The sequence below is a fragment of the Cricetulus griseus genome, chromosome 5 (assembly GCF_003668045.3).
Source record: "Cricetulus griseus strain 17A/GY chromosome 5, alternate assembly CriGri-PICRH-1.0, whole genome shotgun sequence".
NCBI lineage: Eukaryota > Metazoa > Chordata > Mammalia > Rodentia > Cricetidae > Cricetulus > Cricetulus griseus.
This window is the reverse complement of record NC_048598.1, coordinates 53,283,937-53,425,714: the sequence shown is the minus strand read 5'-3', so window position 1 is coordinate 53,425,714 and position 141,778 is coordinate 53,283,937. Positions and strand designations below refer to the sequence as shown.

The 141,778-nt window shown below is 49.4% G+C and overlaps 3 protein-coding genes across 10 annotated transcripts in view; 1 reads left to right on the top strand and 2 right to left on the bottom strand.

Moving 5' to 3' along the window:
* Nucleotides 1–11,761, top strand: part of Tnnt2 (troponin T2, cardiac type) — a 12,060-nt gene extending 299 nt beyond the window's left edge. Inside the window, exons 2-16 of one of the 8 annotated variants that reach the window (XM_035445718.1) lie at nucleotides 888–924; nucleotides 3,331–3,355; nucleotides 5,231–5,244; nucleotides 5,275–5,326; nucleotides 5,597–5,632; nucleotides 6,501–6,534; nucleotides 7,584–7,644; nucleotides 7,864–7,980; nucleotides 8,652–8,729; nucleotides 9,185–9,295; nucleotides 10,054–10,062; nucleotides 10,376–10,485; nucleotides 10,873–10,963; nucleotides 11,224–11,264; nucleotides 11,525–11,761. In XM_035445718.1, the coding sequence (XP_035301609.1) occupies nucleotides 888–924; nucleotides 3,331–3,355; nucleotides 5,231–5,244; nucleotides 5,275–5,326; nucleotides 5,597–5,632; nucleotides 6,501–6,534; nucleotides 7,584–7,644; nucleotides 7,864–7,980; nucleotides 8,652–8,729; nucleotides 9,185–9,295; nucleotides 10,054–10,062; nucleotides 10,376–10,485; nucleotides 10,873–10,963; nucleotides 11,224–11,264; nucleotides 11,525–11,570 (862 nt within the window). In that variant the 3' untranslated portion in view covers nucleotides 11,571–11,761. Of the gene's footprint in view, nucleotides 1–726; nucleotides 738–887; nucleotides 925–2,560; nucleotides 2,585–3,323; nucleotides 3,359–5,230; nucleotides 5,327–5,596; nucleotides 5,633–6,500; nucleotides 6,535–7,188; nucleotides 7,645–7,863; nucleotides 7,981–8,651; nucleotides 8,730–9,184; nucleotides 9,296–10,053; nucleotides 10,063–10,375; nucleotides 10,486–10,872; nucleotides 10,964–11,223; nucleotides 11,265–11,524 lie in introns of those variants that run through there. The other 7 variants (XM_035445716.1, XM_035445715.1, XM_035445714.1 and 4 more) reach the window with 7 other exon arrangements.
* Nucleotides 11,762–29,401: 17,640 nt separating this feature from the next.
* Pkp1 (plakophilin 1) lies at nucleotides 29,402–74,992 on the bottom strand. Its single transcript, XM_027417497.2, has 14 exons — nucleotides 74,791–74,992; nucleotides 65,101–65,207; nucleotides 46,152–46,546; nucleotides 43,630–43,774; nucleotides 41,892–42,099; nucleotides 40,947–41,124; nucleotides 39,635–39,749; nucleotides 37,885–38,040; nucleotides 36,983–37,159; nucleotides 35,735–35,888; nucleotides 35,235–35,421; nucleotides 34,637–34,721; nucleotides 33,126–33,232; nucleotides 29,402–31,974 (listed from the first exon to the last, which is right to left on the bottom strand). The coding sequence occupies exons 1-13, from the start codon at nucleotides 74,990–74,992 to the stop codon at nucleotides 33,158–33,160; spliced, it is 2,184 nt and encodes a 727-aa protein (XP_027273298.1). The 3' UTR covers nucleotides 29,402–31,974; nucleotides 33,126–33,157.
* An 83-nt stretch (nucleotides 74,993–75,075) lies between these two features.
* Nucleotides 75,076–134,540, bottom strand: Igfn1 (immunoglobulin like and fibronectin type III domain containing 1). The gene is made up of 28 exons (XM_035445829.1): nucleotides 134,536–134,540; nucleotides 134,355–134,451; nucleotides 133,597–133,617; nucleotides 132,292–132,364; nucleotides 131,787–131,909; nucleotides 129,645–129,784; nucleotides 127,849–127,948; nucleotides 126,522–126,566; nucleotides 126,306–126,351; nucleotides 125,591–125,768; nucleotides 124,610–124,723; nucleotides 123,146–123,314; nucleotides 121,757–122,029; nucleotides 121,045–121,096; nucleotides 116,576–116,688; nucleotides 115,992–116,116; nucleotides 115,215–115,356; nucleotides 114,598–114,897; nucleotides 113,685–113,984; nucleotides 112,995–113,168; nucleotides 111,941–112,069; nucleotides 109,607–109,909; nucleotides 108,707–108,795; nucleotides 106,095–106,290; nucleotides 105,176–105,475; nucleotides 104,004–104,330; nucleotides 103,184–103,319; nucleotides 75,076–75,247 (listed from the first exon to the last, which is right to left on the bottom strand). The coding sequence occupies exons 1-28, from the start codon at nucleotides 134,538–134,540 to the stop codon at nucleotides 75,076–75,078; spliced, it is 4,242 nt and encodes a 1,413-aa protein (XP_035301720.1).
* Between the last annotated feature and the right edge of the window lie 7,238 nt (nucleotides 134,541–141,778).

Here is a 141,778-nt window from a genome sequence, read left to right as displayed (position 1 = left end):
CCAGTTTAACAGCTCTCCTGAGGTCACAGAAATGGTGGCCTCCCCCATCCTGCCCCAGGGCCCAGGATTATCACTCCTTTTCAGAGCCCCAGTCCCTCACAGAGCTTGTCTACAGGCCTGTCCTGGAGAAGCCAAAGGTGAGGTACAGTTAGGCAATCCAACAAGTATTCTAAGTAGAGATGTTACCAGGGAGGCCACAGGGACCTGCACAGAACCTCCTTTCTCTTTGGGCTGCTGTGATATGAATCACGAAGGACTTAGCAAAGGGATGTGATATGCAGATGTGGCCAAGGTTGCACAGGAGCTCAGGAGAGAGGGAGAGTGGGCACTGAGATGGGCAGAGGCGGCTGTGTGGAGAAGGTAGGCAGCATTTGTAGAGACTTGGGAGGAAAGGGCTTTCTGGGAAGGACACTGCCTGGGAGAACCTCAGAGGTGAGGTGAGGGGAAATGGGAAGAATGCTGAAGATGCTTGTTAGCTTAGAGGTTTGCTGGGGACAGCGGCAAATAGTACAGGTTAAGAAGGGTGGGCCAGGCTGCTGGGGGCCTTTGCAGGGCAAGCCAGAAGATGGAGTGCCATTTACACAAGAAAGGAGTGGAAAAGGGGGCTGGCTGGCTTCAGGGTAAGGTCAGTGAGTGTGTGTGTGTGTGTGTGTGTGTGTGTGTGTGTGTGTGTGTGTGTGTGGCGTGTGCAGGGCTCTGACAGTGTCTTCTTTCTTTCATACTCAGGGAGCAGGAAGGTAAGTTCTCACGGAGATACATGAGCACACATTGACGGAGAACAGTATGGCTGGAAAATGACCCACCTCTTCTCTCTTCTCTTTTGCCCTGGTCTTCTCTTCTGAACAGAAGCTGTGGAAGGTATGTTCCTCAGTTATATGGGGAATCAGAGAGGAGTTTTGGGAGGCCTGTGTTTCTGAGGAAACAGCTTATCTTTCTTTGCCCTGAACTCCTAGCTGAGCAGAGATGTCCCGAGTAATCACTTTGCATATATATGTATATATATGTACATATATCTGCATATATATATACATATGTATGTGTGGTATGTATAAAACATAGATTTTTACCATGAAAACTTTGAAGTGTTATATAGATAGCAAGAAAAGAATAATGACCCCCACACTCTCATCACCCAGACTCCGCAATCATAAACATTTGGTCAATCTTTCATCTCTACTCCAGCTGATCCTAGCTGTTCTGAAGAGGCACCCCAAACCATTCTCAGATACATACTTTACTATTTCAGCACACATCTTAAGATATGGCTTAGCATTTAAGAGCACTGGCTGCTTTTCCAGAGGACCTGGGTTCAATTCCTGCTACCCACATGGTGGTTCACAACTGTCTGTAACTCCAGTTCCAGGGGACCTGACACCCTCTTCTGGCCACTATGGGCACCATGCACACAAGTAGTACACAGACATACATGCAGGCAAATTATCCATACACACACACACACACACACACACACACACACACACACAAATATATATATATGTATATACACACACACACACACACACACACATATATATATACACACACACACACACACACATATATATATATATATATATATAAAGTTAAATTAAAACAGAAAAAATAAACACCATTAAACAAACAAACACAGTCACAATGCCATGAACAAACCAAAGAACACTCCATTGACTACATTTTCAAATGTGGCTGTGAGTCTGAAAGTGCTCCATTACCGGGGACATTTTCTATGGGCTTTATTACAACCTGGCAAAGGTCCCCTTGTCTTGGATATGACATGTCACCCTCCTCGGCTTGGGTTCTGCTGTTTCTGGGAAGTGTGCTCTCTCTCCCTCCATCCTTCCTCCTGGAAGGCCCAGAACCATCCTCTGGCTCCTGGCTTTTACACCACAGGCAGGATGAAGCCTGGCTTGCAGTGGTTTGGCAAAGGCATGTCATGTGTGGATACCACAAAAGGGGTCTCAGATGGTCTAAGGAGCTGCACTGTGCCTGCTCCTCAGGCTTTCTGGGAAAAGCAAGGGGCATCTTGTGCCTTTAAGCCTATTCTGGGTCATGAAGCCAAGTAGGAGCCAGAGTAGAAAGGGTCCACAGATGCCACTTCCGGTTTTTAGGAGCCTTTAGAAAGATCTCTCACCCTGGCCCATTACCGAGTTAAATCTCCAAACCAAGGCTTTTTGTTGTTGTTCTTCAGGCTGGTCTCAAGCTGTGGCAATCCTCCTGCCTCAGCTTCAGTACTTATTATTATAGGGATTATAGGCATGAGCCTGTCCAGCTTCCAAAACATTTTAAATCAAGAGTCCCGCTGCTTCCAACTTCCTCCATAGAAGGGAGCCATCTGCTAGGCATTCCTTTGCCTTGGTGGGTTTTCCTTCTAATCACAGCAGGTTCTGGGTATTAGGGTTTGGGAAACAGACTTCAGCCAGGTTTAGGAACTCCAGCCTGGCTACTACACACAGCAGGTTCTGTCTGGGAGTCAAAGTTCTCAGTGGAGCGAGTTCCTTGCAGCATCTGTGTCTGCCTTGTGTGTCCTGAATGGTCCAAGGCATGGCCTCTGGCTCACAAGGGAGAGGTCCAGACGAGCAGCTGAAACCTACAGGGCAGATAGTCCTAAGGGCCTTTGTTCTAGGGCGAACCATCTTCCCATTGCTGCTAAGATCATCCTTCCCACCCCCTTCTCTTACCTCTTTTGGTTTTTTGATACAGGATTTCATTGTGTAGCCTTGGCTGTCTCAGAAGTAGCTCTGTGAACCAGGCTGGCCTAGAACTTCACAGAGATCCCCCTGCTAGTTTCTTAAGCTCTTCCTTAAGCAGAGATTTGCATCAAGAACAACGGGAAAACATAGTCAACCTCCTCAGATTTTGAGCCCATGCCTCCCAACAGGCCAGGCCACCCCCTTGGTATGGCCCCCAGTGTGGCGGTCCCAGATGTGATCCTGGGAGTCTGTAGGCGTTTTGCGGGATAGTTCCAAAACTCACTCAGGGCAGGAATATAGGAGAAGTTGGAATTGGGGGAAGTTAATTTTTCCTATTTTCTGGTCCTGGGGTCCACTATCTTAGTGAGAGAGAAGCCGAGCCTGTAGCTTAGAAGCAGGCGGGGCCTGAATGCTTCCTAGGAGTGGTTGGGAACTGACTGTCATGATGTCCGTCCACTTGAGGCTTCGGGATGTCACTGAGGTGTGAGGCTGCCATGTTGCTTGCGCGTTGGCTTGAGAATCGGAGTTCAGGCCTAACTCTGAGCTGGCTGTGGCCTGCACTGCCACCAGGCTTTTTGCTGCACACTAACGTGTTCCGCTTTGCCCCCTTTGCCGCTGTCACCTCCTGCGCCTGGAAGAGGAAGACTGGAGAGAAGATGAAGACGGTAGTATAGCTTTTGCTGTCCTGTTCCTGTCTCTGCTCTCCTGTTTCTCCTGGGCTCTGGGCTTGGGCTAGGAAGGTCCACAACTTCAGAGGGGCCAGGGCCCTAGGGCCCCTTGCCCATTCCTTTTTTTCTGTCTTGATTTTTCTCTGAGGTGGGCAGTGGGATGGATCTGGGCTGTGCTGTCTTCCCACCCACTCCACATGTGGTCACAGAGGGTTCTTATGGCAGGGATGAACCCCAACTGCTCCACTGTCCATGGCAGTGTTCCATGTGGGGACCTTCCCTGTTTTGCCTAAGGCACGATGGCCAAGGGGTTAGGGCTCTGAGGACAAAGACATTGAAGGGTATCAGAGGAGACTGCAAATAGCTAGAGCAGAGAGGACATGAGGTTAGCCTTCAGATGTGTGCTGCTGGGGCTGGACTTGCTCCCAGCGATAACAGGAGGGCAAAGGAGACAGAATAGGGTGTAATTTTAGGACCGACTTATCCACAGTGACATCCAGGGAGGCCCTAAGTGTGACCTGCTCATTGAGCTTCTATGTGGCCACTGGGCAAAGGGCACATGACACAGAGAGATGAAGCCTAGGGTGTACGGAAGAGGTATTAGCATGGTGGCCTCAAGGTGGACCCCATAACTGTCCTCCTCCCTCTACTCCCATGCTCCTGGCAAATCTCCTGCAGGATTAAAAGAAGTACCCCAGACCTCAGTGGGGACCCAGTCCTAGGAAAGGAGGTCAGAGAAGATGAGCAGAGGGGTGAGGTGCCCTCTTTTCCTCCGATGATTCTCTCTGTCATGAGGTGTTTTCTTCTCCCTCTGCCAAGGGCCACCACTTGTCAGTCTATCCATCACTGAATGTTACAAGCACTTCCGCTAAGCCGAGTCATGATCTGGATGGCATCCTGCCTCCCTAATCTGTCTGTCCCTTCTGAATGTTGGGAGAGGCGGGGTCTACATCCTGCCAAGCAAATGATGAAAATAGAAATTCCTGGCAACCTTCTGGGTAGCACAACTCTCTAAATATTGGGTGTTTCATCCATCCGCCCAATCTCATGGCTTTGGTCTCTGCCAGATATGGAGGGAGGGTCTACAGACTTGATAAGTCCTCAGGCTCACAACAGACCTTCCTTGGCACCTCAGCTTAGTCAGGGTCTGTCCTGTGGTGCCAGGCGCTGAATGGAGCCTCCAGGGTGAAAAGTTAGGGAAGACGATGGAACCATATCACTAGGGAGGCCCTAGGAAAGGCAAGTTCTAAATTGGGCAGAAAGAGGCTGGACAGGCCCTTACCCCAACTGGTCCCCAGCGGCGAGTCTCGCTGTCCTCCATCAATAGTGCTCCCCAGAGCACCCACTACCACACCACATGCTCCCACCTCAAATATCTGGCTTGTCCAGAAGTCCCCAGATGTCAAGTAGCTGTCCACACTGGGGAAGACTCCATTCTGATTTCCAAACTCCCAGGGTAGCAAATCTGGTACACTTACCAGGCAGATGGTACCCTTCGGTTAGGTCTTCCCTTTCCTGCAAAGGAGTAGACGGTGAACACTTGGGCTGGCAGATCCACAGTTCCTGCTACACTTCCTCACTTGTGGGGTTGAGGCACGGATGAGAGGGCAGATGAGTGAGTGGGGTTACATGCCTGTGACACTTTGCTTACAGAAGTAGCCCTGGGCATGGTGTGGCTAGGGCTCTAGTTTGTTGACTTCTGGTTTAAACCAGGAACAAAGCAGCATCCCTTCTGTCATTTGAGGCCATGGCTCCCAGGTCATGTGAACCTGGCCCTCTTCCACCCCTCCCAGGCTGATCTCTGTTCTGGGGTGCTGTCTGGTTGCTGAGAGAGGGGCCTGGTTGTTCATGGTGTCTGGTTCACCTCTCCAGAGCAAGAGGAGGCAGTGGAGGAGGAGGAGGATGGTGGGGCTGAGGCTGAGCCTGAGCCTGAGGGTGAGGCTGAGACAGAGGAGACCAAAGCAGAAGGTATGCCAGGGTGAGGGGACAAGGGGCTCAGGGGTGGTGTTTTAAGATGCCAGTTGTCCAGGTGCTGTCTAGCTCATGTGCCTGAGATGCCTGACTGGGCTGGGGGATGCAGCAGTCCATTTTCTGGTTGATGATCATCAATCCGGTGCCTCTTTCATGGTTGATTCTACACTAAACAAAGAGGCTAGCATGCCCAGCATTGGGCAGTGCCCTTAGGGAAATGAGCTCAGTACAGGACCTACTTTTGTTGATTGCTTGTGTTTTGTTTAGAGGTTGGTCCAGATGAAGAAGCCAGAGATGCTGAAGGTAAGTGCTGCTGGATGTCAGTCCAGGAGTTGGGTATGATGAGAGAACTTGTCATAGTAGCTTTGTGAAAGACCGTGCCTGGGAATTCCACCAGAAGTTATATAGGAAAGGGTTGGAAGGCAGAACTTGGTAGCACTTGCAGGGCTTGGAAGGGGCTCTGAACCTTTGTCCTCTACCTCATAGATGTGGCCTTAGTGCCCAATAGGAGAGGGAACCAGCATCTATCCCCCTGGTCTTTGCAGGGTAGTGGACTCAGAAGTCACACTCACACCCCAGGTTCCTGGTTCCCAGGCAATGCTAATGGGGTCTGGTGTTTATAGGATGGACTTCCAAGACATAGATGGTTCGTGCTGTGGTGACATTATCATCAAGGTCCTTGGCAGGCTGCTGCCTCTATCAGTTGGCTCCAGTCACTCAGACACAGGGTGGGAGGTTGGGGGAACAGCCAGCCAGGCCTTGGAACCATGCCCAATAGTTCTTTGGTCCTATGGCTGCCAGGAAGTCTGGGGCCCAAAACATTAAGGCAAACCTGAGAGGGGCTCTAGGGTTGGAGCCCCGGGAACCTTTCCACAAGCCCCTGCCTCATTGTAGAGGCTGAGAAGCAGTCTTCCCAAGCCAGAACAGGTGAGAGGAGGCTCTGAGGGTCCGGGTCTAGTGTTCGGAGCCCGTAGACACTGCCCGTAGACTCTGTGACCTCATCTTCAGGCTCCCCACCATGCCTGTTAGTGATTATGGAAGTCCAGATTTAGCATGGTTGGGAGAGACTCCCTTTGCAGATGGGTGAACAGAGACTTGCAGGTGTGCAGCTCAGGGTGGAGCTGGGAAGAGTCAGACTTGCTGACCCCATACCTCCTTCTTTCTCCTCCAGATGGTCCAGCCGAGGAGTCCAAACCCAAGCCCAGGTGAGTGGGATGAACCAGTGATAAAGCCCTGGGGGCAGAGGCCAGTTAGGGAGGCTGACCAAAAAGAGACAGGAATGCCTGTGGTATATGGAGCATGAGCAGGAGCTGGAGTAGGCACAGACTACCACAGAGGGTTGGACAAGTTTTATACTGCCGGAAGACCTCTGCTGGAGGGGAAGAATGGGAGATGGACTGCAGCCTGCACTTCACTACCTATTTTCTTCTCTAACATGGTAGGAGTTACATTCATCTACAGAATGGCGTTAGGACTAGTCATAGCCTTGGACAGACACACTGCCTATCCCACAGGATGACTTCCGTCCTGGCTGGGGTGGGACCTAGGGGAAATTTTGGGGAGCTAAGTAGTGAAACCATACCAACGTAGGCATGACAGCTTTGGAGAGCTTCAAAAGGGCATAACGGGACAGCTTCGTCCCATACCTGGTTCTACATCTGGTGGCTTTGTGTGGGGCCAGTAAGACAGGGAGCATTTCCTTCTTGGCAATGCTTATCCTGCCAGCAGATGGCGCTGTAGCACCTTCATGGCCTCCAGTGGCCTCTGTGTGTGTGTGTGTGTGTGTGTGTGTGTGTGTGTGTGTGTGTGTGTGTGTGTGTGTGTGTGTGTGTTAATGTGGTGTGGTGTGGTGTGTGTGGGGTCTTAGCTCTGTTCATCCTCTGTGCTGGTTGCTTTGTATAGCTTGGAGCAGCTCCTTTTAGCTCCCGAAGGCCCAAGAGCATGCGAGGAAATCAAGGATCAGAGATCTACGCAGGGTCTCAGGGTCGCAGGGTCGTCATCTAAGCTCAGCTCTTCTGCTTCCCCGCTGTGTAGTTTTAAGCCTCCATTTTCCTAATGGAGCTCAGTGCTGCCCCCTTCTGGGATTTAGCAAGACGACAAAGTGAAAGTCTGAGCTCGTGAGGTAGACCTCGGTGCTGACAGTATCACAGAGCAGAACACTCAAGCAGGAAGACAGCCCCGGGGGCTCCAGGAGCACATACGCCCCCCTCCAGTTGCTTTGATGACCCTGACCCTCCACTCCTCTCTGCAGCAGGCTCTTCATGCCAAACTTGGTGCCACCTAAGATCCCCGATGGAGAGAGAGTGGACTTTGATGTGAGTGGAGGCTGCAGGTAGAGCGGGACAGCCTAGGGTGATGATACGGTCTCTAATGAGAGTGTCAGATCTCCTGGTCTTGTGGGCTGGGGCTGGGGCAGGCCATTGGCAGGCTGGCACAGGGTGACAGAGTCTCAGGCTCCTAGCCCTGGCAGTACCTTTTACATTGAGCCACCCACTTCACGGGTCCGGGCAGGCTCAGCCAGGCTCTCCCCACAGGACATCCACAGGAAGCGCATGGAGAAGGACTTGAATGAGCTGCAGACGCTGATCGAGGCTCACTTTGAGAACCGGAAGAAGGAGGAGGAGGAGCTGATCTCTCTCAAAGACAGGATCGTATGTGTCAATCTTCCACAATCCACCTCATCCTCCTTCCCCCGCCCCTGCAGCCTGCCTCAAGCTGCCAACCTGTTGGATAATGTTCTCCTTGGGTCCCTGCCACCTGCCTATCAGTGTGGATGCTCCTTGCCAACAGGAGCCTGATAACTTCTGGCTCCAGCTGGGCCTAAGCAGACACCACTGGCTGTGGAATGATAGTCAAATGTCTGTGTTCTCCCTGTTCCTCTTTCCTACCCATGGGGCATAGCTGCCTGCCTCACTAATGCAAGAGACATGGGATCACCCTGTGGGATCCTAGACGACATCTGGAATTCTCTGGGAGATTATTTGATTCCTTGTTTTTCTGTAGCCAACCTACTTTCCTCAGATGGGCACTGAGGCCACGTATCTTTGAGCACAGAGAAGTTGCCAGGGCCGGGGCTGGGGCCAGAATGTGGATATAGCCCTTAAGGGAGACAAGAGGATCCACTCGGCATTTCCCACAGGATTGAGAAGTCTCCAATGGGCTTTTAGAAGACCCCCCCTCCCCCCGGTGATGGGCCACTTGCCTCTGCATCCCTGGAGCAGGCTGAGGACAGAAGCACACAGAAGAGAGCCACCTCCCAATTCCTGTACTGGGGATAACACCCCCCAGGGGCACACACAGGAGTTTCTACCTCTCTACCTAGGAAAAGCGGCGGGCAGAGCGGGCAGAGCAGCAGCGCATCCGAAATGAGCGGGAGAAGGAACGACAGAACCGCCTGGCTGTGAGTGAGCCTAGGCCAGCCACTGAGCCCCGGAAATCCCAGTGCCCTCTCTATTCACAGACATCAGCTTGAGAGGCAGCATTTATCACAGACATTCAGGTTATTGGCTCAGTGTTGACAACACACCAGTGAATGGGACAGGCATGCTGGGGCCTTGTGCTCATGATTTTAAGACCTCTAGGCCCTATCCCTTTCCTAGTATAGGCTACAAGGGGACGGAGGGCCTCTCAGCCTGGGGGGATGTGAGTCGGTGCTTCATTAACTCATTCATACAACAGTTCATTTGCCCATTCAGTAAACTCCAGTATGCCCACCTTGTGCCAGAGGGTACCTCAGAAAGCTCCTTGTCCAGTGAGAAGAAAGCTGATCTCATTTGTAAAGAACACCAGCTTCAACCCAGAGTTTGGTTTCCCACCCTTGCCATTAATGTATTCATTTGCCCTCCCTGAAATCAGGAAGAGAGGGCCCGGCGTGAGGAGGAGGAGAACAGGAGGAAGGCTGAGGATGAGGCCCGCAAGAAGAAAGCTCTGTCCAACATGATGCATTTTGGAGGGTACATCCAGAAGGTAAGTGGGAAGCAGCATTGGGCTCCAGGAGATCTCAGTGTATCCTCAAGGCTGCCTTTGGTTGGATCCATGAAGAAATTCCCAACTGCTGTGGCTAAAGTCTAAGGTCTCCCATGCTTAGCCTCCTGAACTGGCTGTTAGCCTGACCATGGCTTTACTAGGAGGGGTTTGCTGTGGGCAAATGTTAGAACACTAATATGCCTCTTCATGCTGGCTCCCCAAGGTGACTGGGTGCCACCGGGAGAACCTTGGGTCCTGGGGTCAGAGCTCTGGTTAGAGACCTGATTCTGCCACATACAGCAGCATGGCCTGCACTAACCTATGATCCTGTTTCCTCACATGGCCTGGTATTGCCTGTCCTGCAGCTTCAGAGAGGTGACAAGCTAACATGAAAGTGTGTGCCACACAGATGTGGGGTGGCTTGCTCGTGGACACTTGTACCTCCCCTCCCAACCACAGTCAGGACTGGAGCCTGATTTTCTGTATGCATGGAGGCATCAGGATATTTTGTTTCAGATATTAAGTCCCTAGTTCTGCCACTGTGTCTCTGTCTTCATAGTGACTGTACCAGGCAAATGTTATCAAAATTTCACCTCCCTAAGCCCTAGACCTGTGCTTGGCACAGAAGGCAACCCCTGCTGAGCAGTCAAATCACTTTGTCCTTACTGTCTTCCCGTTTCCTACCTGCTTCTCTCCGTGTCTCTGTGGCGGTCTTGGTCTTTCTCTCTGGGTCTTTCTCTCATGGTTTCCTGGTTTAGCAAGCTCAGGTGGGTACAAAACCTCAAGTCCTCTTCCTCCTCCCTTTAGTTGTAGAGTGCTCCCTGGGAGGGGAGCACACCCTGCAGGAGGAAGAGTTGTGGGAGGAGGGAGTCTGGAAGAGACTGGTAATAGGCCCCTCCTTGCCCCTGCCTCAGTTTCTCTGGGGGAATCCAGAAGGTAACGGTGTGTCATGTTGCTAGAGCAACAGGATAGAAACCCCGTATTCTTCAGACCTAGCCTTACTCCCCAGGGTATTGGGAGGGCCAGGGGATAGGGAGGAGCTCTCTCTAGACAAGTGTCCCTGCTCACCACCCCCTTTAGACAGAGCGCAAGAGTGGGAAGAGACAGACCGAGCGAGAGAAGAAGAAGAAGATCCTGGCTGAGAGGAGGAAGGTGCTAGCCATCGACCACCTGAATGAAGACCAATTGAGGTGGGGCAGTTGGTTGGGTGGCCCCTGGCACTCTATTCTCTCTGGGTAGAGGTGGGGTAGAAGGTACTTCCCACTATCAACCACCAGGGGGAGTTACTCCCTCACACATTTACCAAGGCCTCAGCAGTCAGGTCTCCCTGGGCGAGCTTTCTCTCTGAGATCCTGCTTGCCCCCCTTCACACAGGAGGTGGGAAGGAGGATTGAATTAGATGTTCTACAGTACCGGGAGTGCTTCTTTATAACTCCGAGGACTCCCAGAACTCTGCTCTGGCAGCCCTTGGTGTCTGTCCCTGAACACTGGGGGTCTGTGTAGGCCAGGGTGAAGCCAAAGCCACTGGAGGCCTGTCTTTATTGCTCCTCACCTCACTCCCACTGTGTCTCCTGCAGAGAGAAGGCCAAGGAGCTATGGCAGAGCATTCACAACCTGGAGGCTGAGAAGTTCGACCTGCAGGAGAAGTTCAAGCAGCAAAAATACGAAGTGAGCTGCTCTCTGTGTCCGCCCTTCTGCCATGCTCCTGGTTGGACCTAGTCCTCACCACTGCTGACCCTCAAAGCCCCATTCCCTGTCCCCCATCTTCCCTTTCAACTCACTCGCTGGTCCCCAACAATGTTCTGGTGCATTTCTCTCCACCCCACCCCCCATTTGTACCCTTGCTTCTAACACTGAACCTTTTCCCCTCCCAGACCTCAAAGAATAAACCCCAGCTTCATCCTTTGCCTTCCCTGCTTTTCTTCCAGATCAATGTTCTTCGAAACAGGATCAATGACAATCAGAAAGTGTAAGTGTCTACATCCTGCCTCCCCCATCCTGCTGTGAGGGTTCTGACCCCAGCCCTCCCCCTACTCTTTCCCCTACTCGCAGCTTCCTCCTTCCGCCTGAGCCACCACTTGCCTGTGCAGGGTGGGATGGGATGGTTGTCATATTCTACCTGCTCCAGAATGCCATTTCAACCCTTAGCTCCCCTTAGCCCACCCTCTGCCCCCCAGGAAACTGCCTCCCCCACTCCCTCCATCTGATGGGGTTCTGATTCTCCTGCAGCTCCAAAACTCGTGGGAAGGCCAAAGTCACCGGACGCTGGAAATAGAGACAGTACTGCTCTCACCAAAGCTCTACCCCTTGCCTGTGTCCCTGCCCTGAGCATCTCAGCTCTGGGTCCTCCTGGACACCTGATGCAGACTCCTGTCTGGAAAGTGGGAGCTGTGCTAGCTAGAAGCCAGTACTCTGCCTGACCCCTATGTCCAAACCACTCCAGTAATAAAAGACCAGCACACTGCACACCAGGAATGGTATTTCTGTCATTTCCCTCAAGTGTCACAGGGAACCAGTACCCTCATATCTGCTCAACTTGGAGGAACTTATGCCAGTCTGGTCTTCTTTTACCCACCTACAGCTCTTACCCACCTACAGGGGAGGAGCCGATGCCTGAGTAACACACTTACATTCTCAGAGCCTGGGAGGGAGGTGCAAACAGTGGACAGGGTTTGTGATTTTAGCCTTTGTGAGTCACCAGGAACAGCATACTGGAGAAGAGGGCTGTCGCATAGGGAGGGAGCATTCCTCATGTGAGTCATTTGCTGGGAACAATGGGCCTCTTTGGATGGTTCCTGTTGTCTTTCTCCTCCTGGCCTGGCCACTAAGAGCCCACTGTCTGAGGGGCAGGGAGCCCTCGAGGGAGGAAGGAAGGATGGTTTCATTGGGCAGCTGTTCAGGCCACAGCTGCCAAGAGGCTTGGGTTAGTCTGTGTGCCTCGGTTTCCCCTTTCCCGTGATCTGCATATCTTCTAGGCCTTAAAGATCCCAGAGCTAAGAGCATGGTAGTAGCACAGTTTCTGAGCAGATGGACAGAGAATCCACAAGAGATAGTAGCACACCCAATTCAACAGCTCTCTAGGGCAATCCCGCAAGGGGGCAGGTTCTCCTGTACCAGCTGGCCTTTCTCAGCCTCCCTCTGCTGACATCTTTTCTCCTGTTCTCCCTTTGTCAGCCATCAGCAACTCCTGTGAGTCCTGTCTCAGAACTTTCCCCGTGATATCCCAGGCATAGTGGATTCATCTCTCACTGTGCTGAGCATCTGGGCTCAACTTATGTCTTCTAGCACACACTATTAAGTCAGACAGTTCCTATAGGCATCACTTGTCCTGCTCTCTGGACACCACACTCCCTATTTATCCTGAGCTATGTGCCTGTAACAGACATTAGTGATCAGACATGAAAACAATAGGGGCTGGCTTCACTTACTCATCCATCTCTATTAGGTACTATTAATACTATTAGGTATTATCTGTGATAAAAATACCAGTCAGAAGCAACTTAAGAAAGGAAGGGTTCATCTCGGTCACAGTTTAAATAACGGGGGGGGGGAGGCACAGGAAGGGGCATAAGGCACTTGCTCATGTCTCCGTGGATCAGGAAGCACAGATAGCTTGGACAGGAGGTGGAGTAGGCCCATAACCCTCAAGTCCCATCTCCTGGGCCTCATGCCTTTCTACAGCCTCCCAAACAGTGTTGCCACTGGAGAACGAAGTGTTCAAACACATAAGCCCGTGTGCATGTGGGGCAGAGCAGTGTGTGTGTGTGTGTGTGTGTGTGTGTGTGTGTGTGTGTGTGTGTGTATGAAGGCTGTATTTCACATTCAAACTGTACCACATCCATCTCTCACTATGTCCCGAGCTCTTGGCTATATGCTGGGCACTGTGCCAGTCACAGAGTGGCTGTGATGGCCATAAAAGGTGCAGATAGGGCCATGGCAGGCAGGTGGACTTCTGGAGGAAAGTGCCCTGAGTCCTAGTGGGAAGGAGGGGAAGTCAGGGGAGAAGTGTATATGGGGGGCATCTAGAAGCAGCCTGTTCTACTCTGAATTTTTCCCCAACTATCTTTTCTCCTAAGGTCTTCGGGGTGTTGGGAAGATTTTTTTTTTTAAACTCAAATGCTCATCATTTCTTTGTAGTGAGGATATTTGTTGTGAGCTTTTAGCTTTTAGGTTGTTCCCACGCCCCGACCCCAGTCCACAGTTTTCCTTCAGTTATCCTCAGTCACCAAGAAGTGCAAATACAAGTAGTTTGAAGAGGTACCAAGACGGGGGAGGAGGGTGGTAAAGGAGAAAGGGGAACATTCAAACAACTTTTTATTACAGCATAGTAGTACTACTGTTCTATTTTTATTATTGCTTACTTTGTTAGTCTTTTGCTTTCCCTAAATTGTCAGCTTGAGCGTGTGTTGGAAAGCCATCATATACGTAGGTAGGGCTTGGTAGTAGTCTTGTTTAAGGTGTCTAGAAGGAGAGGTCTTTTCCTCAGAAAGTGGAAGACTGTTATACTTTGAAATACATGACACATAATACATTATTATTAAGTGGTAGAACTCAAGAACCTGCATGCCATCCTCTGTCTTTCCATTCTACTGTCTCTTCCTGGTAACTCCGTTCTTCTAGATTCTGTATCTAAATGAGGCCTTAACAGTATTCATCACTGTGCCTGGCTGAAGTCCCTGGTCTTTATGGGTCATGAAGCATTCACTAATAAGTAGAGTCAAAGGAGGTGACAGTGGCCCTGTCCTATCTCACTCATGGAGGAGAGAACAAGAGAGTGCCAGAGTGCAGAGCCATACCTAGGTTATGAGCCAGGGCAGGGAGCTCTCCTAAGTTCAACAGACAAGGGATGTGCTGAGGTCAAATGGTCCTCCACATTATCTCTGATATCCCCAGGGGACAGAGGGATCATAGACATGTGTACAGAAACACCCAGACAGATTCCTGAGCACAAGTGAACAGCCTTACTTGCTTTATCCTTTCCATAAATTGCTCTTGTGTTTACCGTGGAACTGGGTCTAACACCAGAGGTGCAAAGATGGCCAAGCTGGGCCGGGCTTCATGACTGCCTAAGAGTTGGTGGTGGTGTCAGGGAGGTGGGGGTTGGACCAACGCACACTTGACACCCTGACTCCTGCATGCCCATCTTTCTGTACACCCCCAAGAACAACCTCTCTAGTTTCAACCTTGCACTACTCTGGGTCCCTGACCCCTTGCCTCCAGGAGCTCTCCGCGCCCCATGTCCACTCACTTGCATCACTTGACCTTGGGTTGGAGTAGTGGAGACCCTTGCCCCCTCTTGCCAACAGATTTGCATTCCCTATGTTTGCTCTCAGCCTTATGTCCTGGGCAGAGCTCCTTATGCCCACTTTAGAACTGGGACAGCTAAAAACAGGGGTCTCCAGAGGTCCATTAGCCTTGAGATCAACTCTTGAAGCTGCAGATCTAGGCTCTGGACCTAGAACTTGTCAAATTCTGGTTCTGCCAAGTCCGGACTCTGGGAGCTTTGGGCAAGTTCTTGCTGCTTCTGTTCCTGAGTTGTCCTGTCTAAAGGTGGGGTGGATGTGAGGGTTGACTGTAACAAGTTGTGTAGTGATTAGTGTGGTATTTGCTGCAGATTAATTGCATAGTCAGCGTTAGCTGATACTGTTGCTGTTCTGGTTATCATATGTGATCAGTTCCTCTCAGGGCTTAAGGTTTGGGGAAGCCAGTTTACCACTATTTTGTCCAGCCTGGGATTTGTGTCCCTGGCCAGACTGCTGGAGGCTGCAATGGGCAGGCACTGCTAATGAGGACTGTCCTCCAGGTACATGGTCAGGACTGCTGAGCTTGCTTTCAGGCAGGTCTCTCCTCCGACTGTGCAGCATGGTTTCTGAAAAGGTTGAGACAAAAACTCAGCTTTCTTGAGTGCTCCGCTCAACTCTCCCTCCCTGGCTCCACCCACCAGTGCACCCCAGGTTCTCAGGCTCCACCCCGACAGCTACAGGGAATTTAAATTGCTCTCAGTTGAAGACTCAGGAGAAAAAATGTTTCCACACTTGTGCAAAGCACCCAGGCCCTGGGGAGTGGGTGTGCATTTGTCGTCTCCCTATCCCACCCTGCCCTGCCCCTACTCTGCCCTGTGGCTCTCCACTTAGCACTGGCCAGGGCCACAGTAGCCACACCTTAAGCTCATGCCAATCTCAAAGTAGTTTCCTCTGGAAAGTCAGGCCTGGGCAATGCAGAGCCTGGGCCAGGCTGGGGTGCTCTTGAGGAAAGGGGTGGGCAGGCTTGGGGTGGGGTGATTCCCAGGCTGAGACCTGCTGAGTTTGTGCTGGGCTAGCAGAACAGAGTGACAGGTCTGAAGGCCTGTTGAGAATGAGTTGTCTTGATTCATCCTCTTCCCACCCACCATGCCCTGCCAACTCCTAGAAGAGGCCAGCAACGGGGATGAAGGTTGGAAGAATGAACAAATTATTTTTTTTTCCTTGAGAATTTGACCCAGGGGACTCTTTAGCCTGGCATCTCTCACTGACTTAGGCCCTCCTAGGGAATGAGGGAGTGAGTGGTGGATTTCTCTGAGACACAAGGTATAGTTTATGAGCTGTGGATTAGTGTAAATAATATTCGTGCCCATGTACTAGGTGTCTGTAGCGTACTAGGCACTGTGCTGTGTAAACTCTAATTACAGTAAAGAGCATTAGGTCCTACATAAGTAAGCCCATTTTATACACAATGAAATTGAGGTCCAGAGAAGTTAGGTGACTCACCTAGGTCACATAGGGCAGGGATTACTTTTATTATGACTGCATATAGGATCATTTCTATTATGATTTTAGGTTATTTGCACAACACACTATCTATCAAACGAAGTCACTTGTCTGATGGAGACAAAAGAAGTATGTTTTCAAGAAATTACTTAGTATTCTAGCCAACAAATATCCGAATGATTTCTGATTATGCAAAGCAAAATATATGTGTGCCAATCCTTGTCATATGAAAACTTGCATGAAATAATATATAAATCTATCAGTTGCAAAACTTTGATCACTCTCTGGCCAGTCAGATGCTATCACTCACTGTTTGTCAATCGGGCCATGGCTTGTGAATTAAAGTCCTTTCCTCATTTAGTTGTGGCTATTGATTCCCTCTTTTCCCTTCTTATGCAAACTGGGCCTTTCTTGGTGCCAAGAGCTCTAGCTCACTCATTTATAGATCCTAGTGTCCTACCAAACAGATGGAATGAATACAGAAGTTATTCCCACAGTAGGTGACCTGAATGGAACTTGTTTTGTGGACATCAAATATTAACATGATTGGAATACATGGCAAAACAGACATTGTCTTTTGTAGTTGCCAAGGTCTGTAATAAAGTGATAGCTTTTTATAACAAGCATGTCCTCCTGGCAGTTCACAGACTGCATGGCTCCCCCCAGGAAAGTGATAAGTGTGACCCAATGCATTTGTAGATGACAAAAGCATTTCACTATGTCAAAAGGCATTCCTGCTCTAGAAGAACAACTTTTCTTCTAAAAGGTCATGTGGACAGGCATGGTGGCACACTCCTTTAATGTTAGCACTCAGGAGGCAGAGGCAGGCAGATCTCTGTGAGTTTGAGGCCAGCCTGGTCTACATAGTGAGTTCTAGGACAGTCAGGGCTATATAAAGAGAACCTGTCTCAAAACAAACAAACAAACAAAATAAAAAGCACCATGGTGGTACTGAGATGGGACTGGAAAGGATGGGAGTAGAGATGGGAGAGGAGACCAGGGCTTGGCCAGGATATTGTCAGTCCTTGCAGGTCATGGGGAAGGACATTGAGAGTTTTTATCAATAATGAAACACACTGGTTTACATGCCTGTCTGTCTGTCTGCATGCCTGGCTGTCTCTGTCTCTCTCTCCATCTATCTAATTTATCTACCATCTATCTATAGCTATCTATCATCTACCATCTATCTAATCTAGCTATTATCTATCATCTATCTAATCTATTATCTCTATCTGTCTATCATCTATTATCTACTTATATTTCTATTATCTACCAATCAATTTATCTATTTGCTATCATTTATAAGAAAAGGTCTATTTAGCTCAGGATATAAGTTTCTATGCACCTAAAGACAGGTCACCTTGAACTTGGAATACTCTTTCCTTCATCACCCAAGTACTGAGGTTATAGTACAGATCTGTGCCACTATATAGTTCCTACGTTACAACACACATACACACGCACGCACGTGCAAATACACACACACAGCAGGGAGGAGAGAATAAGAGAGAGAGAGAGAGAGAGAGAGAGAGAGAGAGAGAGAGAGAGAGGGAACATTAAATTAATTTTACTATGTAGTCCATTATAGCCTCCAACTCCCTGCAATCCTCCTGCTCCAGCCTCCTGGGTACTATGATTTCAGATGTGTACAACTAGTTTAACATGACTTGCTTTAAAAAATCTCTTTGGCTGGAAGAGGACCAGAAGGGACACAGGAAGACTGTACAAGAGGCTACTACTGCTGGTGGGTCAAGTTGGTGATGTGGGCAGGTAGTGGAGAAAGAGAAGAGAATGGTGGGAGAGAGTGAAGGCAAAGCCCACAGAATCAGGGAAGAGGAGATGTGTTGCCTCCCCTCCCCTCCCCTTCCCTCTCCTCCTCTTCCCTTTCCTCTAGCACTGCCCTTATGCCGGGCAGCTGGAGCTGTCTTTGAGCTCTGTATTTTACTTTTAATTTTATCTTATTTTATTTGAGTGTGGGGTGTATGTGCACATGTATGCATGGACATGAGGTGGACATACGAACACAGCCTCAGGAATTGTTCACCCGGTGTTGTTCACCTTGCTTTCTGAATCATGATCTCTCACTGTCCTAGAACTAACCAAGTAGGCTAGCGTGGTTGGCCAGTGAGCTTCAAGTCTCTACTTCAGAGAAAGAAAACCTACAACCAAGTTCTCTTCCTTCCTTCCTTCCTCCATTCTTTAATGACAAAAATCCTCTGGACAGGTGGTGTCCTTAGGGATATAGCCATTCTGCATTTTAACACCAGCTTCTTGTACATGGTGGAGAGAAACTGAGATTTCTCTTCTAATAATGATGTCCTAGGCCACTCTTGGGGTATCCAATTTCCTGCCAAATAGTTCTGGAGTGTGAGTATTGCCCAGAGTCTGGGCAAGCAAATTACAACCCAGTGTGTGGCTTGAATCTGGGACTGGGACGGGCTCTGGGTCCCTTGTAGAGTCAGATGGAATAGTGTTAGTAAGGAATAGGACAGGCCTATCTTGTCATGGGAGTCCTGCCTTTCGTGGTCCAGCACTCAAAGCTCTCCTGTCATCCTCTAGACTTACACAGGCCATGGTGGGATCAGGGCCCTGGGACAACTGGCCAAGTGTTTCCTACCTCTAGAGGCTCCAAGCAACTACCCTTTGCTTGGGGCAGGAGGAGGACGTTTGGAGGGGTTGATTGTGGAAAGTTATGGGAGGCCAGGTAATGTGACATGGTACCTTTCTTGAAGATAATGGATGCATCACAGCATTGGCCCAGAGCTCCCACCTGGGTTGGTGGGAGACCCTCCAGTTTCTGAAGCTACTGACACTTTGGCCTCTGACAGTCCTTGTGTGCCTCTCCACCCACCTACCCCTGACTCTGTTTGAGTCTAACACAGAGTCAGAGGAACCTAGAGCATCTACCCTGGGGTAGCAATAAGACAGCCATGAAACCAAGTACTCATCCCTCTCCTTTCCTGACAGCAGACAGGGTGACGCCCAATCTCCTCTCTGTTTACCCTGTAGTCCAGTCTGTACTGGTCATAGGGGCAAGAGGAATATCAAACTGGGGATCAAGTCTTCTCAACTGACGTGTAGGAAGCAAGAGGTACTGTTGAGGTTTGGAAGCTATTAACAGACACCACAGTCAGGCAAAACGAGCCCCCAGAGTTCTCCACGGTCAGGCAGGACGAGCCCCCAGATTTCTCCACGGTCCAGCAGGACGAGCCCCCAGATTTCTCCACTGTCCAGCAGGGCGAGCCCCCAGAGTACTCCACAGTCAGGCAGGATGAGCCCCCAGAGTTCTCCACGGTCAGCCAGGACTAGCCCCCAGAGTTCTCCACCGTCCAGCAGGGCGAGCCCCCAGAGTTCTCCACGGTCAGGCAGGATGAGGCCCCAGATTTCTCCACAGTCAGGCAGGGCGAGCCCCCAGAGTACTCCACAGTGGGGAGAGCCCCCAGAGTTCTCCACGGTCAGGCAGGATGAGCCCCCAGATTTCTCCACAGTCAGGCAGGGCGAGACCCCAGAGTTCTCCACGGTCAGGCAGGATGAGCCCCCAGATTTCTCCACAGTCAGGCAGGGCGAGACCCCAGAGTTCTCCACAGTCAGGCAGGGCAAGCCCCCAGAGTACTCCACAGTCAAGCAGGACTAGGCCCCAGAGTTCTCCACAGTCAGGCAGGACGAGCCCTCAGAGTACTCCACAGTCAGGCAGGACGAGTCCCCAGAGTTCTCCACAGTCAGGCAGGGCGAGCCCCCAGAGTTCTCCACGGTCCAGCAGGGCGAGGCCCCAGAAGGGTGAGCGGCACTGAGAGGACAAATGAAACTTCTCATGGCCAACTTCACCTTCAGGTTTTCCCAGCTCACAGGGAGGCCATCCCTGGCCACCAGAGCTGGCTCTGCAGATGCTTGTCTGTCGATCTGTCTGTCCCCTTCCCTGTCATGCTCCCTTCAGAGCTTCATTGCTGCTGCATGCTGTACTTTACCCTGGCTCATCTTGTCTTCACAGCATCTTTCCACTTGACTGCAAGCACAGCAGAACTGGGATTGGCCTTTTGTGCACTAAGCACACAGTGGCACTTGGTGACACTCAGTGACTGCTTGCTGGGTATAAGGAATAATAGAGTCCAGGCCTCTTGTTGAACAGGTTGCACACACAGTGTTCTGGGGCTCTGAAAGGTGAACAGATTTGGGGCCCCTAGGTGGGAGCAGCTGGATATCTGAGGAGGTCCATCTAGGATAAATCCGGGGCTACTTCAGCCAGAACTTGGCAAAGAGGCAGTCATGAAGAAGAGGTTGCCTGGAGAGCTTTCATGAGGGATAGCGGTCATTCCTAAAGTGTTCTGGGCCTGGCCACCAGCAGCCTGCTTTGCATTCTGTTCACTTGATCAAGGGGAGGGGGCCAGCGAGAGGAGCAGTCACATGTTCCCCAGAATCAGCTTCTTCTGGAGAGTCACTAAAGACACAAGCTGTGGTACCAGGCTTCCTGGGTTCAATGCCACCTCCCCCACATATTTGTTGAGTGGCTTTGGCAGCGTTACTATGTCTGGGTTTCTTCCTCTGCACAATGGGAATGATATTAGCAATGACCTCACCAGGTTCTTGTGGGGATTAAACGAGCTTGTGTAAATATCGGTGGTTAAAACAGCACGTGGTGGAACCATGTGAACATTCACGGTGATCTTTGGGATCACCGGGGTGGAGGGTGTCCCCTGATCTCCTCTGTTCTTCCTACAGTGTAGAGCTTCCCCCTACTACCTGCTTCCTGTAGCTTCCCACAGTCTAGGTCTCCATTTCCTCCCACCCTGCTGAGCCACAGGGTATCTGTAGCTAGGCTCCTCCTCCCACCATCTCCTTCCCCTGGGACTTACAGGTCATGGGAAGACGGTCCTGGTGGGATGAGTCAGCCTGTTCTGCCTTGCCTCCCTGCTATGTGTAGCCAACCAGCTACAGGAGGTAAAAGTTAGATGTTGATGACATCCCAACTCCCATCAGGAAGTCAGAGATGTCTCCTGAAGAGAGGAACCCAGAGCCCGATCATACCTGTCACCAGAGGAGTCAGCACTGACCCTAGCTATGGTCTCCGTCCCTGTACCATTGCTGTCTGTCACAATGTGGGCCTGTGAAAGACTTCACCAATTCCTGGATCTGGTGTTGTCATCTGTCTTCCAGGCATTACTTGTGTCTCCCATCCTATTCGTTACTGCAAAGGACCCTGACTTCCCTTTCTCTCTCTCTCTCTCTCTCTCTCTCTCTCTCTCTCTCTCTCCTTTCTTCCTTCCCTCCCTCCCTCCTTCCTTCATTTCTTTCTTTCTTTCTTTCTTTCTTTCTTTCTTTCTTTCTTTCTTTCTTTCTTGTTTGTTTATTCTGCTTTTTTTTTTCCAGACAGGGTTTCTCTGTGTAGCTTTGGAGCCTGTCCTGGAACTCAATTTGTAGACCAGGCTGGCTTCAAACTCCGAGAGATCCTCCTGCCTCTGCCCCCGAGTGCTGGGATTAAAGGTGTGCACCACCACCACCTAGCTTGGACCCTGACTTTCTGGATGCCTCAGCTATCAGAACCTGATGCACTTTCATACTGTCCTTACTTTCTCATCACTCTGTAGCCCTGACTCTACTTTCTTCTGCTTTTCCCACCCTAGCCACCCCACTCTAACCTGCCCGCCCCTCCAGGAAGCCTTCAGAGATTGTCTAGGAGCTTGCTACTCAAAGGGCAGTCCTCTGACTGTTGGTTCGGTGAGAATTTCAATCCCTGAAAAGGCAGTCTGGGATCGTACGGTCACCGGTACAGACTGACTGATGATAGAGGAGAGAGCATGTCCAATCCCATGAACAACAGAGCAGGCTGTGTGCCTGTCTGACACCCGAATCCTGCTCCTACACCAGCCCATGCATGTGGCTGGCAAAGGACATGCCAAGGGTCCTCGTACAAGGTCTCATTCCCGGCACAGGCTTAGCAGAGACAGATCTCTCCTTGTGTACTGATTTGCCATGGTATGGTCCAGGAGGCCTTGGCTTAGGAATATGAAACTTCTCTCTAAAACCACCAGCAAAGAGAACTGCTTAACTCATTTGTTTAGACCTTGTCACGTAGTACCTGTGAGCCTGTACAAATTACGTTGGGATGCTTTAGTTCCCTTACTCCCACACCCACACATCAATTGCTAAGGTTCTTGTTGGAGGTGCTTTGGTCCCTGATGGACTCTTGCACTCATTTCCCAGGTGGGCTGGTGGCATTGGCAGGGGCTGGGCTGGAGGAGGGGTGGTGTCAACACACCAATGGCCCACTCTGTTGCTCGAGATGGCTGCACTTTTATTTTGAATCTCAACCATCCCGTGTTCTGGCGAGTGCTCCAGCCGGTGCCTAGAGTCCCTGCTGCAGGAGACAAGACTGTTCCTAAGGACTGACTGCCACTGGACAAGAAGGTGTGGTCCATCCAGAGGGAGTTCACATGGGGAAATTCCATTTGCCTTGCCCACCTGTAGAGTACGTAGTGACAGCGATTTCTAGCCAACCCCAGGACTGGCTTTTGCTGACTCCATGGTTGGATGGAAGTTGGAACTGGCAGGGTTGGTTCTGACAGCCTGACTCATGGCTTCTGTAACCAACACCTCCAGCCACTAACAGCTTGGTTGAGGAGGCTGGGCCAGAGAGGTTGTGGGAATCTGCAGGAATGCAATGCTGAGAGGGCTTCTCTCCGTGAAGAGTGAGCTGGGGCCAAGAGCTGGGGTTTGCAGAGATTCTGGGGATCCTGGAATCTGTGGTGACGGGAGACCCAGCACTGATGCTGACATCATAAGGCAATGACTTAGTGCTGCAGCACTGAGGGACCCCAGGAAGCCCCTTATTTTGGTAGAAAGGAAGCTATTGAAGTTTCCAAGGCTGGGTATCAACTGTGGGGATCTCCTGACGGTAACACTGAGACACCGTTTCTGTAGCACCTGAGAATACATGTATCCCAAAGCAGAATTCATGAGCTCTGGGGAATCCCATTTCTAAATAGCAACACACACCACACCTATTGCCTTTTCCTCTTCATTAGCTTCCTGAGGAGGTTGCCAGTGCAGGCTGAAGAAGCCTGATTGTGTGGAGTCCATGCAATTGGAAGAGGGCTTCAGGAGCTGGAGATGCCACTCAGTGGTAGACTGTTTGCCCAGCATGTAAGAGCCCTGGGTTCTATCCTTAGTTCCACCAGAAGGGAGAGAGAGAAGAAAGGAGGAAGTAAAGGAGGGAAGGAGGGAGGGGGAGAGAGAGAGAGAGAGAGAGAGAGAGAGAGAGAGAGAGAGAGAGAGAGAGAGAGAGAGACCCCTTCACTTGGCAGTTCTGGCCCTGTATGGCATAACCACAAGAAATTGATGCTACAAAGATTCCAGCTCCACACTGCACTTGATAGACTTAGAGAACATCTCTGTGTCCCCCTCTGGTTCATGCTCCAGCCCTTAAGAGAAATGATGACAACTTGAGATGTGTTCAGAGAAGGTGACCCTGACAGTGAGGGGGACAGTAAACCACACTTCTAAGGGAGGGCTGAAGAAACTGAATAGGTTGGATATGAGGAACCTCAAAGGCATAGGATGGCTGCCTTTGGGAAGGAAGTGAGCCGTACTTCTCCATGGCCCCTGTGAGTAGAGACAAGGCCAGCCAGTGGATGTCACGGGAGCCAGACATGACTGGAAAGCAACACATCTTGAGATCACTTCCCTATACAGCTCAGAGCTGGCACATGGCTAAGACAGACACCTGAGCTGGGCTGTGGTGGCGCACGCCTTTAATCCCAGCACTAGGGAGTCAGAGGCAGGCGGATCTCTGTGAGTTCGAGACCAGCCTGGTCTACAGAGCGAGTTCCAGGACAGGTTCCAAAGCTACACAGAGAAACCCTGTCTCGAAAAGCCAAAACAAAAAACAAAACAAAAAACAAACAAATAAAAACTCATAGCTGAGATGCATCGTATCTCTATGGTCAAAATGTGGGCATCAGGAAAGCTTTTAATATAGATTCACTGGGAGGAGCTGAATCTACACTCAGAGCTGTGTGCAGCTCACACAATGCTGAGTGCACGCTTTGGGGTGGACTCTGGGCTCTGGGCTAATGTTGAGGCACAGAAATGCCTCAATAACCCACAGGCACAAGTCATGGTGCAACTAGGGCCTTGAGGTAGCATAAATGTGAAGGCCTCAAGGAGGGAGCAGCATGTGACAGAGTTTGAGGGTGGACAGAGTTTTGATGGACAGAGAACACACGGAGTGAGGCCACAGGATCAACACTGGGACGGTGGACTCGAATCCATGGGACCCTTGGGGAGATGCCATTAGGGGAAGCCCAGGGAGAGAATGAAGAAAAACAGGGAACAAGGTAGACAGACCGAGGTTGGCCTGAGAGAACTGTGGACAGAAAGCTCAGAGTTGGCAGATGACTTCCAAAAGGGTGTGGTTAGCATTACTTATAGATCAGTGTGGCGTAGGCACACTCCAGTGGCTGGGGGTAGCTGTGGGCTGGCATGGGAGTGAAGCCAGCCAGAAGGTGGTAGCAAAGAGCAAGGAAAGAGCCAGGCTTGATGTTCCCCTGCAGTGGTTAGTATGTGTGGAGGATGGTTCAGTCATCAGGACTTGCTGAGTGGGAGCATTAAAGATGAGGGCAGAATCACTCATTTGGGAGGATGGGTGGGTAGCGATTCCAGTTAGTCTTTATTTCTTAAAAGCGAACAAACCAAAACCACTGGTAGTTCAGGCTGGTTTTGAACTTAATGGAGGTCCGAGCCAAGGCACATGCCTGTCATGTGAGTGTCCTCCTCTTGGGACCCCTGTTTCCTATGAACAGGGAGCAGCAACAGACATTGTCCCATCCATTTGCTAATGATCCAGACAGTCTCCTCTGCCTCCTCACACCTGCATACACACACACACACACACACACACACACACACACACACACACACACACACCAGAAATCTAGGGAAAAAGCCAACTAAATTTAAAGTAAGTAGAAGAAAGTAATAAGGAGCAAACAGAAAACTAGCACAGTCAGAAATTGGTAAATAAGATAAACAGATAAGCATCTAGCCAGGCTGTTCAAGGAGTCGGGGAGAAAGGGAGGGAGGCATGGAAGGAGTGAGGGAGGGAGGGATGGAGTGAGTGAGTGAGTGAGTAAGGGAGGGAGGAAGGAGTGAGTGAGGGAGAGAGGGAGGGAACACCAGGACTATGGAACAGTGTTGCATATTGGGAGGGAACTGGCTGGGGCACGTGCAAAGGCATTTTCTGAGGTGATCACACGGAACTTTGGGTTGCACAGGTGTGAGTTTGAAAGATGCATGGAATGGTGTGTTTAAGGTTTGTGCATTTCACTGTATCTCTATTTTACCTAAGAGGGAGGAGGGGGTTAGAATTAAAGACTCATAAGCCCAGGGGCCAGCTGGCATCCTTCCTACAAGCTCCGCAGCACCACTTTACACTGATGGGCTAGCCCTCCATCTATGGGGGCTCTTGGCTGGCCTGTGCCTCACTCTCCTGCTTCCCCTCAGTTTTCATTCACAGTTCCTTGTCACTGGCACAGGCCAGGCTTCCAGTGTGTGACCCTCTGTTCTACTCCACATGCTCTCTTGCTCCTCTCATCATCTCTGGGTTAAAAGCGCTCAGGGTTTTGTGTAGAAATGTCTGGCCTCCATATGCTAAAACCTCTTTAGAACACGGGGCACCTGGGCCAGTTTGTTCCCTGTATTCTTGGACACACATGTTAGGGTTACAAGAAGAGTCCTGTTTGTCATGTTACGTCACACCAATCCTGAGCTCTAGTACCTGGATTTGAGACAAGAATGAACACCTGTGTTCCAATCATTTGCTTCTCATCTTTCCTTCTTTAATTCAAGACATGTCTCGGCTCTTGTCCTCCAAAAACCTTTTCTAGGCAAAAATAGAAAATAATTCTCCACAGCCCCTTTTAAAATTGACAAAACCCCTTCCCAGATAGCCTGCCTTCAGGCCACTTCTGAGTCTAGTTCTCACCGCACGCACCCATACACACACACTCTGAACTGGTCCTGCCTGGCTCACTCTGCTTGGCTCTGAGTGTTCCTGGGACTGAGCCAGCCCTAACAAAGCAGATATCTGGACCCTTGGCAGGGTGTGGAGGGTGGGGCTGTTATCACAGGTGCCAGTCGAGGAGGTGGTGAGCTAGGCTCGCCATGGGCTTCCAGGTCTTTGGAACTGATCCATATTCAGGTCACAGACAGAGTTGGAAGAATCTTCAGGGCTGGCCTGGTGGGTGACAGTCATGTGTTCCCAGGACACAAGACAAGAGCAACAGCTAGCATGAAGAGATTGTTTCTCTCTCCCCTCCCTCCCTTCCTCCCTCTCTCCCTCCCTTCCTCCCTCCCTCCCTCCTCCCCCTCTGTCTTCCTCTTCTCAAACAACATTACATGGCCACAAGGTTCCTAGGAGTTCCCACAGTTCCAGTTACTCAGTCTCTCTGCCTCTCTGAACCACAGATGGGTGATGGGTGATGTGGGCACCACTGGGCCAGCTTTGTAGAGTCTGCCTGTGTCAGTGTGCACCCTGCTTTATGGTCACAGGTCAAATGCTCAAATCTCTGTCACCTGCAGTTTAACTGTCCTCCAGGAAAACATGGTCCTGGTCCGAGAGTGCAGGAGTCTTTGTCTCAGAGGATCCAGAACTGCATACATGGGCTCGCTGTAGCTGAGGCTATCCTCTAACTCACTCTGTAGTCACGGATGACCTTTATTTAACTCTTTAAACTTCAGTCTCAGTCTTCCAAGTAGTGGGAATGCTGGGATTACAGACATGGGCCACCATGCCCAACAGAAGCAAATCTTAAAACTTATTTACTAATTCATCAGTATTGAAGCTTTTTGTTTCATTTTGTTTGTCTGTTTGTTTTGGGGGGAGGGGGGTTGGAGACAGTCTTACTTTGTAGACCAGGCTGGTCTTGAACTCACAATCCTCCTGCCTCAGTTTCTCCACTGCTGGGATTGCATGCATATACCACCACACTCAGTTTTGTGGGTATGGATTGAGCCCAGGGTTTTGTGCATGCTAGGCAGACACTATCAACTAAACTACAAGTCTCACCACTGTGAAATTGCTTAGTGGTTGACTAAAAGAAACACCGACACGTTAGAAGCATAAAGTGTGGGGCTCTCTGCTGATCCCCTGTAGCAGGCTCCTCAGCTTTCACAGGCTTCCTCAAGATGACCAACCTATCTCTCTGTGACATTCACACATGCGGACCCAGCAGGTGTCTGCAGGATAACTAGCGAGGGTACGGAATACTTGCTGGGGTCACAGAGCCATTTCTTGCCTTGAAGCCCTTGGCTTATTAGCTCCATGTTCTAACCAAGCAAAACCTGCCAGCTCAAGGCTGGATGATACATGCAGCAGTTCCTGGCATGATAGGCAGCCTGTGAATCAGAACTCTTATTCTGCATGTCTGCACAGCATCCACCCCTCATAGGATGTGCAATCCTACGCTGTCTCGAGGCTCTGTGAACCCTGATTCACTGGGGATTTGATAGTGCGCAGTCTGGCTGCTTCCTCTGCAGTCTTCCCTATCGTGCTCTGATACCCAGGACCCAGAAGGCCTGGGTCCGGTCCAGGCTCAGAACTTCTGTAAACTCCCTGTGTGCCTCTGAGCTGGTTACCTTCTCTTCCCTCCCCTCATCTATTGATTGGCATTTGATGCCCTGCACTCTGCCTGGGTTACTAAAGAGATGTGCAGATCCAGACAGAAAACAATGCCTCAGGGTTCTGAAAGTGAAAGGATCATTGTGTGTCTCTGCGAAGAAGACCATTGCCCAACATCTGTTCACCCTTCTCCAGCTGTGCTGGCAGCAGAAGGCACTGCTTGTTAGAGATTGGTTCTTTAGTTCCCCGATTCCTGGGGGCATCCAGCCCCATACCAGGTAAGTTACAAAAGGAACAAGAGGAAGTGGCTTCGAGGTCAGGCATGCGGGCGTGTGTGGACATGGACTCTGAAACATTCGGCCTCCAGGTCTTTGAAGCCTTTTCCTTCTCACCTTTCAGAGGTACTGTGTCCTTGGTGTCCCTTTGTTCCTATCCATCCAATCCTGGAGCCAGACCCTCCCATGCTCATCAGCCGTTCCCCTGTAAGACCTGCCACCTTTTTGCCCAAGGACAGCTGAATTAGGGCTTTACAATTGTAGTCACTTGGGACTCCTCTACCACATCCAGTATAGCAATGGATTTCTACGCTGTTATGATTTCCCAGGAATCACATGCAGTAGTTCTGGGAAAGTGAGGCAATGAATCTATAAATTGCTTCTGGACATGTGTACATAGAGATGTCCGGATGACAGCATCGTCATGTGGCATTTTACATTGCAGCATAATTGCAGTGGGACGGCAGCAACCAGGCATGCCACAGGGATGGATGAAGCTTACTCACTTGTAGCTGAGCTAAAACTAGAAAGAAAAACAGGATTTAGCATTGGCACCCTTTCTGTGATGTTCAAAATGACAAAATTAAAATATACTGTTGGAAGCCAGGGTAGTGCCATGTTCTCCTTGGGGGGGTTGGGATAGAAACAGGAGGGCCATGAGGGAGGCTTGAGAGCTGGTCCTGTACCATTTCTTGGTCTGGGTGCTGTTTGGTTTGAAGAGGGTCAGATCTGTATGCATTTTAAATTGTGTGATTTTGATCTCCAGGTTGTATTTTAATGAAAGCATAAAGATGACACTTGCCGATTTTGTAATTTGACCTGCTTTTTGCAGCCAGTACAAGTTTGTAGGTCCCAAAGCATTTCTAGAAGCCTCAGCTTAGTACATCCAATAGTGTGAGTCATAGAGAGCCACAGCCCTCTCCTGAGTGGTGCTCAGCACCTTTCCCCTGGACATTACCAAACACCAGGATATCCCAAGATGCTATAATGGAGCCCTTGTTAGTCACCATTCCTCTAGGATGGGAAATGCTCTTCTCTGTGGGATTTCCTTAATATCTCCCCATTTCAACCCAGGTATCCCGGATTCTCACAGATGATGTTGGTCCTCAGCCCATGGCATGTCTGGGGTCTTCCATATCTCTAGCAGCTGATGTGGAACCCATGTAACATAGGCATTCTGGAACTATGAGCTCCTAAGTCAAGGAACTCTGCCTGGATGGACAGGGTTGTCCTCAGAATGACTTCCCACTTGTGACCTGGGTGACATCAGTCAGATTTGTTCCCTCCTAAGCCCCAGTATCTGTATATTAAGACTACAATCCCAGCATCCCCATCTTCACATGGACTCCAGTGGAGCAGGTATCTCCTGGGTGACACTTTCAATCCTTACCTGATGTCCATAGTCACTAAGAGGAGACATTGGAGAGAAGGCCCTTCATCCCTTGGTAGTAACCCAAATAATACAAAGCTTGAAGAATGTTCAAAGAAACACTATCAATTTATTGATTTCCTATATTTCAACAAAGCAAATACATGGTGTATCATACAAGGAAACCAGGTCTGGCTGGCACAAGGTTCTCATACATGACAGAGCAAGGAGAGTGAGGGCCGGAGGAAGATTCCCAGAAACCGCAAGCCCAGAGACCCAGCCAGGAGCTGAGTGGACCACAGGCCATCCTTGGCCTCTTGGGTCCTTGGAAGAGGTATGGGATCTGGGTGGCTGGTCCATCCCCCATTGGGCAGGTTGCTGGTGGACAATAATTGGATCTGTCATAGGAGATCCCAAATCAAGGAAAACTTTTTTCATTGGTCCTCAACTGTAACTTGTTTTAGGCATGGAAATAGAAGACAAATCCAATTTAAAACACTAAGATAGGTCTGGGATATGTAAAGTCAGTTCAGCCCCTTTTTTCCTCTTCTAGGAATGTATCCATAAGCCCCTTAATTTTACCCTTCCTGAGTGACAGGCGTGAGTTGGGCCCAGTCTATCTGGCCAGTTTCATGGAGGAAGTTCAGGTCTGGCCCCTGGGTGTCTGGACACCCGATTCATCCCCAAAGCAAAGGGTGAGTCTGCCAAACCTTCTTCCTAGAGAAAGGAAAACTAAGCAAGCCCCTGAGCTGCAGGAAGTGAGGACCATGCTGAAGGAAGGGTGTTGCTGAGGGTCTATAACAGTTCCACTCTTTGACTCGGATATTCTGTGTGTTTCTCTCCAACTTACTTAAGAGGTGGCTGGTTCCTAAAGCCCAGGACCTGGGTATCCTTTTTCCCTGGGAGGACATACACTGTATGGGACTGGGGTGTGGAAAGTTTCATGTACTGATGTACCCTAAGGGTTTCCTTAGAACACTGCCTGGCATGGAGTAGTGTGCCAATGGCATGTTTTAAGAAATGGATTGTTTTGGATCCCAGTGACTGGCAAGGGAGATCCCAAGAAACCTATCCAAGGATAGTGTGGTGGGGTAGCATCCCACATTGATATTGGAGGAGAGGTGAGGCACCAGGCAGATTCCAACATGAGCCAAACTGGGAAGGGTGTTGTAGGCTCAGAGCGCCAGAGCACAGTGGGTTAGATGGCTTAGGACTCCTTTCAGGACAATGTCCTGGCGTATCTGACCTCCATCCTCCGTGGACAGATCTTTTCCTAGGCTAGCCTGAGCCACAAAGGATTTTTACAGTCTTCCTGCTGGGGTAAGTAGAGGGGTGGGCCAGGGAGCACCGTACATCCTCCTTGAGAGAGGTCTGACCCTGATCACTCTTGTCTACCCAGCACTAACCACACCAGCTGAGAGGTGTTAGCCTAGGCATGAGAGGCCCTGGAGAAGGCTCACCTCTGCCCCAACCCTCCGCCTGTCCTAGGGATCTTGACATAGACAGGCCCACTCATGGGGTTCCCAGGTGCTCTTTTGCTACTACTGTCTGAAGTGCAAAGTCTGGGGTCCTGGGGTTGGCTGCCTCCACCATGATAGGTCTTTTTGTTTCACAGGGGTGCAGACAGGACAGCTAGGGTTCAGGGAGAAAGAGGAATGGTTGATGGCTGGGATGTGGGCTGGCTGATGCCAAAAAGGACCCTTCCTTTTCTTGGTTTATCCGTGCAAATCCCCTCCCTTCAGCCTCTGGGACCCTCAAGCACTCTCTCACCTGACACTCAGCAGGCTGAGTCTGAGACACATGGCAGATAATTTCTAGTTCTCCTCTCTTGTTCTGTGAGAAGCCTGAGCAGACAGGTGCCAGGTCTCTACCCATTCCCACCCATTCCCACCCATCCCCTAGGAAGATGGGAATAAGCAGCTATTCCCAGAGCTCTTTGACCTCAGTCTATATTCTTGCTTTCTTTCTCCTGAAATAGCTGCTTGCAGGCTCTCTGAAATCTGGGACTCAGCCAACTAAGGCTTCGAATGGTGAGCCTGTCTTTCTGCTCCTATTCTCTAGCTAGGCAAGTGACACCATCCTGTGCCTTCTGGAGGCCCCATCTGCCTCTTAAGAGGGAACATTAGCCTCAGCCTTGGCTACTGTCCCTTCTCCTGCCATCTGGGAAGTGGCAGAAAAAGGCTACTGAACTTTCTGTGGCTTGACAGTCAAGGGCCCCTGTCTGGACACACTATACTTCCAAATAGCCAAAAACACGTGGCTCTTGTCTATAGGGAGACATGGAGAGTCCTCTGTACTGCCTGTGAACTTCAAAGAATCAGCGGACCTAGCCTGTTGCAGTTGTTGGTTATGTTGTTAAGCATTCACACACGCACACACACACACACATACACACATACTTACATTATACACATTATATATATATACTGTTTCTCAGAGAAGAAAGTATTGACATCAGACATAAGCCCCTTTAACTCAAGAAAGTTCCCCCACCCAACCTCCCAAACCCTCTTGCCTCCCAGTTCCCCTAAGGAAAAAAAAAGAATCAAAAATTATTTCCATCATCCACAGTTTTCAGGTTGTTCTTGGTTGCATCTGAACGTCTCCAAATACTGCACAGGATGAAGCAGGTAACCCATCCTCAAGGCCTGAAGTCTTCCGAGCTGGGTTGTGTCTTTCTAGAGAGAGAAATTGTCAAGTTGGGGTATAGCGAAAGGTGGGCATGGTAGTGTATGCCTGCAACACCAGTTATTTGGCTAAGGCAGCAAACCACATGTTTTAAGTCCAACCTAGGCTACAGAGCAAGTGGAAGGCTAGCCTGGGAGACTTAGGAAGACCCTCTCTCAAAATATAGTATATAAAATATAAAATATAAGAGTTGTTGAGGTTAGCCAGTGGTAGAGTATTTGCCTAGAATGTGTGAGGCCCTAGGCTAAATCCCCAACCACATCATGTAGAGTTACATGTAGTGAGACATTGCCACACCAGAGTTCTGACCCATGCTGTACACAGCTTCTCATCACACCTTCCCAAAGTCATCTGCTTCAGTGCTCAGCTGTGGTTCTTGACTTATCTGCATAAGAAACCCTTTGGATACCCATTTAAAATACACCTTCCTACACCCCATGTTAGGGCTACTTAAGGGCAATCAGGTCAGAATTGACAAGATGGAAGGCCAGAGCGTGAGAAGCAAACATTCCTATTGATTCCAGAGAATGTTCAGCTGGCAAAGCTTTGACAGTGTTGGATTTGAGTTTCTGGTCTCCAGAATGATCAACTGGAAACAAAGATTGTCCATACTTAGTGTGTGCAGAATGAGAACAGCTTTTCAGAAGGATAGAGGGTGGAGAGATGGCTCAGTGGTTAAGAGCATTTGCTGTTCTTTCAGAGGACGAGGGTTTGATTCCCAGAACCCATGTGACAGCTCATGACTGTCTGTAACTCCAGTTCCAGAGGATCCGATGCCTTTTTGTGGCTTCCTTGGGCACCTGGCACACATATGGTGCACAGACATACATGTAGGCAAGATGCTCATACACATAAAAATAATAATAGAAGAATAAAATATAAGGATGAGTTATACTCAGTAGTCATACACAGACCTCTGGCCCTTGCAGTGTTAATAAAACATTACATATCCCCAATGTCCTGTTATGAGACAGCCATGTCTTCAGCTAGGAGTCTACATGGCTATCTCCCCTGACCTGTTAGTCAGAGCCCAACAGCCTACTAAGCCAAATGATGCATCTCCCTAGAGCACACAGGCCTCTGAGTGCCTGCCATGGTGGACCTGGAGACACCCCTTGATATGGAGTAGGCTGATTCTCACCTGCAAGTCGAACTTGCTTGGACAGTCTCTTCTTAGAACCGGGAGGTGAAGTTTCTGAGGCTGTTGGCCCCAGCTATGGTTCCCAACATGTTCCTATCAAAACCTTGCTGCAAGGGGAGAAAAAAAGAAACAAAACAAAACACATTGATCCATCATGGGACAAGCAGTGTGGGGCTTGATGCCTGATCAGGAGCCACTTTTCTGTAACACACTTGCATTTATCTGGACTCTGGACACACCAGTGTGCTCTGACCACTACAGAACTCATGCCTGGGTTACAATGGACCTGATTAAAAAACATGCTGCCATGAACGTCAGTGTGTTAGTGAATTGCTCTGGAATTCCTCTTGCAAATCTGAGTTTCCTACTTGTGTATACAGAAATCAAGCAAAGAATAAGAGTTCTTCATTTTTGAGAATGGGTCTCATGTAGTCCTCTCTACACAACCAGGTATCCAACTTGACACAAGCTGGAGTTATCTGAAAGGAGGGAACCTCAATTGAGAAAATGCCTCCATAAGATCTAGCTGTAAGGCATTTTTTAAAAATTAGTGGTCAATGGGGGAGGGCCCAGCCCATTATGAGTGTGGTCATCCCTGGGCTTGTGGTTCTGGGTTTTATAAGAAAGTAGGCTGAGCAGGCCATGGGAAACAAGCCAGGAAGCAGCACCCTTCATGGCCTCTGCATCAGCTCCTGCCTCCAGGTTCCTGCCATGTACCGGATTCCCCTCCAACTTGCCTTTTGGTCATGGTATTTCATTGCATCATTATGAACCCTAAGATATCAAGGATGGCTTTGATTTCCTGAACCTCCAACCTTTGCCTCCCAAAATCGAGGTCTATGGGTGTGTGCATCTGGCTTTTCTAGGTCTCAGACAGTGAGGACCGGCCTAGTGGCTTTCCAGTGCCAAACACTCAAGTGCAAACTCTTAAGATGAAACTGAAGGGGTTATGTCACTGAGCCCTGAACCTTTCTAGGACATACTATGCTCCCAAATGGCTGGTGTGCCCTTTGTCCAACCTTCCTGCCACCTTGATCTAAGCTAGCGGTTCTCAACCTTCCTAATGCTGCAACCCTTTAACACAGTTCCTCACGTTGTGGTGACCCCCAACCATAACATTATTTCTGTTTCTATTTCTATTATTTTGCTACTGTTATGAATCATAATGTACATATCTAATATACAGGATGGTCTTAGGTGACCCCTGTGAAAGGGTCGTTTGACCCCCAAAGGGGCCACAGCCCACATGTTGAGAGCCGCTGCTCTAAGCACTGTTACACTGGGCTTCTCTCACATTTCCTCCACCTGCCCCTGCAGGCGCATGGAAGATCTGGACAGAGCCAAGCTCACACTCACTGCTACTCAAATCTGCTCGGACTCCTCCTGAGTCAATCCCACCTTGCTTTGTGAATGCTCGAACTCCCCCGCCCCCTTCCCTGTCTGCTGGGACTTTAGTACAGGGCAAGTGTGGGAAGGGTCTAGTCAGGAGGGCTGCTGGCAGATGCTCTTACCTGCCTGAGGACGCTTTGCAGCTCCTTGCTGGCCCACATGTCAGACAGGAGTAGCCGGGCAGCCTCTGCAGCCTTAGGTGAGCCACTGTGCAGGTGGGAAGTGGGTTTGTGAGGTGAGAGTACCTCAGGTATACCCCTTCCCTTGCCACAGCCCCTTTAGGGTCCAGAGATGTGGAGAGATGTGGAGAGGCTCTGGGTGCATGAAAGAGGAACCCTAATGGGGGTAGTGAGCCTGAGCCATTATACAGTGGGTACATCTCATCCCCCCGGCCCATCTGGAGGCACCCTAGAGGTTAGTTCCCTAGCCCTGGATGAAGAGAGAGCCCTACGAAGCAGGAACGAGTTCTCATATAATTGGGTCTTACTGTTCTATGTCTCCACAGAACCTTGGATATCCCAGTGTCCCACATGTCCCCCAGATAAGAAGTGTACTGCTCTGTCCCCTCTATGCATTCCTAGGGCCTGGAGGCCTAAGCGACAGCCCTTGCGCACTCAGCTTTTAGAACTTCCTCATCCTGCCCCTGCCTCCCCTGGGCACACTCTCTGTTCCCTGAGTGCTACCACGTGGGGAGGTAAAGTGGGTCCCTCCTCTGCCCACCTGTTTCGGCATAGATTGAAGACATTGTTGAGCATGCTGTTGGAGAAGTACTGCTTGGCCATCTGAGGCTGCGAGGTCATCAGGTTCCTCACAGTGTAGCAGGCTGAGGACAAGATATCTTCAGAGTTGCTGGTGTTGCCAGTGTGGCTGGTGAGGAGTCGGGTTACCTCTGGGAACACCTGGTTTCCTAGAGATGAAGGAGTTGAGAAATGGGGTCAGGATTGCTGTGGAATGGCAGAGGGGTTCCTTCGAGGGCCTCAGTACTCATAGTCCTCTGGGGGATGGCAAGCAAGGTGACCCTCAAGGACCCATAGGACCCATGGACTTCTGTAGACTTGCCCATCAAGTGACAATCCCCCCCTACTCCCACAACTCTCTTGGGCTAAATTCCTCTCAGGATACTCACACTATGGAATAGTTTGAGGATGACCTTCTAGAAGGCTCTAGAAAATACAGGCCTGTGTGGCCTATGTGGAAGGAGGAGTGGACGGATATCTTACCCATCACTCTGTGCAGCATGGGGTGGCGTGACATGTTGCTCAGCAGCGAGGCCCCGGACCGCACCACATCAGAATTGCCAGATTGCAGGAGGCGGGCGATTTGTGGCAAGCCCTTTTCCTTTAGCCCAATCAACTGGCTCATACCACTGGACATCTAAGAGAGAAGACCCAGGGAGGAGCTGGCCTGTAGCCTCAAGGAACCATGGTTGGGAGAGAAGCATGCAACCCCAAGAAAAGAAATCCTGAGCTTTTTCTCTTTCACCTTAAAGTTGGGAGGGGACAAAATTGCTCAGACCTACGAAGATGGAACAGCCAGGCTTCACCTGCCCAATACTGGTCCCTGTGCCTGGTCAACCTGAAGCTCTGGTGGATTGGCAGGGAAAGTGTCATTTCTCTCACTCGTGGTGACCCAGGATTGGTGTCTAGACTGCCAGTGTCCCGCTCACCTTCACTGTCTCACCTTTCTCAGGCAGTACCTGTTTACGTGAAACCTCATGGCCAAGGCCATGTGACAGTTACAAAAAGCCTGGTTACCTTCAAGCTCCCCGGCCTCCACAGAATCCAATCCACATTATTGAGGGCTTGCCTGAGACCAAGATGGCTCAGAAGGGGTCTGAGTCAACATGGAGATAGAACGGGGATCCCTTGCAGGTAAGTCAGTCTTATCTGGGCTGCAAACCAACATCCAGATGTGACCTAATCTAGGCCAGTTTGGTGTCCTTGAGAACCCCAGACTCCTCCTCTAAGAACCAGGGAAGTTGTCTTCACCCTCTCCTGTTCCCCAAGTCTCTTTTGCCCTAGTGTATCTGGGGAACAGCAGCTGTCTATCCACTAATATCTTATGGCTTTATTCTACACCACCATGACCTTAAACCTCAAGTCTGATTCTGTCACAGCTTTCTCTGAATCTGCTCATGTCTCAAATTCTATTTATCTGTCAGTCCATCAGATGGGGATTTCTCTTGCTAATCAAGCAAGCTCCTCATCCCTGTCCCCCATGTAGAGTCCAAGTGGTCAGCGCCATAGAACAAGAGATTATAGGGTGGGCATTATGAAGGAGCTCTCAGAGGGCAGAGGTGTGTCTGCCTCCATCACTGCTCCGGTGACCAGCCCAAGGCCCAACATTCTCACACCTGCAGCTCGAAGCTTACTCAGAGCCAGTGTGTCTGAGAGTCTCAGGCAGGGAAAGGATAGGCTGGTGGAAATGCAGGGAGTAGACTGGAGAAATGGGAGACTGAGCATCCTCACCAGCCCCTTGCTGGCTGTCAGGTTCTGCAGGGCACCAGCACAGGCTTCCAAGGTTGCATCTTTCTTGCTCTTTCCCATGAGGTTCAGGTAGGTGCGGATGGCATCTGAGTGGTACAGCCAGCTGCTGCCCCTGGGGTTGCTCTCTTCCTCAGGCAGGGGGCAATCGTAGTTATTGTTCTGAAGACAGACAGCAGGTCAGTGAGGGAACTGGTGATATAACATACCCAAGTGTTCTGTCTCTCCCCCAATTTCAGGTTGTGGATTCCATTGGGGAAGGATGGGAGAAGACTGCTCCCAGCACCCCTTTCATCTGTGCATTCCAGAACCCCCCAAACAAGGGAATGGACCATGGTTCTTAGACAGTCTCTGGGGGAGCATCGCAGGAAGTGTGCTCCAGAGTAGCTTCATCCCGAGCCTCCAAATATGCAAGGCCACACTAAGGTTTGGCAGCAATTTTAGCTAAATTTTAGCTAAAATTTTAGCGGAAAATTTTAGCTACTTTGGGATCTCCAAGGCTGGCCTGGGGCTTGGCTTCTATATCCTGACTGTGGTCTATAGCATCTTTCTTAGGAGGCTCAGAAGGTGCTGGGAAGCCTTGCCCAAGATGGTAAGAGTTTTATTGTTTCCCCAGTGCTCAGCATTCAGAGGGAGATGAGGGCGATTTCCACATTACACAGTAAGAGGAATAGAGACCTGCAGAAAGAGGCCTCCAGCTACCGTCCTTGGGAGGTATGGGCTCCTACAGCCTACAAGGGTCCCCTGTGCATTCTAGGAGGCAGGACTGTGGTGTGCTTCCAAGAACAAGACTTTGACTGGGGCTTGTCCTCAAGGGTATCTTTGGCTCCAATAGAACAGGGGGAGGTAGACCTGGTGGGGTGCATAGGGAGTGGGCCCTGGCTCACCATCATCTTGTCACCCCTGTTGCTGAAGCAGCCGGTGGAGGACTTCTCAGTATAGGTGTTTCGGGCATTGTAATCCAGCTGGCGGTAGCGGGTGGGCACTTCAGCATCCAGGCGGTAGGAGAGGTTATGCAGGATACACATGCAGTTCTCCACGGACTGCAGGCAAGCAGAAAGCACCTGAGTTCTGTCCAGTCCCAACAGACTTCTGGGCCTGCTACCTACCCAGAGAACTCATAGCCTGTGCCACAGTCAGTCTGTAAAGCTCTCTCAGGCATACCCTGGCAACTAGTCACGATTCCTGCCTCTGTCACTTCCTGACTGTTTGAACCTGTATGATGACTCACCTATATGGGCCTCAGTTTCCTTAGATGTAAAATGGACTATTTTCACCTCACTTGTCCAGTGGAGGAGAGGATGTACTGGGCCTCCAGTTCTATACCCACGTAGAATGAACCAACCACAAATTGAAATTACTTAAGAAAAATATAAGGTTTCCGAGCACAGATTTCTTTCTTGGCATTATTAATAACTACTTGAAATTTGTACTGTATTAGGTTTCATAAATAACATATGGATGATTTGAAGTGTGCAAAGGAATGCATATAGGTTATATTCAAATACCTATTTTATAGAAGGGGTTGAATCTGTGGATTTGGGTGTGCATGGGAATTTGGACCAATGTCTATGGTTACTGAGGGATGATTGTACAGGAAGAATACTAACCATGGGGCCTTGCACATAGCACACACAGCACACAAGTGACCATTGCCATTGGCACAGACCAGTGTGGGCCACAAGATTAAAAGCATTTTCCCTTCTAAAGCGACTTCCTTCAGAAGCAGTCCCAGTTCCTTCTGGTTTTAAAAACATCTTAAAAAAGTCACTACTGTCTTTCCTGTCCCCTCTTCCCACAGTCACCCTTCAGCCTCCAACACCAAAGATGCTATGAGCATAGCATCAGTGGGACCTGGGACTAGGGACTTCACAGAAGCATTTGGGTCCACAGTTTCATCTGCTTCTGATCAGCCTCCAGGCTAGGGCTTGGGGTGGCAGATTTACACTCTGAGCATCTCTTGGTCCCTTTTGGGGTCAGGGTGAATCTGACTTCTATTGGTTAGGGTTGTCCAGGTATAGGAGATGTACACAGAGCAGGAAAAAGAAAAATATCACTTTCTCTTGTAGCTTAATGACAAGGCTGTTCTTAGAGGCCTTGTTTTCCCTCCCAGTGAAGAAAGCAAGAGATAGAAACTTCCTGTCATTGGTCTTCCTGGTGACCTGGGTGTGGGAACTAGACCCTGAGCCACTGTCTGGCTATTGTGGAAGTTTCTAGCCTCTTTTCTCCAGGAACTGTCCTTTCAATTTGCCCATATTGCTGTATCCAGAAGTCTAGAGAAGGCAGGAGGGTGGCTTGCCAATGGCTTTTCTGGAGGTTCTAGAAGGAGTTACACCTTGGAAAGGACATGGGGAGCCTGGGAGCACTTTCATGGGCTCAGCACCACAATAACAGTGTGGCAGGGAGCGCTTGCATGTTCTAGATGTGCCCTCCATCGTTCCTGCCTCTGTTCCTGTCCTGTCACCGAGACATATTCCACAAGCATCTGGAAAATGGAACCCTGACTCATGGGTTCTCAAAGAGAAACGTCAGGACAAGGAGAGTCCCTGACTTAAGTGTGTGGCTTTGGGCTTTGCAGCTATGGGCAGAGACAATAGGGTTGGAGATAAATGTGTCACCAGGGGCCCATACCCTCACCTTGTCATCACAGCGGCTGGCAGCCACACAGTTCTGGACATAGGCCATGAGGGAGTCAATGAGCCCAGAGTAGTTCCGCATAGTCTGGCGGCCGGCATCAGCTGAGCTCAGGTTCCTGCAGGAGAGAACCAGGGAGGAGGAGGATGCAGGTAGGGTGATGAGAAACCAGGACAGGAGGGCCAGAGTGCAATGGGGACAAGCAGGGAAGAAGAGCAGAATGCACAGAATTTGGAAGTTGTGGCAGGAAGAAGGAAGGAGAGGAAAGGAGAGAGAAAAATGAGGAAAAGGGAGAGAAGGAAAAGAAACCGTCCTCTTTATAGCGCCACTACATCTGACAGTCCCGCTCCTGCCCTCTAGTGGCCACTTAAGGGACAGGAATTGGAAGCTGCAGCATGCTGTCTTTTTGCCTGAGCAAAGCAGAGCTGAGGGGGGTGATGGACCAAAACTGGAAGTGGGGTGCTAACTGGGGGTTCAGATGTAGTTACGTCTTTAAAAGGTTGTGTCCATTCCCAAGCAGTGTGGGTTCTCCTGCCCTAGTGGCGTGTATGGTGCATGTATGGGATGAGTGTGTGTATATTGTCACACCCAGGAGCCATGTGGCCCCATAAAGTCCTTAATTACTTTGGCTTTTCATCTACCCAGTCTCTTTGCCCTCTGGAGGCTGTGGCTAGGGGCTGGATGGGAGAAGTGCAAGCTGGGACACAGAAGCACATAGCAGCTTCACCCCTATTCTGGCAGCTCTTTGGAATTCTGGGGGACAAACCATTATAGCAAAGTGAGACCCTTGCTCCATGGTTCCCTACCCCATGACAGCACCTACTCCGAAACACATCCAGATCCCACCAGGGCCACACCCTGCCATGGAACTCAAACAACTTTGGGCAAGGCAGCACCATCCCCATGCCAATGAACATGGCGAATGGGCTCAGCACTTGGGCGGGGTAGGGGGGGTGACTCATGAGCAGCCAGTCAGCAGACTTTTGTGTAAAAGAATGCTCTTCAAGATAGTACAAGAAATACATTTCCCCTCCGAGGGTGGGGGAGGGAATTTAGTTGAATCAGTTTGGATATCCAAATGTAGGCTTTTCCACTCTTAGGCTCCCAGTGATGTCCTCTAGATCCCCTCAGGATTGCATGACATAGCCAGACTCAGAGACTTCAGTAATACCTAACCCTTTGTCCTAGAGCCAGCCCACAAAAGCAGGGCCAGGGTGAGCATTAAGTCCTCTACTCTGGCTTGAATGTTGGCTGAAAGGGAGGCTGACTGTGGAAGGGCTTGAGCAAAAAGACTTTATATGCCCTCTTCGCGCACCTCAAGCAGCCCGTAGCATTGAAGAAGACCTCAGGGTCCACCACTTCCCGGGACATGTTGCTGTTGCCATCACACCAGCCAGAGAAAGGAATGATGACCCGGTCAGTCAGAACAGGTAGGGCATCGGCCACCAGCTCCTCCTTCAGCTCATCAGTGGAAGACAGGTTCCAGAGTAGACCTGGACACAGACATGGTCAGTTCAACATGGCAGCCTCTGGAAACCTAGGAACTAAAGGTGCTGCCCCTAGCCTGGGCTCTAGCCAATGGTAGGATTGGCCCATCACATCCCTCATGATCCTATTCTCAGTGTCCTTGTAGACTGCAGGTTCTTTGAGGTCTGGGAATATCTAAGAGTTCCCTGTCTAGGTAAAAAATTATGCACATGAAAGGTTCTTAAAATACAGTTGGTTAATCAGTGGTTTTAGCCATCTATTTTGGAACTTAGAACTGTTAAATAGTCTCTGTTTTTCCATCTGAAACAATACATCAAAGTATCAACCATGGAGGTCGGTCCAGAGACTCTAATCAATTGTTACTCTGAACATTCTTGTCTTTCTAGTTTAACTCAAGGTCTTTATGGTGACTTTGCTGACCTGTACCCCACCTGAATGTACCCCACCTTGAATGCTTCATCCTTTAAGACCTGCTAACCCCTGCCCTACTGGGTTTGCTCCCCTTACATCACCTGCACGTCTCAGTGCCTACTACATAAGGCTCCTTCCCTTGTACCCCAGTCTTGAAGATGCCCTCTGAAGAGTGTACACCACCTCAGACCATCATCTGGATGCCACTATTCCAGTTGGAGCCAGTGCCACTGAGCTCCTGAATTGTAGCCCAATGAAACCTACACAGCTGTGCCTTGGCCTAGTGTAGAAAGGATTGGTCAGAGACACACCCTGCCACCTTGCCTAGTCCGCACCCTGGCTTCCTACTGTAACAGCCTACCAGTTAACTGTTTCTGGATCTCCGTGCTCCCACTTCTCCGCAGGAGGCTGACAGCCTCACGGATCCCATTCTGCCTCCTGGTCTCCAGCTTATTGGTGGTGCTCCTGAATACCAGGTTGCGCAGGGCCCCAGCAGCAGCCTGCTGGACATTCTGATTGGGGCTGCGGAGGAGATCCACCAGCTTGCAGATGCCCCCCAGCTGATAGACCTGCAGAGAGAGTTGCCCACATTGTTTGTTCAAAGGAGGGGAGGCTGAGACAAATATTCTCTACTCAAAGTAGCTGTTTCTCAGACCTCCCCCCACAAAAAAATCAGTTCAGAAGCACACAACTCAACCACACAAATAAGCAGCAAGGAGTTAATGGTAACTGACCCAGATAAGAAAGACAAAGACGGGAATTCACAGCTAGCTCCCTCATATCCTACTCGAGGCCCTTAGCAAGTCTCTCCTCTGTCTGGAGCCTGGATGGAGCTCTTCCGGAGCATGCTAAAGACCGGATGAGATGATGCACCACCATACTTTAGAACCCTAAGGTGAAACAGACACTGAAGGTGCCACAGAAACCCTCCTATGGTTGAATTTTTTTATGAAAACTATTCCAGGCTTCTAGGAAGCCATTTGTGGCACATGTAGCTCTACTGTGTCCTGTAGGTGTTTTTCCTAGCCGGCCAACAGCCAAGCTTGGGAGGCATCAATGAACCCTGTTTTCACTGAGGGGAATGGCTGGGAGGGAGGGAGTTGAGGGTCGGGGAATAGTCATCTCCTTGAGTGGAATCTGAGGAAGGGGATTTTTGGGAAACTCATGACTGTCATTGAGCCATGGGCCTCTTCCATGGCTGTTGTAGAACACAAACCTCCTAGTGTAATAACCATTGTTGTCTTCAGCATAGCAGCTGCAACTGCTTGTGAGAAACCCTCAGGGTCAAAAGCACGTAGATGGCTCAGTGGGTGGAGGAAGTGTTTGCCCCAAATCCTGATGATTTGAGTTCAATCTCCAGTACACATGTGTGTGCGTGCACACACACACACACACACACACACACACACACACACACACACACACACACACACACACAGAGAGAGAGAGAGAGAGAGAGAGAGAGAGAGAGAGAGAGTGTTAAAGAACTAGATTGGGTATGTTACTGGAAGGAGGGGATGGAGAGAGTCATTAGATCTCTACCTGAGATGTAGCCACTCTTCCCACATTTCCCTGCCAGTGATATGTAATTCTGCCCAAGCTGCGTAAGGTCCTGTGGTCTCAGGTCTTTGAGGTGATAGGGTATATAGAATATGAAAGATTAGATGAAGAGTGGGCGGACTCCATCTATACATCTATGCCTGGATGAGACTTGCTTTTGGTCACTAAGGCTCTTGTAAGTTACTCATCACTGTGCGTTGTAAATAAACCCAATAAACTCATTGACATGCCAGGTTGTGTCTTGGTGGGATCAGTGCTTTGGTCTGTCGGTGGCACACTGTCTCTAGTGAATAGATGTTTATTTATATCTCTCTAGGAAAGGTTCGCATAGCAATGGTCAGTGGGGGAAATGCACCTGTCTAAGGTCCACTCAGGAGGGCATTAAAGATGCAGCTCTGATCTTGCCAGGAATTCTCCTTCTCCCGATGACTGGGTGCTGAGGAAAGGAACCAACTACATATGCTTTCACGCATCTCCAAATGTGGAGCCAGGCTGACACGCCCAGGAGCTAGCAGCTAGGAGGGTGTATGGCCTTTTACCTGTTGCTTGGCAGATTCATCCTGGAAGCAGGTATGCTGGATGTAATAGGCCCCAATGGCTTGGTACTTCTCATCCTGGGAGCTCAGGTACTGCACAGCTTTGGGGATGGTCAGCCCACTGCACTCAATGTCCTCACTGCAGATCCTGGAAGAATGGGGTCCAGTGAATTACAGGGTGAGCTGGGAGCCCTGGTGAGCAGGCTCTAAATTCTTCCTTGTACACTCAACCACCACAGCCTTTCCTCCAGGGAAACAGAACAAGGCAACCAGGCTCTCTTGGAGAATATCTTGTGAACAGCTCCCTTCGAAGAAGGAAAAAGGCTATGTTCTGGGTTTCCCTCTCTTGGGATGAGGCCCCTGTCATGGGTTAAGGCTGAAGCAGGACAGTTACCTTTACACTGTGCACAAACTTGGTCCTATATCCTGAGACAAAGCTCCCCATCTATCCTGCCATTCAGTTTGTGCCTGGTCCTGGGAGAGTGAAAGCAAATGGCTTGTCTACTCCATCTCTCCTCCTCCTCCCTCCCCAAGTCAAGCTAGCTTCTTACACAAATTCTTATGTCCTTTCTCATCCCCATCGTCACCATATTCATCTGTGTTGGGATTGCTGTCATGGGGCTAGTGGCTAGAGAGCTGCCTTGAACTAGGTCCTAAAATTCTGTCCATTAGCTTGTTCTCCAGCTCAGAAGCCACCACAGCTTCTCCATACAGCAGGTTCAAACTCAGACTTCTTACATAGACACTGAAGGGCATGCGTTAGGTTGAACCATGGCAAAAGGCTATTAGTTCACTGTTTTAACTGAATGTTTGGCTCCACTGCAACCGCTGGCACGTTCCCTAGCCTCTGGCAAGAGTGTGTTGGTTGTAGCAAGACATCCTCAGTTCCAGGCACGAAGGTCTAGCCTAGGCCTGCTGGAGTCTCCCTTCCAAGAAGCCTTTCCAAGGAAGGGAACCCTCGTCTGGGAACTCCCACAGCTCCCATGGGCAGCCTTTTCACCCAAGTGTGCCTTGCTTCTGAACAGAGAGAACAGGTCCTGCAGGGCAGAGAAAGCCCTACCCCACAGATGTCCTCAGCATCTACAGTGGGAACCCTCTCTTCATTTGTACTGGACGGATGGATACCTTTTTGCCATAGTTAGTGCTCAACAAATAGCCACAGTTATCGCTAAGGCAACCTGACTTCATGTCTGAAAAATCTCATCCAAGGTGCAGCGTTCTCTGGCCCTGGTCTGGTTGCATAACTGCCCTCTATTGAGAAGGCATCACCTTACCTTTATCAGTCAACTGTCCCTTCTGTGTGGTTTGTGGCTTGTCACTCAATCCTAAACCTCCAGGTAGGGGCAGGTGGTGCCATGATTAGTCTCCAAGGATTTCTGAGTCCTCTCACAAGTTATTCTAAACACGCCTTATGTACTTCAAATGTGAGCTGTCCTTTAAATGGATCCCACTTTCTTTCCGAACAGTGTGGGACTGGTAGGAAAGAGTACAGCTATAGAACCAGCTGTGTGGCCTTGGGTGAGCGCTGCTATCTGTCAGCTTCACCAGGCATGCCAGAAAGGGGCTGGATCAGAAGAACACAAAGCTTCTCGGTCACTAAGAATGTGCTCCAGAGGTGCTGTGACTATGTCACCATGGTTGTGCCTCCTGTACTCACCACAGAGCCTGCAAGGAGTAGACGCTCCCTAAATATTTGCCAAGTAAACAAGTAGCTGTCAGTAGATGGTTAGGGACAGTTGGAAGATTCAAGGTGTGCTGAGCCCTGAAAGGCAGGTTCAATGTTACTGCCCATGGCTCTCTATAGGACAGCTCATCAGGTCTCATTCACAGTGTGGGGTGTGTGTGTGTGTGTGTGTGTGTGTGTGTGTGTGTGTGTGAGAGAGAGAGAGAGAGAGAGAGAGAGAGAGAGAGAGAGAGAGAGAGACTTACCTAGAAGGTGTGTTAGAACACATATTGCTAGGACCTCCAGGTGTCGGTAGGACTGTGTGGGGCCCAGGAATGAATATTTATTTTTTAAAAATTTAAAATTTTTATTATTTTTTATGTATGGGTATTCTGCCTGCATGACTGCATAACTGGAGGCTAGAAAAAGGTGTTGGTTCTTCTGGAACTGGAGTCACAGTTGGTTATAAGCTACCATGTGGGTGCTGGGAATCAAATTTGGGTCTTCTGGAAGAACTCTGAGCCATCTCTCCAGCCCTGAGAACAAGTATTGCTAACACATTCCCAGAGACACATGGTGTGGCAGCCATCAGCCTGCTAATCTCTCCTTTGCCTTGCTCTGTTCATAGCTAGTGATCACTAAGACCTGTGTATGCAATGTCTGGGTTCTGTGACCTCTTCATTCTGATGACTCTTCAGTCAGTGGCCCATTAGATCAGACACTCCTCAAGATGGCAAGAGTGAAGCCAGAACACAAGCTTGAGCCTCTCTCTGCTTCCTTGGGAGCGAGCCCCTTGCAGAGTGGGCCAGGCTAGCTAGCAGGTTGCCTCCCACGAGCCCCACCACAGCCCCGCAGAACTCACTTGGAACTGGCTCTCGAATGGCCAAAGGACAGGTCCTTGTTGCAGGAGATAGGCGGCACATACACGGCGTCCTGCTTGGAGGTACAGGAGGGTGGTCGCACGGGGCACTTCTTGACGGCCTTCTGACCGCTGCAAGTGCTGTAAAAGCTGTAGCGGTTCTGGGTGGTCTTGTGGCCCTTGCTGCCCAGCGTGCCCTTGCGCAGCGTGCCCCTCGGGTCACAGTAGAGGTCAGGTTCACTGCGGCTCGCCTTGATTTTCTGCATGAAGCAGATGTCGCTGCCGGCGCCAGTGGTGGCACAGCTGCCGCGGGGGTAGTGGCGGCTCCAGTTTTCCATCTGGCTGTAGGAGCTGAAGCGCCTGTTGTCAGGCTCCCGCTTGAGGGTCCCATTGTAGATCTAGACAGGAAAGGGGTGAGCGGTTTAGTGAAGCTCTTGACTGGGACCCTGGATCTAGCTGTCCACGAAGGCAGCCCTTCCTGGCCCAGTTACAGTGTTCAAAGGATTTGGAAATAGCCGCAGAGAGGAGACATGGCCATTACTGCTTGCTATATTATTTTTCCAAATGCAGGTTGTGATCCACTGTGGAATATGAGATATTTTTAGCAGATATGCCTTATTAAAAGTATAGATGAAGAAATATATTGGAAAATATACAATACAGAGAGTAACACAGTAGAGACATAACCTGTTTTGTGCTACAGTGAGTAGATTCAGAATTGCAATGTAAAATTAATTTTTAATTAAAAAGTAATTTATTTTGTGTACATGGATGTTCCGCCTGTGTGTATGTCTGTCTACACACCACATGTATGTCTACATGTGCCAAAGAAGATACAAGAAGAGGGTGTCAGAGTCTCTGGAACTCCAGTTATACATGGTTGTGAGTCACCATGTGGTTGCTGAGGATTGAAACCAGGTCCTCTCGAAGAGCAACTAGTGTTCTTAACTGCCAAGCCCTTCTTGCCAGTGCCCAAATAACTTCTTATTGTGGAAATGTGTGAAAGGAAGTCCTATGCTACTGATCTGGCCACATGGGCAAGGTCTAGGTGGGGGCTGCCATGCAGAGAGGAGTGCCTCTTTCTATAGTCACTCGGGAAAGAGCAGTGCCCATGAGCTTTTGTCTAAGGTCCTTGTCTTGTCCCTTTGGGCATGCCAAACAACAGTGTCTTCTAACACAACCAGCCCTGTATCAGCCCTTACACATGTTCAGAAATGTCCATTCTATTCTACTACAAAGAGCTGCTAGCTAGGAAGCCACTGGGCACACAGAGGTGGTCCAGGGCTACAAGGCGGGGGCACAGGGAGACCTCTGTGCTGTGTTGTCAGCCAGGGCAGAAACTCATCCAAAGGGGAAAATGTACCATGAATAACGAGGTGTTCCTAAGCCACCTGGGAATTTGCTTCTTTGGGAGGAGCCTGCAAAGCCAGAGGCTTGGTGGGAATCAGCTGTGGTACTGAACTCTCCATAGCAGACTTTCCCAGACCCGAAGGGTGGCGGGTCTGGCCTGCTGGAACTTGTTCTCAGACTACAGGATCAACATTGAGCCTGATAAAACCTCTCCGTACAGTTGCTGATTCGGGACTCACCTTTGCTGGGATAAGCGAGGGCCAAGTTCAGCCCAGAGGCTGCCCACCCAACCCTAAGCAAGGGATGGGGTAGGGAAAATGAGAACAGATAAACTGTGCAAACTGTGTGTCTGCAGAGGAGGCTGCTGTTAGGCGACCAGCAAGTCCCCTCTATACTGGATCTAGCCATACAGAACTAAGGAGGGGCCCGTTGTTCCAGTTCCCCAAAAGAATGGGTGTCAAGGTACCAGTTGGAAGTGGTTATCCAAAACCCAGAAGCCACAGACTGTTAATCTTGGTGGTGGCAGGTATACTCCCTTCACCATGCCAAGCAGGCACAATTTTCTGCCCCCAACTGGGTCAAACCACCCTGCCATACAGTGAGCTGGTCTGTGGGAGATCAGGAAAGACACAAATAATGGCAAGGCAGAGGTGAGAGGAGCTGGCAGTTTTCTTGTCATTGGGGGGGGGGCGTACTCCTTGATGATTATATACAAACTGTAAAGAGGCCTTCACTGCCTCAGGCAGTGGCCACACTCTGCCTTCTCCCAGGATGGAAGGCAGCAGATGGTGCTTTGGAAGGAAAGCCGAACACACTCCCCAAGGCAGGCTGGCCTTAAGAAAGGCAACAAGGAGCTCCCTTGTTCTCAGTAAGTGACACACCTGGACGTCATCTCAGACACCTGATGAGGAGTGCAGATGCTCTCCTGGACCAAACCCAGCAAAGACGCCATCCTGCTGATTAAGCCTGAGAGAGGTTCTGGGCTCAGCAACCTGTGCTGGGAAAAGGAGCAGCAGGCAGTCCTGGCAAGTCTCAGCGAGGTGGGCTGCCCCCAGGGAATGGGCGAGGATGCCCCTGTGAGATTGCAGTACCAGGCTCCCCCCCCCCATCAGCCACACCCCAGTAGTGTCATCCATTCCTGAGAGCCCCACCCTAGCTTTTAAAGCCACAGTGCTAGATTGTATGAGTATGACAACTAGAGGTGGCTTTTCCATCTCCATTGCCTTTTGTGGTCACTTTGACAAGCAGGAGATAAACTTAGTTGGACCCTGCCCTCTCTTAGTGATCTACATGTCTGGGTATTCTCCAAGGCTCAGATAGAGCATGCTGCCCCAACCCTCCCTGCACAGCTAGGCCATGACCCAGCTGTAGCTGCAGCCTGTAAGGTTGAATTGGTGGTGTCATCTTGGGAGTCCAAATACCTTCCTCAAACATGGCCAGGTTAGGACTTAGATGTGGTAGTCAAGAGTGCAGACTGGAGTCACACTGCCTTGGTTGTGTCAGTTGCTTCCTTGGGTGTAACCTGAGGCAAGGGACTTAAACCCAGTATGTCTGAGTTTCTCCAGCTGTATAACCGAGATCCTAATTGTTCATGACATAGAGGGTCATTAGAATCATTAGAGTAATGTTTGTAAATTAGAAGTGGACATGACATGAGTACTTGGACCATCTGAATCCCTCTGACTCTCACGCTGGCTGCCTGCAGGAACTGGCTGAGGGTGCACACATATGCACTTGTCCTCTAGGGATCCTTTCCTAATGCAGGGACCACACACACATGCGATCTTGCCAATCTTTTACATGGGTACTGGGGATTCATACATAGGTCCTCATACTGGTATGGCCATAAATTTTCTGACTGAGCTATTCCCCAGTCCCCTCTGCTTCCCCTCCTCATCTTAATTTTTTTAAGACAAATCCTCTCTCTGAGCTCAGAGCTCATGGGTTCAGATGTTAGTCTAGCTGGCCAATGAACTTCAGTGATACACTTGTCTCTGTTCCCCCAGCACTGGGGTTACAAATGGGAACTGCCATGCCTGGCTTCTAAGTGAGCGCTAGCATCTAAACTCAGGTGCTCATGCTTAAATGGCGGGAACTCTACCAATTGAACCATCTTCTCAGCCACTGACAGGATCTAATAACCTACACCATTTCTAAGAAGTTTCTAGATAATCCAGCCCCAGAAAGAGACACCCAGGATTCAGAGCCCCACACTGAGCTCATTACCCAACACAGGACAGATCTAAGTATGTTTGGGGAAAATAGAAGTATCTCTTCTGCCCAGATGGTACAAGCAGAGTGAAGCAGGCTTTCTGCCAAGATGGTGCAGTTCTGAGGAAGACATGAAGGAGCAGGAAGATTGAGTCAGGGGAAGAACAGAGGAGAGCAAGAAAAGAGATACCATAATAGAGGGAGTCATTATAGGTTTAAAGAGAAATCTGGCACCAGTGAAATGTCCAGAGAGCTACAAGGATGACCCCAACTAAGAATCTAAGCAATAGTCAAGAGACTACCTTAAATACCCTTCTCCGATAATGAGATTGATGGCTACCTTATATGCCATCCTAGAGCTTTCATCCAGTAGCTGATGGAAGCAGAAGCAGAGACCCACAGCTAAACACTGAGCTGAACGCCTGGAATCCAGTTGCAGAGGAGGAGGAGTGATGAGCAAAGGGGTCAAGACCAGGCTGGAGAAATCCACAGAAACAGCTGACCTGAACAAGGGGTTGCTCATGGAACCCAGACTGATAGCTGGGAAGCCAGCATAGGACTGTTCCAGACTCCCTGAACATGGATGCCAGTTTGGAGGTCTGGACAATCTATGGGGCCTCTGATAGTGGATCAGTATTTATCCCTAGTACACGAATGGACTTTGGGAGCCCATTCCACATAGAGGGATACTCTCTCAGCCTAGACACATGGGGGAGGGTTTAGGCCCTGCTCCTAATGATATGACAGACTTTAAAGATCCGCCATGGAATGCCCACACTCCCTGGGGAGCAGAAAGGGGATGGGATGGGTGGCAGGGGAGGAGGGAAGGGAGAGGGAACTGGGATTGACATGTAAAACAAGCTTGTTTCGAATTTAAATAAAAAAAGGAAAAAATACAAAAGATAAGCAAATACATCTATTCAATTAATTTATAAAATTGCTTCTTCTTTAATAAATGGTGGAATCATATGCAAACCAAATAGAAAAACAAAAAAGATGGTGCACCCCTTACATAGGTGCTCCTGGCATCTGTGGCAGGACACTTCTCCATTGTCTGGATGCCCAGACATCACAGGATGTTTGTGGGGGCCCTGCCCTTGGGGTTCCAAATGATAGCAGTCCCACTCCCACCCCCATTTCCAAACACTGTCTTCTAAGTCCTAAGCAAACAGCTGTGGCCAAAACAGAATTCATGGACACCTGTGCCCACAGCAGGTGGGAGAGCATTGCTGCCAATGCCTCTCCAGCCACACCCCCACACTCAGATAGGAATCTGCTGGCAGCCTCCTCTTTTTTGAATACAAAGGGGGTACACACACACACACACACACACACACACACACACACACACACACACACACAATGGTAGAGGACTATCCAGTGCTTTCTTGGGAAACTCAAACCTCAGGTGGGACAGACCATGAATCAAAGCATTCCAGACTAGGAACTCAACTTCCTGGGAGCAGAACTTGCCACGGAGTCAACAGACTGGGTTAGATGGTTAGCTTGAAGGCCAGTGTGTGGACACAGAGACATGCTTCTCCACTTGGAACACTAGCGTGCACTTGGGAGTCAACATTTGTGACCACAGTCCAAGGCAAGCCAGACAAGACTGCATTGGCCAGAAGCTCCCCTAGCCAGCCTGTGTTCTGCCCTCCCGTCTACTAACTTAAGTCTAGTTACTCACTTGTTCAAAGAGTGAAGCCAGGCTGTGTGCCTGGAGGCAGTTTTTTCCTTACATGGCTGTTCCTGCATCTGAGGAAGACATGTCTTCCTTATGCTAATGAAGTACCAGGTTGCCCTGCCTTTAAGGCCCCTAAATGCTTTCTTCCTTCTCCCCTTTGTCCTGAAGAAGTGTAATATTTCAACCCACATTCATGGTCCCTGCTCTTCTTTAAGTAGGACACTCTACTGTGCCTACTACTCACTGTGTAAAGTCAAGGAGCATGAGTTCTAGAGTGAGCTGGATCAAAGTAAACCAATGCCTTTCTTAGGCTCCAAAGGCCTAAGACTCTCCTATTTGTCCAAGTCTGGAAGAGGTAGTGTCCACCCAAGCATTTTGTCTGCCTCCTTCTTTTGCATTGCCATTGCTTAGACTGTAGTTCCTCAGTTTATTCCTGGACACCTCCTAACTTACAAATTGTAATGTTGGTATCTGATCTGCAGGACAGGGGCTGAAACACACAGGTTAAGAACCACTGCTCTGATCTCTGCCTTTTCACACCATCGCTTCTATCTTTCTCAGGCAAAACTTCCGCTTGCCCTGACTTTGCTGGAGAACTTACCGTGTCTCTGTTGTTTACCAAGCAAGCATCAACTTGACTCTAGCCCACCTACACCAGCCCCTACTTTACCGGCTTTCTGGTCACCTATTTTCAAACCCCACATATCTCCCAAGATTTGGCCCCAACCTGGCGTCTCCATGAAGTCTGCTCTGTCTCATCTTAGCCCTGGATGGCCATAGCTGGAATCCTTCAGCTGAACATCCAGCGTCCCCTGGCCTTGTCTGTTCTCTAGTTACTACCGTAGGGTTGTTATTCCTCCGAGCTTTTCAAAACCAAAAGCTCTGCCTAGCAGGTGGCTGGGTTCCCAGCAAGCACTCATAGAAAGGAGAGCTAAGATGCTCTAGAACATTTCTTCTGGGCATGGACACTCCAGATGCTGATGAGCACTGGGCTCCCTGTGGGCTCCTCACCCAGGGGTCTACTGCAGACAAAGTGAGCTGGTGGAGTGTAGAAGAGCTCTAAGCAGGGCAAGGCAGCCTATGCTGGCAGCAAAGCCTGAGCACACAGCCTGAGGTCCAGGATACTTTCCTTTACCCTGACGTGGGACATAGCTGATACCTGGCTGAGCTCAGAAAGCTCTACCTCAGCTCTGGATAACCAGACTGAAACTGCCTACCTCCTTGGAAGTATGTGTGTGTGCTAGGCAGGCCAAGATGAAAAGAGTGTCCATGTCCCCAGCTATTAGCCCATTTTGAAAGCACGCTTCTGCCAACAAGGTGGGGCTGGCCAAACTGGCTCTGCAACAGGACACACCCTTCTCTGCCTGGCAAGTCACACACCCAGTGGAGTGTCCAACAGGGCCATATTCAGCAAGGCAGTCTCCCCCACACCCTTCTCATGAAAGCCAGCACACATACAACTTCACAGAGTCCTCATCCCTCTTGGACCTGGAGAGAGCTTTCTAGAGGAAGGACCTTGACAGAACCCTTCAGGACGGGCTCCATGGTTGTTTATCTTGCCACTATCACTGCCTGCCTGTGCCCTATGAGGGTCCTCACACAATAGTGACAGCAGCCCTCTTGTGTCTTTCTAGGGTTGTGTTCACTCCTAAGTAGCAAGGCACATCTGATTTGCAGATTGCTCTGCTTGACTTTCTTAGGTGCTGGAAGACTCAGATCCTCTATCAACAAGACACCCAAGAGGGACAAATAGGACCCAAGGCATGGAGAGTTCTCCTGAAGGCATAGGGTGCTGCTTACTTAGCAGTCTGAGTCAGTGAGGAAGCCACTGAGTCACCAAAGATGGGGCTTCATCAGGAAGAGTGCCGGTCCCTGACTCCTCTTGGCATACCTTCCTCTTGAGAACCAGAGGTCCCACCCTGGGCTGGGTTTCTTATTTCCTGGCACACAGCTGTGAGAACAATCCCACTGGTCAGAATCCCCGATGTCTGTCCAGGCAGAGAGTGGTGCCACTGGGCCTTGAAGGAGGCTGGGGTGGGAATGCCTCATTGTGGAGTCCTCAAAGGGAGGGAGAAGACACACCCACAATTCCATCACCAACACCCTGAAACCCACAGTGTCTCCCCAGGGACACCCAGAAGCATGAGAGGTGCCTGTGAACTAGAGGGTACTGTCTGGTTGACAACCAGTTCTTATTTATTAAGAGGGACCACAGCAAACTCCGACATAGGCCAGCTCCAGGGCTCAGACATTATGTGTTAGCTGATTTTGTTTGTTTATTTGTTTGTTTGTTTGAAATAAAGTCTTAACACATAGCCCAGTCATAATTATCCTGCCTCAGCCTCCTGAGTGTTAGGATTATAGGGATAGGCCACTGCACATGGGTCGTCGCCAAAAGAAAAAAAAAACACAAAACTTTAAAATAGCGAAAGTTTTGGTGCCCATCTTGGAAGCATATGTAGACTTCACAAGAAAGCTGGTCAAGAATAGTCCGTGTCTTTTATGACTTCAGAAGAATAGGAGCTGTGAGCACTTATCAATCAGTTAGTATTAAGAAACATTTACAGATAACTGAAGACAAAGTGTCAAGATGACTTCAGTCAGCCAGGCGTTGGTGGCACACACCTTTAATCCCAGCACTCGGGAGGCAGAGGCAGGCGGATCTCTGTGAATTTGAGGCCAGCCTGGTCTCCAGAGCTAGTGACGGGATAGGCTCCAAAGCCACACAGAGAAACCCTGTCTCGAAAAACCTGCAGTCCGGGTGTTTTCACACCTGGGAAGCCTGGGAAGCTTTCGGGAGTTGACTTCTTTCTGGGGGGCACCCAATGTCCTGGTTACTTGGCCTTTTTGGCTGCAGGCTTCAAGTCTTCCTTATGGGTGAGAAGCCTGCAGGGACTCCTCATATACAGTGGGAGGCATCAAAGTGAGCTGGCACTCAATGACAGCTGCTGTCAGAACCAACCACCATGCCAGTAACAGTGCCCGCTGTCTCTGCACCCTGATCCCTGCTTTATCACTCACACAGATCCTCTCTTGCCCCCTCCAGCGCACTGGCAAAGTGGAGCTGTTTTAGCTCCTGCCACCGCCAGAATGAGCGTGGGCACAAGGACATGAGGTTTCACACATGTTGCTTTTTAAAGATTAAAAGAAAATGATTGTTAATGTATAGGAGTGTGTGTGTGCATGTGGATAGATGCAGGTTAGTACAGGTGCCAACAGAGGACAAGGTGCCTGATCCCCTGGAACTAGAGTTACAGAGAGTTATGAGCCGTGTGACTTGAGGGCTGGAAATTGAACTTCAGTTTTCTGGAAGAGTAAAACTACAAAGCCATCTCTCCAGTCCCCAGTGTTTCCTTCCAGAAGGGAAGTCTGAGCAGGTATTTGACACATGGCTCTCTCATAAGCAGGTGGCAGAAGAGCCTGGGCCCTTGACTCTCTCTCTCTCTCTCTCTCTCTCTCTCTCTCTCTCTCTCTCTCTCTCTCTCTCTCTGCCATGAACTCAGATAAGTTAGAGCGTCAGTTATTCTACACTGCAGTGTCATGGATTCTGGATTTTGAACTCAGGTGTCCCGATGATGGGTCAATCCAGGGAGGGAGGAGTAAAGGGGGGGCACTGAAGTGTGAACTAGCTTCTCAGCAGGATATACTTAAGTCAAGCAAACCTCTCACAGTCAGTGTCTCCTCCTTGACCTGGAATGTCAGCAGGGAGGCTGCAGAACCTCCGGGAGCCCTGAGCCTGTGTGCATTTCTCAGTGTTAGAAGAGAGTCAAAGACTTTGCAGAAGATGTGCACCGCAGTGAACCTGCATCTCTGGCCCTCAAGAGTTCCTGAAAAACTGAATCCATCCCTGCCGATTAGATGATCAAGAACCTCCCATGAAGGCACCCCCACCCCAATGTTTCAGAAGAAGATCACCTCTCTGGAAGATGAACATGCCTGTGTATATGCACATATGTACATGCACATGTGAGCACACACATATTTACTTGTATCCTCATGTGCACAAGCACATACCCATCCTGTATATGACCCACCTGCTCACTTGAAAAACACGCATGTTTCCTGGAGGTAGTCATTTTTTTTTTAATTTTTCAAGACAGGGTTTCTCTGTATTACTTTGGAGGCTGTCCTAGAACTTGCTCTGTAGACCAGGCTGGCTTCGAACTCACAGAGATCCACCTGCCTCGGCCTCCCGAGTGGTGGAATTAAAGTTTATATACCACCAACGCCTGGCTTGGAGGTAGTCTTATGTAAGGAAAATCTTGGAGAGTTCCTTGATCTTGTCTGACGCCATTTGGCTAAGATGTGGTAGACCGTGAATCAGATCTTTGGTCTCCTTTCAATATTTGTTCTCCAGTCACCAGTCATCAACTACTAGAGTCTGGTGATGGGAACAAAGTCTAAATGGCAAAGAGTACTGGGTATAGTGACATATGTCTGTAATCCTAGCTCTCCAGATGCTGAACCAGGAGAACCATGAATTCCAGGCCATTCTAGGCTTCATAGTGAGAACCTCAACAAAAGAAAATGAACCGACAACAAAAGGCAGGTACATCCTAGGCCTGGAATCTCTAGCCATGGGGGTAGCCTGATTCTTAGAGAGGTACCTGCCTCTTCTCTTTTTATGGGTCCTAAGAGATTCTTCAATATATTTAAGAAGATAATAGAGCTTGGGGAAGGGCAAACTCAGTGACTGAGTGCTTGTCTAGTATGTGCAAGGCCTTGGGTTCTAGCTACAGCACTGTGGGGTGGAGGAGAAAAGGGAAAGAAACAAAGACCTTAGATGCTCATCGGTGTCACACAAGTCTACCACCCAGAGCAAGGACTGAAAAGACCCTCTGGCCCAAAGGACACCAGGACAACGGAGACCTTGTGATTGCTATAGCTGGTGTGTTCTGTGTAGGAACATCAGTGTAACAACAGAGGACTGACTTGCTTCAAATGTACTGCTGGGTCTCATAAGTTGTATTGGGGACACAGGTTTGTGCTAAGGTTGGTAGTAGGTGCTGGACTCTGGAGTCCTTTGGAGTTAGCCAAGTATTGCTGGGTTTCTTTGGATTTAGGTGGCTTGGACAACCCTGCTCCAAGACTTTAGGGTAGCTAAGAGGGAAGTATGGGTCATTGGTTGCTTCCTGAGTACTCCTACTCTGTCCCCAGCACTGTGGGACCTCCAGAGAGGTGATAGGATTTTAGGTGAAGGTGGGCGAAGTTGGGGATTGTCTCTGAACCCCAAAAGGGGTTCCATTCCACAGAGCCTGGCCCTTGGCTCTTCCTCTTCACATACTGCACTCACAAAAAGTATTCAGTGAGCCATAAGGCTACTGGCCTTATTGAGGTGTAGGGGGCTCCACAAGGTGCTCTTCTCCTTGGCCCGCAGAGCTCTGCATGACCCGGGTGGGAGTCAGTGTGGGAAAACAGTCCCACATAATTATCTTATGACTCAGAATCCTCACATATTTTCGCCATGCACCACTGGTGGCATTGAGATGACTTTAGGGACCTCAAGGACATGGAGAGTAACCATCACTGAAGCACATTGAAACTCTTGCATTTCCAGTCTGATGACCATGAACCTAAGGATGGGTCCCTGAGCTTCTTCATTACTCACCAACGTCTCCTTCAGCGCAAAACAGCTCAAGATTTCCAGTGGAGCAAATGCATCTCACAAGTATGGGTTATCAAGGTCATGGCTAGCTTTCCTTTCATAGCCAAGAATCATCATTTGTGTAGTCTGACTTAGCGATGTGTGATTTCTTTTCAAAGGAAATGCACTGAAACTGAAAAATTATTCCCTGAACAGTAAGTACTAGTTGGCATGATGGTTTTGTAAAACTGTGATACTCACTCGCATGCTCATGACCTGGGTTTTGGGAATGTTACAGCAGCAGAGGGAAGCTTAAGGCAGTCAGGGGCCAAGAACTCTGAGCATGGGATAGGGAGACCTGGATTCAGTCTCCTTTCCCCGCTGCCTAGGTGTGCAGGCTTGGGCAATCAGCCTCCTTTCCCCAGCCTCAGTTTCTCCAATCACAGACTGCTCCAGATGGCTTTTGGTTTTGAGCAGGCATTTCAGCCCTTGCTGAAGTCACAGCCTTCCGGCCAACCTGGCTCAACCCTGTCTTCTTCCCCTTCAAGGCCACTCCCCGGTACACAGGGTGGGGGTGGAGGGGCGGGCCCCCGAGCAGCTTCTTTCCCCACCTGTGTCTCTTCTCATCCCCTCCCTGCCCTGCCCGTCCACCACCAGATTTGATTCTGTTTTTCAGCTGAGTTTGCGCTCTTGGGGCAGGTAGGCAGGCAGGCCTCGCAGAGACTTGCCAGGGCCCTGGGGGAGAAAGCTGAGCCTCACCCTAGCAAAGGGTGGGGATAGTTCTTCCACCCACCTGGGAAAGGCTACTGCATTTGTCTCTCTGGGCTCAGTGACAAAAGAAAAATTCTCACCAATAGAGGCACCAGAAGATCCCTTGACCGACCGCTTCACTTCTATGGTCCTTCTTTTTGTCCCTGCTTCCTGGCTTAAGAGCTGGCTGGCAGGGAGAGAACACCACCCATCTTCTCCTGCCCCTCCTGGCTCCTGTCTCTCCTCACTCTGCACACACCTTCATGGCCACTGGGCTCCAGACTCATTTCTGCCAACTCTGCCTGTGAGGTAATGAGCAAGCCCCTGCACTTTTCTGCCACTTAATTCCCCTGTAAATCAAATCAGAATAAATGTTCCTGGTTACCCACCCATCTCACAGACACCCAAGGAATCGAGTCAGGGAGTGGAAACATTAGTGTTCTGTGTAAATTCAAAATACAGCCCTAATCCCAGGGATTATCACATTATCTGAGCTGACGGACAATGTGGAGGGGTGAGATGGATAGCCTTACATGTTCCTGCTCGCTATAATCCAGAACCTGAGGACCACATCCCCAAACCCTGTGACTCTGGCTGAGAAATCTTGGCAATCACCTGTTCCCCCCTCCCCCACTCACCTGCCTGAAGCTTTCCTTTACAGACCAGGAAACTGAAGCCTAGGGAGGTTGAAGTCACTATGTGCTGTGGAACTTAGCTTTTAATTATGTCCCTTCTCAGGCTGTTGTTTCATCTGTTCTTTGTTTTTAATCACAGTGTAAGGACTTTAAAGACTTCTGGTTAAGTAGATTAATTTTTTTTTGTCAGGCCCCTTCCCCTCCGAAAGGGCCCAGAACAGAACTCTTTTCATCACTTCTAGAGAAAACTATATATTTGCAATGTTCTTGATTCTTCATGTCTTCCCTCTAAAGTTTCGGAGGCTGTACTTAGAAGATGCAAGGGTGGGGATGAAAGTACCAGCTACCTCTTCTGGAAGCTTCCTTCTTAAAAGAAGACCTTATTCCATGCTCAGTGGCTAGAACTTTGTTATACACCGCCTAATCCCTAGTCAGGAAGGAAGGAATTGAGCCCCAGTGAATCAGTCTAAGCCTTGGTTCTTCCAGTTTGGTCACCCACTTGGAGCTCTGCTTTAGCTGTATGGAAGCCATAGCTGATCCATCAAGCTGAAACTGACTTTGCTGTCCCATGAAACAGCATTATTTTCCAAGAAGGGCCTGCTGCTGGCCATGCCCTGGGCTAGGTCTACACCTGGCCTTCCTTCACCATCCCTAACAAAGCACCACTCACTTATATCCTGAAGCCCCTCATGGGGACCAGAGGTTGACATGCTCAATCCACTTTGAGGAGCAGTGTGAGTTCTGGTCCTCAAAGATTGGGTGAAGAAATCCAGGAGAGGGGGATTGTAAGACCTCTGGAGCTGCCAACTCAAAAGCTGCTTCCTGGTGTGGTGATGTCCATTCTTTTGGGATAGCCAGAGCAGTGTTCCCACTCCCCAGTCCTAGCTACAGGGCCTTGTAGTATTCCCCACCCTCTCCTTTCTTTTCACACAATTCAACATTTAGCATTTCCTACAGGCCTCTCTGGTCCCCACCTGAAGTTCATACTCAGGGATGCCATTCACCTTTATATACCATAACCATGTCCTCCTCCATCTGTAGGACCATGGGACCTGCATAGCAAGGTTCTCTTCCCCAAGGAAGGGGGGGTGGGATTCAGGTTATGGATTTGAACCATGAGAGGTCTTCAACTGGGAAGCCTGGTCTCAATATACTCAGTAAAGCTAAAGCAGCTATGGAGGGAGAAGCATAAAAAGGAAGCTGCCCAATCTGGAAACTTCTCAGGTATAAGCAGAGCCACTCCGATGGACTATGGCTTGTCAAGGAGTGCCCGTACAGGGACTCCTTATATATGGACATTTGTCACAGGTGTGGTTCTACAGTTGAAGTGCCAGGAGCATCCCCATAGCAGTGATTAATGGCAGAGACATGCCACATTTACAGGGAAGGGTCCCCTCCCAAGTCACCCATCAACTCTCTCATTTACTTTCTTTTTCTCTCTGTGGCACATTCTGTCCTTTGGCAAGTAGGATCGTTGTCTCTTCTTGTTGGGTGATAGCCTGGGGCCTTTGTGGGACCCTCCTATCTCCCAAGGCTGGGTGGGAGTGAGTCATGAGCTGGCAGCAAGGACACTGAGTTGGCAAATACATCAATCGCTCCTTCATAGAGCAGGATCCATGCCTACATGGGAGCAAGAGCCAGAGCCTACTCTGTCTTCCCTCACCTAGACTTTGCAAGAAGAGGCATAGGCCAGTAGGCACTGCCGAAGGATCCCAGCTTGCACACCTGGAAAGTGACACTCAGGGGTGGGAAGAGGGGCCAGGGGAGATGGCGAGTCTGAACTTTAAATTAGGCTAGTTACTCATGTCTCCTAGCTGTGGCAAGAGCTGACTAACTTCCGCTTTCCTGGTGGGAAGAGGAGCTCACATGAGAGCAAGAAGGAAATGCAGAGCCTTTGGTCGCCCTAGGGTTGACGCACAGTCTTTGGGTTAGAAGAGCTGCACCAACTTTAACAGGGTCCACTGAGGTTTGGCTTCATCCTGCAGCAGGCACGAGTGAGCTCTCAAGCCACCTGGATCCCCATGCTAGACTTTGGCAAAGAGCTAGTCAAAGATTCTTATTCTGTGTTGAAAAACAAATGCCACTTCATGTCCCTCACCTTGTAGCAATCACACTGAGACTAGAATCCAGGCCTCAAACTGCTATATCAGTTATGTCATACACAAAGTCCTCCTACTACACTGAGAAAGAGATTTTCCGCGTTCCAGAGACAGAGGCTCAGGTAGATTAAGAACGTTCCTGGAATCACACAGATGATCAAGAAGGAGAGCCAGAAAGTGGGTTGAAGGGCCTGAGCCAAGCTTGGAGTTTGTTCCCCTATATCATGCTATCTTGGGGCTCGGCCTCTGTTAACTGTGGATTAGCAAGGGTAGCCTCTTTTTACTACCCACCAGGACAAGGGGACCTGCCGTGCTTCTCTGGCAATGTCTCTCTGCAGTGTGTGGTCTACAAGCCAGCCCTTTGCATAGTCAACAGTATAACTCTCACAGAAGAGGAAGCACCAACCCAGAGAGCACTGTGCTTGGATTTCCTGTTTCCTACTAAAGCCTGACACATCTATTATCCTCCCATCTGTACCAGGGACTCCAATAGGTTGCTTTGGGTCCAGAATGAGCAGGCTTGTTTCTATCCAGAAGCAAAGGTCTCTAGTGCATAGTCCACAAGACCCTGTCATGAAGGGGACACCAAACACTAATATATCAATCAGGTAAGCAGCTAGGAGAAAGATCCAGGACAAAGACAGGATTCTCTCTCCTTATGTTCTTAGAGATTCTCACCTCAGGACTGCCAAGCTGGATTGAACTAAGCATGTGTGTGATTCAATGTGGCAGCCCTCATGGTTCACCCTGTTTTCAGAACTGCCTGGTGTCATCCACAAGACTTCTCTCCTCTATAGATCTGATCCTGGGAAGGATTGTCAAGTTCAATCCACATCCAAAGGACATTTTACTCATAAAACTCTCAAAATGACTCAATGCTCATGACGTGTTTCTTGCTTAAAAAGTAGGAAAACTCTAGCTGTACCTGGGACAGGCCCATATGACTATTTTCAGCTTTAGAATAGAAATAAACTATTAACATGCTTTCCAAATGGCCTCAGTTCTACCTGACCCAGAGGACAGCATTCAAGTGACCCATTACACAGACAACTAAGAGGGACCAAAAGGCTCCCATTTCCTAACTAGAAACAGCTTACTACGACCTCCACCCCCCATTAACAATTATTACCGAAGGAACAGAGTTCGAGGCTAGGAAAAGAAAATATGCCCGTTCTCTTCCTTCTCCTGTTGGCATTAGACTTCCTCAAGGACAGGTGGCTTGGCTAGAAGGCAGGGGAAGAGAGCAATGAAAGTATTTGGATTTGGAGATTTCTTGGGAGTCCCTCAAATGCAGCTGCCATGTCAACATACAGAGGTTGATGGTGACTGATACAATGATTGCCACAAAAACTATAAGCATCTAGAGTAAGAAAAGCAAAGCTCCCAGGTTAGTCGGTAGTAGGTCAGGGATCTAGGTTGCTATACTATTAAGTATCTATGTGGCCTCCAATGAGTCATTTAACGTCTCTGGGTCCGAGTTTCCTCATCCGTAAAATGCAAAGCTCACTGCAAATGTCCACTGCTCTGACTCTGAGAACTGGGACAACATTAGCCCACCTGAGGTGTCAGGTGTGGAGCACTCTGTCTCATTGCACAGATTCCTCCCCCTGTAGCACTCTCGGACTCTAAAGCCATCTTCCAGCAAATTCTCATTTCTGAAGAAGGAGGCTAGAGTGACCCACAGTCAGGAGTGGGATGCTGGGGCAAATGATTTTCTTTGGACCAGTGTTTTCTTTAAGCCTCTGGATGCTTCTTGTACATCACAACCACTTCATTCTAAGCTGTATTATAGACTCTTTACAATCAGTTTTCTAAAATGTGTAACATATTTGGTCATAGGTGAAATACAAAAGATTTTAAAATAACATTAGAATTTTCTTTTAGAATTGCCTATAGAATCCCTCTACGCTTAAAGAAAATATTTACTCACTAGTGAGAAAGCTTTGGAATTTGAGAATGGTGTGCTACTTTGAACCGGAACCAAATCTGAGGAATCAAGAGCTCAAAGCGGGAAGTACAGCTTCTAATCTAACAGTGTCTGAACAAAGAAGTCGTTGGTACCTATAAGGCTTCTAAAACACACTGAAAACAGCTCCTTTAAAAAACTGTTACAGGTTAGAAACATTGATCAGGGCATCGGTGTGATTCTCCAGGACAGAAACCATTGTCTTTATTTCTGTCTTCTCCCAACTTGACTAGAAGGTCACTGAAGTTTCATCCACAGTGTGCTTCGAGGGACGCTGTGCCCAGCATTCACTCAACACCAGCTGGCTGGCTGACTGAATGAACCAGAATGTATCTGTAGGAAATGGTCCCTCACCAGCTCTCAGAAACTCCTGAAAAAATGCTGACGATGCCTGTGTAGGTGAACCACACCCTCCCCCCTGTATTCCCAGCCTTGGGCTGCCATGTTGGTTTCACCAGAGGGTGGGAAATACAACATTCCATGCTAGTTGTACCAACCACGGGAAAGTCCCACAGGCATGGGGTTATCTCACACCACAGGTCCTTGTTCCTGTTTCTCCTCCTCTCTAAACCTGGACCCCATTGGGTCTTGCCCAGTGCTCAGCTGATTATATGTCTGTCTTCAATATCAATTATTCTACTTCCTCTCCTCTCAGCCCCCCTCCCTCTGCCAAATCCTCGTGTGTGCTCAGCTCTTCCCTGTTCCCATAGCCTCTCCTGAACTGAGAGGAGACGGGACAAGCCTCAGCAGCTACCCTGTCATGAGTCATGTCTGCAGTGTTGCCAGCAAAGGAGTGAAGAGGGATGGGCCTTAGGGCTCGGGGAAGGAAAGGGATTTTCAGTGGTTGTCAGAAAATGGGCACAGGGAGGTGTGGGGGCTGTTTGGGAGCATTAACAGGCAAGTGAGACAACTAAAGATTAATTATCTAGAAGAAAATGTAAGGAAGGCACAGGCCATATGAGGCATTTTAGAAATACCTCCTCCCACATTTCCATGGTTACACTCTCCGTTTGATAACATAGTTAATGTAGCATGATATCAACATGAGAATGAAGCAGACAGACTGGTAGCATCGGTCTCATTTTATGGAGTAGAAAACTGATGCCTAGAGTGGCTACAAGTTTTATCCAGAGTCACAGAAATGAGTAGAAATAGCCCAGAAATCTCTAAGCTCTAACCTGGTCATGTATATTGTTAGCATGATCATGAACATGTATAAAGTTAGCATTATTCCCTTGGATCAGTAGGTCCAGTTGTTAGCCTTTTGGGGGTCTTAGCTAATCCCTCTACTCTGCATTACTATGGAGTTTTCTGAATCTCTGTGGACATCATCCTTTGTATTAAAGCCATTTCACATCACTGAGTGCTCTGCAAGCTTATTTGGTTTGATCAACTAAATTTATGCTGTCCCGAGAAGGACAACTGATATAAACCTGCCCGCCAAAGGAAGAGAAATGAACTTGCACCAGACTGAGTTCATTCTTTTCCATGGAAGACAGATAAAAAACGGACAAAGAAAGGAAATCAAGCCACAATGAAAGAACATGAAATACACAACTCTACCCTTCTTTGCATAGGACCCCAGGATCTTCAGCAACTTGGAGTGACATCTGTGACCATTCGTTCAAAACAAAATGCTCCTGACCCTGTAGCCGCACGAAGACACAGCCACAGCTTTGCACAGAGGCACATCTTTTATCTCTGAGCCAAACAAAAATTTCCAAGAACAATGCAGGTTATTGCTGAATTAGCAAAAGTAAACAAAACTCACGGAATTTGAGGCCTCTGGGAAACCCTAGGTACCAATATCCCCAGTTTCAGAATAGGACAAAACATGTACTTATTCATATGATTTACCCAGAGCACCTGCCACAGTGCTTCATACAGAGCTCAGCTCCGTAGGTCTCTGTTCAGGAAACAGGCAGGTTGGTGTAGGGCGTTGAGAAAGACAGAGCCAGAACTCAGATTAAAGGATCTAGAATTATGTCCACCCACATTAATCTTTGAAACCTTACAAATTGTAATCTGCTCTCTATGTATATTAGTTTCATTTAATCTTGACAATAACCCAAGAATACTTGATTATATCCACTTTGCTTGTGATGAACTTGAGACCCAGAAGTTGAAACCCAAAGACACATGCTCAGTGAGTGTCAGGACTTGAATTTGAACCCAAACTTTTCTGACTAGTAAACTCAAGCTAAGCTCTTCTGCAAGCCAAGGCAGCCTTCGCAGAAACTGCTGCAATGGACATGTTCTCCTGGTCTCAGGAGACCTTCTGGGTCCTGCTTTGCTCATCAGTACACATGAAGAGAGAAAATACTTCATGATTTCCCTAAAAGCCTCTGTCTGTAATGGACCTCCAGGGTTCAGACTTCTCACATCCCCTTGATCAAAATCAGAAAAGTTGGGAAACGGAGTTGTACAATGCTTTTTCTAAAATGTTCTCACCCGAGATACCCAGAAATCCCCGATCAGCATCAAAGGAGGCTACACAGAGTTCCCTGTGAGGTAATGACCAAGCTAATAGACCTGGTCAGACCTGCAGCCCTCATTTACTGACTGGAGTCTACATTTCTCTTTTTGAGCAACCAGTGAAAGCTTTCTGTTTCGGGAACCCCAGACCATGCCCACAGACATTCTAGATCTTTCTGAATAGAAGCAGTTTCTTACCGGATAGCCCCACGAGCCATTCCCCGCCTGGAACTTGGAGAAGTAGCTGCTTCTGCTCGTGGTCCCGTAGTTGTTGTAATTGTCAGCCAGCCCATCATACATGGAGCCTGGAGGGCAGAGTAGGGAGGTTAGGCAGGGATGACTATCAGCTTCACCCCTCCCTGCTCCTGCGCTATCACCCACATCCAGGTCCACCACCACTGTGGAGGGAAGCAGTCTGAGTTCCTGGGGGAAGGGGTGGAGAATGGCTGGTCATCTCTTGGCCATGCCCATCCCTCTCCATTTCCTCCACAGCCAGGGCCCAGCAAAGAGCCACCAGACTGCCACAGGGCAGCTCTTAGACCCCTTGGAAGACATTGACACCTACAGGTCACGAGCTGGCCTGGAGAGCCTTGGAGAACAGCAGCTCCTGCACAGGGAATCACCAGCCCATGATCCACAAAGATGAGATCCCCACTCGGGGAAGGAAGACAGGATCTCAACATTCCAGGTCCAGACTCCCAAGGTTAGAGCAGCCACACAGCAGTGCACACTGTAGAGTCTGCGTCTGTCAGGACTGTGAATTCCAACCCAAGCCCAGCCTCCACAGGTGATCAGGTAGCCTGCCCCTTCCTTCTCTTCTGAGGTCCTCCCGCTGGCAAAGGGGGAACAATGATCAACCTCAAAGGCCCAGTGTGGATTAATTAATGTTTGTACACTGCTTGGAGACCCACAAATGACAGGCTCTGCAGGAGGACAGAGTGTCATTACGGTTATTAGTGGCAAAGTGGATTTGAATCACAAAAAGCAGGCTGGATTTAAGGTTCATGGCAGGGACCCATCTTCCTTCTCTCTTTCACAGAATGGCAGAGAGTGGGGAGGCCTACAGCATTGTCCCAACTTCAAGCAAGTTGGTCTGTTTGAGGTCCTAACATCATGAAACAGGGCTGTCAGTGACATGTCACTCCCCATGCTGAATCTGTGTTCTCTTCTGGGCTAAAGCCATCTTTCAAAGCCAGACTCAAGACTTCATCTCCTTCAGGAACCCCTTACTGACCAGCCCCACTTAAGGCAATCTCTCTAGTCTCTGCTATATTGTGCTTTTGTACCCCAAGTCGTGTGCCACCTGGCGTCCATATTTCCTTGGCTACATTGGGAACACCATTAAAAAATATGCCATGGTTCTCTGGCCTGCATATCCATATCAAGGCTTGCTCACTCTTATTAAATGTGGCCTCTGGGTGAGCAGACAGAACCTTCTTAGTGGGATATGCACCCTTTTCCTCTGAATTGATGCTTGGAACACCCCCCCCATCAGAAAGCCTGTCTAAAGGGGAGAGGGGCTGAACCTTTACCTCCCTTAAATCCATTAACCCTTACACTTCTGCCAAACCCACACAGTTCTAGGTCATTTCCTGGGAACCAAATTGTCTGATAGGTACTTCAGAATCAGGCCAGCATCTTGCTCAGGGCCATCTCCTCTGTCCAATGCCAGACCCACAACAAGAGGCATTTCCCTTGATTCCCACTCCTCATCTTGGAGGGTGAGCAGGATTTAGAGATATTGGCTGTGGCAGTCATAGTTTGCTCCAGAAGTCTAACTGTGCCTGGCCCACAAGTTCTCCCTGGGTCTCAGCTATTTTTCTGTAAAAAGCAGTTTCTCTGTATCCTAAATGGTCCATGCACTCCCAGAGCTCCATGGCAGGCAACTATGACTGACCCTGCCTCCTCTGCCTCTTGCCTCAGGGACATTCCCATCTATAGATTCCAGAATCCCACATTGTAGGGCCCAGGACCAGGCTTTCCCCTAAAAGTGAAGTCCTAGAATTCTGCCTGGTCCAAAGAGCCTCTGATTTACTCCCAGCCCTCTGCTGGTACGGTAAATTTGCTCTTGACCCTGTCCAAACTGCAGCTGCTCCTCTGGACAGACTGTGTTTTCATAAGGAACAGGAAAAATCCTGTGACTTGGTCACCAGAGAAGGGGCCGCAGCCAGGCAGAGACATCATCAGGACTCCAAGGAACTGACATCTAGGTCTCACCCGCCTTGATCCAGCCCATGTCCGTCATCTCTTCTAAAGCTTGGCAGGCCAGTGTCTGCTTGGCTCTCATCTCTTGAGCAGGCATTTCTCCCCAAAGGGCAGGTATGGGTCAGCCAGCTACTTCCAGATGGAAACTCTGGGGTGGTGACAGATACTTCAACAAGGCCTCAGGGAAGCCTCCTACTTTAAAATCATCTCCTGGAGGCTCCCACCCAGGCCTCCACCCTGGTGAGAGGGAATCTACCAGCGTGCCCTGACACCCACAGGTCAGATAAACCATCTCCCCTTTCCATGCCCTTCACCACCCTCGCTGCCCTCTCGTACATTCTCCAGGAGAAGTAGGAACTGTGCCATAGAGGCAGAAATTAACACAGGGACAGATGGACAGATGGAAGCAGAGAATGAAATACTGTATAATTCCCAGAGCTCATCCCCACGGCGACTCAGGTAAAAACAGCTCTGAGCTGTAACTCTCATTTGGTTGGTTGCTTCCAGGCAACTTCTGAAGGTATCCTCCAAAACCTATCTGCAATTCGGGAGCCGCTTGGCTCCCTGTGAGAGTAAGGCAGCCATTATGCCAGCCAGAACTGCTTTTCTGGCAGAAGGTAGGCGTACTGCTGCAGGAATGGCAAAGGTGGGGAGGAATGGAGACTTGTGACACATTCCGAATCACACCTAGCAGCAGTCAGGGAGAGAGGTGAGCTCTCTCTGTAACAGCGCTGTTCTCACACAGAAACCACTCCCTCTCTCCTGACCCCAGGTGATCTGGATGGTAAGCCATGTCCTCTAAAAAACAAGTTCAACAGCAAGAACATGGAGCATTTCAGCAAGTGTAACCATGACAGCTCACTCTCCACCTGGTCTTTCTACTTCTACAAAACTTACTTCTGGGAAGCCTTCCGTGGCTAGCCATACTTGAAGCCTTTCTTGGCTAGCCATACTTGCATCTGCTTCATTTCCAGCTCGTGCCTGTACTCTCTCTTCCATTGGGCACGTGGGCACTTTGCAGAGCCAGGATCATAGCTCCTCTTTCCTAGGGATCCTGTACTAGGCACTGCTCTATCTGTGACTTGGCCTAATTGGCCTAAGCTGGATATTTTGGTACTATTTTTCTTTCCTGTCCAGTCCCGTGGGAAAGGTACTCTGGTCTGTATGGGCTCAACACCTCCATTTAATGTCAAATGGAATTAAAGTCTTAGAATTCTATCAGCCAGGACCTGATAGTAGTGTTATTTGGAACAAATAACATGGGCTGCATGAAATTACAGATGCTCAAGCCCACCTCCTTCAGAAGGATTCTCTTTCCTGTGGGTGAGGGTTAAGGGAGAAGTCTGAACATCCAGTTTACCCCTCAGAATCATGTTGTCCTTTCCAACAAGAGTCTGCCTTCCCACTGTTCTTTCTGTAGGTGCATTGGCTATGAACAAACAAGATGGTGACTTCTCAGTGAAGCTGGCAGCCATCTCAACTTGGGTATCATCACTGGGACACACATCTACACACAGATGCCTACACACAGAACTCCGACATCTTAGAACATCGATGCATTCCCGTTCTAAAAGCAGTGTGAGTTTCTTGCCTCAGTCCGTTCCAATGTAGAATTTCATAGGTGAAACCATGTCAGTCTACTGTACTGAGGACAGTTGTCCCTGTGTTCATCTTCTCTTCTGTGCCTTAGATGAGACTGGCTGGTGTTCTTGTGTCATGTGAGCAACCCAAACTTTATCAGCTACAAACTCTTTGAAAGGCAGGTACAAATGGGAGGGGCAACTCATTCTTTTCCACTTCCAAGCTTTCAGACAGATGACACACATTGCACTTGAAGCTTTCTTTCTCTTCTTGAGCCAACCCCCTCTCTGCACTCAATACCCTGCACAAAACTCAGTTATAGAGCTTACCCATCTTTTGCTACACCAAACCTTCATCACAATCGCATTAGCCCTGGGCCCAATGGCTGTGCTTACTCTATCTATGGTGGCTAGTATGTTTCTTGCAGTGTGGGGTCTGTACAACTGTGTGTGTGCTTGTGTGCATACATGCGAGTGTGTGTGTGTGTGTGTGTGTGTGTGTGTGTGCGCGCGCGCGCGCATCCATGCACCCTTGCATGCCCTTCTTCCAGAAAACTGAGAGCTCCCTAAGCAAGGGATTTTGTACTTGAACTAGACTCACCTCACCTCCAGCACCAGGCCCAGCTTCTACATCAAAAAAGACCTCAACACACAGCCCGCCTGACAGAGGTAGAGGGCATCTGAAACTCCTCTACTTCCCTTCTTCTCCTAAATCTCTCTACTTTGATGAGCCGGACTTGTCAGAGGGAACCCTCTCTGGAAGTCTGTATCTCTCTCCCATAAGGTTGATGTGTCTTCAAGGGTGGCACTACCCCCTCACAAGATATTCAAGAGTCAGGGAGAAATGGACCATGAGAACAGATGACCAAGTGTCTCAGAAGGAGTTGGGCTAGCCTCCTCCCTAATCCTTTGCCAGGCCACAGGAAACACTGCCAACTGCTTCTCCTTCTCTGGAGCTCCCAGGATCCTAGGAAGGGCAGATGGTTCAATACAACCTCATCAAGCACTCTGCTGTGGTTCTTGGCCTCTTCCTGGGCATATGCACACAACAGAAAGGCCAAAACACAAGATGCTGCCTTCATTGGGCATGCTTTCCTAAGCTTCATAAGCCTCCTACAGGTTTTGCTGAGCAATGGTTAAGGCCAGCTCTGATGGAGCCTGTTCTTTCCAGTGGTACCTGTGTAGCCACAAGCAAGCTCACAACATGGGTGGAGCATGAAAGCTTTCTGTGGAAACAAACCTGACACAGGCAGGATGGTGAGTTAGAGTAGGCAAGGGTAGAGGGAAACTCAGCTGTGATCAGGAGTAAAATCTGTCACTAGAGGAAGAGTGAGTGAATGGCATGTCAGGTCCTGGGAATCCTGGTGCTGGTGTGACGTGAGTAAAGGGCGGGGACTGGGATCATAGTTCTGAACCTTGCTACCCAGCAGAATCCACGGAGGGTTCTAGAGTACCACTTCCTACGCCACCCTCTATACTGGCTAAATCAGAATCTCAGACAGCAGTGCTTGCTTTTAAAGACTCCCAGGTCATTGCAATCTGCAGTCAAGTTTGAGATTAGCTAATGAGAACTTTACTTTTGTATGCTAGCTAGGTATTTACCACAGAGACATAACCACTGGGGTGTCTTGAGAAGAGGACAGCTGCAGACAGTTTGGGCAAAGTTTCTACACAGGGAGGGAAGGCTCCAAAGGGCACAAAGCACTTTTGATATGATCTTACCCAATTCTTAACAGCTGCAGAGACCCAGAGAAAGGCAGTGACTTGCCCAAGACAGCATAGTAGAGAATAGTTAATAGCCAAGTTGGATTCCTGCCACAGTACAAGTTGTAAGGTGTGGTATGTGTACATGCCTAGGCTATGTGCTATGTGTGCATCTGTATATGAGCATGCACAGGATGTGGTATATGTCTCTGTCTCTGTGAACAGATGTATATGGTAAATGTGTATACTCATGTGTGGAAATACATTCATAATGTAAAATGTCCACACGTATACATAGATGCATGCACTAAATGCATGCATGCATGTGTGTGTTCATGTTGTGGTGTTTGCATGTACAACCCTATGTATATGTGCATTGCATATGGGTGTGTGTGACAGGGACATATATGTGTGCATATGTGTGTATATTCATGTATATTGGAGCATGTATATGTATGTAATTGTGTATGTCCATGTGTATAGAGTAACTGTATATCTACAAGTATATCCACGGGAAGAATGTATGTACATGTATATAACACAAACCTACAAAGAATATCAAATAAGGATACCTGACATCATCCCATTTAATTATGGTCAAACATCATATATCTTCTAGCATCATACCCCTTCCCAGAAGCACTTTTCAGATTTTTAACCTATATTAAATAACATATTAGTATTTACAATTTGGGAGGGTAGCCCCACCACACAGGTTACCTGGCAGTGTGGTCACTGCTCCCTCATTCTACCCTCCAATATATATTTTACAAACTCTGCCAATGAGCTTAGCAGGGGATGGGATCCAGGAAAACAAACAGTGTTTGCTACAAAACACTCTGGGATACTCCACATTTTTGCATGTGTTGTAACAGGTCAACAGAAATACTGGCTAAAACCCCAACTTCAAGAATGGTAAAGAAACAGAATTAGTTCACTTGAAATTTAATTAGTATGTTTCGCCTCTGGAACAAGCTTAAACACAAATGCCCTTTACCATCTCTCATCTCCGCTTGCTGCCCAAGAAAACAACTCCATAGCGATGTCTACCCATTGTCCGTGGCCAGGGAAGGGCAACCTTCAAGAGTAGAAGGAGCAGAGTCTTTCTCTGGCAGGGGTTCATGCTGAGACACAGACGAATACAAACATGCAAGTCACCAAAGGCAGGGCCGCCCAAGGCTGCCCTTTCATAGCACTGAGGAGCTGGCATGCGGCTGCTGAGCCTGAACAGGCGGGAAACCTGGAAGGTGAGCAGGCACCTCCACTAACCCAGTCAAACTCCAATCTCTGAGTACAGGGGAATAAAGGCTCTGTGTTTTAGTGGGAAATGCCATTTTGGGGAGGGGGCGGAAATACCATTTCTGAGAAGGGAGAACTTCTGGCCCAAGTTGGGAATTTAGAATCACATACACCTAAGTAGGCAACATCCTGTAGTTCAAACGCTGGCCATACTGGATTCTTTGGAAGTAGAAGGGAGCCCCTTCTATGGAACTTTGTGTGTGACCTATATGTCGTGGTGGCGGGTGTTGTGCTCGAATCAAATGAGATATGGGGCAAGCTGTATGAAGAGATTCCAGATGAGTTGTACAAGTCTAGAAGGTGGAACTAGTTGTCAGCCCTTCACCCTCATAGGACAGACCATCATCAACAACCAGAGGGCCTTCCCCACCCTTAGGGATGTCAATAGTCCCTTGTTGAGCAGATTTGACATCTCCACCCCCACCACACCACCATTTGCCTCTTATTTCCCACATAGTCAGGAAGAAAATTATCTAACACCCTGACACACGAAGGGACACCCTGAGAACACAGGAGAGCTACTTCATGGCCAGTTCCAACTGGTAGATAGCCACGTCCCTCTGCATGGTCTTCAGCCCTCTTGGGGACTTCATGACCAAGCTGAAGAATCTAATCTACCACGAATAAGGAGGAGATAGGTAGAGGTGTGCCTTTAAGTAGTGTCAGATTCTTTCTCTAGCTCCCAACAGCTCAAGTCCCCTTCCTAGAAAGAACAAGGGACAAGGGTGGACCTGGTGGAGAAGGCTCTGAGGAAAAAGGAAAAACCTCTTTTAACCACCAGGGCCATGGGTAAATGCCCCTGATTGTTCACCAGGGCACGAGGAGCAGCAGCTATTCTGCCAAGCAACCCTTTGGGTGGGGCCAGCCTTCTTTAGAGCTGGGTTCTCACCAGAGAGGCCCTGGATGTGAGGCCAGGAGCTCCAGACCCATTGAAACCAACACTATGTTCCAGGGGAAGACTATGCGAGAAGCCAAGGGTCCAGGGGTAGAGTAGGCCTTCCACAGCTGCCAACTGGTCTCTACCAGGATAGAAAACAGACTCCTGGCATGGAAATCACCAGGAGAAAGAGACAGCAGAGTGGCCACGAAGCAAATACAGAATGCTTGGGCGTTGTGGATGAAGAGGACGGAGAAATCTGACGAAAACAAAGCCAGATAAACCAGACACACCAGCTCCAAGTGCCCCAACCGCCTATTCCAGCTGGGAAAACTGGCCCCCTTTGGGAACCTCCCCAGAGGCTGAGGTTAGAGGAGACACACCTACAGGGCTAGTCTCAGGAGAGTTTCTGGACAAGTATGCATTAGGAGGCATCAGGGCCAGCCCTAAGCCCTCACCTGGCTGAATCTCCTTGGGGGAACCTTTGGTAGAGACACCATTAGACTGTTACCCACAAAGACCAAAAGCTAGAAGCAGCATTCTGAAACATCCTGATAGGCAGGGAGAAGGGACAATGCGACCATGGACCCAGTTTGAGATGTTCCTGGCCCCATGGGCAGGAGCTGAGGCTGGCAGAGTAGGGGTGCAAAGGGACAAGGTCAAGCATATGCCAGAGAAGAGTGGGTGGCCTTAAGCTTTGCCCTGGGCTGTGGCTGGATGAAGCCCTTTGTCACTCCAAACCTGCTTTCAAATGAAGCCAGTAAGCAGTGACAAAGGCACTAAATAAAAGGGGAGTGAGGCAAGGGAGTGCACATCTGGCAGGAGATGAGCCAGGAGCCCAGACAAGGGCAAAGGGCACAGAGAAGAGCAAAGCTTCTGGTGTGGGAGGTGGCAGAGTCAGCCGACAGCCATTTTCTCTCTCTTAGCTCTACAGAAAGTTCACTGAGGATCAGAGGGGAAAGAACACATGCACACTGGACAACTGGTAAGCCCATTTCCTCTGATGCTCGCCTCTGCCCTTCACTGTCTCCTAGGACTCTCCAATAAGCTTGACCTGGACTCGTTCACAGTATGCACTCTTATTAGCGTTTTACCCAGTTTGGCTAAATAATAAGAACAAATAAACCGAGCTTTGTTGATATTTGATAACCAGAGGTTGGCATATTTCTCACCGGAATCCTCTGTATGACAATTTTACTCTAAATTTAACTTTAACAACGGTCAGGTATACTTTCCACCTTCAGTTTCAGGGACTCGGTCCCTGTCTCCTAGCCTCCCCCAATCGAGGGCCTTGTCACTCACAGACCCTGGGGTGAGGACAGGACTGGAAGCCCAAACTGGTGAAGTGGGCTCAGCTGAGACTACGAGTGTCCCCCCCCCATTCATTTCTGGTTTGACACTATTTTCTACTCAAGCTGGGTCAGGAGAAGGGGGCTCTGTATTAACTATTAAAAAAAGGGGACAGGCCCTCAGACCCCCTTCGTTTCTGTAGGAGCACTGGCCCTATGGCGCCCTTCTAGTCATATTTGCATATTCCCAGTTTGGTAGAGAATCCCAGGGACTAGTGGGAGAAGGGGCGAAGTCCCTGACTACCTCCTCATCCCATAGTGCCTCTCCTGAACCCAGACTCGGTCACAGTAATTCAGTCACTCTTTTTCCTGTTCAACACACCGCCTCCACCAGGGATGTTGTCCCTCTGAGCCTGGGTGCAAGCTGGAGGCTAAAGGTTCGGGTGACTGCAAAGCCTAGGGAAGGTGGATGGGAGGAGGTGGTGTGCGAGGCAGGAGACAGTACTGAGTGTGGGACTCCAGGACAACCCCTTCAAGATAATATGAGGCTGGTACCGCCGGCGGAGCAGGACTGGGAAAAGAGAGCTGAGTGTCATCTCGATTCAGGTCCCGCTCGAAAGGTACTCTCAGCCGTGTCCCCCAGTGAGCTACCCACAGCGCACTCCTGACCTATAGGAGCTCCTGACCCACAGGGTGGACCCACTCCAAGCCATGCCCCCCAGTGAGCTACACATCCGGATCCACGGTGCGCTCTAGCTCTAGCATTAGGCTAACCCAAGGCGGGCGAGCCCACCCTGTGGCAATGGCCTGAGAGCTGGGCTGCGGTCACTCCTTGCAGAGCCCGTCCGGGCGGACTGACGCTCAGTCCCCAGCCAGCAGACAGAAGAAGCGTCGGGAGGGACGCACGTCCCAAGGGCGCAGCGCGCGCCTTTACCTCGGTTGGAGTGGCTCAGGGTGGACGACTGCGAAGACTTGGATTTCTGCCGTTTGACGGTCATCATCACTTGCTCCTGCACACGCTGCCTGCCCGACGTGCCGGTCTTCATCCTTTGGTCCGAGGGCAAAGCCAGCGTGGAGTTGTCCTGGTCCTGGAAGCATTCGTACGCCAGCGCGGTTTTGAGTGGCGAGTGGTTCATGGCGGCGGGGGTGGGGGGCGCGGGCCGGGGGAGCCGAGAGGCGCTGGGTGCGGTGCAGCGGAGTGCGGGCGCGTGTTCTTCTCTCAGCGGCTCCCTATGGCCATAGAGCGCTGCTGCTCCTGGTGCCTCCGCCCCGGCTCGTCTCTCCGCAGGCACTGGCGGGGCCCGCCCTCCGTCAGACAGGATATACCACCCCTGCCCTGCGCCACCCACTCCGCCGGCCGCCGCTCAGACGCGAGCTGCAGGGCACTGCCTCTGCCAGGAGGGCACTGGGGTGTGTGTTGAGGGGGGGAGCGTGCAGGGCGGGGAGTGCCCGGTGTGCAAAGCTCCCAGCCTCGTCCTTCCTCTCTCCCTCCCCTGAGGTTCAGGGGAGACGCCCCTCGCTCCTGCTCCTACTGGCTCCTGGATAAAGTGTGTGCTCAGCTCAGGACCTAGGGGGATCCTCTGTCGAGGAAAAGGGAGCTTTCCTTGCTCAGCTCCCGCTCTCGCCCCCTAAAGCGAGGTGCCCCTTAAGCACTGAGGTCATGGCAGAGACCAGCCTTGTCCCGTGGGGGCTCCCAAGCTCATGGCAGAAGTATAGTTTCTGTCCCAAGACCCTGTTCAGTCTTACAGGGGCAACCCATTCCATTCTAAAGCAGCCCTCAGCTCGAAGGGAGCGAAGTCTGGCAGGGGCAAGGCCAGACTTAGAGAACAAAACAACCCCACGAAGTAGCATTTCTATCACTTATGGATATACCCACCATAGAAATTGTGTCAACAGCGGCTCTTCTCTGGAATGCCACATACTACCCCTACAACAATGCCTGACGTTCAGTGGGCACTCAAGAAAACTTACTCAGACCCTTACTGGAAAACTGGAAAATGTCTCATCTCTAAAACTCCCCAGTATGTGCCTGCCTGTGCGTGTTCTCCCCTATGCACGATCAACCTTGGGACACTCATGGGGATATTTCAAGCAGGTGGCACCCTCCAGGGCTATGGAGGGAGCCCACAGCAATGAGTTTGGTGTGTAGCAGCAGCTGAGTAGTCTTAAAAGCTCTTTGATGACAATCTTTCTAAAAGGCATCACACCCAGCCTTGCCCACTGAAGCAAGCGATACTGGAAGAATTTTATGCACTTCTTGATGACTCAGGTTTCTGGCTCTGGACATCCACCGCTGAAGTGTGTAGCAGTGCAATCTGGTCAGCTTAGGCTTATGGTCTCGGGAACTATGAGGGCTGTTGCCCGTGCTTTCAGGTGTCGCTCTAACTCAAAGCTCACATAAGTCCCTTGTACGTCACTCCTTTAATCTGAAGAGGAAGGGACAATCACAAAGTAAGACCGGTTGCTACTTGCGCATCAAGGAATGGCCAAGAAGACTGCCTGTGGTCACATGAAGGTCATCACTTCTCTTCCAGAGAAGTTGGTGTTACATGGAAGCAGCTTAGCTGTTCCCGGGCGGGCACTGGGAGCCACCTGCACAGCAGACTATTATAAAGCAGACCATAGCTTCCTCTGGAAACAGTTTTATACTTAGGGGTTGTGTTCTTAAAAAAAAAAAAGTAACCACAACAACAACAACCCAGCAACTTAAGAGATGTGACCCCAAACATGGCATCATTAGATATTAAAGCTAAACACCTCAATCCTTTGCCATCACTCATTTTGTTAGATTTTTGCATCCAGTCACAGACTGCCGTATACATCACCCTGCCTGGCTCCATACTTGAGTGATAGGAAAAGAGGCAGCCTGCTCCTAGTGTCCCAGTGAGTAAGAGACAAAGCCTCTCTTCTAACCAGGCCTGGTGGCTCCTGGTCCATTGCTTGTTCCTTCACACTGTCCAGTTTCTCTTAGAAAAGCCTATGAAATAGGCATTAAATGCTGCACACATTGGTTGCATAAGGGCCCAAGTGTACTATAAAGTACACGGGACAGCTTATAAAAACACAGCTCCATTATAGCATACATTTGGACTATCTGAGACCTAATGTGTTAGCCATAATAAACCTTAATGGAGACATTCAATAATGATAATTTTGCTATCTTCTATAATACACAGAACCCTGGAGCTGGTGGTTGGGATATTCTTATGAAAATCAAGTCCATGGAAGTCCAAACTGATTATCTTTAAAACTTTTTCCAGGTGTAAAGTTCAATTTGTCCAGCTGCCACGGTCTGATTTGTATACTGGCATCATTTTTTACTGTTGATAGCAATAGGCAGCATTTAATATACTCCTATAAGCACTGCTCTAGATCAGGCTCTGGGTCCTCCTTGTGTGGCCCACGCCATCCTTAGAATGACCCTATGAACTTGGTGCCAGCACCATCACTTCTCTTTTTCAGATGAGGAAACTGAGGCACTGTAATGTTATTGGGTTAGTGATTGGCAGAGGTGAGGCCAAGCACAAACAGCTGGATCCAGAGTGTGGCAGAGCTCAGCTGTGTCCTACCATTGCTTTACCAAGCAGTGGGCTCCAGACCCTTCCAATTTTAAAAGTATTTATCTCCAGCACATGGAAGTCAGGCAAGTTGGGTTATATCTCTGACTTCCCTCAAGGTGTCCCACAATGACTGTGTGATGTCCCCTGTCTCATGCACCACATCTGTAAAGTCGAGGGGACATATCTGATCGATCTTGACACCCACTCTAACCCTAACACTGTCACTAACTGTGACATCGCTGTGATGTTTCCAGAGAAGGAGAATCTTGACTCAGGTACTCTGTACAGTGTTTCCTTTGTCCCGTCTGCTTCCAATGTCAAAGTGAACGAGAACCTCCCCAGGCCTACAAGGAGTATTGACTACTCCTTTTATCTGGTCCCCCATCCCCCAAATCACCTTGAGAGGTGTCATTCTTCACATGAGAAAACACACTTTGAAGCTAAGCCAACGGGGAAGCCTGTGAGCTATGAGAAGGGAAGAAACAGTGGAGCCACCCCTACAGGACCAGATGAAGGGATATTTGTCTGTTTCTCTCCTTCCTGGCCTGTCTCTGAAATTAGCCAAAAAAGAAGGAAGTCCTGCTACCGTGCAGAGTGTGGAGGAGGCATTGCCCTCCCCCTCAGATGGAGCTCTATGGCATGCTCCATAGACTGTTGAACATGCATTTAGACAGGGAAAGAACTTTGATGGGCCAGTTTGAGTTCAGAAGCTAAAGGAATGGTCTGGGGGAAACTTCTTAGAAGAAATTTATTTTGACCTAATTATGAAACAACGCAAGCAAAATTGCACCCTCAAAGTCGTTGAAGGGAATGAGCAAGGATGGACCTCTAATTTTGTGTGCTACTTGCCTACAGCATTAAATTGACCCAGATTTCACTCAAGACTCCCTCCCAGTCTTCATGAGAGGAGAACATCTCGTGGCCTTGGTGGAGTGTGGATTTATTTATTCAACAATTATTTAGTGAGCAACTGCTTATTGTGTGATGGTGATGCCCCACCAATGGAGGAGGGCCCAGAGGAGTCTCAGAGGTCCCTTGGGCTCCTGCTATTTCCAACAGGGCTGCACATTCTTCTTGCTTGGATTAATCTCTACTAGATGTGTGGGCCATCTCCACTTGTACTGCAAACTGGTACACAATCCCCAGGGATATGAAAGATGGGATGCTCTTGCTTCCCGGGCTCCTGTGCGTGTCAGGATGGTCCCTCCTTATTTATCCTGCCTCTCTGCATGTATCCCATGTTCTACGACAGTGGCCATGGGCTGACTCTACTGTCAAGCCTTTTCAGCCATATAGAAGGCTTCTCAAGGGCTGCCCAACTCAGGACTCAACCTGCCTGAGACATCCACATCACCTCCTCCTCAATCTAAATGTATGCCCGTCGTCATCCTTCATCTCTCTTCTAGCCCTCTGCGGCTTCCCCACCCCTGTGCCGGTGTCTGTGCCCAGGCCTTCACACGTATGCTGTTCCCTCTGCATGGAGCACACTCAGTCAGCCACTTAACTGTACTTGAATCCTAAGTGAGCTCAAGGCCACACCAGTCCCTGGAATTTACACAATAAGAAACACCCAACCTGTGTCCCACAGGCTCCCCTCCTAAAGGGATGCACAAGGGAAAACTATTAAATGAGCTAGCAAAAATGACTTCGAATTCCATTAGGTGCCGTGTGGGAAACATGAGTGGTGATAGAGAATACAGAGACACAACTGAAGTCACTGGGAGAGAGAATGCCAGCAAGCTGAGACCTGGAGCACTGAGGCAGCTGTCAGTTTCTGGCAGAGCTCCCACAGAGTCTGGCATACCCTTGGAACCCATACGTCAGCGACAGCGAGGCAGTAGGCACAAGGTGGGCAGGTTGGCAGCACTGTTCTGAACAACTTCCTGCAGAGAGGGAAATGTCTGTGATGGCTGCTTCAATCAGTTAAAACTACCTGGAATTTTAAACTCCGTCACATTCCAAGCAACCAGTAGCCACACATTGCTGGTGGCCACTATACTGGGCAGTGCAGGACTCTGTAACTTGTGTCTAGTTTAACTGTCTAAGAGTAACATGAGAAGCCATTCACAGGTGTTAATAAAGGTGGTGACAGACTGTCTCACTTCCTTCCTTATTGCTGCATTCATTCCTGTTATCCCTGAAGAGCAATCCCCAAGCCAGATTCAGTCTCCCTCCTGGAGCCCATTGTGCCTCCCTGCCCATATCCCTTGCCCCCCTTCATGAGACCCATGAGTCTCTACGATCTTGAGCAGCTTGAGGGAAGACGGGAGACGCTGTTGTTCGTTGCAGATTCCTCTGTATGTGTTTGTTTGTAATAATTTTTTCATCTTGCACACAAACAAGCCTGGATGTGGATCCTCTCAGACTCTTGAGTCTGCTTGGCTCAGGGCACCACAAACCTTTGTCTCTAAAGCCCGGTTTCCCTTAAGAGCTCCACCTGCTCCAGGGATCTCAGCAATGCACATTCAGCTCCCAGTCCTTATCTCTGGGTGTCCATATGAACACAGGAGCCTGTCTTTCTCAGTTCCCAGGGTAAATTTATTCCAGGAACCCATAATTTATTTAACCCCACTTTGTCCAGGATATCACAAGACAACCCCACCTGGGAACTCATTTCACTGGGATTCCAAAACCCATGCCTCGAGGAGACCCTATGGTGAGTCCTTTCAGAGTCCCTAACCTTGGTTTGGCTCAGGGTATCAGACCAGAAATGAACCTTGACTCATGATGATACCATATGCCATTTTTTCACCAGGCTGCAGGTCCCACTGGTCCTAGAAATTACAGAGACACACAGAAGCTCCCAGTCATGGTCCAGGAGATGGGGGAAATAGAAAAAAAACCTAGAAACAGCAGAGGCCATGTCCACGTCCCTTTGTCAAGCACTCCAATTGGAGGACTAGAGCATATGGCCAGAGCTAGAAACTTGCTGTATCCCTTTGGGCAGACACACAACCTAACTCTGTCCTGGAAGAGCTGGGGGGCAGGGCTGACAGAGGGAGGAGACAGGCATCGAGGGGCTGGGCAGGAGGTCCTGGGTGAATCTAGGGCGTGCTGGGCTAGCCAGCTAAGGGATGAGGCCTGGGTGTGCACTGAGGGCTCCTGGGCCACCAGGACTGTTTCAGAGCTGCCCTTCTGGTCTCTCTGGGTGGGGTGGGTGGGGCAGTTGCCAGCAGGGAGGGAAGGAGATGAATAGTAACAGGGATTCAGCACAGCGCTGGCTGACAGCTGCTGTCAGCACTAGACTTGCACTGCGCCCTGCCCTCCTGCCAACCCAGATTTTACTCTGCCCTCCTCACACTGTCTTTCTGAGGCCCTGCCTTTCCTCTTGCCTCAGCCTACAGTTAGTGGCTGTGCCCTGTGATCCCCTGGTGGACCTCAGGGTTCTGTCAGTCTCTGCCTCGCTCAGACACCAAAACTCACTTCAAAATAGACTCCAAGAAGGACCCTGGGAAAACAGGAATGGGGTTCTAGAGTCAACGGAACAATGTGTGCACCACGGCTTTGCCACTGCTAGCTGTGTGACCTTTAGTAAGCCACTTAGTCTCTCTGTACCTCAGTTTCTTTACTGGTAATATCATATTAGTAAAACCTTCCTCGTAGGGTTCTTACAGCTATTAATAGACACCACACACACACACACACACACACACACACACACACACACACACACTGCATAGTGCATGGAATACTGTAGGTGCTTGATAAGAAGCATAATAAGGAATTAGTAAGGGCTTGTTTCTTCCTCCAGCAGCATCCACCTCCTATCTAGCAACCAGTCTTCCATACTACCCAGGGCCATATGCCCTGCTCAGGTCCTTTCTTCTTAATGGCAGGCATTCCCTTCCTCCCTGGAGCAGGGCCATATGCCTCCCAGGGTCCACTTAAACTGCCCCTCCATTGTTCATCCTTGACTCCCCCACCGCTCTTGGAATTAGTTCTTTTATATCAAGAATGGCCTGTCATTCCCCATGGGTACTTGGGAGGTAGAGGGACCCGCAGAGACCTAGTGAATCCCTTGACTTATTGGAATTGCTAAGTTGGTATAGGGAGGTCTGGAGAGGTAGGCTTGGGATGGACATCCTCGGTGTCCAGCCCTGCCTCTTCCCACCACAGGGACAGTGGTCTTCTACCTGTTGGGTAGATGTGTGTGTGTGTGTGTGTGTGTGTGTGTGTGTGTGTGTGTGTGTGTGTGTGTGTGTGTGTGTTGATGATCTTGATGCTTCGGAGGCAGGGGAGAGAGCAAAGTGCCTGGAATGGGTCTAAGCTGGGAAGTACTGCTCTTATAATGCTCTTGCAATGTCTTACGCTGTGAGAATTGCTAGTATTCAGGAGGTGGAGCCACAGCCCAGGGAAAGGCCATGGTGGGAGTTGCATCTGGTAGGAGCTTGGGGTGTGTGCCTGAGAGCCCAGCGGGGCCCTGTGTTCTTCCTTTTTGTCTCACAGTCACCTGCCCAGTCCCAACCCCAGGCCTGCACAGCTTGCTGGTGATGTGATGAGTCACATGCCCTTGCCTGCAGACGGCAGCCACACCCAAGGCAGCTGGCACCCTGCATTGCTTCTGCTGTGAGCTGCTGGGCAGGCAGCCTGCCAGGTCATGGATGGGCATTGGTGGGAGCCAAGACACTCCAGGGCCTTAAGCCAGGCTAAGAATCTGCTGAGTGTCAAAGCCTTCCGTCAGCATTGCCCCATCCATCCAGCCAAAGCCTTCCATGGAAAGCCAGGCACCTTCTTGTTAAAATCATCAGTAACAAGCCACAGCATCTCCCGCAACTATGCTCAATAAAACCCAAGCTGTGGGTTGCAACAAAGGGTCTAGAATCTCCTACCTGAGTGGGCGCAATGCCTGGTCACTGTGGCTCTCTCTGCCAGACATAGCTGCTATTGCACCAGAGCCCGTCAGAAGCAGCTCTGTCCATTGGAACCCATCTCAAGCTTTCCCAAAAACTGTCAGGATGCCTTCACCTTGGAGCAACCCCTTCCTTCCTCTCTCAAATCTTACAGCAAATGGCCAACTCCTATGCCCACTTTGGAGCATCATGCTGTCCCTGTGTACACTCTAAGCTCTCTGTATCACCAGACACCTACCACCATGCCCTGAATATTGAAATGCTTGATAAATGCCTATCTAGCCAACCAACCTGCATTCCATTCACGTGTTTTCTTATGACATCCCTGTCACCAGATCCCATGTTGGAAGACACCCACATGGCCTTAACTTTAGATATTGCTGGGGTACATGCAGGGCTTGGACCAATTTTGACAAAGAGCCCTTGGGGTTTGAGGGAATCCATTGACACCTTATTTTTCTAATCATCCCCAGACTTATGACTCTGCTGTCCTCACGACCACTAAGGGAGTAGAGTAGAGGGGCAGAAGACCCGAGGAAGGCACTTCTCACTCCTTTCCAAAGCAGCATCTGGGTGTGCTAGCCACATGACTATCCTGTCCTTGACTGGCACTCTCCAAGAGCCTTTGTTATGCCAAGAAAGACCAAGTAGCCTTTATCATGGAGGATTTTTATCTTCACTCCTACTCTCTTGGAAGCTGGTCAATAAAATGGAGCCGAGCTGGCAAGAGGCATGAACCCAGGACTCTCCCATTGATTCCTGAAACTCAGTTTAAGCAGAGATCCCAGGTCCATGGCTGTGGCGCTCAGCTGAGGGCAAGGAGAATGTTGGGAATGGCTGGTGACATAGGAACAGGATTTGGAGGACCCACAGGATCCAGAGCATTCTGGAGACCACAGAAACAAGCAAGGTAGGTTTGAAAATTCTGGGACCAGGGTTTTGTTCTTCTTGTTACAAAGGTGATCATTTGGATTCTCACAAAGAACAAATGCTCTCTTGGACCACTTGCTGGTTCAGGTGAATTTGCCTGTCCACTTGTTTTGATAACGTTCAAATCTGTCCAGTGTTTTATGGTCTTGGCTTCCTGTCCTGTATCTCTTGGGATCTGGCCCTCAATTCCTTGAGAAGTATAGTCACCTCCTTATGGTCCCCCTTCCTGTGGTGAGGATGAGAAACTGGATCTTGGAGAAGGGATGTGACTTGCCCAGAGCTACCATCACTGAGTGGCAAAGCTGGATCTTTATGTGCGGCTATGATCCTGAGACAAATGGTTTTCCTTCAGGCCACACCATACATGCCTTAAGACATCTCTAGGAGGAAAAGCTGCCAAAGAACATAGTCTTTGGGGGACATTTTAGTGGTTTGAGTAATGTCCCTGCCAAATATCAATATCATTATCACCAGAACTTATGAGGCAAGGTGTGTTTGGGAATGAGGTCTTTGCTGGACCACAGCTGAGATCAAGTATTTTCCTAAGAGAAAGGTGGATGAGGGTCTGAACCACAGAGTGGACCAAGTGGAGACAGAGGCAGTGATAAGACTTCTGCTCTGAAAACTAAGAAATATGAAACAGACCTCCATCACTAGATAAGGCCAACATTTTGGTTCTTGGCTTATGGCATCTAGAACTCGGGGCGGGGGGCGGGATAATTTTCTACTATTCCCAGATACTAGGTCATGGGAGCTTAAACACAAACATGTGCTATTGATATTGACCCTAAATCCCCCAAGTGGATAGAATGAGCCATTAGCCTTTCTCAGTAATGGCATGCATCTTGATGGGGATAGGGACCCATGACTAGTGATAGAAGGTGCCAGAATGACACCATCCCTTGCGATGGCACAGTGTAGGGGTCAGCTCTTGACCAGCACCAGGGAGCCAACCACTTACTCCCTGCTCCCACCCACCCACCCCTGCACCTGCGTTGATACTTGGTTTCACTCCGAGCTGAGAGAAGAATGATGCCCCAGTGGCTCTTGGTAAAGTGAAGTGGCCACAGAGACGTCACGTCTCTTCCAGGAGGAATTTATGAAGCCAGTTACACCTCTCTGCCAGGAAGTCAGAGGAGCCCAGCCTCTCATAACTGCCAGTCTCTCAGCCTGGCGGCCCATCATTTTCATACTTTCCTACTTAATGGGATGTCTGCAGGCAGTCAAAGCAACGCAGCCACAATTAAACACACAAAAACATAATAGGACTTTGTCTTTCTATGGGCCTTTCATTGGGGAGCTCTGGGGAGGCCATTTGTTACTTTATAATAATGAGGAGACTGAGCCATTGTCCAAAATAATAATAAAATAGAGCCAGCGTAGGGTCTGAACAAGTAACCCATTGGTGCATGTGGTTCTGAAGGGCTACCAGGTTGTAAAAGGAAACTTTTTTTTTTCTTTCTTGGATTTGTATCTTCTTAGAAATGAACAGAATGGAGTCCAAACAGCCTGTACAACTCAATGAGGTATGAAGGGCTGGTGAGCAGAAGTGGCATTGAGGTAGACAGCATTGCTCTACTAATCCATTGTTCTTTGTTTGGCTTTATGCAAAGCAGGGCTCTGGGCTTGGCTTGGCTACCAACTTGCTGTGTGACTTTGGACAAGTTGTTGGTCTTGTCTGGGTTTCAGCTTGCTTGCTTATAAAAGATGCTCTAAGTCGGTAGTTCTTGGATCTTAAGGTGCAGCTAATCATGGAGGGATCTTGTTAAAACACAGATTGTGGTGCGGCAGGTATGGGGCAGGGCCTGAGGCTCTGCATTTCTATCACGCTCCCAGGTGAATGCCATGCTGTAGGTAGCATACTTAGAACGAGTTAGCTAATCGTGGTCTATAAAGTGCCATCAGCTCATTGTCACCAATGTCCCCAGGGTACTATCTGAAAAATAAAAAACAAATAGGCTAAGATGTGTAAGAGGACTTTATGTGCTATGAAGCCCTGTACAAACACAAAAGACCGCCAATATTATGATTAAGACCTGATGCTCGAAACCAAAAGACTTGGCTCAAGATCAAGACCTAACACCTCTCATCAACCAAGGACTCCTCAGAAAACACTCACTCCACATGCCTGTGGAGCAGGGGAGTGTATCAACCTCATAGCCTTTGGGGGAAGATAAAATGAGATAGGACCATTAAACAGCTAGACACAGAAGATCCTGTGTATGACGACAATCATCGGCACCCCTATAGCGGCTATCCGTGCTGTAGGATGGATCAGTTGTGGAACCTGGGCTTCATCTCTAACAACTCCTCGGTCCCTAAGGTCCCATAGGTTTCCAGGATCCTCCACCTTTCTACTGTCTTGGAGACTAGACTTCCAGTCCCTCTGTCCAATTCTTGTGATTGTACTGCAGCTGGAGAGTCTATGGCCTCAGCTTCCAACACCTAGTTGGGGGTGTGTCTGGCAGGGAGTCAGGGGGATCTGCACTTCTTCTTTTCCCCTGGGAAACCACTTGCTATCTAAAGTGTTTGAGGCTTGGCACGGATGGCAGACAGTTTCCATGGTGATAATAAGCTTGTGGGGTTCCCCACATGGTCTTGCCTCCTATCCTCTATTGGCTTGGGAAAAGCAATCTAAGGGACCTCCTTCTCCAAGCAGTGGCTTCTTCCTTCTAAGCCATCTGCCCTAGCTTAAGCAGTTTGCAGGTGGATGGTGGGAGAGCCAAGATAGGCACAGTCTCTTGGAAAGGACTGAGGTACTGCCTCTCTCCCAACCTGTAGCAGTGAAGTCTGGTTATGTCTAAACAGAATAATTACCCTAATTGCTGTTTGTGCTAATTATACTGTCATCATTGGTCAGACAGTAGCATGGCATTACTCACCCACATGGCCATGGAACAGCAGCCTGCTGTAGGACCAAGCCTCCGGAGAGGTAGAGGCAGAATAGAGACCCTGGTGCACAGTCTGTCCAGGTCTCCAGATCTCCCGTGCCCCACAGCGGGCTGGGACCCTTTGATAGTGATTTAGCATGTCTTAGTTACCAGATAGGAAGAGTTGGATTTGCTGATGTGCAAATTTTATATAATATGCCTAAATGTACAGAGAAGGGCAAATTACCATGTTGTTCATAGTTCTGTGGACGATGACGCTAGGGAAAAAACTAAACTTTCCTGTTTAAATCAAGTAAGGGATTATGTGTAACAGTCTTGTTTGGAACCATTCAGAGTCACTGTGTGAATAGTCAGTTCAGGGCTGGTTCTGCCCTGCTGATGGGCCCCTTGCCCAAATGAACATTCATGGGAGAGTGGTGTTGGGAAGTGCTGTCCTCTGCCCTGCTCTCAGACTGCTTTGCTGGGGGATGGGGTGGTCCCCAGGGACTGTAGCCATCTCCCCTCCTTTGTAGGGGTTTTGGGTTTTCTGGGCATGTGCCCTGAGAGATGCAGAGCAGGGCTCCTATACTGAGGTCTTCCACCAAATCTCTCTGTCCTACATTAAAGGGCTTCCCCATGATTTTGAACCTGACAGTGGAGGAGGGGGCAGGCTTCATCCTCCCCACCTCCAACCTTTCCTGGCCTGTTTCTTAGTTGCAGAATTCTTGAGTCATTTCTAACTCTTTCTGTCATCTCGAAGTCTCTTTCTTAGCCCTCTTCAACACCTTTCCTGGATGGCAAGCCTCCCTGCTTTGTCTGATCGAGGAAGAGCTTTAGGGAAAGGGATGAAAAAGTTCTGGATGACACAGTAGAGATTTGAAAGCCATCAAATGTATTGCACAGAAAACTCAGTGCAAGCTTGGGGAGAGGAGCATGCTGGGACTTGGCATCTGAAGAACTAGTTATTGTTCCAACAGTGCTGCTTTCTAGTGCTACCTTTTCTAGGCAGAAAGAATAGGTACAAGAGGCATGGAGGCGATTGGAGGTGACTTGAGGGCAGAGTGTGAAAAGTGTGCAGAGAAACATGTGCACTGGTGCCAAGGCCACAAAAGTGTCTTGAGTGCTGTAGGTTTCTAGCCCACCTGGTTCTTAGGGACAAGAACATCCCCCTGTTGTTCACCTACACATGGCAGCCCATTTGCCATGTTGACTTGCACAGAGGATTCATGAATCCATTGCAGAGAGAGAAGGAGAAAGAGGGTAAGTAGAAAGATGAAATAAATTTCCCAGACTTCTAGCCCCATTCTGGTTTAGGCACTCAGGTTACCTTGTAGTGTCCTTCTGTTTAGAACCCATGGTAGCTAATTAAATGGACCCTTTCTAACAAAGGAAAGAGGAGCCTGGTCCATGAGGAATAAAAACAATGATGACAGCATCCCCACTTACCGGATGACTCCTTCTGCCTACCTCTCAGGACGGTGCATGGTACCTTTGGCCATTAGCCAGTGTCCATCCTCTTCCCAGTGCCTCCCATGGACACTTCCTTGTGGTCGAAATCTCTGTGGACAGTGAGTCACTCTGAGACCCAGACGTGGGAGGCCCATGCATGAGGGAGTCTTACAGTGATGAAAGGAGTCAGGAGTTGTGTTAGCCTTTCCCACTGTGAGATCCTCTAACCCTGGGAACAGCTCCAGATAGTGGCACGATGAACTGAGGGATCATTTCTCTATCAGTCTCCCTTCGTCTGCTGGTGCTACCAGGGCAGCCATGTAGTTATCAGGAAGGGCAAGTCGCTGAGCTGATACCAACACACATATGGTAATGCTAAATGTTTCCAGAAGGTTCTTGGGTGTAATCTCTCATCATTTACACAGATGCCTCTGGCCCAGTTGCCTGTAACTTTTCAGGTGTCTTTATCTCTCCATGGGTTCCAGACTAGATAGCATAAAGAAATGTCTCTCAGAGCTTTTCCCCAGAGGCACATTTCAGGGGCCTCGGCTACAGCTCAAGGCAAGAGTGCTTGATGAACAAGCTCAAGGCTATATGTTCCATCCCTAACAACCCACTCCTGAAAGGGGACACAATTTAGGAGTCTACTCAGGTCTGTTCTGGGGCTCAAGAATATAAATTTTAAGTCCAATTACTGTTTCGCATATTTTCATACCTTGGCAAAATATCCCACCCAAGCCATTTATTTAGAAGAGTACAACTGTAGCATCCACAACTGCATGAGCCATCCCTACAACTCATCTCCAGAACTATTTGGCCATCCCATCCTGAAACACCAATATCCCCTGCTTCAACCCCTCATGACTACATCCTAAATTCTCTCTTTTTAAGTTTAAATTTTATTCATTCATTTATTTTGTGTGTGTGGGGGTGGGTGTACGTATGTGCACCTTGTGAGTGCAGGAGCCTGTACAAGTCAGAAGAGGGCATTGATCCCCTTGGAACTGGAGTTACAGGTGACTGTGAGCCACTAACTGAATGTGGAGAACCAAGACCCAGTCCTCTGCAAGAGCAGGAAGTGCTCTTAACTGCTGAGCCATCTTTCCAGTCCCAATACATCCTACCTTCTGTTATTGTGATCTGAATACTTTGGGAACCTGCTGACTCACAGAACATCTGACGTATCACCATAGTTTATTTTTCTTACCATAAAATGCTATCAAATGCCACTCATGTTAGATCATGTCCAGAATCTCCATCCATGTTGAGTAATATTCCATTGTGTGTATATACCACATTTTGTCTATTTATCTGTCACTGACACTTGGATTGTTTCCATTCCCAAGGAATGCTGCTGTCAACTTGGTCAAGCTCCCGATTTCAATTCCTTTGGCCCGTATCCTTTTGGGGCTCCTCACGCCACCGTTTCATCCTTTGTCCTGTTACCGGCAGGGCTTTCTCAATTTCTGTCTTCCAGGTCTGATGACTTGCCGAATTGCAAGAGTCTACCTGCTAGTCACTTAGACTAATGCTGCCATGCCATGGGCTGGTGGGTGGGAAGGTGTTCCTGCACAATTCATCTTCTCTGGATGCAGCTTGCCCTGCAAAGCCCTGCACCTCATACTTCCCCTGTGGGTAGGAGAATTTTTCTAAGCCATTCCACCAACATGGCAGCTAGACACCATCCTTTTTCCTTGACAAAGTTATGTTTTCTGAATAGATTTAATTTTTCCTCAGTAAACTTTTGGAACTGTTCAGAGTCCTCTGTGTTTACATTTTAAAAAGAAGGAAAGCAAGACTTTTTAGGCTTGAGAAGGTGGTAGTGCAGCTCCAATTTCCACTCACCTCCATCCAAACTCAGACATCAGTTTTCTGTGCCTGTGCCCAGCATGTGCCAGGGAGAGGCTCTCGGGCTAGGCAAGAGTGAAGCGCAGCCTTGTTTCTGAGGAGGCCTCAGGCATGAGGCAAGATTTACAGGCATGAGGCAATCCAGGGAACAATACAAGACAGATGTGATTCATCCACTTGATATCAAAGCAAATAGAGGGTGTGGACAGAGCTGCTCATGTTAGCATAAGCAATGAAAAGAAATGGCGCAGCAACCGTGAAAACACACGGTGGGCGGGGGGTGGAGGGGACGGGGAAGGACCACAGTGAAGAGCAGCTCCAAGAACCCACTAGGGAAGAGGACCCACACAAAACCAGGAACTGGTTCTTCACCAGCACCTCCTGGTTCAAAGTGGGGCCTGACTTTAGAGACTCGATCATTATAAAACTGAAGGAGACGAAATCAGGGTACAGGGGTAGGAAAGCAAATGGGGACCCAAATACAAACAGGCATCTAACAATTAGATATGGAAGTTATATGTCCACTAAGAGTTAGGAATGACGTACAAGGCCTCGAATAGAATGGCCTAGCAGAAAGCCTTGAGGCCATTATCATCAATGTGGAGAAAATGAAGCAGAGACTAAAAGCAACCTGGTAGGTTTAGGGAACAAAAACAGATGAAGACCAGGTAACACAAAAATAATTGATACCCCCAAAGGCATGCAAATGAATCATAAAATATATTCGAGGCATACAATTAAGGAAAAACTCCCCTTAAATAAGGAATGAGTGTGCAGAGATATGGACACAGATTACAACAGAGAAAACTGGAGAAGGATCAGCAGGGACACAGAGGAGGTATAGAACTTTAAAGCCCACAGAATTTCTCAGGTGTCAAGGCACAAAGCCAAATGGTTACAAGGGGAAAAACTCAAGGTTCAACACAGACTTACCCTCCTTCCATGCCAGATGACAACAAAGCAATGTCTTCCAAATCAGAGTAGAAGAAAGCTGGTTCAGGTCAGTAGTGCTCCGGTTTAAAGCCAACAGAGCCTCAGGAGCGAGGAGCCATCTTAAAACACACCCAATGTGGCGTGGTGGGGCTCAGTGGTGGAGCACAGGTGGGATGCACAAGGCCCCAGGTTCATTTTAATGAGTCCTGAATGAGTTGATCATGGATGTCAGGGAAGAAAGGCTGGTAGTGAGCTTCCCCTCCATTTAATCACAGCTTTTACAGAACTGGTATAAAAGAACAAAACTTCCAAGAAAATGAAAATCATATAAGCAACAAAAGTCAGGAGGTGGGAGAGGGAGGGCTGGCATGGAGCGTAAGGAGCCAGTCATTTCCTCTTCATAGGTTGTCAGCCAGACCATCTAAACAGAAAGCATATTAAAAGTATAGTTTTTAAAACTAAATTTTCTTATTCATAGATCTTATAGGAACAAATGTTTCTTGTGGTTATGAAACATTTATCGAAGACTGAAGAATGCTTTCAAATTTCTTTTTTCTTCTCTTATGCATCAGTACAAATAGATAATATTTTCGTGTTGCTTTAAATGTATGTATTATATTATCACAAAATTATAAAATTATTTACCTAGCCACCATTCTACCTGTATATTTGGAGACATGTCAGAACTGATCTTCAGTTAATATTTATATTTTTTTCTCTGATGGACAGGATTTGGGGTGGTTTATTAATTTCCTTACAGATTTTGGAGTTGCTTGGATGTTTACAACAAGCATGTACCATCTTGACATAAGCTGCCAAAGTTATTATTTAGAAATATTAAAAGCTTGGTGGAAATAAGGATGGGAGTGGACACTTGGGACTCCCTACTGATCCTTCTTGACCCTCTGATGACAGAATGAATGGAAAGCTTTCGGAGCTTGTGGGGTTCTGGCTGGGCCTTTCTGACAGGCCAGGTTGGTGGGGGGATACATCTTTTGCCAGACCCTACATGTTTTGTTTCCTCGTTACCCATTCTAGATCTACAGAGAATGAATTCTATTTTGTGGATGAAAAAAAAAAAAACTGAGGTCAGAGAGAAGAAGAAGGTGAAGAACCCTATAGACATAAAGTATTCCAGGAACTTGAATGCATCAGAGACAACAAATGGCATTGTGAAGACCTATCATCCAAGCCAGCAGCTGACCAGAGCGATGAGGAGGGGCACATCTCAGCGGCAGGGAGGGGCATTCGTATCAAAGGCTACAAGGTAGAACCCTGTAACTGTGTGTGTGGAGACAACAGGGGAGAGCTGCAAACCTAGCCCAAAATGTCAAGACCAGAGAGGAATTGGAGCAATGATTGGTGCATGAGTAGTCACTATCTCATGCAACATTGCATGGCCCTACAGACAGGGTCTGGGGGTCAGCATCCAAGCTCCCAGCACCCATGAGCTGCCCATGGATTTGACTGCAGTTCTTTCATGGAGGTCTCCATGCCTGAGGGTGAAGAGGTGAGGACTGAGATGCAGCAGCAGGCAAAGGCCATGGTGATGACTCTACTCACTGGACCTGCAGGGCATGGAGACTCAGCTCTCAATTGGGGTCATGCTCTCCAGGTCATAAATGGCTCTCCTGCTCCTTGTGCCTTCCAAAAGGTCATTAAGTCATTAATTACATGGCAAGTGGCAATAAAATTGTCTCAGTCTTCCTTGTCTTCCCCAGAACCCAGGGCCCCAGGACCCACAACTCAGGGCTTTTGTTTTGAACCAGCTGCCTTGCTGTGTCTGGGTTTTGATGTCCTGGGTGCATCTGGTCACTACCTGGATAGTACTTCTATCGTAGTACAGGAGTCTTGACCTTGAACTCCAGTCCTATCTACATAATCTTGGAAAAGCCATTCAGCTCTTCCCAAGTGGCAGAAAGGGAACTCTATATCTAGACAAGCAGAGGGACCCAGAACAGTCCCAGTAAGCAATTTCCCATCATTGCTTTGATCAGAGAAGCTCTTTTCTTTCTCTTTAGACAGTTTTCACTTCCACCTAACAGACTCTGAAACTACCTCATGAAACAAACTGCAGGTGAAGAGTCCGGGCTTGGGAATCCAATAAGTTTGATTCACATTGTTGCTTCGCCACTCACTATTCCTGTGACCCCAGTAATTGTGTCAGCCTCTGAGAGCCTGTTTCCTCAGACATAAGATGGAGGTGAGATTATGTATGGCACGTGTCTGTCATGGAGTTTAAACAGGGTCGAGTGGTAAGATGCACCAGAGGTCCCTTTAGCACATTTGCTCTTTCCTTCCCACTCCTAGTCCTCCTCAGACTGGTGCATCTGAGGGCTTGGCACGGTCAGTCTGCCTCATGGGCTCAGTTCTCCACTGGCTTTGACAGGCTGTGACTAGCTGCGAGTCCTGCCCGACTTCTTGGCCTCTAGTCATCTGACCATGCTTGAAGGTGATCTAAAAGAAATGGAATGTGAACCATGCACTAATTTGTAATTTTTCAGTGACTATATGCAAAAAAAATAGCTGGTAAACTTAAATTTAATTATATTTATTTGAGTCAATATATCAAGATAATATTTGATGATATTTCAATATAAACTTCATTTAAGTTACTGTAATTTTTATGTCATTTTCCTCCTGTACAATGTTTGAAATCCAGACTCTTTGGCCATGTCTGGTACTGGGCAGCACAGATTTTTAATGCAAAGGAACCAAGAGTTCCATCCAAGGAGGTGGATACGGACTGAAGAAGCAAAATAAAAATTAATTAATTAATTTATTAATTTATTAATAACTGTGGCTCCCTCCACAGTGGTAGGAGGACTTTTGTTCTCAATTCTTCACTTCTTTCTGGTCCCCCAAATCCAAATCAGCTATTCTTACGTTCCTCTCCTCCCTCTGCTCTCTGGCCCCGCCTGTCACAATAAGATACAGCTCTACGTAGAGGAAGGAAAACCAATTACAGGCCTCCTTGTGAGCAGGGAAGCGACTAAGAAGGTCAGAGACAAGTCCCCCTGGACCTCAGTCTCTGAAAGAACTAGGGGCACAAGGACATGCCAAATACTCTCCCTATGATTCCGTTTAACATGTATGTAGAGTGATAGCCCAGTGAAGGGCCTGAGAAGGCATGGCAAGTGGGCCACAAAATCCCTGGCCTCACAAGCTTGCTTTTCAGAGGGAACTAACTTCATTGATGTGCATGAGGCCTCACCTGAGGCTGGAAGAGCCTGAGGTCTAGAGACTCCAGAGAGCCAAAAGAGTTCTTTATCTTTCCATATCCAGGAACCCTAAAATATAAACAGATGAGAGTAGAACCGCCCACGTAGAATAAAGCATGTGAAACCCAGACTCCAGTGCTAGGAGCTTCTCCTTTTGCCCCCAGTAGCTCCAGGTGACTTCCATGAGGCCCTTGGATCCCACCCAGGAATCTAGCCACCCACTAATCTTGTGACATAGGATCTTCACAGGGAGAGGCCTCCATCTTCCCTCCCCTGGACAGCACCTTGCCTAGAGGAAGGTTAGTTCCCACAGGCTACTGTCCTGGGGAGGAGAAAATGCAGTAGTTAAGCCTCCTGGTGGTAACAGTCACTGGTCATAGTCTACTCCATGTCGCCATGACACTGTCATCCCACTCCATGTCTGGAATGCTTGCTGCGTGACTGTTCGATGATGTCAGTTTCCTAACGCCGCAGTCATACACAGCTGAAGCAGCCTTCCCTCCACTGTTAGATTCCTCATCTTGAGCACACATTCCTGGGGAGAGCTGGGTTTCTGTCGTTAGCAGCCATGTCATGCTAGGCACATTCCTCTCTGTCCCGAGAGACACTTCATCATCTATAAAACACTGTGGGAACACCTGCTCACAGATGGTCATGGGAATTAAGGAGAGCATGAATCCAAAGACTTCTCACACCTTGTAGGCACTCACTGCAGACTTGGTCTCTTTCCCCTTAGCTGCCATTCAAGGAAGAGCCTACCCACCCTGCTCCACTCTCTCAGTAAGAGTGGTTTTTAATGTGGAACTCAAGGGTCCCACTGAAGCTGTCTAGAGCTACAAGGATAGAGGCAAGTTGCTCCTGCAGAGTGAGACTATGAGATCCTCAAGGCCAATTCCACCTGAGTGGCTCCACCATTATCCTCTTTGTTTTAGGTACGAATATTGTTTGAAAGGGAAAAAGAGTGATAGAAGTCACTTCATTTTTCTTTAAGGGAGGAAGCAACGTTTAGAGTCACTCTGAATGTTCCAGCATTTGACATGCTGTTGTAGACTTTCCTACAGTGCAACATCTACCAAATTCAGGCTGCCCTGAACCCCTGGCAAGAGAATTATTTACTGTTACACAAAGAAGGTTGGAGCGCACGTGGTGTGTGTTAATTGTGTCTGTGACAGGATCAAGTGTGCTCTCCTTATTGGGGATCAGAAAAAAGTCATTGTGAAATTGTCAAAGACATAAGCATAGAATCAGGAAGTGAAATAAACATGAAGTTTTAAAGTAATAAAAATCAAGGCTTGTGCCGGGCGGTGGTGGCGCACCCCTTTAATCCCAGCACTTGGGAGGCAGAGGCAGGTGGATCTCTGTGAGTTCGAGACCAGCCTGGTCTACAAGTGCTAGTTCCAGGACAGCCTCTAAAGCCACAGGGAAACCAAAAAAAAAAAAAAAAAAAAAAAAAAATCAAGGCTTGTTGTTGTTTGTTTTGTTTTGTTTTGTTTAAGATGGAACTTGTTTCTTTTTAACTGCCTCATCCTCGGATTGGAGGAGAATCAAATGTCTTGTTCCAAATCTTGGTGAGACCGGGATTCAGAAAGTAACGATGAAGCTACTGTGTGTGTTGATTGCAGCTCAGGAATAGGGGACTGCTCACACTCAGGTGTCAGAGCCCACCCCCCTGCTTCCTGGCCTGGGCTCCTGAGCCTTGGCTGTCAGCATCCAGTGCAGGTGGAACACTCAGCTCCTTGCCTTTCTGGATTCTGTGCACTCAGCAGGGGCATCTAAGAGGAGGGAAGGAGGAAGCCATGAGAACCCAAAGGAAAGGAGGACTTCGGCCATGGGAGTGCTCCAGTCTATGCCTAGGAGCTGGGTGGAGTGATACCAAGCCAGGACACCCAAAGCCCCTTCTCAGAGTGTGATGGGCCCCTGTGTACAAGGAAGACAAATCAGCCGATGAAAACCTTTCCATATACGGATACCCTGTGCCAGATGTCTGGAAGGACGCAAAAGTGGCCACCACACAGGTTGTGGGTACACATTACTACCCAGGGAGGCACAGGGATAGGCCTTGTCTTGGCTTTTGTACATTTACCAAAACTCATCAGCACGTACACTTCAGGCCTCTGCATTCTGCTGTAGAGAAATGTATCTCAATGGCTTTAAAAAGCTGCTACAAGGAGGCAGACTCAGAAGGAGAGAAGTTATGGATTGGGGCCACCAGGCAAGTACGTGCCTCTTCACAAAAGCCTAAGGAGATAGGACTGAAGCAGCATCGAGAGATGGGTGTGGCTCCCTGGGAGGGACAAGATGGATGCCCCGTCCAGAAGGCAAGGGCAATCACACCCATTTGGGTGTGCACATTTTTGCCAGAATCTCTATTCAGTCCTTCATTCCCAGGTATTCATATCAACACCTGCCTCCTAGCTGGTCCAGTCTAATTTTACTCTTGTCCCTTTCTGTCTTTGTTCTTGCCCCCCTCAGGGAGACAGAAAGAGAGAGAATTCCTCTGCCTGCAGCTTCATCTCCCAGTATTTTACCACGGCCCTCCCTTCTACAGAGGGACAGGACCTAGATACATTGCCCACAGGAAAAGTTGGGAGCAGTCATGGGCCAGTTGTAGAGAGGGGATCTGGGAGCACAAAGGGAACTAGAGCCACCCCAGATGACAGGGTGTAAGCTGCCAGCGGCTTGGGGAGGCAAGCTGGGAGCCGTGTCTCATCGCTTGGGAAGCCCAGTGCAAGCGCGGACAGCTCCCCTGACGCAGGCTGTGTGTGTGTGTGTGTGTGTGTGTGTGTGTGTGTGTGTGTGTGTGTGTGTGTGTGTGTGTGTGTGTATGGGGGGTAATGTGTGTGCTGCCAGAGGAACAGCAACTCTTATCTGGGAACCCATACTATCCCCCATTATGAAACCTCCCCAGGACAGGGGAAGGGGTATTCTAACAGTGCATGTACCTAGGAATTGTTTCCTGGGTATTCAGGCCCTGTGAGACCTGGCCTGGCCTCCTTCTGGGCAAGGGGATAGTCCTTCCTGCCTGTGCCATAGGAGGGCTCCTGGGTGACACCTTCCTGGAGGATGCCAGGTTTCAGGTGGGAGGTCTACTAGATACAGCCAATAGGAAACAGCCACACCACACCCGTGTTAGCTGGAACAGGTGAGATCTCTCCTACTTTGTCCTCCCTGGGCCAAACCCATCTTTCCCCCTCCCTAACCTCTCATAATTGCTGTGATGAGGCATCGCTGGCCTTGCAGCCTGCCCCCTTATGAGTTGCTCTGTAACAGTATGGGGCCCAGCCTTCCCAGAACCTGGAAGGGGACCTTCATTGCCCACCTACGTGACTTAGCCCACTGGCAAGGAATAAAGGAGCTCATGGGTCCCCAGCTCCTAGATGGAGGCCGATACTACAATTCCATGGTAAGACCCACCAGGGAAGATACAGAAAGACCCAGAGGGGTTCCCAGCTCCTGGATTGCTCAGTGAATTGGGCAGGGCCTGCAGTGCTGCCAAGATGAACAATGGGGGCCAGAGCCTTGATCACTAAAAGGCAAACACACAGTTCCCAGCAGAGAACTGAAAACTGTCAGCTCAGCAAAACTGGGCCTTTTCCTTTGCAGTCACCAGGAACGGCACCATAAGAAATGGAGAGACTAGACTGGACCTCCAGAAGCCTTCTTTGCGTGTACACATGCCCCCCTTTCCTCTATGGCAGCCTACCTCTGCCCCACAGTTACCAGTTCAGCACACTTTACTCCAGTTTGGGGACTGTGACTAGGCTGCACCAACTAATGCTGGCACCAGAGATGAAACAAGACACTGGTGTGAGGGGCACCTGATTGCTCTGTGGATGGGGGGTCTGCTCCTCGGCCAGAACATGAGCAGATTCTCTATGCTGTAATACAGCTTGGCGATGGGTCTCACACCCTACAGCATGAACTATGATACCTCTGCCCATGATTGCTGAAAATGGGCAGACAGGCCCTGGCTGTTTGTTCCTGAGACTGGAAGCAAGAGGCAAGGAAACAGCAGGATGGGGCTGGGTTTTCTGAGTTGGAGGAAGGTCTACACAGGCAGGAGGGACCCACTGAGAACTGCCAGGGGAAGAATACTGGATGGTTGGACTTAGCCCAGACTAATGGAGTCTGGAACATTGCTAAGAAGTATAAGGGAAGCCAGGAGATAGTAGGCCCTGCTGAAGCGGCTGAGAACACTCTGAGCTGACGTCAGCCTAGTCCATCAGCTGTGGGCCATCAGCTATGGCAGAGTTGCTCCTGACCTCTCCCTTGGGTCCCTCCCTCACCAGCCTGTGCCCCATATCACTGGCACCTCACCCAGGACATCACGTTCTTGGAATACGACAGAGCCGCCAGTAGCTGAGGCCACACCCTGAGACATCTCTCTTTGCTCTTAGCCAGCCCCACCAGATTCCCCAGGCTGAGATGGCAAGGAGAGAAGGACCAAACCAACCCCATCTTCCAGGGAGAATGTCTTTCCTGGGAGCTCCATTCCAGCTCCTAGCCAAAGCCCCTGGTTAGGTCTGGTTTCCTTTTCATTGTCACCAGCCATGTCTATTTTCATCTTGTCCCTTGATTGGACTCTGCAGTCTTGTCCAGGTCATCTGAGCTGAGGTTCTTACTGGGTCCCCAGAGAGACATCCTCCCCAGTTCTGGGCCTCAAGCAGAAGAGATAGGGAGATTATTTGTAGGACAGAGCTCTGTTCTGCTGTCTTTGCACATCCTCAATGTCCAGCATGGGTACAGAATGAAGTCTGAAATATGCTTAGGATCCCCGAGGGAAGGAAGCAGAGAGAGGGATTTCTGGGAAGACTCTGGACTGCTAAGTGGGGCACTTGGGGGGGGGACAGCAGGAACAAGAGGCACCAGTCTATCAAAGAGTTTGTCCTCTGGCCTGCCTTCAGTCCCATCTGGTGGGCATTCAGAACTGAGCTCCAGTTTCCAGAAGTCCCCAGAATGAGGGGCTGCTCAGGCAGAGACCTGCAGGAGGCAAACGGGAAGGAGACATCGCTTTCCAGGTCAGAAACAGGGCTCCCAGGGACAGCTTGCCGTTTCCCAGAAAGAGAAGTGACTGGAGAGAGAGAACCGCAATCCTCAGGCACCCACCGCCCCGGCCTTCCTTCCTCTCCCATCCGCTCCTCTGTTGTCAGGCTTTCCCTACATATTTTTTCCCACTGTAGGCATCCAAGACCTCTCTAGCCCAACTGCAAGGCCTATAGCACCCCCTGGTGGTAAATCTGGAACAGCCTATGGCATACACAGTGTCTTAGGAAGCCCAAGGCAGAGTGGTCCCTCCCAGCTCTGCCCTGCTGCACCCTCCCTTGTGATAACTGGTACCCTGGTCTGGCAACCTTACTCCAGCTCCAGCCCCCGAAGCTCCTCCATGGGTAGAGAGCAGGGCCACACTGGCCTCCCCCGACCTTGGGGAGTCGGGCGGGGATGAGGCAGTGGAGCATGAGATTTAGAATAACAATAGTACCTTGACAGAAAGGCGGCGTTGATCTGACAAGGACTTTAATTTTGCAGATGAGGACCTGGGCTCAACAATGTTAACTAACTTGTCCAAGATAATGAGACCAGTAATGGTGGAGCCAGGATTAACCAAGGCATCCAGGGAGCCCTGAGCTAGAGGTGCTTGTGGAATACATAACAGCAAATCCAGAACTAGATGGATTTGCTACTACTAACTCACTGTGACTCTAGAAAAGGCCCTTCCCCTCTCTGGCCTTTACTTGTTCTTTGAGGGAGTTACACTATGTTGTTTCCATGAGTGCCCTGAACTGATGCCTACATGTGGACTTGGCAGGGTTAGGGACCCCAACTGCAGCCCCAGCAATAGGCTAGCTGCAACTCCCATCCTCAGTACCCACGGTGGATTGAATGGACTCCTGGAGTCTTAAGGGGTGATTTCAAAGTGAGTCATCAGATTATAGGTTGGTGCTCAGGGAATCAGTCTTCTTGTTCCAGCTCCCTCTTCCCCGAAGGACCCCTGGCATTTCCTTTAAACCCCTGACTCTGCTGGAAGCTGCCCTCAGAGCCTTTCCTCACTCCCGTGAAGCTGCAGTTTCTTCTTGCTCACCAGGGGGCGCTCTCACCTCTTGCCTCAAGGCTGCCCTCCAAACTTTGGACAGGACCTGCTTTGCTTCCTGTGTCACGTGGCCTCATAGCACCAGTCCCTAGAGTAGACTTTGGAACTACCCTCCTCTCCCAAAGTGAATTCATTTCTCTGAGAGCCTCACAAGGAGAAGCCCAGCAGTTATTGCACCCTGCAGGGCCTGGAGCTGCCTGGGGCATGCACGAAAGAAAACAGACAACAAAAATAAAATCCAGAACAGCTGTGCTAGGCTCTGTGCCATTCCTGCACCTGTTTATTGCCACTCAGTAATGGCTCCATGCAGTATTTCCATTTCCCCGCTCTTGTATCACAGTCCTCTCCTGTAGGCACGATCTGTACCTCCCATGTCACAAAAAGGTTGGGGAGAAGCTGCTGCTGGTAGTTCTCCAGACCAATTCAGGCATGCCTTGATGGCCACCAGAAGTGTATGTCACCCACCATCCTGGGGAAGGTGCCTGTTACAGGGCAGCAGGTAAGGCCCTGCCAGCTCTGGGCAGGAGGGCACAAACATAGGAAGGCATTCATAAAACGTTGGAGGGAGCAAGGCCAGGAGGGAGCAAGGCCAGCGCCAGCACATCCACAGTATTGGAAGCAGAGAGCAAGCAGGATGGAACCATGTGTATGTCTCCACACCAATAAACAGGCACAGATTTCCGTGGGAACTTGACAAAGCCTCTCAGACCTCAGGTCTTGGCCCAGGTATTGCCTGTGATCCTGGTGCTGCAGAAAGGGTTTCCATGGGGACAGGAGGCCCTCATCTATCTCCTAACAGAATGAAAAAATAACTAAAATAAAAAGGAAAGGGCATGAATACGACTGCGCCTAGGTAGGGTGGAAAAGAAAGTTTATTATAGATAAGTGGGAGAGCATAGCCAGAGGCAGAGGCGTCTGGGAAAGTTCAGAGTGGATTCCCCTCTCTCCACTTTTCCTCCCCCCACCCCTTTTCCTCACTGTGTGCCAGGCACTATTTTTGGCCTGGAAATAGAGCAATGAACATAAAAGACAGCAACAAAATATTCTTGTGGCTCTGTCATTCTCACTGAAGGAAATAGTTAGAACTGTGTCATATTGTGGTAGATGTGTGGAGGAAAATAAACCAAGGAGGTTGCCAGGAAGGAAGCTGCCATTTTAGAGGTAGCCAAAAGAGGCCTCAGGGAGAAGGTACCATTAGTATATTGACCTAATGGGGATGTGTGAGCCATGGAGTTACCTGGAAGGTGAGTGTTACCAGCAGGAAACAGCAAAAAGACCAGTGTGGCTGCAAAAAACAGTCAAGGCCAGGGGCTGCCTGAGAGAGGTTGGGTAGGGCCTAAAACAGTCTCCCTAAGGTAACGTAGCCTGATATAGTACCTGACCCATTGAAAGACATCAATCCTTTGAAATCACCAGATGTCTGCCCTACCTAGAGTGGGCACTCTTCATCCACCATGACGTTTCATTGACCCAACCATGGAAAGCTGTTCTGACCTCAGTGGTAACATTAGTGTAAGCACCCATGGTAACAGTCTGTTCATCTCTTGGAATGACTACTGGTGCTACCTCCACCCTGCACTCAAGTTGCCAGTCAGTGCACAATGAAACCACAGAGCCTCTCAGTTGAAAAGAAATGTCGTATTACTGTTGAAGATAGTAACAGCAGAGTGTGAAGCCGAACCAGAGGCTGTTCTAACCCAGGGCTGTGTATCTGTAGCCCATCCTCCTTTGCCCATCTGAGACTCCACCAACTTCTGTCTGCCATGTACTGTCCTCCAGCTGCTCACCTCCATCCTAAGCAGGGGCTTCTCAAGAACTTAAAAGATGAAAAGGCACATGCCTGGTTTACCTAATACCACCCATTGGTGGCCCTGTCTTAGCTGAGACACTAGGAGTCTGCCCAGAAAGGGGTTAAAGCAAGGAGCAGCTAGTTGTGCTCAGGACATGACTCTCCATCCCCAGGAGTTAATGATGGGGGTGGGGGCTGTGAGTCTTCGTCAGTACTGTGGTACCCACAACATGCCCATGCTCCTGTAAGCCACCTTAATTAATTTCTGTTCGCTTAGCAAGAGCTGGGCAGAATTGTTTCTTTGGTTAGTGGTTTCCCTCTCTATCTGGGATGAATAGAAACAGACCCCTCAGGAACATACAATTTGATGCCTGAGTAGACACCACCAACTTTGAGAGGTAGAAACAAACCCCTCAGGAAAAATCCATACAACACTTGATTCGTGAGCAGCGATACCACAGAACTGGCAGAGGCAGCAGGAGAAATTCAAGGACAAAGCAGCTTCCTTGGTGAGGGCTGGAATGTGTGACAGCCTATCTGTACAAAGGCATCTGGTATCCCTGCCTGTGGGGGACATTCTTGGTGGAGCCCTCAGCTCAACCACACACTGTCAGTCCATAGAAAGATGATTTGACATCCATCCCCTGCCTCTTGATCTCTGACTTATGTTTCTTTTGTCCAAGTCTGCCATGAATTCAGGTGAAGGGGAGCCCATGATCCAAGGGCAGGCAAAGAAGACTGGGTGTCCACTCGTCAGGTAACTTATCAGACCGGGTTATAACAGCCTAGGAGAAGGCGGGCTTGACTTTCTCCAGGGCTCACTCCTTCCTCTGGTCCCTGCAAACTCCAGAACTCTTCTTGGGTGTCCCGAGGTCCAGGTATTTAGGTATACCTACAATTTTCGGTGGTGGTGGATCACTCAGTGATGGGCCCACCCTACCTGAGACATGGAGTAGTGAAACTATGGAGAAGTTGAGAAGGCTTCATGGAGCCTTGTGTGAGAGTCAAATCTGTGTGCACTTGATAGCCTCTCCCACCTCTACTAACAGGAGCCCCCAGGGCAGACTGCAGTAGAATTTGCCCCCCCCCCCATCCAGCCTGTTCCTGACTCCAGGGAGGGACAACTGGCTTAAGTCTCCACACACACAACATTTAGGGAGGCTTACGTAGGGGACAGTAAGCCACGCCTGTTAGAGGCTGGCTACAGGTGCGCCTGACCACACCTGTCAGGGTGTGATCAAGGTGAGGGGTTCTTAAGGAACGGCAAAGCACATGGGAGCCCCTTTTTTCTCTCTGGCCTCCCTGCCTTGCTGCTCCTGGCACGCTCTGGCTTGGCATTTGGCTGGTGTTTTTCTAATAAAGGATATCTTTATCCCAAGCTCCTTTTATTTCTTAATAGGCTTATGTCCTGCTGATGCCAGAGTTTGTGCAGGACAGTGGCATGAGGGAAGTACAGGCCAGAAAAAAAGGAGCCTCTGCTCCACAGACCCTCTCACCTAACTTGGCTTTTCTGTCCTGCTACAGGTGAATGCTATTCTGATCCGCTCTGCTCTGGACCCAGAGTCCACCCATCCTCCACTCGGAGGCCTTTGCTTTGGAATCCTTCCTCCAACCCACCAGCCCCAAGTTATTCTGCAAAGTTGTTCAAAGTTATTCACCCTTCTTAGGCTGCTGCTTTAATGAAGTACAAAGTACACCCAATACACATACATAGCCTTGATGCCCTCACCCAGACCCTCTGCCCTCCATGACTTTCCGCTCCTGCGGTCACAGTGGGCTCAGTTTTCACCCTGTGGACCACTCTCTCCGGAGCTCCATCCGGAGGGTGAGAACAAAGACAGCCACAGTGCAGGGGTCAGCTCCAGACCACATCCACCACCCTTCTTCTACTTCTCCATCGACGTCGGCCCTTCTGGTCATTGTTCCTGTCTCACAGAGGAGCGTCCACTGTCATTCTGGACTGGCTCCCCAGGCCAGTGTGGGCATTGGGAGTAAAGCTTCAAAGGGCTCCCATCCATCTCATGGCTGTGGGGTGGGGCAAGGCTAGGATTCCAGGCCAAGTGGGACTAGGATTTGTATTCTGCAAGACATGGAGTATTTCAGATGATCCTGAAGAGGCAGTGTCCCCTCCCACACCTGTGCCATTGTGAAGACTCTGCAATACTGGGTGTGGGCTGATCCAGTGCCACCAAAGTGGCATTTTTTTCTTGTTGACATATATTATTTGCTTTGCTAAAAGGAGCCCATCAATTAAAGACTCAGCGTGGTCTTTTAAACACCCCTCTCTGACACAGATATAAAAGAACGTGCAGAGCAAGCATCTTATGTCCCATCCTGAGGCATGTGCCAGGCCACATAGGGATACTTAGTGGATAGTATGAGCCCCTTAAGTAGCCAGTGTCAAACCCCAGAAGCTTCTGTGATGGTCAGGTTAAATACACAATAGGATACACAGAGAGGCAGGGAGGTATCTGAGTCTCATTGTATATCAGCTGAGTCATCTAGAGAAGACAGGCCCTTGGGAGCTCCCTGGGGCCAGAGGCTGCTCCTCTGGCTCTCCTTTCTGTTCCCATGCCCACGTGGTCCCCTGTCAGGGCAGCCATCATTACCTGTAACAATGAGGGTAGCTGTGCTGACAGCCTGACCCAGGGGATTCTTGGCCACAGCCTTGTACTCGCCACTGTCCTGAAGGGACACACTGGGGATGATGAGTGAGCACACTCCCAGCATGTCCATACTGTACAGCGCAGGGTTTTTGTCCAAGCTTTTGTCATTCTTGAACCAGGTGACATGGGGCCGGGGTGAGCCCTGCACGGCACAGGTCATGCGGCACTCGCAGCCCTGGGGCAGAAGGTGAGCCCGCAGACCCACCAGGAAACGGGGCTTCTGGCTCAGGTTGGGTTCCCGGTATGTTGGAGCCTTCACGGTGAACCTCTCTGTGGTGAATTGCAGGGCAGAAGGAAGGATGGATGGTTAGAAAGTGAGAACTGGGTCCCAGAGAGTCCATGGTCCTGCTGAAGGCCCATTAGCTGAGCCTTCCCCGTGTCTCTTCTGAACAGCCTAACACTGTTTTCATCCTTTTCCTAAAAGTATGTTTTGATTTTTAAAATTATTAAAAACTTGTACGTTGGTGGCACATGCCTTTAATCCCAGCACTCAGGAGGCAGAGGCAGGTGGATCTCTGTGAGTTCGAGGTCAGCCTGGTCTACAGAGCGAGTTCCAGGACAGACTCCAAAGCTACACAGAGAAACCCTTCTCAAAAATTTAAAAAAAAAACTTTTATGTTTATTGTGTGCAAATCAGAACACAGAGAGAAAGAAACAAGAATAAAAGCCTATAGACTTACTACCTCTAGATGACTGGAACCGACATTTTAGTGTAGAACTTTCCAGATAGTTTTGTATTTTAGAGAAGTGAAATGATACAGCTAGTTTTGTAATCTTACTTTTCTAGTGATCTCTCAAGACCTACACCTACCTGGTTTATAATACACAATTTGGTTTTTAGAGAAACATTAACTTCTATTTTTAACTCATTGCTCACCATTCTTTCTGAGAATTCACCCAAAGGCCTCTAGACATTCCAATACCTACACCCTGACTCTTTCTGCCTATTGAGGTGGGGCCCATCCTGAGTTCAATGCAGTGGGCATCTGTACAGGTGGGCACTGAGCAGGCAGCGGCAGGACCTCTACATATCTGGCTAGACTGAAGAGCCCCCATTCCACTACCCTAAGCATAGGGGCAGACAGCCAAGCTTCTCGCTCTTTGGGGACCCTTACCTCTCTGCCTGGGGATACACCATGGTTGGCTGGTATCTGAAGGTTTGCTGGTCCCCAGCTCATTCTTGGCCAGCACCCGGAAGTGGTACTCATGGCCAGGAAGGACCCCCAAGAAGGTGAAGTGGTTGGTATGGACACGGTCAGCCACCTCACGCCAGGATCCATGAGATGAGGATCGCATCAGCACTGTATAGTACAAGGGGATGCCCTGAGCCTCATCCGGGGAGGGTTCCCATTGGACTGTCACTGTCCCAGGGACATTCTCCTGCAGGTAGATGGGTCCCGGTGCTTGTGGACATGCTGCCAGAGAGAACAGAGAAGCCATGCTGCGGAGGAGCCATAGAAATTCTGCTACAGTCCTCTCCAGGCTCCGGAGTCTTCTGGAGTGGGGGTGGAGGGTGCCCTGCAGAATCCAGTGTTGCCAGGCTAGAGGGAGCTAAGTCTGGGTATGTAATTAAGGCTAGCCTTAACTCTGAATTCTGCCTCAGTTTCCCAAGTCTGGGATTATAGGTACCTACTGCCACAGATGACTTCCAAAAAATGCTTATTAACTCACTTTTTTAAAAGATAAAATGAGAGGGTATTCGGAGCTGGGGAATGAGAGTCCCTCCAGGGAAGGGAAAACCTTATATTGCACTAGGGTCATGGGCAGTTCTTCCCATGGAGTCCTTGCAGTGATGCAGTGGTGGGAACCACAGGAACCACATTTGCCCTTGGACTCCAAAAACAGAGCAGGGAAGAAGAGAGACTGTGGTGTCTGCAAGTTCACGGGCCAGAACAGTGGGGGCCTTCTGGGACTCTCCTTCTGCCCTGCTTGCTGTGCCTTCAAACACATCAGGTCAACAGTGTGGTCACCTTGCATACCCAGGACAATGACCTGTGACCAAGACAGGTGCGTCCACAGTTGGGCTGGCCTCACCTGCCATACTGATGTAGAAGCTGTAGGCAGCCTCTTTGCCCTGAAGGTTCCTCAGCATCACAGTGTATCGCCCGCGGTCTGAGAGGCTAGCTGCAGGGATCAGAAGCTGGGTCAGGCCATCCTTCACAGTGGTCACGCTTCTCTGGGGCAAGGGCAAGCCATCCTTCAGCCAGGTCACCTCAGGCAAGGGAGCAGCCTGAGAAACAAGGGTAGAGACACATTGAGAAGAGGAAGTTTCTTTTTTAAGTGTCTATTCAAATAAATTGTTTAATTAGCATATAAATAATAGGTTTCATTGTGACATTTTATTGCATATATACCTCTGTATCCTCTTGATATTGTTCTCCTTCTGCTTTCAGATGACACACATCATTCTCTCTCTCTCTCTCTCTCTCTCTCTCTCTCTCTCACACACTCTACACACACACACATCTCACACACTCTCACACACACACACACACACACACACCACACACACACACACACACCAGAGAGAGAGACAGAACAGAGACAAGAGACAGACACACACACACACACACACACACACACAGAGACAGACAGACAGAGAGAGAGAGAGAGAGAGAGAGAGAGAGAGAGAGAGAGAGAGAGAGAGAACATGCTATTTTCTTTCTCCCCCTAAGGCCATTAGCCTCTCTTGCCCCTGTCCTTTGCTAGTCCTTTCTCCCTGATTGTCATTCTTCATGGTGGAAATCAGATAAAAGTAAAAACATGTAAACTGGGCTTAATGTAAAGGGCAGCAAGCCCATTCTAGGCAGGAGCAGATGTGCCTGAGCGCTTGGAGGTGAACAAGAACCTGGTTAGGAATAGGCTGCCAGGGAGGTGGTGAAGTATGGGGTTAGCCAGTAGGTATGGTAGGATGATGGGGTAGGAAGGGAGGCTTAGCTGGGAGACGCAGTGATACTGTGCTCACCCTCAACCCCACACCACGCAGACATCTAGATTTCACTCTGAGGGTGCTGCCACTGTTAGATGTTCCCGGGATGGTACAGCTGGTTCTGATTCACATTTGTACTGGGTGCAAATGAAAAGAGACTAATCTGGAAGGGGTATTCCCTCCCCAGTGCCCAAGGCAGATGACTTGGAAATCTCTGCAATAGAAGAAAGCTGCAGGAAGTAGATTATGCAGCCTAGCCTAGAACTGTAACTGTCAAAGAGAGGAGAGTGGCAGGTTTAGGAAAGGAGCTGACATGAAATTTCCCTTCAGCTTAATTAGGAAAGAGACCTTCCCCATCACAAGGGTCATGATCAAAAGCATTAAGAGGGACAATACCTTATACCAGAGGCAGCATGGTGGGCCTTGAGGTTAGAGAGCATTAGAAGCATTGTGAGAACATATAAGTCTTATAAAATATATAGATTTATGATAATTAAGACTGAGCTAGCAGATGAGAAATCCTAGTCATTGGCCAAGCAGCAGCATTTGTACCTAATATAAATCTCTGTGTCTTACTTGGGACCATAACGTGGCGGCAGGTAGAACTTAGGCAGCCTGGCAGAAAGCGCCCATGTGGCAGCAGGGCTCAGGCAGCTTGGCAGAAAGACTTATTGTTACAAAACGGAAAGACAGGGAACATTCGGAGAGACAGCTTAAAGTGAGAGTAGGAGAGTCAACCACCAAGGTCAGCATGATGAGACGACATCCTAGAGAAATCCTCACCAGGACATGGTCTATGCTTTCTTTCTGTCTTTGGGGACCTGGCTTGCTTTCCCCTCTACCTTGAGGTCTGTGCATTCACAGAAAGAGCTGTCAGCTCTTTGTCTCAAGAGCCAAAGTGCAGGGTGGCATGGCCCAACTTCTCCAGGTTGTATATCTGACGTCATAGAGGATCTTAAGTGTCAGGTCTAGGATCTAAGTCCCTCCAGGTGGAGGATGACAATGCTGCCAACTGCCTGTGGGACCCCTGTCTTGAGCACTTGGGAATGCTACTATACCCATGGGAGTGTTCCGAGGGTTCAGGCATTAACCACACGTGGAAAGCACAGAGAACAGGCCCAGGTTACTGCTATCACTTTCTCAGCCTTTTGGTCAGCTCAGGGGAGAGATGGAACACTCAACACCATCTGAGAGATGAGGAAATTTAAATACAGAGAGGGTTAGGTATTGTCCAGAGACAAACTAGTGACTGATGATGACATGGGACAGTTCATATTTTTTTTAACTACTACCTTAGTTACTATGCATGGAGTCAGGTGGTGTTGATAGTGGCTTAGTATCACTTGCACAAAAATATATCCTAAAGGCAAAAATGGTTATCTATCCTAAGGGCTCCCTCAGTCCCCAGACTTAGATGAACGATGGGGGAGGAGAGGGGGTGCTCTAATTTGGAGGTGCAGTATTAGAAGCTACCACTAGAGGGGTGTGTGCCCTGTACAGGAAAGTAGAATGGAGTTCAAAAAGCCAAATGCCAGCTGTGGCTTCAACAACCATTTTCCTTCCTACCACTTCACACTGGGCTGATTTCTGAGACAAGCCCAAGTCTATGACTAGGGCTAAAAAAGAACGAGGAAGAAAGGATACCCCGAGATTGTCTAATTTCCTGGTTGCTCTGGGGCCCCCATGTCCTGCCACACACTCTTCCAGGTATACTCACTTCAAAGGAGACAGGAACTCGAATGCTGTCTCCAACCCTGATCATCACTGTATCCTTTGTGCTGGAATCCATGAAGAACTTGGGACAAACTAGAATACACAAAATGGCTTGTCACCTCTCTTCACAGTTGGCTTCTAGCTCAGGTTACCCTGCATGCAGATTGAAGGCTAAGCCAGTGTAATGGTCTGATGGAGAAAACTTGGAAGGGCACACTGGGGAGAAAGGCCAGGAGCTGACAGGGACAGTCTTTTGAGAGGGTCAGAAGTAGAGACAAGGCTACTATCAGGGAAGGTGAAGGTTAGTCTGGAGCAAGGATCCCGGGGACAGCTACGTTTTTATTTGAAGGTGAGAGCACCATTAACCCCCAGTCAGAGAGTGACCTTCCTGGTTGCATCAAGTAAGGGACAAAGCCAGAACAAGAGTCTAAGATTCTGGACTCGGGAGCTCTGTGCTTTTCATTGTAATTGTCTCCTTATTGCCACTGTGACAACTAGAGCGAGTTGGTACAGCTCAAAAAGACAGGGGATTTGCTTCTAGCAATTAAGGCCCAAAGGGAAACACAATCCACCCCGCAATAACAGGGAGCTTGGGCATGTGCTGGCTTAAGTTAAGCAGTGCCTGTGCCTTGGAGTCACTTGTTTTAAATCCTAATTCTGTATCCTAACAATGGTGATGTCTCGGGTAAAGCATCTTGGACCTTGTTTCCATCTCTGTAAATTGGGGATCAAGAATATTAACCATGTAGGAAGGGAGCTATCTTGAGAAAGCATTCCTAAGAGGGGTCCACTTAGCTCAGTGATGGATGCCATTCCTCGGTTAAGAAGGCAGATGATGGCTGCATAACAGTGCTTCTCAGGAAGGATCTTTAGCACTCAGGATGGGGAAGGAGGTGACACTCACCAGTAGCAGGCATGGCATGGACCACTGAGTCCAAGGAAGTGGCCTCGCCAGGGCCCCCATCATTAACTGCTGTCACCCGCACAAAATAGCCTTCTTGGGGCCGTAGTCCCTTGGCTGTGAAGGTGGTGCCCTGCACAGTGCCTGTGTGGCATGGGCTCCACTGAAGGCTGTCTGAGCCACGCAACTCCACAATAAACCCCTGGGCTTCATCATCATCTTGGGTGTCCGGCCTCATCCAGCTCAGGGTGATGCTGGTGTTAGATGTGTCTGTAACCCGGAGATCCCGAACAGGCCCTGGAGGTCCTGACAAGCACCATGGAAATTTCAGGAATGTGTCAGCTTCCCCTGAGGAGTCCTCCTGCCAGGGACTTGAGAGTTCTTTCACTTAGGTGTTTCTTTAGAACCTACCTAGAACTGGCATTGTATCCCAGCTATATGTGAGTCCCTGGTTACCTCCTCTACTCACCCATCAACTTGCCAACCCCTAACCATCCTCCTGTAACCCTTGACAACTGGTATTTTAGTTGATAATCTTTTTATAAGATTTTATTTATTATGTATACAACATTCTGCTTCCATGTATATCTGCACACCAGAAGAGGTCTTCAGATCTCATCATGGGGTTGCTGGGAATTGAACTCAGGATCTCTGGAAGAACAGTCAGTGCTCTTAACCTCTGAGCCATCTCTCCAGCCCCTAGTTAATAATCTTTTGTGCTCCATTGTGTCTGGGGACTGGAGTTCTATGTCTGTATGCTGAATTGTAACTCTTGGTTGGGAACAACAACACAGATTTTTTGTTGTTCATTTGTTAAATGGGAACAACAGTAGCTCGACCTACCATGGGGGCCCTGGAACAAGCAGAAGGCATGACGTGTGTGATTTGAATGTAACACTGCAGGGTGGTGTTCTGGCTGTCAAGGTTAGCTGCACATTAAATATTCTGTGAGATACCAAAGTCTGTTCATTTAATCTGGGTGCAGTGAAGGCACCAGAATTGGTAAGGAGTCACTGATATTTCTAAACATGTGGTATTTAAAGCCGCTGGTCTAGGGGAGTGCTTCTCAGCCTTGAATATTTACTCAAATCATTGGGTGACTTCATTAGAAACACAGATATAATTCAGGGGCTCTGAGGAGAAGCCTAAGATACTCATTCTTTTCTCTCCTTCCTTCCTTCCTACCTACCTATATATCTACATATGTACATATGTTTACATGCATCTGTCTGTCTGTCTGTCTGTCTGTCTGTCTGTCTGTCTAAAATTCATGTCTCTAATTCAGCTCCTTAGTGCTAGGCTTGCAGGTGTGCATCACTACATATGACCTGAGATTCTGCAAGCAGGTTCCCAAGTGTCATTTCCAGTTTGCATGCTTTGCTCATAGTAAATGTAGAAGATACAGTCAACTGCCATGGCTACTGCAGACACTGAGCATCCTGCTTCCTCCATTTCCCATCTAATGAGAGAGTCAGTGGCCAGTAGTGAAACAGGATAGATTTTGTCTATTTGCAAGGAAAAGACACACGGGTCAGCTCACCTCCCCATCCCTTGTAAACCTATAGACTATTCTATTGATAATGGAGTTGTAAGTCGGTCAGTCACACAGCTGATTCCACAGGTGTCTCCAGTGTGCTGCTGCCTTGATGGCTTGTCACCAGCAGGCTTATGCAAGGTGCACAGAGTAACATCGTCTAAACTCTGTGCCTTGGAGTGCATCTTTTAATAAGAGTTTCATGAGAAGGGCATTCTCTACTTGAATCTGAGGGGTTAGAATCAAGGTTAGATAAGTGTCTTTCTTGTGGGGCATGGACATGTGAGAGGTTGGTGTCTATCTAATGTCAGACTTTTTGCTGTTTCTGTTGTCCAGGGAATGTTTCTTGACATCTCTGATGCTACTGAGACTACAGACAGCTGAATGCTGGCCTAGGCTGTCTGTCCAAAGGCAGAGGCTGGGATGGGGGCACCTAGTTCCTGGAGCAATGCTTGCCACCTGGCAAGTGATAAACAGCATGAATTGGGTAGAAAACAGGAGCTTTTCTGCTACCTGTTCCCCAGGGATGAGACTACCCACTAGTGGGTGAGTGACACCATTGGACTGGCATGTAAACTGACCGTCCCAGAGGCCACACAGTGGACAACATCATCTTGGGAAGTTCTCATGTCTGGCCTCTGGACCCTTTTAATTTCAGTTTAGACCCTTTAAGATACGTCTCATCCCAGCCCCCAGACCCTCTCCCTCTGGACTGCCTCTGACCTGTGAACTTCCGTCCCACAGTTTTCAGAGCTATCCCTTGCACACCCCTCCCCCACATGCTGGATTGGTGTCTCACTTACTCATGGGATCTCGAGCAAAGACAGCATCTGATGGAGGCCCAGGCTCTCCAGGGCCTGAGGGTGCCACAGCTATAACCCGGAACTCATACTGGCAGCCCTGTCGCAGATCCACCACAGTGTATCTCCTTTCTGTGAGGACCACATCCAATATTAGTCTCCCATGGTGGGACCAGGAAATGGGGACATAGCTCAGCACCTCCAGATTCAGAAGAGGACTGACCATGGGCTCTAACACAACCCTCCTGCATCACACCAGCCAGGTGGGACGAGTTGCCTCCAAGGTGAAAAGAGCTGTGCTCAGAGTGTTTTCACCCCTGTCCGGCCTGTCTGCCTCTACCATGACCTTGCTGGGTGGTCTTGATGTCACTTTGTTGTCTCTGGTTCATGCTTCCTCAGAATTATAATACATAAATACTAAATGGTGACATTAGAGATGTGATTTAACTCCTAAGTGGCATGGTCATTACAGGACTCCTGACGATTTATTCCCAGCCCCGTCCTGGTACACGCAGAGCACAGACATGCACAGGGTTCTGGAAGCTTCCTTCACACCTGTCCCATCCTTAGTCTTTTCCAGGTTCTTTCTTATCCCAGGAAGCAGCTAGCTTCTAGGATGCTATCTAGAGGGTTGGGGCACTTCCATCTGCGTCTTCAGTGAGGAAGCCGAGCTCTACAGAGGAAGTGGGCTGCCCAGGGCCAAGGCCTGACGTGGAGGGCCAGGGAGGACAGCTTTACTTCTGGCTTCCAGTCTGAGAGTCCTACCCCAGGGGTCCTCAAGCTCAGCTCTGCTGATAGACTTTGCTGGATGATCCTCTGGGGTTTGGGGGTGGGTTGTTTAGCCGCATCCTTAGCCTCTTGACAAAAGTTGTCAGGAGTGTGCCACCCATCTGTGACTATCATAAATAGCTCTAGACATTGCTAAATGGGTTACAAAACTACCCCAGCTGAAGAGCAACCGTGTTAAACCAGCAATGCCAAGGGATCCTGTCACCAGGGGGAGCTCTAAGGCAACTTGGGACAGGGTCAGTGAGAAGCTGCCCTCAGGCCAACTCACCAGACACTGGCTGCTCATTCACAGCCATCCAGGTGTTGCTCCCCTTCTTGCGTTTCTCAACCAGGTAGCCCAAGATGTGGGTACTGCCAGGGCCCCTTGGTGTCTCCCATGTCAGAGTGATGCTCTGGCTGGAGGCCGATAAGATGTCTGGGGCAGAAGGGGACCCTGGGAGAGCTGAAGGCAGAGGGCCCCAGTCAGCAGAGGTTGAGGCAAGCACCAGTTCATGGGAAGTCGTGGTGCTGGAGAAGGCATGGGGAATCTGGGGGGCACAGCCATACTCTAGGAGTTCCAGTGCTGAGCCAGCTTTCCATAGGGCACCATTCTGACTTCTTTGAGACAGAGATGATGAAACAGAACATGCTCTCTGGCCTTGGAGTCTGGAGCCACTTATGAGATCCCTAACCTCACCCACTGATAGCTTGTTCCAGAACAGGGGCATGTAATAGAGAGAGAGAAATTGACCAATATGCAGGCTCCAGGGTGTGGGGGTGGATGCATATCTCAATTTGAAAGAGCCCTAAAAGGCTACTAGATCGCCAGATGAGCTGTCCACTCATGAGTGTCCACTGTGCTCTAGGAAGGACTCAAGCTCTCCCTCCCCCAAGCACAGCTAGCAACCCCTTAGCCTGCACACTGAGCACAGTAGAGAGGGCAGGGAGTCCTCTATCCAAATGCTATCTGGTCTCTCACCCTCAGGAGCCACCAACACCTCCTCAGACTCCAGGGCATCCCCAGCTCCCTCTGAGGTCACAGTCCGCACACGGAAGGCATACTTCCTGCCCTGCTCCACGCTGGCATCAGTGAAGCTGGTACTGTCCGGTGGGGGCTCTCCCACCTTCAGCCAAGTGCTCCTTCCAGCCTGCCGCCTCTCCACCACGTAGTGTTGTATGGCCTGGCCTCCATCATCCCTCGGGGGCCGCCAGTGGAGACAGACACCTGCTCTATGGCAATCCTGCACCTCCAGAGGTCCCTGTGGGGGCTGAGGCTTGTCTGAGGAGCCATGGAGAGGATCAGAACAAGAAGGAAGTCAGAGAAGCTGGGGGGGGATGTCACTAACCCCTCATCAGTGGGTACGTCTGCAAGATGGTGGGACTGCCCAGAGATGTGCATGGTTCCTGACGTAGCCAGAGGCTGGGGTAAGGTGCCAGCTCAAGGGGAGGTTCCAAATGTCTCTTGATGTCCCTGGTCTCTACCTCCCCAGGCCTGCCCTAAGAGGTACCATGGAACCTCCAGCCTCTACCCAGTTCCAGTCAATGGCCAGCATGGGTTCCTGCTTAGCCCTCTGGTATAGGCCATCTGACTTCACTGTTAAAGTTGGAGGCCACCATTCCTTTGAGCATCTCCTCCAGAATTTGGAGTATTACAGCTCACAGAAACACAATAGCGTCCTCTACCAGCCTGTACTTGGCACTGGCTTATCTAAACTCTCCTTCCTGGGTGGTCTGGGGACAGGAAAGTAGGAAAGTAGGGGTTTGACTCTTAACTATCCTGCAAATGAGGACCAGGTTAGCAAAGTCCATCCCCAGGCCTGTCCTGACTACCAGGGAGGGCCTGGGTCCACAGAGCCCTGGGGCCTTAGATGGAAAACAGGCAGGGTTAGCACCTATAACTTGCAGGGTGAACTCAGCCTGCACGCAGCCTCCCTCACTCCTCAGTGTCACGCTGTACCGGCCACTGTCCTTCCTGCACACGCTGGGGAGGCACAGTCGTGTGTAGCCATCTCCCAGAGCCACCTGGATGCCCCCATGGTTGCTGCCCACCACCTTGTCCCCATCCTTCCTCCAGACAGCTTGAACAGGGAGGTGGGTCTGGAAAGGGATCTTCACAGTCACTGGCTTCCCAGCCTTGAACACCAGTGGCTCTCTCAGTGTCTCTGTCACATCTGGGGCAATGGTGGGGGGATCTGGAGAAAAAGCAGAGCAAAAGAATCAGAGAGGACCAAGCCCTGGGACCCTGGGAATCATGGTGAGAGCCTAGAGAAGGAGCTCCCTACCCCATGAAGACTAGCAAAGGGAATGGGCTGAGTCAGAGGGACCAGGGCCAGACCCCACTAAGAACTTTCTGGTAAAGAAGGAGATAAGATATTGGGTTAGGAAAGGCTTAGGTTAGCTTCATAAAAATTTTGAGATGATTGCAGACAAGTCACAAATTCAGGGCTTCCACAGACGGTCATTTTCACCTGGTACAGAGGCTACGGGGCAGGGAAGGACTGGGCCTCACCCTGCACGATTAGGCTGGCTTCCGTGTGCTGTCTGCCGGCCACAAAAGTGTATCTCCCAGCCTGGGTCCCCTCCACATGGGTGAGAATCAGTCTGTGCGTGAGCCCATCTTGCTCGAAGATGACCCCATCGTGGGCAGTGAGCTGAAGACAAGGATCACCATGGAGACAGCCACTCCCACCCTGTCCAATTCAGTCCTAATAGCTGCCCCATGAGCTAGACGGTCATCACTACTTGCCTCTGTGCCTTCTGTTCCCATTAACTCTCCAAAGCGCCTCTTGAGATCAGCGCTGTTATAAGTCACATTTTATAGATGAGGAACTTGTCCCAAGTCACATAACTAGTAACAGCAGAGCAGGGATCAAGGAGGGGTCAGACAGAGTTCACTGACATCACTGTGCTGTATCGCTGGATATGACAGCTCTGATGGGGCACAGGGTTGCTCTGGGAGACCAGTGGGCCCAGCTGGTCAGGATGAGATGATGTATTTGTGCAAGGCCTTCAAGGGTGAGTGGAATTCATGAGAGGGGCGTTTGGAGTTGGGGGAGGACAGCAGAGGCTGTGTCAAGGTAGGAGTGAGTCACACATTCATAATGTGTTTATTTTGAATGCACCACACTCCAGCTGTTTAAGCATCTCCCAGAGTAGAAATATTAGCAAAATGACAAGTAAAAACTCCTGCCTAGTCTCTTCCTTCTACTTCCCTGCTTCACCATGCTCCTCACCCCCACCCACATTAGTTAGGAAAGAGAAGGTGCGAGGTTTGAGGCGTCAGTACCTTGACTCCATCCTTGAACCAGGTGCCAGGTCCCACGTCACTGGCGAGGGCACAGGAAAGTATGGCAGCTTGTCCCAGTTGCACCTCCGTATCAACCAGACCCTGAGAGAAGTGGTCCATAGAGCCTAGAGAGACACAAAGTCCCCAAAGCCCAGTGTCTTATGCCTTGAATTCTAGGAGGCCTCCACGGCCCTGCCCACAGGGCTCAACCAGAACCAATGCCCAGTCTCCTGTTTTCTCATTACCTAAGCCGACGCAGAGATAACGGTGTAAGGTAGATGAAGAGTATCTCCCTGTCCCCGAGTCCCACAGACGGGAATTCGGAGTCATAGAGGCAAGCTAATACTCTGGGACTTTGGACAAAAGGTTTCAAGACCTTTGAGTTTCACACAGCTTGGGTACCTGCTGCATGGGAAGGGAAGAGGAGGGGCTGCTCCCTGAATTTGCATGGGGTTCTAGAAAATGGAAACACTGGTGGGGATGAGTTTCCATGCTGAAGGTAGAAATGGCATGTGGGCACTCCACTATCCAGGAACCTTACCCTCTGGCTCTACCCTAAGGAAGCCACCAGCTGGAGTACCTACCTCGGGCCTCCGTAGAAGAGCCAGGGCCAGGCTTGTATCTGGATCTGGGGCTCTGGGTAGCATCTTGTCCCTGGTCACAGACATCTTGCCTGCCCTCTTGAGTATCTCTCCTGATGCCAAGATGCCTGTGGGGGTCTGGCCTCCCATCTTCACTCCAAGATTCTCTCAGAGACCCTCTGTCCTCACTGCTAGTCCAATGCCCCAGACTTCTGGCCCTATCTGTAGCCCCTCTCTTTGCTGATCCAACTTCAGTTCCAAATTGTGCCTGACACCTGCTTCCACAGGGACCAGGCTTCCTGCCTGACCAGCCAGGGTCTTTCTCTTTCTGCCCTTCACACTTCTCTGAGGCCCTGGGTCCTTGGATGTTGTCAGTCTTAGCTTCCCAGGACCCCCACTCCTGAAGGAACCCTCTTTCACCTCCCTGTCCTGTCCCTAGTTGAAAACCTGGCTCCTGGATTCCTCCTGATACACTTATGAAGTCCCTTCTGCCTAATGGACTGTCTAATTCATCCTGGGGTTCCTGGGGTTTTGAAATGAAACCATCTCCACACACAGTGGAATTCCTTCTGCCTAGAACGCTTGAGCCCTCTGTCAAGCCAGCCTCTCCCCTGCTAAAACCTGAGCTCTCCAAGGAGCGTGGAACTTGACATTCACCAGCTGCCTCTTGGCCTGTTGCATATCCCCTGCCCTTAGAGGCTCCTTGTCCCTCCTTGGTTTGCCTGACAATGGCACCATTCTCCCCCAGTGATCTAGAAGCCCTGAAGCCACCTTGAACCTGGTCTTCCCAGCCTGGAGCCTGAGTGTGGCTCATATCTCCCCCACTGTCAGGCCCTGACATTGACTTGGTCTCTCTCCCAGGTGTAGAGCTGCTGTCTATCACCTGACCTGCCCCTGACAAGCTTCCAGAACTGGGTCCCCTCCTTCTGCCTTTCAGGGGGTCTCCACATCCCTGAGGTGTCACTTCCCCCTGGCCAGCAACTCTATACCTGCCCTTTGTCCCCAGGCTTGATTGACTAAAGTCTGAGTCATTTCCCAACTCCATAGAAGCTACCCTGGACCCACCGTAACCCCCCACTGTCCCCCTAACATCAAGAAGCCTTGAAGTCCCCATGGCTCCTGCTTGGTCTACAGATCCTTCCTCCCCACTGGGAGCCCCACTGTCGCTAGGAGACCCTGGGAAACAAGAACTTTCTTTCCATTCCCTGATACCTGATATCCCCACAGAACCAATAGCCCCCAAGTCTTCATGGATCCCTGAGGGTCCACAGCCCCCAAGACTGTTCTTGATACTCTGCCCACTTGTCCCCAGCTTTCCATGGCCCATAGCACTGTCCCTGTGTGCTATGTCACCTGTAATGTTCAGTATCCCAGCTGTCCCAGAGCCCACTCCAAGCCTTGTCTCATCTGCAAGCCCCATTCCTCTGCCCTTCTCTCTGCCATCCTTGGAGCTTGTGCCTACCTCTGCTGCTGCCTGGTATCCTGACCCAAGGTCCACGGATTCGTGGTCTCTGGGTGCAGCCCGTGAGCCTGGGCCTCCTAGCCTCCCTGACCCGTCTGCACAGTGCATTTTACTCTCCGACCCCACTTTCCCAGGCCCCACTGAGCTTCCCCTATAACCAACTTCATTCTTGGATTCCATTCTTCCTGTTTCCCCCAAGCCATCCCTTAAACCTGACTCCTTCCACGACAAAATGCCTCCAGAATGTTCCAAACCACCTTGATAACTGGCCTCGTCCCTTAATGAAATAATTTCAGAAGCTCCTAAACCATTCTTGTGGCCTGCTTTACTCCCTAATTCCCTGGCTCTATGACCCTGGATGCCATTCTTGTAACCTGCCTCACTCTCTGACCCCACAATGCCAGAACACCCAATGTCATTCCCATAATGTACCTTGCACCCTGATCCCATGGCCCCAGGGCCCCCAGTTGCATTTGTATGACTTGCCTCACCTGCTGGCCCCATGCCTCTGAGGCCTCCTGAGACATCTTTAAATACTGCCTCACCATCTGGCCCTGTTCTTCCAGGCCCAAGACCCTTTGACCCTGTCCTCTCAGACCCAAGACCTCCTGACCCCTCTCCATAAGCTGTTCTGTCCTCAGTTCCCCAAGATTCTGGAATTCCCGATCCATCCCTGTAACTGAAAGCACTGCCAGGTATGTGAGCACAGCGGCCTTCAGAAGTAGCCTCACCACGAGGAGACAGTGCCTCCAGGTGCCTGGCTTTGTCCAAATTCCCAGTCCCAGCTCCAGAGGTCCTGACACCAAGGAACCTGGTCCTTTCTCCATCTTCTTCCTTGTACCCTCTCCCCAGAGATCCTGGTTCCATGGGTAATGGAACCCCAGTTCCATCTTCAAAGTTTCCTTCCCTAGAGGCCCCGGGGACTCTGAAGCCCTCATAACCTCCAGTGTGACCCCAAGAATGTATTCTTCCAGAGCCCCCTGTTTCTGCTTCCATATGTCTGTCCCCAACCTTTCCCACTGTTCCAGAGTCCTTCATGCCATCTCCACCCACAGATCCCACTGTCCCAGGATTCCCTGAGTCACCATCAGAGTAGTGTTCTCCACTGGGGCCTGTTTGTCCCTGGCCTTGAAATATGTCCCAGTGCTGGACTTCATGAATGGCCACTCCACGATGGCCACCTGAGCCATTTCTGAGGCTGGCATCTCTCCCAGACACCTTTCCTGTAGGACCACACTGACCTTTGTTTCCAGACTGCAATCCCCCAGACACCCCTGAGTCATGCCTGTAAGTACCCCAGTCCCCAGACTCTGTCTCCACACGTGTCCCACAGGTGGCTCTACAACCAATGCCAAGACCAGACCCTGTTCCTTCTGGCACCCCTGAGCCATCATGATAGGTAACTCCATTCCTAGAACCCATCCCTTCAGAACACCCAGAGCCCTCCTCACACCTAGACTCCACCCACCCTGGACCTCCTAAGCCACCCTTGTAGTCCATCCCACCCCTGGACCTCCCTGACCCATTCCAGAAATCTGGTTCAGATCCAACCACCCCTGGGTCTCTTAATCCTTCCATGTCTCCCCGTGTTCCCCCAGAGCCCTGGACACCTGCAGATGTAACTGGCCTGTGGTTTCTGGCATCTAACCTTTGACTAGATACTGTTAGTCCAGCTACTTGGGGACCATCCATGCTCCCTTCCTTCCCACTGACCCCCAGCACTGCAGACCCAAAGTGGGCCCCAGTCTTTCTGAGACTGGACCACGTGTCACCCTGAGGACTCCTGTTTTCATGGTTCTCTGTTCTGCCTGGATCCTCTGCTTCCCTCTGTCCCACGGTCCAGCTCTGAGGAAACTGGAAACTTCTAGAGTCTTCCTCCATCCTGCCCAAGGCTCCAGCTGTGTCTTGGCCATCCCTTCCCTGGAGCCCTTGTAGGCCACCTCTCCAGTCCCTGGGATCTTCTAGGCCTTCAGGGCCAGTTTCATATCCCCTCCCCACAACCCCATGACCACCTACCCTGTGTAAAGAGCCCTCGAGTTTGGCCTCAGGACTCAGGCATCCCAGAAGTTTCCCACCTCCAGATAGGGATGGTTTCTGGGTGTCATTGCCAACCGATGTCTGTCCTGGATACTCCCCTGCCTCCCAGTACACCCCAGCTTCTCCATGGCCAGCATCTCCACCTGCTTGAATGCCCCAGGACTCAGGGCCCATGCCTACCTCAGGCTTGCAACCTCTTCCTCTAGGAAACTTGGGGATGCAAGGACTTCCTGCCCTATTGCGGCCTCTGGCATCCCCAAGGCGGGCCCTACTAGCCCAACCTGCCTCTGTTCTGCTCTCCCTTCTCGGGTCACTCCTTCCTTCCATCTCATCCAGATGATCACCCCACTTTTCCGTCCCCTCCTTTTTCAGCTGAAACCCCTCAGCATCAGACTGGGATCCCCACAGCACCCTCTGCCCTGCCCCAGCTCCCAGGTGAGGGTCGTGGAGTTGTCCCTGGTCATGTCTGTCCAGTTCACTGCCACAGCCCTCTCTGGGTTCCTTTCCTTCTCTGTTGCTCTCAAGTCTTCCATCCTGAGGGTGGCTGGAGCCAGCAGCCTTCCAACCTCCTTCTGTCCCCCATCTGCTATTCCCATTGTTGTCCCTGCCATGACCTTTTTGTCTTTCTACAAAGCCCACATCTGATTCTGTGTCCCCTCCCTGGGGATGAGGCCTTCCAGGAAGGCTTCCACCATAGTCTCTCTCTATGTGGGGCTGACTGTCCCCAGGAAGAGTGACCCTGCCTTGTTCTCCTTCCAGAAATCCCTTGTTGTTCTGCCCAGGGCCCCAGGCTGAATTAGCTATGTCTTCACCAGGCACCGAGGAACAGCCACGCTTGTCAAAGGCATCCCTGTCTAGGCCTGCTGTGAGGTGTGCCCCACTAGTCTCCTCGAGGAAACCCTGCTCTCTGGATTGCCCTCCCTTGCTGCTGATGCCCCCAGAGTCTTCTGCTTCTGAGGCCAGAGCTTCTGGAGTCTGCAGTCGGTGGTCAGAATCTGTGGTCTGAGGGCCTTTATCCTTCTCACCTTCGGTAAGGTGTTAATTACACAGAGGTCATTAGCCCATAGAGAGACAAGAGAAAAGACCTTGTTAAATGAGGGCAAGGCAGCTGTCTGACATGGCTGCTTTGCCTAACCCTCACCCTCCCCAGTGGAGAAGCTGCCCTTTGGAGGAAAAAACAAGAATGTCCTACCACATTGGTAGATAGCATCCCGTCACCTCCTCCCCCAGGCCTGTATCGGCAGACCACCCCATCCTGCTGCATGGGCCATGTGGTTTTGACACATAAGCTCATATGTCAACGTTGTGAACTTATCAAGCTGTTGTGGGTTTTAGAAGACCCACTTGTCCTGCTGTCTGCCTCACCTATGCCCAATTCACAGTTTCCTGGGATCATGTTGCTCCCAGATGCCAGTGCTTGAGAGGATTAGGTATTTCCTGGTTCAGCCCAGGGGCTTCTCATCCACATCAAAATTAGATCACTACCACAAGCCCTATCCCAAGTCTTGGGGGGTCATCCTGGATCTGAGGCCCCAGAGTAACCCTAAGAGGTCCAACAATATCTAAGGAGCCCTTCAATCTCTCTTAGTGAGAGGGGCATACAGAAGCAAATGACGAAGCCGAAGAAATCCCCGTCTGCACTCTGAGACCTTGTCTTGGAAAAGACAGGGGAATTGGCCACTCACCTTCAACCACCAGCCAGGCACTGGAGGCATGGAGTCCAGTATTCAGTGAGTAGAGACCCATATCTGAGCAACTGGCCCCCTTCACAACCAGCCGGTGGGTTAGCCCATCAGGGGACACAAATACTTCATGTTTGTCACTGAGCTTTAGTGTTCGGTGCTGGAAATGCCAGGTCGCATTGGGACAAGGACTGGAGAGTGTACATTCAAAGACTGCATCACCCTGCTCCTCACAGCGGGCCTCTGCCAGCGGGACCACCACTCTGGGGGGGATGGCTGCCATGGAAACAGGTAAGGGAGACATCAGTTTTGCAGCATGACACAGGGAAGTCCGAGTACCAAAGCTAGGAATTAAGAAATCTAGTTCACACCAGTTTGTCACAATCTTCCTGTCGCTTTGGCTGGGTTACCCCAGCTTCTGTAGCCACCACCAGGTCCTCACTGAAGGCATAAAATGTGGGGTTGTAATCATATTATGATCACTGGGTGATCTTAAATTCCCTTTTTACAAATGAGGAGACTGAGGTTTAAGAAATTTATGGATCTAGGTTATTCACTGATGTAGTGTTGTTCACTGATAATCCCAGCTACTGGGAAGGCTGAGGCAGGAGGACTACAAGTTCAAGGTCAGCCTGTAGCATGGTGGCTTTGTGACCATTCTGGATAGCTTTAGAGGGATCCTGTCTCAAAATAGAATGAAGAGCTGATGCTCTGGCATTTGCCTAGAATGAGCTAGGCCCAAAAATGAAAACATGACTTGTCCCATCCTGACAGCTAAGAGGTGGCCACTTCCAAGCCCCTGCTCTTCTGCCCATGGCACATTGTTACTCGGCTTCGAAGCCCACCCTAATACCCCAGGCCTGCCAGATGCCCTTTCTTGTTCTTCTTTATGACCTTCACAAAATGACCTTCCTCCTCAGGCCTCTCCTTGTCCTTCCGAGAGGCTCCTAGCCAGGTGCTCTATAAATGATGTAGACACAGTTCCTGCTGGGCACAGGCCAGAGTTCAAGGAGGGACATTCCCAGGTGGGGAAGGAACGCAGAAGCAGGAATGGAAGAGGCCTGAGCTGCACAGGCCTGGAATGCCAAGATAGAAATCCTTGCCTGGGAGTTGTGGGAGAGGACATTAATCAGCAGGGGTGATGTTATCACAAAGGCCATGGTTTGGATTTGATTTGAAACTACTCATCTGTGGGCAGGAGAATTTCATGTATGCCTGTATCCCGGACTCATCCTGCAGAGCCCAGCTGGGTACCAAAGCAGACATATCTGGATGCATCCCTCTTCTTGGTTGCCCTAGCAATGCAGCCATGTCACAAGTGTCCCCCTCCACAGCACCAGCATGGGCCTTCTCCTCTCCTCTATGCAAATTTCTGTGGCAAAGAACACTCACTGCTGGCTTCTAGCTCTGTGGAGAAGACCACAGCATCCTCCACCATGACCTGGTAAAGGCCAGCATCCTCGGGCTGCAGGTCCTGGATCAGGAAGTGGTAGCGTTTCCCCAACCGTCTCAGACAGTGCTTGGTCTGGTTATCAAAGCTGTAAGGGATCATCTCACCATCCTGAAACCAGAAAAGGATGGTTCAGGGCCTCCATGGGTCCAAAGAACCTCCTAGCCTAGCCTCGCTCTGGCTACCGACAACAGTTTTCTCTGCTGGCCAAGGTCAAAGACAACATAATCCTAAAACCATAAACGATGTGGGGGCTGTGGGATCAGGGCAGAGAGCAGAGCCTGGATGTGGACCCATGGGTCTCGAGGTAGGTGGAAATGTATGTTCTAAGAATGTCCAGGCCTCTTTCAATGAGTGGGGAAAAAAATCTATGCAGTTTATGCAGAGACATCTAAGATTGCTGATCCAGATTGTGGTAGGAAGAGAGCTGCTCTACAGCCCTGTGTGTAGAGGTGATCCTATGACCTGGGACCAGCTCTTTCATTCACCAAGAGCAATTTTTTGGAGAATGTCTTCAGGGCTGCACAAAACATAATCAGTTTATACATACGTTCATCCTTGCTAAGCCATACATAGATTTTCTACTTGCTGAGAATTAACGATAGCTAACCCTTATCAGATGCTCAGTGTGCCAGGCGCTATTTCAGGTACTTGAGACATTACAATAAATAGAACAAGATTCCTGCTCTGGGGGAACTAAAACCCCACAGGAGAGAAAGACAAATAATAAGCACCATAAATAAGAAAGTGATTCGTATACTGATAAATAGAATTAAAAGTGGGCTAAGAGGGTAAGGGATGCAGAGGCACCAGGGAGGAGCTGGGAGCACAGCAGTGGCACTTAGGGGGACGAGGAAACTAACCACAGGGATGTCAGAGTTAAGCATGCTAGGCACAGGGAAGCTACAGCAAAGGAACAGGGACAAGGCCAAGGAGCAGGAACAGAGAAGCAAGGAAGAAGAGGGACAGGTGGGAAGAGCCAGGTCACAGGACAGACAAGCGGGCACAGTGTCCTTTGGGCATTGCAGTGTACTATGAGGTAGCTCTTCTCATCCCCCACTTCATCGATGAGGAGGCTGAGGGTTGGGAACGATGTCTAGCCTGAGGTGATGGAGTCAGGGTGAGTTTGGCTGTAGAAAGAGTGTGTGCTTTCCAGCCTCCCATCCCGCATACCATTCTGGCCTCACGTGGTTGGCACACATTCAGAACTCTGTTCTTACCCTGCTCTGCATTAGATGCTACAGAGAGAGACAGACCTGTCTCAAGGAGAGATAAGAGGTGTCTGGAGACTGCCCAACATGGGGTGTAACCTAACTCCAACCGGGAACACCATGGGTGAGTGCTTACCCCCTGGGTGTCATTTCCCTCCTAGGACCCACAGCCCCCATCAGGTCCTCTAGCCTCACCTTGTACAGGTAAATCTTGCTCTCAAGGTCCTTGAGATCCAGCTCCAGGTCAAATGTGGCGACTCCTTCCTTGGTGACCCTGATGTGTCTCAAGTTGGCAATGGCGTTGACATACTAGAGGGCAGACAAACCCATGAGAGGGGCCCCAAAACAGTTTCTTTGGGGCACTCCAAATCTTTGTAGGATCCGGTCTCAGCCCTGGTCCACATGACCCTGAAGAGCAGGACTGTAGGGGTTCTCAAGTGAGGATACATAAACCCTCGCTGAAGAAAATTCCAAGATAAAGTCATGTGAGGAAGAAAACCTAAAGAGGGTTCTGGGTGTCCATTTATCGGTTGCACCTGCTGATAAACATTAGGTGAGCATCTTTAGGAAAAGCTGTGTGCTGGCCCCATGGTCATACAGGTAAGAATAATTGAAAGGAAAGCTGAGGCTCTAGCTGGGAGGCTGGAGAAGCCACCTTCAAAATGCTACTTTCAGAATAATGAAAACAAGTCGTTTACCAAACCCAGAAAGAAAACACAGACCTAGGTCAAGCTAGACACAAGAAGGAACTTCCTGTGTAGTTTATAAGATGCTAGAATCCCCAAGAAATAAGGCCACAAGTCTGACAATAATAATAACGATGACAGTGGTTACAAGGGGCATTCATTAGACCTTTACTATGCATTAGGCACTAGGCACATTCTCTCATTTATCCTCTCAACCCTACAAGGTAGATTTTACTGCAAACCCTGTTATACATATGGGGAAGACACCGAAGCCCTAACTTTTCTGAAATCTGGAGTTCAAAAAGCACCAGGCCCAGGTAGCAAACCCCAGTGCAAGCATAGAAGGCTGGATTCTTAGCAGAACCTCTCAGTGGGGCTAGATGGAGGTAGACTGTCTACCATCCTGGGTTTTTCTAAAGCCAGCTCCAGGTGTGTGAGACCCCTCCAGACCTTGTGCTCCAGGTCGTGGCTGGGAGCAGGGCCAGAATACCTGTGCCATTCTGTCCTCCCGCTCCTTCTTCATTTCCTGCAGCTTGCGCAGCAAGCCCCGGAAGTCGACGATGCCATACTGCATACAGATCTTCTCGTAGTCCTTACGGTCTGCAGTCATGAGCAGCTGCCACACCTGTGCAGACTCCATCTTTTTTTCAGGGGCTGGAGGTGGGGTCCTGGGGATCAAGGCTGGTAGATCAGAGGCCAGAGGAGTCCCAGGTATGGACCAGCTGACCCTGGCAAACTGGGTGGTCTAGGGAAGCTGTCCTATGCATGAAATCTCGGGGGGTACAGGGCATGATCTCAAGTGGAAGGACCTAGACACTGGATGCGGCAAGCCATACCCTGTGGCTTCAGCTTGCAGGGAACTCTAGGCTTCTAACAACTAGAGGTGTTGATTTCTGGATAGGTGGAAGTGAGGTTAGAACTGAATTGTTCTGTTGTTTAACGCCTATTTTTAAATCACTGCTCAAGTGGGCCGTTCCATTTTTCAAATGGGACTGAGGGGAAAGACGACTGGTCAAGGGTACAGAGCTTTAAAGTGGCCAGATCCAGGATGCCCAGTTCTGTGCTCTTCGGTGCCCCCTTCTACTAGTGGCAGTCTGGCTGCTTCATTTTATCATGAATGGAGGGTGAGCCCAGTTTGTTTATGGAAGGAGCTGAGGTAGGTACCAGGAGGGCTTCCAAAATCCTCCAGGCAGTCCCAGACCCACCTCTTTTTCAGCATCTTCCGAAAGTCCATCAGCTCTTTCCTGAGGTCTAGAAAATAAGAAATAAGTCTTGAATCCCAGGTAGTGTCTGAAGCAAGGCTATATGGTTCAGGGCTGATCCAAATTTTTATTTTTCTATAAACCACGGTGTGCGTGGTTATAACAGATGGGGAGTAACATGCAAAGGCCACAGAGAGGTGTTCTGACCAATCTACATACCCTCCTGAGGTTCCTTTTGCCTTTTTCGGTTCTTCCGAAAACCCACTGGACCATCCAAGGAGGAGAGGAGAGAGGTGGTGTGCACAGACAGGGAGAGAAGCAAGACACTTGGATGGTCCCTCTGGGAAATAGGCCAAGTCCCAGAACCCTGGCCTCCCATCTGTTCTATCATTTAAGGCACATCAAACATCCCAGCAAAAGTGAGAGATGAGGATGAGGCTCTTCCATGAGCTTTGATACCTCAAAGCTCTGCCATGAACATCATTGCACGAAGGGGACACTCACTCACATGTCTGCAGGGAAGTGGCAGGGATAAGGGAATTGGCCATTGAAAACCACAGCAAGCTCAAGGGCATCCAAAGAGCATCTGAGAGTTGCCAGTTCAAATGATGGGACCTGAACTGCCAAATACATCAGACTCTGCTTTTTGACTTTTCCCTCAGTCATTCATAATCCTCTTCTGCATCATCTGCTTCCACTGGAGAGTCTAGGGAAACTCAGTACACACTTTCCTCTTGCGAATAACAGCTATCATGTGGCATAGTTCTAACCAATGACCTATACAAAAAAGCTTCCGTTTATTGACTTTTGAGCTTTTGCTTCCTTGATAAGAGAGGCAGGTGTGTGCTTGGACCTCTCCTTTCCCTCTCTTCTTGCTCGTGTTTGGATCAAGTTTGGATCTGCAGTGACCAGTCAGCCTGCTAAGGAAGAGCTTGCTCTCCTGTGACAGCCAGAGCTGTAGAATGAGCCCTGGACTTCAACCTCAGAACTCCTTACTGTGTGAAGCAATCCTATATCTTTATTTCTTGGACTTCTCTTAGGATTTTTCTGGTACTTAGAGACTAGATAAATGTCAGCTTACTTGAGAGACTAGGTTTGCTTCCTCAAGAGGTATCAACCTTCCAATTATTACAAACCAAAATGTAAAGATCTTCAAACAAAACAAAAGCAAAAAATGTCTGAGATAGGATTTAGTCTTTGTATTGACTACTTGTCCCCTCTGGTGTAGACCTATTCAAAATATCTGTTGTAGTGGGAAAACTGAGACCCAGGAGGGAAAAGAAAGTGACTTAGCAGGAGCTGCAGGACTAGAAACCAACACCTGGAGCCTGGCCCCATCCAGAGCAACTGCCACCGGGTATGGCTGAAGGTGTGTCTTGTTAGACAAAATCAGTGCTACTGGATGAGCCAGGACTCCTGCATTGGAGAAACAGCAGCACAGCTTCTGGGTCCTCCCTCTCCTCCCACCACCCTGTGGTTCCTCTGAGAGTATTCTCTGGAGAAAACCGATGCCCTGCTCACTGATGGGCTCGTGGGAAAAGCCCACCTTCGATGACGGTGAGCCTCACTGAGCACGTGGCTTCTCCGTAGGCATTCACCGCAGTACAGAGGTACAGATCCGAGTCCTCTCCTGTCAGCTTGTTGATCTGTGGAGAGGCCAAGGGCAGGGGAACAGGGCTAACACTCCCTCCATGCACTACCCACAGATGTATGCTGGAAGTATGAAGATGTACAGACATGGGCTCTTTCCCCAGGAAGCTCACAGTCTTTATCACAAGAAGCAGACACCAGAACAAATGGAAAGAGCAGATGTCCTCGCCATTGGAGGCAATCTGTGTCGCAGAAAGAGCTTGCTCTGGGGGGTCAGATGAACCTGGCACTGGAGACCATCTCTGCCATGCATTGCTAGCTATGGGACCTTGGGCAAGTTACCTGACATCTATGAATTTTAATTTCTTAGCTTGTAAGATGGGGATAATAATATCTCAAAAACAGTGAATGATCAGGATTAACTCATGTCCTCTGTGATAGATGTTTGGTCCAGGGCCTGAGGCTTGTGAGTGCTCCATGGCTAGTGTCTACAATGTTACTAATATTAACCCATGTTAGTGTCTACAATGTTACTAATATTAACCCTAATTGATTGACAGGCTGAATACCGCTTGTCTAGTGACAGGATAGACACATTCCAGTACACCTTCTATAAGCTGAAAATATTATCAATTGAAAATGTATTTAGTACAGCTAACCTATCAAATTTTGTCCTAGCCTTGACTGACTTAATGTTAGTACTTCTATGAGCCTGCTGTTGGGCAAGATGATTAAGCCATTTTTATAAAAGGGGGTTAAATGGCTCATGTAATTCGGTGAACACATATGCTATTGAATACCGTTATCCTCTGACTGATGGAGGCTGCAGGTTGCTGCCATTGCCCAAAGTAAGTGACTTGAACATAGATATTTATAACTCACGAAAAGATCAAACTGAAAAATTAAAACCTCAGTGTGTGGTTTCTGCTTAATGCACATTGCTTTTCCACTAACATAGCAGCAAAGAATGCAAGTGAACCTATGGTAAGTGAAAGGCTGTCTGAGCTCACTTTAAAGTGGGACTCTGGTTAGAAAATTTATATGAACTTTTAATCTTTATAACTCTTTAGAGTATTGCTGTAATTATGTTATTCCATAGGTGAGGAAATACAGGCAGAAAGAGGCAAGTAACCAGCTTTCCAAAGCTAAGATGATAGGCCTGGGATTGTGACCCAGCAGTGGTTTCAGCAAACCTGCCAGGGCATCACCTGGCTCAGAAGACCTTGAACTGTGGGTTGAAGTTGAATAGACCCAACTGTGGAACCATCCCTTCCTCCCCTGGAACTGGATGCCCTTAAGGTCTAAGGAACTGTGGAAGCTCATGGACTCTAGACTAACAACTTGGGAACCTTCATGGAATGGAACTAGGCCCTCTGAATGTGGGTGACAGCTATGTGACTTGATCTGTTGGGGAAGGTGTCCTGGCAATGGGACCAAGACTTATCCTGGGTACATGAACTGGCTTTTTGGAGCCCATTCCCTATGGAGAGATACCTTGCTCTGCCTGATACAGCAGGGAGAGGCTTGGTCCTGCCTCAACTTGGTATCCTAGGCTTTGTTAACTCCCCAAGGGAGGCCTTACTCCCTCTGAAGAATATATGGGGACGGGATGGGGGAGGGGCAGGAGAAGAGAAGGGAGGGGAACTGTGGTTGGTGTATAAAATGAAAAAAAAAATTAAATGAAAGAGAAAAGAACTTAAGGCACTAAGAAGAGACCCATGACCCCTGGGTAGCAATGGCTGCAGCACTCACCTGCAGCACATGCTCCATGCTGTCAGGAGCAGAGGTGATCTGGTACTTGCTGGACTTGCTGAGGTCTCCTTTGGTGCTCTGCCAGTGCACTTCAGGTCTGGGCTCCCCACAGACCACTGCACGAAAGATGGCATTTTTCCCTATGGCAGGAAGAAGCAGTTTGGGGGTAGAGTGGCAATAGATGTTATTTAGATTTACACTGACATCTTCCTCCCTGTTGTAGGCACCCCAGTTCTCTATTCCAAAAGAAGTACCCAACTTTGATCCCCTTGACTTGGGACTCATAATGTCAAGCAGAAGTTTCCAGGTACCCAGAGGTAGTGCTAGCTTGACATCCACCATGCAGAGGCCTGGTGTCCCCAAGAGAAAGATGTGTCTGTGTGGTCTGTGGTTGGGGAGGTAAGCAGCTGGAGCGGGAGATGGATTTCTTTGAAAGTAGGTATGTCAGGCTAAGGACTTTCCTAAACCAAGGAAGTGTGTGAGAATTTGTGAGTTTGGTTCCTCCCATCTAAGAGGATGGGCAAGACAGACTTGGAAAGCCTTGGTTGGTACTCAAAGGAGTTGGTCCCAAGACATAGGACTCCAGCCTCAGAAAAGACCCATAGTTCCATGCAGGGCAAGATGCCTTCACCATCACAGTCCGACCACCTCCTGCCAGGGAAATCTCAGCAGAAGAATCTGAAGGCCCCAGGGCCCTCCCTTGTGTCTTATGACCTTGTTTCAGTTGGAGAAAAGTAAAATACCATACCATTATTTTTCTTATACCAGAATGTTAACTGAAATTTATGGCAGGGTTCATTGCCAGGAAAGGAACTCCACATCTCTGGGTGCTCCTGTGTGTGGCCTTTTAAAATGGCACACTGGGGGCTGGAGAGATGGCTCAGAGGTTAAGAGCACCGACTGCTCTTCCAAGGGTCCACATGGTGGTTCACAACCATCCATTATGAGATCTGGTGCCCTCTCCTGGTGTGCAGATATACATGGAAGCAGAATGTTGTGTACATAATAAATAAATAAAATCTTTAAAATATAAAATAAAATGGCACACCTGAGCCTAGTCTGTGAGCCACTAGATAGGTGATTCTTTAGGGCAAGGTTGGAAGAAAAGGTGTGTGTGTGTGTGTGTGTGTGTGTGTGTGTGTGTGTGTGTGTGTGTGTGAGAGAGAGAGAGAGAGAGAGAGAGAGAGAGAGAGAGAGAGAGAGGTTACATATCTTCCTTGTTCACGCTCCATTTTTTAAATGTTTTTCCTTCACTCCTATGTGCATGGGTGTTTTGCCTTCATGTATGTCTGAGCAACACTTGTGCATGATACCCTCAGAGGCCAGAAAAGGGCACCGGATGCCCTGGAACTGGAGTTAAGCTATGAGCTGCCATGTGGGTGCTGAAAATCAGTCCTTAGCCCTCCAAGAGTAGCTGATAGTCTTAACCGCTGAGCCATCTCTCCAGCCTTCCCACCTAATTTTTTGCTACAGGGTTTCAAGACCTGAAACTCATCAGTTGGCCAGACTAGCTGTCCAACAAGTCCCTGGAACCCTGCTAATTCTTCCTCCCCAATGTGGGAATTATAGGCACACTTCTGTGTACCCTGTGTCCAGCTTTATTTTTAAATCCATACAAGTTTTCTCTGTGTAACTGCCTCCAGGCTCACTTTGTAGACAGGCTGGTCTCGAACTTCCAGAGATCTGCCTGCCTCTGCCTCTCAAGTGCTGAGACTAAAGGCATGTGCCACCACCCAGTTCAGTGTCCATTTTTTTATGTGGGTACTAGGGATCCAAATTTAGGTCCTCATGCTTTCATAGCACTTTGCTGGCAGCCATCCTCCCCACACTGGCAAGGAAATGTTTAAATAGCCTCTTCCTGTGGAAGATTTGAGGCAGAGAGAGGAGAGAAAAGAACCTGGGATCCTGCCTCCCTGTTTAGCATCGGTAAGCATTTGTTGTTCTGCTACCTAGTGTTAACTTTCTTCATTCCCTTTCCCCATAGTATCCTCAGGCTCCTGTCCCTCCCAAAGATCCAGGCAGACAGACATCATCTGAATATAGGTAATGGACATAGGAATAGAAAGGTTAGGTGGCCAAGCTTTCTGAGGAGTGGGAGAGCAGGAGCCATGACTCCCTTGGCACTATCCACTAGGGTCTTACCCTCCGGTAGAGCCTGGGTGACAGGCTTCTGCTTGAAATCTGGTGTGCTGCAGCCTTCCGGGATCTCGTCCACCAGCTGCCAGATGCTCACTCCAGGGATGGAGGACTTCTTAGTGGGCTTTCCTGGAGAGCATAGGAGGAGTCTTGATCTTCCTCCCATTCAATCAAGGAACCAGGGCAGGCTTGTCCCGCCCACCTGCTCTCTGTAAAGGATGCCTTTAAGCTTTCTAGTGGGGATCTGGTGGTTCTTCTCTGGCTGTGTGCCCTCAGAAGACTCTGGGTGTGTCACTAGAGAAAACCCAGTTAAGGAGGGCAGGAAAGGGCCCCTCTTTAGGAAGCAGAAGTTCAATCCATGTGGAGGCTCAGTCGAGCAGAGCAAACTTCAAAGTCCTCAGTGAAAGAGAAGAGATGATGTCTTCCCAAAGACCTCTGGGCTCCATCTCCTCCCTGCCATCTATCCACATAAGGAACAACAGAGGGGTGGAGGGGCAGCTAGCTGTCTTACCTGCCATAGTTCCAGTTTCTTCTTGCTCCTCTGAGGGTGGAAACTGGTCTCCTGAGGTTGGCAGATGAATTGCCTATCAGAGGCCCGGGTTAATGTCAGCCCACCTCTCCCACACCACCAGGGATACAAGCCAGGATCTAAGATGGATGCTGGGGGCAAGTGATGATCCTGTCTAACCTCCCCCAAATGAAACTGATTTGTTTCCTGCCATTCCCTAGAGCAGCTTCACTAGACCAATTTCCAAGGGAAATTTCCAGGGAAGAAGGAGGTGCTGCCCTGTTCCTGAGGAAAGAAAACCATGGTGTCAGGACTGTATACTGTACTGACGACCTGGTCTCCTAGTGACCCAAGCCCTTCACCATTCAGAGGATAAAACCAAACTCATAAAAGGAGACTTGTGCAGCAGCAGTGACCTCTCAACTTTGGAATGCAAACTCCCCAGCAATCTTTTGGATTTTCTACTGGAGCCTGGGAACCTTCTGCCTCCATCTTAAGGTCTCAAGGTTTGTGGGGATAAGACCCTAATTCAGTGCCTCTGAAGCTCTTCTCTCCCCAAACCAATGAGATCACCAGAAATCCACCCTCCTCCCCCTGAACTACAATGTCAGATGAACAGGAGGAGTGTGTCCCCTTCTTCCAAGTACTCCCACCATCCTCTCCCCTTAACTTCCTTTCACTGCACCCAAATGGTATTGCTCACAGGAGAAAGAGTAGGACTGGCTCTGGGAAAGGATGGGAACTGTGAATGAGTTAAAGGCAGACTTGCAAGAATCTTCCAGCAAGCCTACTACCTGAGAGGTTGATGTATGGCCAAGTGGTTCTGTTTGGGGGGACTGTACTTCCTGTACTTCCCAAAGAACCCAGCCATCAATATAGAACCACACATTCTGATATGGTTTCTTGCATGACTGCCCACTCACTGGCATTTCTGGCCCCCTCTACAGCCTAGTCATGCCCCCCTGTGTGCAGAAATGCCACAGTGTGCCAAACGCATTCTGGAGAGGTCATAAGCACCACAGGAGCTATAGCTGCTGTGCTCAAAGAAGTCACAAGGGTGGACAGGAGAGAGGACAACTTGGACAATCAGGCTCAGCTGGCTACACTAGTATGGGGAGGTATCCCAAGATTTCCATCCCTCTCTCCCTCAGGTCAATATCTGATAAAGGGAAGCCCTGGCGCCCAGCCACACTAGAAGTCGAGTTTGACACGGCATAGTCACCATCCTTATCACTGTCACCATTAGCTCTAGTAGATTGTGTGGCTATTTGTCACATGTCACGAATAATTCAGATACCAGCCCCTTACCTTTGCTTCCTGCAGATCCAGCTAAGAAGCAAAGAAATAGGAGCCTCAGGTGTTCAAGGATCCAGTGCCATGCGACTTCAGGAATAATCTAGAAGAAAAACAAACTCAATGACTAATGAGTGAGAGGTGTGTTTGGCTAGAGAACAGATGAATGTAGATTTATTTAGAGGGGATGGGAAATGGGATTAATTCTTTCCTTCATGATTTATTTCCACATTTGGGGAGACTCCCTACTGTTATCAACAAATGTACTGATTTCAGCCTATCCCAACCAGACACTCAGTTCGGGACCAGGCTGCGTCTCCCTTAACTCTTCCCAGGACCTATAGTTCTTGCCTGCTGCCCGAGACCCTGTTCTATTCTGCCAGCCTAGGTCCCTGCTACCTCCAACTTCTCAACAGAAAGGAAGAACCAAATAGGGTTCCTTTCAACTACTTTGGCCTTGAGCTTGCTACTCTGAACTGCTAGTAAGATTTTTAACTTAGTTGTCATATTACATTCTCTACCAGGCAGTGCCTGGGAAATCGAGCCAGGGCAGAACCACTCAGACATAACTCGATGAAATTCCCTCCTCCAGGGATACCTGGGTTCCCTAAGAGGTGTTAGAAATGGGCCCCCAGCCTGTGGTCAGCCAGCCAGTTATCCGTGGGGCTCGTCTGATGACTACACAGAAAAGCCAGATCACAGCCCAGCATCTCCCACCGTGCCCTTCCCAGACCAGGCGGACAGTCAGGTACAGGTACACAGTGCACACTCACCTGAATGGCCCACCAGCCTCCAGCCTCCTCACACTCCTTCCTCCCTCTTTCCAGCTGCTGCCGGCTGCCAGGGACTTTGAGCTGTCTGGCTGTCTGGCTGTTTGGCGGTGGACGGGCAGAGCAGGAACAGATGTAGGTCACAGCAAGCGCCTTGCTTACTCTCTCTGCCCCTCCCACTCACGCCATCTCCTCCTCCTCTAGCCCAGGCTTGGCAGGGCAAGGCCCCCAGGCCTAAAGGACCAGCTTAGGAGGAGGCCAGAGATGGAAGGGTCCTGTGGCATCTACTGGTCCAGCTGATGTTTTGCAGAATCGTAAGCTCTTCACCAGATCAGCCAGGGGTACATTTGCTCCACGATGCCTCATGTGTCTGATCCCTTTGAGTGGGGGCGTTTTGATCATGCTCAGCCTCCAATTTTCAGTTAAGCCCATCCCATGGGACCCTTGACACAGTAAGTCACACTGATACATAAAGCCACTGTCTTTTTGATATTTGTATCTCATAGTGGTACCAAACAGTCAACAAACTTTGAGAGTGAGTCACAAGACCCAGAGAGACTGAAGCATGGAACCCAAAGGCTAAGCTCCAGGCTCGGGTACTGTTAGGCCCTGGGTATACAAGTTGAAGCAAACATCGGGCCTTCCCCTCACGAAGGCTACTAGGACAGAAAGATGTTGACCAGCCAGTTACAGACTGTGAATGGTCTCTGGAGAGCAAGCCTGAGGGAGAAAGCTAGAAAAGGGCAGCTGCAGCTGAGTTTGGACAGGTAAGGTCTGTAGGATTCTGCCTTCTCTGGAAAAGTCTGTTGAGTGATGACAGAATCCAACTTGACTATTAAAAGTGTTTACCCTGACTACATGGAGGAGGAACTGGAGGAATATGGAAGATAGATGCAGAGTCTAGTTCCCAGAAAGGCAGTCCTGGAGTCTCCAAGCATTCCAGCTTATGGTAGAAGCTGCAAGAGAGACTCTGAACATGGCCCACTAGGAAATGGTTAGTACTTCAGATGTCTCTGCTGTCCTTAAGGAGATGATGCCCTCTTCTCTGAGGCCTAGGTATGGCCATGAGTTAGAGGAGCCATGTGAAGAGTGTTTCTGCTCTATGCACTGTGGCACACTGAGATTCTTCTCATTGCAGTAAGTAGGGAAGTTTGGGTCTCCAAGAAACAACAAAGTCAAGTCATTCCCCTGATGTCATAGTCTATTCTCAAATATGATACTCAGTAACATTTAGTAAGCCATGTGAAAGTGAGAACCTCCAGCAGTGCAAGACATTGATAGTTTTCCTGTTGCTGGCAGCCAGGAAGGAAAAGATGTGGTACCCAGCCCCTCCTGGGACTCACCCAGTCATCATCATTCAAGACAACAGATCTAGTGCTATGACCTTTTTTTTCCCAGTGACTTTTCTATATACAAATGTCAGTGGTGACATTCCCCCACTACCTTGTTGGTGGCACACAGTCTGCTAGACTTTTCTTTTTTGGTATAAAACCCAGTCTTTGCCTTCATTGACTAGAGAATGAGACCAAGGGGTTGTATGTGCTCTCCACTCTTCCTCCATGCTAAAGCTCTCCTGTCTCCACAAGAGAGAAACTCATATGGCAAGCAACAAGAGGCCCAGGCGCCATGAAGGTTCCCCTCTGAGTCTCTCTGGGTCCCTCCACACAGCATAGAATTGATGATAGGATCTCTCACATGCCAGTAACATCCAATAGTCCTGTGATTTTTCTGGGTGAGCTCCATAGACTTGAAAAGCAGGTAATTCCATGTAACTTGATTCATGGGTTACCATTGCTCCATACTGCAGTGTAAAATATCTTTGCTCAGCTGTATGAGCCAACCAAGGATGCTCTACATCCTCTTCTCAACTCTGTGGAGAAGGGTTTTAAAAGCAAAGTTCTAATTAAAGGCCTGGAAGCACATACTGCATGTCACAATCATGCACACACACACACACACACACACACACACACACACACACACACACACACACCGAGGTAGGTGGGAGGGGCTGGGTTCTCATGAGAAGTAGAAAACCATGTGTGTTCCCTGTGTAGATGACATCAATAGATGGGCCCACAGTGTGGCCTGAGCTCATTCACAAGACTCCGCTGACCACAGGCTTCATCCAACAAGTCTGAATTGTGAGGGCTGATGAGGACAACATCTTCCTCTGTGCCTCAACACTTGTCCTCCCTGGGTCATTGTTGGGGATGCTACCACTTCCCTAGAACCATCCACTTTTCCTGGTCTCCCAGCTCCATCTAGGGGCATCGTACCTCCCTGTCACAGTCCACCCCATGGGCCATCATCAGCCTATGTCTTTCTCATCTAACCTCAGTGTAGTGAATCCCATGTGGCCTCAAAGGAAGAAAGACCTTGGAGACCCCAATGTCACTTTCATACTTGCAAAGCTGCTTTCAGCCTTGGAGAAACTGGAAAGGCCTTGCCAAGCAAGCCCAGCTGGTCCACGGCTGCAAATGGGGACTCTCTACCCTCCTAAAAAGGAGAGGCTTGGTCAGAGTCCCTGCTCTAGTTTGTAGGAGGGGTAAAGCCACTATAGGTTCAGTTTATTAGATCAATGGAGATTCTCACTGAAGATCAAAGCTGGACAGGTCCTCAAAGGGCATCTAACAACAATAAAAGGACAATATCTGACCTTCATAGGACTCTTGCTGCATGCCAGACTGTTTTTTGAGTCTTTAAATATATTATCTAGGGGCTGGAGAAATGGTCTCAGTGGTTAAGAGTGCTTGCTGCTGTTAAAGAGGATCAGAGTCAAATCCCATCACCCACACTGGTGGATCACAATTGCCTGGAACTTCAACTCTAAGGAATCTAATGCCCTTTTCTGGCCTCTGTGGTCAACCCCTCCTAGACACACACACACACACACACACACACACACACACACACACACACACACACAGATACATAACACATAAACACGAATAAAGTCTTTAAAAATCATATTAACTAACTTAATCCTTCACAAAAAAATTCTTAAAGTAAAATCATTTCTAGCCCCATTTCACAGAAGGGGAAACTAAGACACAAAGGTCGCACAGCTAGTGAGTGGGTCTGGACCTCAGTCAAACTGCACTCTTGGGTGGTATTCTGCAGATCCAATGCAATGCAACTCCCTCCTTTTCTGAGTCAGGTACCAAGTACTGGCAGGGAGAAGTGCAAAGCAGCCAGGTTCAAGTCCCTGGTGGGGAGAAACACCAAGCATCAAGTCACTCTGGAAACCTGCTCCCTCCATCTCCATCAGGCTGATGAGGTGACCGGCCCCCTTCTGCTGCACAGGACACTAGCCAGTTCTGCTGGATACTATTGCTGATGTTGTACAGTTGGTCATTATGAGACCCTGCCTTTTGCTATAAAACCACAGTATACTGCAGTACTTACTATGTCACTGAGCGTATGTGACGTATGTGACATTCACTACACTGGTTACTTCATGTGGTTCACATGAAATAGAAATGTATTATCTCCAGTCTACAGAGAAGGGAGCATTGAGGGTGAGTGACTAAACCATGTCCCTACTATCACACAGCTAGGAACATGAGTTAGGCAACTAGATTCCTCTACTTTTGAAAAGCTGAAGAGAAGATAAAGGGATTCCATTTTGCTGCCCCCATGGCTGTATTTGTCTCTGGTAGTGAACCTGTCATTAAAGAAGTCTACTAAACTAGACTAGAAATGCAGCTCCATGGTGAAGAGTTTGCCTAGCATGTATAGGGCCCTGGGTTCCATCCTCAGTAAAAAACAAAGGGGCAGAGACTACACCAGGAACTATCAGTACTCAGAAGGACCCGGTTACTTTGATTTCTAAGCCTTCTTTACAAATGGACAATAACCATAAGTATTTCCATTTAGCCAATGGATACTTTTAACTCACAAGTGAAGAACACCTTACCATGTAATTGTACCATTTGTGGATTGTGACAGCATTTTTTTTTTTTTGGTAGTTAATTATTGGCTCCCATTTGGTGGGGTGATCCAGGGATGCTGGCGACAGGTGGAAGTGAACATCCTCTCCTTCCACTTCTGTCAGTGGCTTCTCTAAAGCTATGGGAATAACTCACTGAAGATGGTGAGGGGAAGGGAGTCCTGTGGGACACACCCACTTCAGCATCAAAAGAGGCTTCACCTGGACAGGAGGTAGGAGGGCGGGTCTCCAGGGGTCCTGGGCAGGAGGCAAATTTCCCTTCTCTATGCCCAAACTATGAGCACAGGTCCAGTTCACTATGACCATCATACAAGAGCAACAAGCCTATGGGGTAGATGCCCTTGGACCATCTTTCCCCAGAACTGTAACAAGGGTGGAACCCACTCTGACCTCATGTCAACCATGCAACTTTCTCATGACAACCGCATAGCTGTCACTTGTGGCAGCATCAGCCCAGGCTCCCAAAATCCTTGCCCAAGTTTTAGCTAAGTCATACCCTAACCAAAACCAAAACCCCAAACCACTTTTCCTGGTGGAGAAGACTAGGTCTCTCCAACGAACTTGGGATGCTGGGTAAGAAGCAGTGAACCCATTTGAAGGAACTGGGAGATCCTAAAGTGAACCCGGAGGCAGATAAGAGTGGGGGATCCAGTTACTGGGCATAGTGGCGCCGCCTTTAGTTCCAGCATGCAGGAGGCAGAGGCAGGTGGGCCTCTGTGAGTTTGAGGCCAGCCTGGTCTACAAAGGAGTTCCAAGACAGTCCGAGCTAGTGAGACACTGCCTCAAAAATAAATAGATAAATAGATAGACAAATAAATAAAAGCAAAAGGAGTGGGGGAGCTAGGAACTTTAATCCCTGGGACTGGCCCAGCAGACTAGCTTGACTGAGACTATTAGAAACACACTCTGTCTGGGGTAGGCTTGCAGTGGAATCTCTTCCTGGCTCTCCCACCCACACAAGGAGCCTGTGTACAACTAATATAAGTTTTTTTATAGCCTTTTTAAAAGCCTTTCTGCCCACTGACACCCCCTCACCTGACTTATTCTCCAACTCAACAAGCTGACCTCTCTCCTGACTTCATTCTCCCTCCTGTCTGAAATGCTAACTGTCCTCACCCTGTGATCCCCGTATTCAGTGTCATTTCCACGTGACAGCATTCAGTCACTTCAGCTTCATGTCTCAGGACTCTCCTAGAGGCATGCTATGTCTCCCTCGGTCCTGGGAATCTTCAAGGGACGGAAAATACCTCTTCTTCCTTGACATTTTTCCCTAGGACAAGACTCTACCCCCAGGACATCTTCACTTACAGAGCCTTTCCGTAGGCTAGAGTCCAGCGATGTGGAGATGAGGAGAAGCTATCTACCCATGCCCCTTCTCACTCTGCATAGAGGACCTCTCTTTATGAAGAGAATCCTTGACAACTACTCGCTTAGCAGACACCATATAGGGGCCTCAAGGCCTGTTCTTTGACAAAGTGCCCAACTAAAGCACCCATCCTGGGCTCCATGAGCAAGGCTGTGAAGTGGCCTCTGTACTTTGCTGTGGCATTTGGTATTCACTTGAGAGTGGCTGGGGAGCCATGGGAGGTGCATAAACAGAGAGATAAAAGACACTGCTTTAGAAAGAGCTCCCGCATGTTGTCTTGACTCCATCCATTAGCTTGACAACTCCTGAAGGTAGGGGCAGTGTCTTCCATATCAGACTGGGGGCACCAAGGGATGGATAGGACAAGGGCTCTCAACCTCTATGCATAAGCCTGGATACACACTGGGGGGTGGTTTGAAGCCTGTGGCCTGATGGACCTGATACGGAAGTTGAGGCCTAGAGGGGACAAGAGTTGTCCTTGGGAGTCTTCACTCCTGCTGACGAGGTGGGACCAGGATCATGGGGGAGAGACACTGTGACCCAGTGCTCCAGCCTTTAGCACGGCCTCTTCCTTAGCATCAGCTGGCCCCCTCTGGCACCAACTTCCCAGATTCCCAGCAGCCTAGCTGCTTGCAGCTGGTAGTAAAGATCAGGTTGAAACTCTATCCCCGATCAGTGGCTTGGCTCTGGAGCTCTGGCTAGTGTTGGGTACCAGAGACACAGCTAGGCTGAGGACTCAGCAGGGATCTGGCTAGGAAAAACTGGGCCTCTTAAGTTCTTGGGAAGCTTCACCACTGGGAGGGAAATCTTCTGACTAGGAAATTCAGGGATGGGACTCTCCCCCTAGATCTGGAAAACAGGAGGACCCTTCCCTGATAGGGGACACAGCCCCTAATTACCATGTGTGATGGCAGAGGCAGACAGCTGCCGACTGAGGAGACTCAATCCCACTATGAGGTCACCAGGGGATAGCATCTGTTACTGCTGTGGTGGATTCCAGCAGCTACTCTCTGAAGCCAAGATGGAAACTAGCATGCACAGTATGTAACTGTTCAAGGCATCTGGTATTACGTTCTTTTGTTAGTGCCTCCTTTAACTGTTCTCTTTCCATCATGGGTTAGCGGAATGACGCTTGCACAATATTGACTCTGCTTAGCCCACCCATTTTCAGTGTGGACTTTGACAGTCAATGCAAACTAACAGTGCTCTTGCCATTCAAATGATTTTATCCACATAAGATAATTACATGAGGGCTCATGCTGATTGGTTCTCTCTCACTTTAAGGTAAAAGCCTGGGAAAGGGGGATCTGCTCTAGGTGAGTTGAAAATAGTTCTTGGTATTCCTTTTTTGTTTTTGTTTTTGTTTTATGATTGGTACCTAAGAAAGTTTCTGTCTTAGTTAGGTTTCTCTTGCTGTGTTAAAATTCTAACCAAAAGGCTAGGTGTTGGTGGCGCACTTTAATCCCAGCACTCAGGAAGCAGAGGCAGGTGGATCTCTCTGAATTCAAGGCCAGTATGGTCTACAGAGCGAGTTCCAGGACAACCTCCAAAGCAATACAGAGAAACCATGTCTCGAAAAACAAAACAAAAATTCTAACCAAAAATAACATGGAGAAACAAAGGGTTTATTTGGCCTAACAATCACAGTCTATTATGAAGGGAAGCCAGGGTAGGAGTTCCATACAGGAACCAGTGATGGGGGAAGTGGTTCTGTGTGTTTGTCTTACTGGATGATAAATAAAATACTGTTTGGCCAATGAAACAGCAAGTTAGACAGGACTAGGAGTCAAAGAGGATTCTGGGAAATGTAATAGAGAAGTGGTATTCCAGGCAGGAAGTGACATAGCAAGGAGACTCATATTTAAGCAAGGAGAAACAGGAAGTGTCCTTTTCCCCTCCGCTCTTCCTCCAGTTGCACAATGTAATCCACCGGCAAGAGAGGGTGCCAGCAGAAGGCATCCTCTATAAGATAAGTCTTATAAAATATATAGATTTATGATAATTAAGACTGAACTAGCAGATAAGAATCCTAGTCATTGGCCAAGCAGCTTTGTACCTAATATGTCTCTGTATTATTTTGTCCATCCACACGGTGGACAGAACTCGGGT

Excerpts from the sequence above, each read along its gene's own strand:
- Pkp1 (XM_027417497.2), bottom strand. The coding sequence starts at position 74,992 with ATGAACCACTCGCCACTCAAAACCGCGCTGGCGTACGAATGCTTCCAG. Across the intron at positions 41,125-41,891 it reads GATCCAGAAACAGTTAACTG|GTCTACTCTGGAACCTGTCT; the intron begins GTAGGCTGTTAC and ends GTCTGTGTCCAG. Across the intron at positions 35,422-35,734 it reads CATGCTGCACAGAGTGATGG|GAAACCAGGTGTTCCCAGAG; the intron begins GTAAGATATCCG and ends CTTCATCTCTAG.
- Igfn1 (XM_035445829.1), bottom strand. Across the intron at positions 109,910-111,940 it reads CTTTGCTCGAGATCCCATGA|GACCTCCAGGGCCTGTTCGG; the intron begins GTAAGTGAGACA and ends GGTGCTTGTCAG. Across the intron at positions 105,476-106,094 it reads CTTCTACATCAGTATGGCAG|CATGTCCACAAGCACCGGGA; the intron begins GTGAGGCCAGCC and ends TCTCTCTGGCAG.